This window comes from Musca domestica, unplaced genomic scaffold (genome assembly GCF_030504385.1).
Source record: "Musca domestica strain aabys unplaced genomic scaffold, Musca_domestica.polishedcontigs.V.1.1 177, whole genome shotgun sequence".
Taxonomy (NCBI): domain Eukaryota; kingdom Metazoa; phylum Arthropoda; class Insecta; order Diptera; family Muscidae; genus Musca; species Musca domestica.
Window position 1 is genome coordinate 1,017,981 of NW_026712235.1, and position 144,179 is coordinate 1,162,159.

Here is a 144,179-nt window from a genome sequence, read left to right on the forward strand (position 1 = left end):
ATAGGCCCCATATATCAGTACCTCCCTATATTCGGTATTTTGACGAGTTTATGTACAAAACCCACCGAAATTGTTTGAGATGTCGTATTTGAAGTTAGTTATGGATGCCACAGCCTGTAACAGAAAATTGTCTATGCTGGTCCCAGTGTTCGTACAGCTCCGATATAACGGGACCTTCCTGTGTACGATATTTTGATGATTTTAGCTACATTATTCACCGTTTATTTCAAGTTTCGAATTTGAATATGCTAATGGCTTATGACAAACAATGCCTATGTAGGTCTACGTCGTATAGACCCCAATATAACGGCTATATTCGATATTGAACAGAGTTTGGCTTGCTTGTTTGGGATACCATAGTATTTTGTTGTTGCAAAATCGTCAGGCGAAATCCCATTATTGTTGTTTTTATAAAAACAACGTTTGTTTATGAGTGGAGAACGATGGTAATGTTTACCAGGGGGTAAGGCAGGGAATACCTAGGTTTCGGAAAGAGCCACCAATCCTCATCAGTTCCCTTGTTTCTTGTCTGGGATATTCTCCCCAGAAGTTATTTAAAAAAATAACTTCTATGGCAAAAAACATTTTTTACCCAAGTGACGAGATCGTAAGCTCAATAGAAGAGGAACAAAAGAATTACATAAAACTAAAATTCTTTTGGAAAATCTTCTAAATCTTACAACCGCACTTATAAACATTTACATCTTTCTCCACTTTGTTATGCTTTCGTTCAACCTGAACGAAGTAACATAACCATGTAAGTTTGTTTTGTCTGTTACAACAAAAACCCCTTCGTCGACCGTGCCTGTGTCTATTAATAGAACAGAGTTTGGCTTGCTTGTTTGGGATACCATAGTATTTTGTTGTTGCAAAATCGTCAGGCGAAATCCCATTATTGTTGTTTTTATAAAAACAACGTTTGTTTATGAGTGGAGAACGATGGTAATGTTTACCAGGGGGTAAGGCAGGGAATACCTAGGTTTCGGAAAGAGCCACCAATCCTCATCAGTTCCCTTGTTTCTTGTCTGGGATATTCTCCCCAGAAGTTATTTAAAAAAAATAACTTCTATGGCAAAAAACATTTTTTACCCAAGTGACGAGATCGTAAGCTCAATAGAAGAGGAACAAAAGAATTACATAAAACTAAAATTCTTTTGGAAAATCTTCTAAATCTTACAACCGCACTTATAAACATTTACATCTTTCTCCACTTTGTTATGCTTTCGTTCAACCTGAACGAAGTAACATAACCATGTAAGTTTGTTTTGTCTGTTCGATATTTTTAAAATTTTAACAAAATTTTTTAAGGATTTTATTTTTTGAACATTTTCAAATTCATTCCAAGTGGTGGAGGGTATTCAAAGTTCGGTTCGGCCGAACTTACTGCTTTTTAACTTGTTTTTTTGGTCCCGATTATCAACAAATTCAACTGTAATTTGATGCTTGAGGTTTATAGTGGGCAGTTTAGTTCCTCGCAAAAAGTATTCAAACTAGGTCGAATTTTTGGTATAACACAATATAGCGGTACCTCCTGATATTTGGATTTTTTATACGATTCCGTAATGTCCTTACAAAAACTATTCAATGTTTGAAGTTTCATATTATATACCATTAAATTTTCCAATCGGAGGAATGATCAATTTGACGATCATTCGTTTTGCTCAAAACAAATATTACTTCACACCTTCAGGACTTTGAAAATTGCTAAAATTTTCTATTACTTGAAAAATTAAAACCCACATATCTTTCCTACACATAGGCACAAAATACCCCTATCAAAAAATCCAAAAATTTGTAATTCATAAACATTAACCGGTTTTGTGAGCTCTTTGAAAACCTACTTTGCCAAATAGATCAAGCCATGTAATTGGCGGCGAAAACACAATTACAAAGTAATTACAAAATATAAAAATAGGCCAATATCAGGCATCGAATCAAAACAAAATCGAAAAGAAAACAAAAAGAAAATGCAAAGCTAACCAATGGCCACTTGTTTCGCCAGTGGTCAGTCGGCAAAGAAATTGAAGGTCTAGTGTGGATAAAAAAAGCATTTTCTTGTTTTCTTCGTTTTTGGCCATTGTGGCTGTGAAAAGTGTTTGTGTTGGAGGTTTTCTCTATTTATTTACTTTTATTTTCTAATAAAAAACACAACAAAATATGCCGCACAATTTGAAAGCATAGACAATTTTTTAAGCTTCGCCAAAGACAAGCTTTAACAATGACGTCACAGAATGTAAGGCTTGAAGCTTCAACTAAGCCACATACACACAAGATCAGGTAGCAAAATCACTTTCAATATTAAGCGGCAGCAAACAAAAACAAAACAAAGTAGACACACACGCATACAGGTGCAAAGTCAATATTAAAGCCAGGTTTAGACCGCTTAGCCATTCAGGCAGTCGGATAGTCAGTCAGCCAGCCATCCAGCCAGTGTTTGGTTTTGGAGTTTGTTGTGATTTTTTTTGTGAGGCTGCTTTTTTGCGCTTGTCGTTTGTTTTTGCTTTTGCGTTTCATTTCATTTTTTTGCTTTTGCCTTCGGTTTTCTTAAAGTCGAGAAGGCTTTGCATTTCAACTTAACAATCACAAAAGTTTTCTGCGCTCAAGAGAGCGGACGTGTAAACGCGGCTAAAAGCAATCCAACAAAAATATATCCATCTCCCCTTTTGAAGAAAAAATAACATCGTTTTCCCAACGTCTAATTCGCATTTTCCGATTCTAATGCAACCAACAGAAACAACAACTTAACACAATTTTTTTTCGAAATTTCCAAAGAAGAAAAAAACAACGTGCTGTAATCTTATAAAAAAATAAATAAAAAAGAAACAAAACAAAAATAATAAAAGTGCAAAAAAAAATTGAAAAAAAAAATCCCAACAAAAATAATAAAACGTGCAAAATTTTTTTTTTAAATTAAAACAAAGTGTTTAAATATTGTTTAATTTTTTTTAACTAAATCACAAAAATTGCTCCCAAATCTCTCGTCATGGTTGAAGAAAATAACAACAATAGAGCCTCAGAAAATGGCCATTTGGCCCATGGCGCCCAATCAGCCAATGCCGGCAAGGCTACTCCTTTGACTTTCTATGAAAATTTGAAAAGTTGGGTGGAAGCCATTGCCGATGTAATGATGTTCATCCTATGCTCCATTGGCTTTATATTAAAGGTGAGTAATGTCGGATTTTGAAATTATTTTGTTGTTTATATGGAATATGATTTATGTTTAATTATGAAATTATATGAGCCATAAAAAAAAAATGCCAAAACAATAGTGTTGAGCCATTTTGATGTTTAATATCCACCAGACCGCTCTGAACCAATTATGCTTGCATAAATCGCTATCACACATGAATTGTAATGTTAAAATTGTAAAACAACTATAACAATTTTGACCTTGACTTCTAAAGCTTGCAATAAAGTCGGCTAAATTGTGAAAAATATGACCTGAAATCGGACAGGCTTATGGAAGTTTCTACAGATTGAGAGTCGATTGTAAGAAAACTCAAGTTTGGCGTTAATGTTGTTTAAACCTCTATTTAATTATGCTTCCATACTGAAAATATTGAAATGCAGACAGAATCGTTTTTTTTTTTATAAATTTTTTAACATTTTAGACCTTAGAAGTTGTAGAATTTAAGGGTTTTCAATTTAATTTGTGATAAATTGGCTTCTTGGATAGAAAGTTCTGCTAAGGAAAAATTTATATACATTTTTTTAAAAAGTTAAAAAATCCAGACTTAGGATACATATTGTTTTTTTTTTTTTTTTTTTTTTTTTTGGGAAATTGTCTTTTAATATCACGAATCCGAGAAGTGATCTACCCACTGAGATGTTGGGCTAGAATTTATAAAAAATACATAAAATCGGCCGGCTTTGCAATTTTGTTTATTTGTTGAGAGAGAGAGAGATTTTTAAAACATATTTGGCTGAAAAATGTGACAAGAAAAAATAAAAAAATACTCGTACTGTTTCATTGGGTCAGAGGTCTTTTTCTGGTACCGCAGGTGGTTGGAACTCACAGGGAATCTCAACTCACTGCGTCACCATCATAGATCCTTCAGATCTTGTCGGGGGTAACTTCTAATCAAATCGGTTGCCGTTCGCCAGTGTCAAAGCGGAAGAGGTGAATAGGCCTTGCTCCTCGCAGTGAGAAAGCTACGTCCATGTAAATGTGGTAATTAGACTGCTCCATCAGTGTAGCACTTGTGTTGCATCGTGCCTTAAATTTTTCTCTCATTTTGGGTGACCAGTCCCGTGTTGTATGGAGCAAAACCTGGTAATAGTTTCGACTACGAAGTCTGACCGGAGACAATTCTGATGCCGCGGGTGTCAGGAGCCCCTAGATCTGTTGATCTAGCCTGACTATGGAGAGGCCCCTGTTTTGGGTGCAACGCGGTGGTTGTGGTTTATACCCAAATCGCGGGTAGAGCTTCGGCTCGATGTGGTGTTGCATTCTCAACCGGGTGCTGCGACCCATAGAGCAGCAGAGGTGTAAGATAGTTCTCAACTCCTTAAGGGAAGTGAAGCCCATATAGATCTAGAACCCTGTGGAGGGCTACCACTCTCTAAGAGAACTCTGGGTAATTCCAAAGGGGCGCTGGCCGACGTATCGTATCGCGACCCTGTGCAATGGTGCATCATGATTGAAGCCGTCAAGGCGATAATCATGTAAAACCCCTCGACTTCATGTTTCATAGGGTCAATAACAAAATATGAATCGATTTGGCGGGCGTTAGCCACTCCAGAGCTCCGATTTGCTTATTTTCAATCGGGAGCGAAACTTGCTCGCAACCAGGATTGCTCGAAGAGTGGGAGTTTTTTTACTGAGTCTACTCTTCACTCTCTTGTTTTGCGTGGGAAAACTCCCGTGTCACTCCTATTTGAAAAATTAGAGTGGGAGCAGAATTGCTCAAAATAGAGAGTTCGTTCTAAGAGTGAAAATGTGTGAAAAAAAAAATATTTCAATGTTGCTCTGTACTGAAGAAGAACGGAGGAAGATGGGGATGTGATCTTGTTGAATAAAAAAAAATCCAGTAAGGAAAGGTCAAAATTCGGGCGGGGCCCACTATATTATACCCTACACCACTATGTGTATTTAGTAGAGCTCATGTAAAAAAATATATATGTTGGAAATTTATGTGAAGTAGATCACACCAACTATGAACCATGATATGACATCGATAAGAAGATTATATTAGAAAATATTTATTGGAGCAATAGATATACCGGACCTAGTTTTACCAAATGGTAAAATTCGGATCAATATAGAAAAAGCTATTTAATTTGGACAGATATTACATATCTGGTTGGTAATATCCGTAAAATCAGATGAAGATTTATATCAGAGCTCTATCCAAATCTAAGCCGATCACGATAAATTTTAACAGACATATTTTGGAGTAGTATCTGATGCCCGGCATCAAATATCATTGTTGTGGAGTGCATATTATGCATGTAAGGGACTCAGAAGCCCAAATTGCATGAAACGTATATATGGGAGTCATACATATATCTGAACCGATTTTCACCAAATTTGAGATACGTGTTTTTATTTTAGGATGAATTCAGTTTGAATTGCCAAAATCCAGTTCATTTGGCCTGATATTAGCCATTTGGTGCACAATAAACCTGATATCGGATAAAGATTTGTATGGGAGCTATATCCTAATCTGATACGATCTTGATAAAATTTGGTAGAGGTATTTTCGAGCTCCATAAGTTATCTGATACCAAATATAATTCTTGTGGGCTGCATTTTACTTAAAACCAAACATCGGATGAAACAAATGTATGGGAGCTATAGCAGCAGGATGAGATAAAAAAAACTGCAACAAAGTCAAACGCCATAACTTTTACATTTTTTTTTTTAAATTTTTTTGAATGAAAGCAAAATATGTCGGAAATAGCATCACATTTTAGAATAAGAGTAGATTTGTTCGAATTGGTCACCTTTGGCACGAATTATGGCCCTCAATCGGCCAATGAAACCGTTATACGCTGCGCCAGGTATTTTAGCTCTGAGGTATTTTAGCGCATTCCCGGCGAAGCGCTTCCTTGAGGAGATCGACATTTTGGTATTTTTTAGTGCAAACCTTGCTTTCCGAAATACTGCAGACACAATAGTCCAACGGATTTGTATCCGGAGATTTTGGTGACCATTGTGCGCTGGAAATGAAGCGAGGACCTCATTTTGTAACCATTCTTGGGTGGTACGTGCTGAGTGCGATGGTGCTGAGTCCTGTTGGAATGTCCAAAGTCAGCGGCCAAAATGTTTGCGTGCCCAAGGCTCTAATACACCCTCCAGAATATTTTCGCGATAATATTCGGCATTTATTCTAATGCCAGGGTCGATTAATACGATCGAAGAGCGACATTCGGCTGTTATGGCAGTTCACACCATCACTTTGGCCGGTGCTTGCTGACCTCTTGGCAAGTAAACACGATAATTTTGTTTCTTTGCAAACTGCTCTACAACGAATGTTTTCTCATCGGAGAAAACCATATTCGGCAGTTCACCACTTTCGGCAAAGCAACTCTTTAGCTCTTTTGATTCTATTTTCTTTCTGTTGAGGTGTAAGTTCTTGCACTTTTTTTGAAATTTCAATGGCTTTACCCCGAGCTCATTTTTCAATATTTGCCGAATAAAATATTGCGATATGTTCAGCTCATGAGCCATTTTTCGGCCACTGCGACCCTGGTTTCGATCAAGTCGCTTCTATACTTTTCGAACCATTTCTGCTGATGTTGCTGTTTTCCACTTCCTTGACGTCGGGCTACGCTACCAGTATCACGGTAACGAGCGATGGTACGAGACACAGAAGATTTATTCACATTTAAATGCTGGAGTGCTCTAACGATAGCCACTTGTGGTTTTCCAGCCAAATATAAAGAAATCACACTATCACGTTTGAATTCCATCACGAATAACTTTTTTCCTAGAAAATTCTCACCAAAATGCTTTCGTACGCTTGTAAACAATATAATGAGCTGTCACTGAAATAATTTTAACAGCTGTCGGACGAATGGCTTATAAATGACTGCAGTCTGAAGTTGGTGGCAGTATTTTCATCTCACCCTGTATTCATATGGCTACAGAGGCATTAAATGCGGCCAAAACATTCCTCATCGAAATAATGGTTTTAGACGGAATGGGAATGGTTTTGTCTGTCATCAGGTGCTAAAATGGACCACATTAGCAATATTTGATTAAATAACTTAATTTTTCTGGCCTTTGGGAAAATCAAATTAATCGTTCTAACTTGACCCATATTTTTGAGGCTCTACCTGACAATTTTTTTTTGGTCACATTTTGGGGAACTAAAGAAACAATACAAAATGTTGACATTTGTGGTCCGTGCTTCCTGGGGAGTTAGGATGATACGCACAGGGACGAAAAGTCATAAAATCTCAAGACCTTTGAATCATTTATTTCTAATATAAACACACTTCATAGTATTTTGCTGTTTAAAGGAGATTCGATTATGCCTAAAAATGTCCTTAGAAAAAATACCTTAGCCATATTATGGCTCTTCCATGGAAAAACTGAAAAAATATCCTTAGAGAGTCTTTTTGAAGTCATTTTTAAATATTTTTTACAAAATCAATGGCTATGGTTTATCCTTTAAAAATATATTTTTTTATATGCACGATTATAACAAGTTCTTTATTTTTTTTTTTCAAAAATCCACGGTTATGACAAATTGTTTGAAAAAAATATTTTTTAAAAAATCAAGGATTGTGGGTGATTCTTTTCATATTTTAAAAGCTCTACAATTTTGACTTATCCTTATATATCCTATTATTAGTTTAATAAAAAATAATTTCAAAAAATTTACCCTTATTATAAAACGTGGAGAAAAAACTGTTTTTTTTTAAACCACGGTTATGACTTATCGTTTAAAAATATTTTTTTAAAAAAAAATCCTTGCTTATAATTAATGTGAGAAAATATAATTTTAAAAAAATCTACGACTTTTGTGAGTCATGTAGAATTATTTTTTAAACACTTTTGTAAAATCCCCAAACTTTGGTCTATCTGTTAAAAAAAAACTTTTTTTGTAAATACCGTGAATAAAATATTAAAAAAACACAAATTTTGGATAAATCTTGGAAAATTATTTTTTAAGAATTAATGCACGATTATAACAAGTTCTTTAAATTTTTTTTCAAAAATCGACGGTTATGACTAATTGTTTAAAAAAAATATTTCTTAAAAAATCCACGATTGTTATTGAAATTATTAAAATGTTAACAAATATTTTTTTAAATCCACATTTTGTGGATGGTCTATCAGTTAAAAAAAAAAAAAAAAACTTTTTTTGTTCATACCATGATTAAATCTTGGAAAATATTTTTTTAAGACGTTCTATTCATATTCAATAGCTGTTTTGAAGTGTAATGCAATAGCATACGGTATTTCTGAACAGGAATTAAATAACTTGTTAATTTTTCCATTGTTTTTGAACAATACTGCTTTTTTTGGGAAGCCCCCAACAAATATCATCCCCTCTACATGGCGTACAAAAAAAGATCAAATACATTACAAAACAAATTAATTTTGTGAATTGGTGAAGCATAACATTCTAAGTACATGCAAACAACTCACATTTTAGAATTTATTTATTTTAACAACATTTATTTATTTATTTAACTTACGCGGAATAAAATTTCAATTAAGCATGAACAACAATTTTTTCAAAAATCAATTATAATTAATAATATTTAGAAGTAAAGGTGGCTAGATGGCTCAACGACCTTCGCAACGAAAGACTTAGAAAACAAACTTCTTGGGACCAAAAAAAGAAGAGATGTCCAAAGTTCTTAGTTCCGAGTAAAATTGATTGCCATTAATGACAACGTCGCTCTAAACGCTTAACTGACTTCCTTAAACCAAAAAAAAAAAAAAAACAACATATCAAGATTTAGAATCGCGAAATTAACAGGTTCTTGTGAAACACAAATATATATGTGTTAAAATACATGCATACGCATACATACATATATAAGTATGTGTATATCCAAAATTCTTCTGGTGTTTAAAGAATTTGTAGATGTTTATTTTTTTATGGACCGTTGGCTCTCATTCTAATACAAATTATTTTCATTTCGTTGTGTCTTCTTTTTCCGTTGGATTTAATTTGAATTTTTCTATGAATTATGGATTATGCCATAATTAAGCTGATCGGATCGAAGGTCAAGTTTGAGCATAAAATCGCGTTTAATAAAGGAATCTAAGGTGTTTAACTGGACATTAGAGAAAAATGTGTTTAATATGTTAAATTGGTGTTTAAATTGATATGGAGATATTGAAATTATAACATGTGTCTTGAAGCAGTAGACGAGTAAATAATGAAAGAGATTAATCATATATTGCACCAAAGCAGGTAGAATTCTATTATACTCTCTACCACAGTGTGGCGTAGGTTATAAAACTGGCGTCATTGAATCATTTCAAATAATCCTCATTGTCTCAAGCAAATATTTTCTAAAAGCCAGCGATTTATAAAAAACTTCAAACTTCGTAAAATACCGATGCTTTACTTTTGAATATTATTAGAGATCGCACTAATTTCTCGAAGAACAATCACAACCTATGCAAAGTTTCACAGCAATTGCCTTTCGTCGTCGTAAGGGGAATTCAAAATCACGTTTGGAAATTTAAATCCCAGTAGCCAAATTTTTGTTATTTTTACAGAAATGTTTTAGCCAATGACAATCTAAAATGATGCATTTCTGTCCTGTCCTAAACTTTAATCTCTAGAAAAATTCCGCTTCGATGTTTTTATAATTGTGACCTGTAGAGCTACTGCAAAATCAGTTTTTGGTCAATTTCAACCGCTTAATATTTTACGAACATTCTCCTGCGAAATATCCTGAGGATCGAGCCATAATTGTGACCTGCAGAGTGACAACAAATTAAATAGACATACGAACGGACACACATATACAGATCGACTCAGCTTGGAGCGATAGGAAGGTCGATATACTACTTGGAAGGAAGGTCGATATACTCTGAAATTTCGAAGTTGTGTAAACTTTTCGATCCAATCAAACTTATAATACCTCCAACACCTTGTGTTGAAGTCTATAAATATTCAATATTGATTCACACTGTATCGGCAGAGTTTAGATGCTTTAATGTTCTTGGCCATATTTTTCACACGATTTGACTTGAATTTAATGTTATGAAATCTGAAACTTCATATTAAGGGTATTTTAATATGACATACAATTTGCTATTTGGGGTTCGCAGTGGGCAATAGAATACTCCTGAAAAAAAAAGAGTAAGTAACTCCTAATCTGAGAGATTCTGAGTACAAGTGATATATGTTGTCATGGTGGAGGATACAAATCTGCCAAAATCTGATCTGCTTTCTGATAGATTTTGAGGAAGTTCTTTACAAGATAAAAAAAAATTTTACTTCCGATTTCAGTAAAACCTCTGTAAGCCTTTCAATGTGTTCAATATTACTACGCCCTCAGCCAAACGGCTTCGGAGGGTATATATCATTTAATAAGCCAAAATGTGCCTCATCGAAATAACGGTTTTAGACCCTAGGTTTCTTTTGGACCAAATCTGTTTCAGGACATTTGGAGTCGATCTAGCGATGTCCGTTCATCCGTCTGTCTGTCTGGCGGACTGGTGCTCACAATATCTTTCAAAGGGAGTATCCGATTTGGTCCAAACTTGGTATATCGTAATATTATCATCAAACTTAGATCGAGTTTGAAGATAGGAAATATCGGTGCTCTCCTTCAGACACATCCCCAACAAAAGTTCAAAATTTTTCACAGAAAATAATTTACTTTTCCAATCCAATATTTTTGCAAATCCTAATAGTTTTGTTAGAGTTAGATCAAGTGCTGAAATGGACAATATCGGTCCACTCCATTTTGTACCTCCTCCACAAAGTGTCAAAATTTTTATTAATTATAACTTTTTTAAAATTTTAAATAAGAATCCTCCACACATCCCATTTTTTTACCAACACAAGATCTTGTACCTCCCCCACATCAGCTCAAAATGTTGAATAATCATGACGCTTATGAAAAGCGAAATGAGCATCTGATTCATTTCAAACCTGGCACATCTTAATATTTTCACCAACACAAGATCTGGTGTGGAATCCATCCACTTATTCCTTCTGGTACCTCCCCCATACGGGTTCAAAATTTTGAATAATTAAAGCTCTCAGAAATGCGAAAAAAGCACCTGATTCTCTTAAAATTTTACACATCCCAATATTTTTATTACATCCCAAAATATATTATTTCGAAATTTTCACCCGATGTTTCTACCCCCACATCGGGTGAAAATTTCGAATAATTATATCACTGATAAAATGCGAAAAAAGCATCTGATTCCTTCTAAAATTAGCACATTCCGATTTTTCTACAAATACAATATCTGGGGTGAAGACGATAAATATCGGCCCACCCCTTGTTATACCTTCCACATAAAAGTTGAACATTTTGACTATTATTTATTCGCAAAGAACTGGAAATACATTTCGATTTCCAAAAATTATCTCATAAAATTGGAAGACAGTTATCGGTATAGCCCAAATCTGGTACGTTGCAACATTAAGATGAATTAGTCAGAATTAACCCGAATTTGCTTGTAAACTGGCACTTTATATTCCCAGTCTGTATTTTTGTGATTTGCGTCACAATTTTCAGCAGAATGTTTCTTAATTTGGTATCTGGAATAAGTAATAGGCACTACCTCCTACGACAGGGCAACGACTTTGTACTACTATCTAATATTTGTCCGATTTTAGATTACATTCATATATAGAGAAAGGATCATTCGATTGTGTAAAGGCTTCGCAAATCAGGTGTGATACTTTTTGGTACCTTCCCCATAAAGGGTCAAATTTTACGTTAAGTTATTTATAACCCTTACCAATCGAACACTCGTTAATGAACCTTACTATTAGGTATGAAATTATGTATCCCAATATCTTTAGGGCATCCGATAAGGTTTAAATTTTGCAGTATTTTCATTAATTAAGTTCAATTTGGAAGAGCTGCATATGTACGTTCCTTCTGTCCCCTTTAAAAGTTTACAAACAAATTATATAACCAAAATAGGGTCCATCCCTCAGAAAATTTCAGGATTGCAACCATCTGCTTGCCTGTGGCGTTGCTTCAGTATTTCCATCGAAGGAATTATGATGGAATTTTTAATACGGGTTCGAAAAAGGGATAATGGAAAGTAGTTCTGTTGCTTCGAGTTTCTTTAAAAAAAATAATAGGTTTTAGAACTTCTATCAGTAAATAAAAATACAATATAAATTGCCAGCTCCACCACATAGGAATATATAGAGACATTGCGATTTTGTCCTCCGGTATGCAAATAAACATAATGTAAATAAAATCCCCTGAATTTAATTCTAAGTCACTCAAAGAACCGAATCAACTGAGTCGACCTTCGACTTCTGACTACAATCTCCAATATATATTTACATATTTTTTAAATTACATTTAAATTGATTTTTAACATCTACTGCTTAAGGCTGACACTGTTCTCCCAATACAGAAAACCCCTCCAACAAAAGCGATCACAAGATACATCCATAAATTACCAAAAGAAAAAAGACCATCAACTAATAGATTTTATCTGATTTGATGCTTACATGTGATTAACTCAAGCTAAAGATGGTGCTTTAGTCCGCCTTCAACATAAATTTAAAAAAAAAAAAACATATTCGAAAAAAAATAAAACAAAAAAAAACAGACACCAAAACAATAACAACAATTAAACCTGTCGAAGCGAGCACCAAAAATAACCTACAGTAACCGGTAACTGGTTAGGGAAGGTCAGTGATGGTTAAAAAAATGCTACAATATCACAAAAAAGACAAAAACAACACCAACAAACAGTAACAAACTTCTCTTTTTTTTTTGTTTGGATACTTCAGAGGCTGCGTAGTATGCAGTTGTGGCTAGAGTCAATATCTCCATAAGCAAAAAATATTTATTCTTGCATTTTTTCCTCTCCGCTTCTCTGCAAGCCAAAAACGCGCGTGGTGCATATAATTAAATAATTTCAATATAATTAAATAAAAATTGAAACGTTTTTAATGACAATATCGCAAAAAAAAACAGTCGTCTCAGAAACAACTACAAAATTTTCCATATCAATTTATGCTTCACCACGGGCAAAAGGGCCATCAACGCTCACCATCAACTGCCAAATCATCTTGAAACCCATCATTTTCCCCAGATACCCAACCAAGCGGCTGACCATTTAAATTAACAACACTCTCAGTCAAATCAACACCCAAGAGGAGAATCCCCAACTTAAGCTATATTGCCGGCTACGTCGTCAAGCTAAAAGCAGAGAGGGAGTCAGCTCGGCGAGTGCATAAAAACTACAATAAAAAACAACAAAACTGCTAACAACAGTTTACTAAAGTACATAATGTTTCATTTATGAAAATATAATTTACGAACAGATGTTGTCGCTTCTTTATCAGCGTCTTTTTTTTCGATTTTTTTCTGTTTCTTTTTTTTTTTTGTTTGCGAATGATATGCGAGACCATAATTATGATTTTGAAAGACACAAGCTTACAGTTTACAGTTTTTTTTGGGAGACTGTTTTCGGTTTCCCATTCTGAGTTAAAATTTTCCTGTGGAAAATATTAAACTTTTCTTATCGGAAGTATCATTTAGCCCTTCGTATATTAAGTTAGTCGTTTGTGTCTACTCGAAATAGGCACTTTATTCCCTAAAAAATGTCGATTTAGCCATATCCGTACGTGGAAATTACTCAAACTTCCGAACGGAATGGATATACTAGGACCGTAGAATTTTCCGTATTTAAAAATTGGGTCATATAGGTCCACGTATATGGTATATCTGTACCTGTACCGGTAGATTTAAAAAGTTTTGGGTATTTTGGTCTCAGTTTTAAACCGAATTGAAAGAACCGAACCTTGAAAGAACAGCAACTACTAATCGATGTTTTTATATGACCCCTCCCTATATTCAATATTTTAATGATTTTTGCGACTATTTTTAAAGTTGATATTTAGTCTTGACAATAGGTAATATATTCTCTAATAGAACATTATCTACAAAGACCCACATTTTCGTATAGCCTCATATAATTGTACCACAAAAGATTTAAAATATCTATTCCGATTTTTTTCCCAAATTTAGCAGACTTACTTCTTGGTCAAATCTACAAAATGCATTTAAAAATTCATATGATTTGGGCAGATGTTGCATATTTGGATCTCAATATATCCAAGAGGTTTTTTCGTTGGACCAAACAAAAAGCACATGTTTTCGTATAGCCCCATTGCCCTATCAAGATGAATTTTTGCACAAATCATTTGTTTGGCCCAAGGACAAATCCTATTGAAATTGGAGATAATTGGTCAAAATTTAGATATAGCTACCACATATATCTTCGCCCGATTTGCCTTTTATTGTGCACCAAACGTGTAATATCAGCCAGAATAGTATCGAATTTTGCACATACAACCTAATTAATTAATTTAATTAATATCGGTTCAGTTATAGCTATAGCTCCCATATATATTGTTCATCCGATTTGTTATTTTTGTCTTCCGCAGCCGTACTATGCACTCTGTAACAACAATATTTGGGAAAATATATCAAATACGGCTCAGAAATACATTTGCTAAATTTCATCGAGATCGGTTCAGATTTCGATATATCTCCCATATATATATAACTTCGTCCGATTAATCTTTTATTGTGTACCAAACGTCTAATATTTGTCCAAATGGGATGGAATTTGGCACTTACAACCGAATTGAGTCTGGAAGGTAGTATGTCAAGTTTGGTGAAGATCGGTTCAGATGTAGCTATAGCTCCTATATATACTGTTCATCCGATTTGTCATATTTGTTACCCACAGCCGTAATATGCAGTCCGTAACAACGATATTCAGCGAAATATATCAAATACAGCTCAGAAATATCTTTGCCAAATTTTATCGAGATGGGTTCAGATTTGGATATAGCTCCCATATATATCTTTCTCCGATTTCAAATTAATTGTGCACCAAATGGGCATTACAAGTCTGAATTTACAAGATACGAATGCTTAAGCATATTTAGTCCTTTGATCTTTAAATTATAATTATAATCATAGCGTGTATGATTGAATTCTCACATAAAAACTTTTAATTGTTATGCGGAGCTCTATTAAATTAGCAAAGTGGTGTAGGGTATCATAATGTCGGCCCCACCCGACTTTAAGACTTTCTTTACTGGTTTCAAATTTGGTATTTGAAGTTCGTAATGGTTACCACTTCCTATGACAGAAAATACTTCTACAGAACCACATCTTCGTCAATTCCCCATATAATGGCACCTTCCGATATTCTATATATTGTCAGCTTTACCCATATATTTTAAGGGAATTATTTCAAAATCGATATTTGGAATTCTTAATAGGCACCGCTTTTTCTGGCAGATAATTGACTATACAGACGCACGCCAAATTTTTCAACGACAATGTTTCAAATTTGATATTTGAAGTTCGTAATGGATACCATTTTCTATGACAGAAAGTTACCTATACAGGACCAAAATTTCGTAAACTCCTCATATTTTGCCAGCTTTAACAATACCGCCTTATCTAACAGATAATTGGCTATACAGGACCCTGTTGTCGTATAGCCTCTATATAACTTATCAGCAAGTGCCTGCTAATTTTCCAGCGATAAGTCCTGGCCATATCCAATTTTTCCTATCCAAAACGATTTTAAAGTATATAACCCTAGAAACCAATAGGAAACTTAGTATTGAATTTCAGGATTTCAGCTCTATCCCTTCACTCAATACCAAATTTAGTAAGATTTAGTCGCGAATTAGTACCATTTAGTTCTTGTCCAACAATAAATATACACATTCTAAAAACTACTTTCATACATCAATTCCAGATACCAACAGATACCTAAATATCAAATTTCAGAACTTAATCTCTATTCCTACACCCAATACCAAATTAAGTCCTCTTTAGTACATTTCGTACAAATATAGTACACATTTCGATCGCTCAATTCCAACTACCAACAGAGGCCTCAATATCAATATCAAACCACCACCAGAGCTCTACCCCAGACACCAACAGTGACATCAATATCTAATTTCAGGATTCCAACCTTATCCTTTCACCCATTACCAAATTTAGTACCATTTCGTACTTTTCGTACAAATATATGACACATTTTCATAACCACCTCCATATCTCAATTTTAAGATACAATTAGTAATCTAATCTAATCTAAATATCAAATTTAAGAATTTTATCTCTATCCCTTAAACCAATACCCAATTTAGTACCACATCGTACTTTTGGAACAATTATGGTACACTTTTCAAAAACCAACTCCATATCTTAACCGTAGACATCAACAGTGACATATACATCAAATTTTTGGATTTCAGCTTTACCCAGTATCAAATTTAGTGTTCATTAGTGGTTTTCGTACAAATATAGGACGCACATCCAAAACCTCAAGGAGAAATTTTAGCTTTACAGCTCCTACACCCAGTACCAAATTTCAGATACCAACAGAGAACTCAATCAATATCAAATTTGGGGATCCCAATCCTATCCCTTCACCAAATACCAAATTTAATACCATTTTGTACTTTTCGTGGAAATAGAGGACGCATTTCCATAACCTCCTCCATATCTCAATTTTAGGTACCAACAGAGACCTCAATATCAAATTTCGGGATTTCAGCTCTATTCGTGGACCCAATACAAAATTTAGTAGCATTTAGTACTTTTCGTGCACTTGTAGTACACGTTTCCGGAACCAACTCCATATATCCAGGCTACACATGAAAAGCGACTCCAATACCAAATTTAAGATTTCAATACCAAATAAACTACCATTTAGTGCCATAAATAGTACTATTTAGTACTTGTAAAGCACTTGTAGTGTACATTCCTTAAAGCACCTCTTTATCACAAACCTTCAAAGAACAGGGTCCCCAAATACAAATTTTCAAAATTCCAGCTTCGTCAGTTCACCCTAAACCAAACTGTTCCAAATTCAGTACCATTTAGCGCAGTTCGCACACTTAGTAGACATTTCCAAAACCACTATCAAACGTACTTGCCAACCTTGATTCACATACCAATTTTCAAGTTTTTAGCTCTATTTGTTCCCATAATGCCAAATGGTACCATTTCAGAAGTGTAGTACCCTTTTAGAATTTTTCGTAATTTTAAAGTTAGAATTTCCAAAAACCCTTTAGTACATCTATTCTGCCCTCCATCAGTGACTTTTATTCCAAATTTCAAGAGTCTAGCTCATTCCGTTTGTCCAATACGAATGATTAAATTTTTAGTACTTTTCGTACCCTTGTAGTAGGAATTTCCAAAAATCCTACTCACCAAGACTGACCCTTGTGCAAAATTTCAAGATTTTATCTGCAGCCATTTCGCCTGGGTCTTGAATATACCTGCAAATTTTTCAAAGTTACCCTACCTTCTCTTCGTTGTACCATGTCTATCTTGTCTATCTTTTAACTCACTTTTTTTAGATAGATACAAATTTATCACAGGCTTTATACTTTTCCTACGATGTTTGGTATGGAAAATTTTTTTCGGTCCACGTTTGTTATAGTGGGGAGAAGGTTATTTCTTCCAAACAATATTCAATCCAAGTCCAACATTTTTGGTATAGCCACCATATGACAGTGCACCCTAATTTATTGTTTTTCAAAGACTCGGGTACCAATTTCCAAAAAAAAAAAAGCGACTGTTACTGGATATTTCCGTTCCTTTGTGAGTTTGCCCTGGAAAAAAAGTATATCATTTATAACTTATATAATATATAATGTATCTTTCAAATTTCACGAAAATTGAGGATAGTTGTGGACTTGGCCATAAGTCAAGTTTTCATATCGCCAAGGGTATAAAAGTTGGACCCAGCTAATCTTGACGTTTTCTACCATCTTTTTTTTTAAGAGGTGATATCGCTAATTTTTTGCATAATATTCTTTTAAACATCAAAGTAGCCAATTCGGGCTAAATTGAACATTTTCGAATTAATTTCCAGAAAATTCTTAATATATTTAAAAACTAAAATATTTGTATTCTAGTGTTAATTTTTGTTGTTGCTGGCACATTAACTTAATAATTTCAACGCAAAAGCTGTCAAACAGTCATGGGTTTCGATGGCTTTTTGCCGCCTTTTTTTCGGTTCAACCTGTTGAATTGGTAATGTAAAAATTATGCGCGAAGGTTTTTTTTTGCTCCGTCTGTATTATTATTAAAATTCGAATGGTTTTTTAATGCATGCAAAATTATCAGACAACGGAGAAGAAGAACGCGGCAAAGGAAATCGAAAATTTATGACAAAAAAAACCGAAAAAATGTATCTTATGTTGTTATTATTTATCTTGAGTGGGGATATCACGTTTCATTTTAAGGCTGCACTTGGAATTTGTATTTTGAGCTGTCTGAGGATCCAGCTTAGCCATATTAACAAAAACTATAAATATTTTTAAAAAAGGTTGCAAATTTAAAAAAACAAAGGGTTGGGGGAAAATTATCACAAAAATGAAAAAAAAAATAATAAAAATACTAATTTCGAATTTTGAAAAAAATTGATCCCTATTATTCTTAAGGAAATTTCATGTCCTTGACCCCAATTGCCACCTGATATTCCACAAAGCCAAAAAGTACATGTAAACCAAAATTGAATCGATAAAATTAAATTATCAATTCCCTCCATTTTTTTTTCAATATCCTCCCATTTTTATCGAATTAAAAATAAGCATGCAATTTTAGAAAAACCACAATGCAAAACATATAATTTTGGCATATTAAATATTATTAAAATAATCTCTTACAAAGCCATAAAAAACCTACAAAGAATTAACTGAAACTTGATTTTTTTCCATCAAAAAAAAAAAAAAATCCAAAATCAAAAAAGAAAACAACTCTGATTTATTGAAACCCCATGATCAACACGACAGCTAGCCATCGACAGTACCTTCAATCCATCTCTCGAATGCCGTTGTTAATAAATCAATTATTTTGTTATGATAAACCAGATATGTGCTGGGCATCGGCCATCGGTCAACGAAAATTATTCATGGCACATTAAAGCGTTATACAAAATTATGGACAATAAGGTGAACTGGTTTTGAAAAGAAAGAAGAAAAAAAAAACTCAAAACATAAACACCACAATTCAAAGGTGATTGAGAAGTATTTAAAATAGTTGGTTCAATAACTGATTTATTTCATGGGAGTTTTTTTTGTTTTTTTTTTCTCAATAGCTGAATATCTTGTTAACCTTAGGTCATGTTCTCGATGCGTGATAAAGCCTATGATATTAGCTGTTAAGCGATCAGATTCAAAAGCCGATTAGATAAACATTGTTTTCGAGTTGTTGAAGGTCTAGTCAAGTGCATTGAAAATTGTAATAATGATTTCCGTTACCTTAGGCTTCTTGTAAATGACCTTCTTTGGATGGCCTTTGGTGTTTAATTTTAACCAAAAAAATTAATAATTACGATTTTAAACAAAAATGTTCAAATGAATTGGTTGTAATATGCTCTCTGTTGAGGTTTGAAAAAAAAAACTCTGTTAATGTCTGAAGAAAATATTGTGCGAAGGTCCTGGATTACAGCACCTGAAAAAAATATTCTTAAAAAATAAAAATTCAAAATTATTTTTAAATGTTAAAAAACATATACTTTTGTCTATTGAAAAATATAAAAAACGGCGATTAAAAAAAAAAAAATAGAACAGTGTTGGCTTGTTTGTTCGGGATACCGTAGTATTTTGTTGTTGCAAAATGGTCATCCTTTATCCCTTTATTGTTGTTTTTATAAAAACAGCGTTTGTTTATTAGTGGAGAACGATGGTAATGTTTACCAGGGGGTAAGGCAGGGAATACCTAGGTTTTGGCTATTTCTGAAACCTAGGTATCCAAAAACTTGAATTATATTAGAATCTGTTATCCCCACCATCCCCGGCATTTGGGGAGAGCTTAACATGAGATATGCCAATAAATGTAAATACTGAAAAATTTGCTAAACGGGTTTCTGCCGGTTACAAATAGAGATGTTCATTTGAAAAGCACGATGATGACTTCAAAATATCAATAACTGGGGATACTGTAATATGGGGTTCATTTAAAAACCTAGATCTAAATTGGAAAGTTTTTTTCGAGGATCTGTTCCAGGTCAGGACCACTTTTCCAAACCTAAAGAGTGAACCTAAATTTAACTCTTAGTAATAGAACTCTCAATGTAAAACTGAAGAAAGTTAAAGGGTTATGACCAAATCCCTCAAAGCAAGCATACTACATTAAAACGATATTTTCGATATTTGTATATCCTCAGCCATATGGCTACAGAGGGTACATATCATACGGCCAAAACGTGCTTCATCAAAATAGCGGTCTTAGACGCTAGATCTCTTTGGGCCAAATACGTTTCAGGGATTTTGTAGTCGATCTAGCGATGTCCTTGCGCGCGATAAGTCTCGAAGGGAGTATCCGTAATATTTGTATCAAACTATATAGATCAATTTCGGAGCAATATTGGTTCACTACCTCACAAAAGGTCGGAATTTTAAAAAATATATATATTTTACTACAGAGAAAGAAAAAGGATAATCCAAATTTGCTCCAACTTTGCAAATCTTAGTGTTTGAATCGGTGCTAGGTGAAAATGAAAATAGACAATATCGGTCCACTCCATCAAGTACCTCCCCCACAAAGCGTGAAAAATTTGAATTGTTATAACTCTCATAAAATGTGATATAAGGGTCCGATTGTCTTCAAATTACACATCACAATATTTTTATTACCCACATCAATATTTCCATCAACACAAGATCTGTTATAAAGATGGTAAAGATCGGACCATACATCCCCCACATATTCTTCAAGATTTTAAAAAATAAAACTTTCAAAGAAAATGGAATAAGCATCCAACTCTTATCAAATTTCACATCTGGTACCTCACCCACAAAGGGTAAAAATTTTCAATACTCATATCTGTCTTAACTGGCGAAACAAGTTAGGGATTCTTTACAATTGAACACTTCGGAACGCTATATCTGTTACCTTACGTATATCTCCACATTTTCCAAAAATGTGCACATATCTCATATAAAGTATAGGAAGTACTTGATATCGTCGTAATATTTCGATATCGTCTCGATATCGTAGTTGTAATATCTTTATTAATCTTAGATCAGATATGAATTGGTCAATATTGGCCAACTGGTTCGGAACTTTCCCATAAACCTGTCGGCAAAACCGACTAAAATTCAAAATTGAAGCTTTTATAAAAAGTTCAGATAATCTCTCAAAACATAAGAAAGAGACCCATACTCAAACAAGTAAGCAAAGGCCATTGCGGGACCGACCATGTGATACCCTACAACACTACAATATGTTCGAAGTCTCCTTATGTCCAAATCTATTTTGGAAGATGTCGTTTTTTGAAATAATGTCAAAGAGGCCTGCCCCGATGTTACCCTTAGGTTTTGACCCGGAGAATTTGGCCAATAATTTTCACACGAAAGTTGTTGTTCATTTTACAGCTAAATATAATCCAAATGGTCATACAAAATGCCAGACTTCTTCCCTGTCCTTAGCTATATTTTGATACCAAATTCGATATCGATTGGTTTTAAATTGCTGCCTATAGACTGAATCTAAAATTAGAAAAATTTAAATTTCATTAGTCCATTTGAACCCCCAAAATGTACTCCTTAAAAACAATAGGCTTTTATTCTCACCCTAACCCTAACCCCATGCAAAATTTCATAAATGGTCGGACTATAATTTCGACATGTATATAATGCCCTCATAACGTAGTGTTGCGGGGGGTAAACATTTAGAAAATTTACATATCAAAATTGCAAGTCAAATTTAAAAAATCGCATGCGATAAAAAATATGATAAAAAGTGAAAATATGTGACAAAAAATTACTTTTTTATTGAATATTTTTACGCGATTTTCTTAGATAGAGACCATTTCGAATTAATGAGAATTGTGAAAATGTCCAGCGATTTCTGACTTAGCAGAATAACTAAGATATACTTCTTTTACATGTATATTGATTGTACCGATCTTGGTATGTATCCCACATGTTGGCTATCAGTAGCACTGTAATGGTCAGAAGTGACCTTTTTATGTATTTGTGATTTGGTCGGGATTAAAAATATTCGTCTTATGAATGAAATGAAATATTCGTCTTATAAAAATATTATTGTCTTATGACCGTCCAAGTTAGTAGGCTTCTGCCCAGCCCTAAACTCTAAGTTCATGCAAAATTCCTCGTCGATTCGTTTATAATTGTGGCCTGGGGAAAAAAATAGGATTGTTTTCTGTTTTTGGTTCGATCAACTTCAAAAGCAATAGGCTTCTATTCTGACTTTAACCCCACTTCCATTTTAAATTTCGTGAGGATAGGGCCATAATAACGACCTATAGCTTGATTACAAATTAACATGGACAGACAGACGGACATAGACAGCTAGATCGACACAACTCGGCGAGATAGGAGTTGAGTTCCCAATGTCGGGGACCAATATTCCGAGGTGTTACATAATTTTTGGTCCAATAAAATTTATAATAATAATAATGTCCTAGGGTATAAATATTTCATAAAATTTTTAGCTCGGAAAGTCCTTGAAATTTGTTATTTAAAAATTTCAAGATTTTGTTTTGGAGAATTTTCTTAAAACTCCGTGGAAGCTTAAGTTCTTCAATATATATTTTCGTGATATTCTGTACACTCAGAATTGTCGAGCTTAAAGGGGATATCACGAAAATATATGTTAAAGACTTTAAGCTCCCACAGAGTTTTAGGAAAATTTTCCAAAGGACTTTTAAAACAATGTCTTGAAATTTTTAAATAACAAAATTCAATTTAAAATTAATTTCGTGCACTCTCATAAGAGTCTTAAAATTTATACCTCACATATTGAAAATCCAAAACTGCTCACGTAATATTTGAAGCAACAATATTGTCATCAACCCAAAATAAATTAACCATGCGAAAATAAATTTCCCAAAGAAAATCATATGTCTTCTTTATTTACAAATACATAATAGAAAAATTGATGACTATTAAGAGATCCAAAAAAAAAAAAACAATTTCTTCAATACCATTGATTCCAAAACTACAATTAACCTCAACGAGAAAATTGCACTTACGGATAAAATAATACTTAACTAACCGTTCATTTGCATGCAAAAATTGTAATGTAATGTTGAGGTTTTTTTTTTTTTTTTTTTGTTGACTACTTGATGGTTCGTTATTGTCGATTGGATGTTTAAACAAATAAAGTGCAAACATGCATTATCATGACTTGGCTATTTTGAAAACCGTAGGAAAAAAATCTCAAAAAACGTGCATGCATTTCTGAAAAGGGTTTAGTAATCACTGAACCTATCAATGGATATTGTTAAAGCATTCATGGGCCTTTGTCGAAAATTGCCTTCATTGTTATATTTCAAAGTTGCAAGTTGGAAAAGCTCAAGTCATCGCCATCATCATCATACTTTGTTGGTGTCGGAACTTAAAAAAAAAAACACACAAAACAATGACATAGGTATATTTTTCATGTTGTATTGTGGCTGTGTGTCGGACACACGAAAAATCGAACAAAAAACTGCAACACTACTAATAACGCCGGCGGAATGTTGGATGACTGAACAACATTCCTTTTGTTGTTGATAATCGCTTTATTGGCATTGTTTGTTTGTCGGTTATGGCAAATTACACGGCCTGTGCGATTTCAATGGGACTTGCAACTCAAGTGCTGTTGGTGTTTTTGTAACTGGCATTCATATTTATTTGCTGGGTCGATTGATTACTTTTAATTGCAGTCATTGATATTTGAGTTATGGCTTTTATTTGCCACTACTGTTATTACTTAAGTTAATCTTTATTAACCATCTCGATCGCCTGCAATTGAAATGAAGGCAACTTTGTACTTCGCTATTGGGTTTTATGGTCAATACAAAGTGCTTTCAAATTAAAATGAGTTTTTTTTTATATTTAGTTCGAATTGCTATTGCATTGGTCTGATGATGAAAAGGTTGTGCTTGTTTCTTAAGTCTTTTGTTAAGTGGTGGGAAATAGTTGTGGATTTTTATACCCTCAGCCATATGGCTAGAAAGAGTATATATCTTTTGATGCGGCCAAAACGTGCCTCATCGAAAAAAAAAATATTTTAGACCCTAGGTCCATTTTGGCCAATTCTGTTTCAGGGCATTTGAAGTCGATCTAGAGATGTCCGTCCGTCCATCCATCCGTCTGACTGGCTGATGCGCAAAATAACTCTCAAAGGAAGGATTTGGTCCACACTTGGCTTTGTTTTTCAAAATTGTGAACCCTTTGTGGAGGAAGTACCAGAAGGTGTGCGCCGATATATCCCATATTCACAGCAAATCTTGTATTAGTAAAAATAATTGCATGTGTAAGATTTATAGAGAACCAGATGCTTATTTCAGATTATATGATCGTTTTGGTTATTCAAAATCTTGACTCTTAGTGGGGCAGGTAGCAGAAGAAATGGTCCGATATGTACCATCTTTATAACAGATCTTGTGTTGATGGAAATATTGAGATGTACCAAGTCTGAATGGAAACGGATGCTAATTTCGCGTCTTATGAGCTTAATGGGTATTCAACATATCGAAGTTTTTTGAGGGAGGTACCAGAAGAAGTGGACCGATATATTCCATCTTTACAGCAGATCTTGTGTTAGTGGAAATAATGGGACGTGTTTTCACATGTATTAAGAGAACCGAATTCCTACCTCGGACTTGATAATCGTTTTGGTTATTCAAAACTTTGACCCTTTGTGGGGGAAGTACCAGATCTTGTGTCGATGGAAATATTGATATGGGCCTAGTCTGAATGGAAATGGATGTTAATTTCGCGTTGAATGAACTTTATGAACATTGAAAATTTTGACCCTTTTGTGGGGAGTGGTACCAGAAGGAGTGGACCGATATATTCCATTTTCACACCAGACCTTGGGTTAATTAAAATTATTGGGATATGTGAAATTTGAAGACAATCGGACTCTTACATCAAATTTTATAAGAGTTGTAATTATTCAAAATTTTCACCCTTTGTGGGGAGGTACTTGATGGAGTAGACCGATATTGCCCATTTTCGCACCTGACGTAGAACTGATGCAAGTATAAAGATTTGCAAAGTTGGAGCAAAATCGGATTATCCTTTCTCTTTCTGTGCCAAAAATATTTTTGTGAGGAGTGGTACCAGAAGGAGTGGCCCGATATATTCCATCTTCACATCAGACCTTGGGCTAATAAAAATATTTTGATGTGAGTAATTGGAATACAATCTAATCTTTCATTAGATTTTATATTAGTTATAATTATTCCAATTTTTTAACGTTTGTGGGCAAGTACTTGATTGGGCACTGATGGAAATATGTCGATTTGCAAAGTTGGAGCAAAATCGGATCATCCTTTGTCTTTCTGTGCAGTAAAATATATTTTTCGACCTTTTGTGGGGGAAGTACCAGAAGGAGTGGACCGATATTACCCCTCTCCGATCTCGATCTAAGTTTGACAATGATGTTACGATGTGCCAAGATTGGATCAAATCGGTAACTCCCTTCGAGAATTATTGTACGCATCAGCCAGACAGACAGACAAACGAATGGACAAACTGACATCCCTATATCGACTCCAAATGTCCTGAAAAGAATTTTGTCCAATGAGAAACAGGGTCTAAAACCGTTATTTCGATTAGGTACGTTTTGGCCATATCTGAGGGTTTTTAATTTCTGAGGCTTAAAATTCTCCTACATGACATTGATACAAAAAAAATATTATCCGTTTTACTATAAGTCAGCAAAGAACAAAGATCTCTATTTCCATCTTGTATCTATCTCTCATCCTCTCGCAGCATGGTCAATTAAAGTCTAACCATTAATATACTCAAGAAACCTGCTTTTGCCACGTGTAGCTCTTCTAAAAATAGATGAATTAATTCATCTCTAATTAAATAAATCAAATAATTAAGAATGATCATAAAAACCCCGGTTTTTAAATCACATTCTTATATCACTCACATTAAAAGAAAAAACTATCATTTGGTTATTAAACAACAATAATTAAATACAATATAATACATATAATTATCTTCAGTCTAACAATATCTCTATAATATCCCGTCAATGTGATTATTCTAAATAACAAAAAACTTGACAACTATTAAAAAATATTAATGATGTACTCTTAGTGACATTCTCGACAAAAAGTTGTACTACAAAGTGACAAGACCAGTCCTTAACTACGTCAACCATGAGTCGTTGGAAAATTAATGCTGTGTCAGACGTAACAGTAGAAACAGAAAAAAAACTGGTTGTTAATGGTTACAAAAGGTACGGTGTCACTTTTGGAAATAACATTACCAATTTTTGTTAGTAAATCTAATACAGATAACAGCGTAAGAATAAATGAAATTTTAAACAATAATTAAATGAATTCTAATTTTGTTAAATGTTGCTATGCCAAAGAGGGTAATATTATTGCAATAATTTTATATAATGCTTTCATATATAGTAAGCCATTTCCCATAAAAGTTCTTCTAAAATCGAAAATTTTATTTTTTAAAATTTTTGAAAATGGATGCAATTTTCGGTACCATATGGTCTTCTAGGCTATATTTATATAGTTAAACATATAATTTTCAAAAATTGTTCAAAAAATATCTTCTAGGTGCCTTCCATTTAAGCAACTTCTAGAGGCTTTCCTATTTAAAAAATATATTTTAGAGGCCTTCCATTGATAGAAATACTTCTGCTTGTTATACCTTCAGCCATATAGCTAGAGAGGGTATATATCATTTGATACGGCCAAAATGTACATCATCGAAATAACGGTTGTAGACCCTAGGTCTCTTTGGACGAAATCTGTTTCAGGACATTTGGAGTCGATCTAGCGATGTCCGTCCTTCTGTCTGGCTGGTGCGCATGATAACTCTGGCTTTTTTCCAAACTCGGTGCATCGGAATATTATTGTCAAACTTTCAGCGACTTCAGAGATCGGGAATATCGGTTCACTCCTTCTGGTACCTCTACCACAAAAGGTGGAAATTTTCAAAGACATATTTTACTGCACAGAAAGAGAGAGGATAATCCAATTTTGCTCCAACTTTGCAAGTCTTAATATTCGCATTAGTGCTTTGTCAGGTGGGAAAATGGACAATATCGGTCCACTTCATCAAGTACCTACTCCCACAAAGGATCAACATTTTGAATAATTATAGCTCTTATAAAATGTGATGTAAGAGTCCGATTATCATCAAATTACACATATCCCAAAATTTTTATTAACCCAAGGTCTGGGGTGAAAATGGAATATATCGGTCTACTTCTTGTGGTATCTTCCCCCACAAAAGGGTCATCATTTACAATATCCTAAAATTAACATCCAACTCCCTTCGGACTTGTCACATCTCACTACTTCTACCAACACAAGATTTGTTATAATGATGGTGGAGATCGGACCATTCCTTTTGACATCTCCCCCAAAATAGGGTCAAAATTTTAAGTAACCGTGAAGCTAATAAAACGCGAAATCAACATCCGACGCCATTCAGACTTGACAAATATCAATATTTCTATCAATACAAGATATGTTAGAAAGATCGTAGGGATCGGACCATTTCTTCTGGTACCTCCCCCATAAAAGTTTTAAATAACCAAAAGGATTATAAAATCCGAAATAAGAATCAGTTTCTCTTCATATTCCAAACATCCCATTATTTCTATTGATACAAGATATAATGATGTATCGGCGCACTCTTTCTGATACCTCCCCCACCAAGGGTCAGAATTTTGAATATCCGCGAAGCTCATAAAACGCGAAGCTAACATCCGATTCTATTCAGACATGACACATCTCAAAATGTTTATCAACACTAGATCTGTTATAAAGATGGAAAAGATCGGCCTACTCCTTCTGGTACCTCCTTACAAAAGGATCAATATTTCGAATAGCCAAAACGATTATAAGATCCGAAATAAGCTTCCGGTTCTCTTCATATTTCATATATGCCATTATTTCTACTAACATAAGATCTGCTATGAAGATGGGATATATCTGTCCACTCCTTCTGGTATATCCCCGACAAGGGGTCAACATTTTGAATATTCATCAAGCTCAGAAAAAGCGAATATAAAATCCAGTTCCATTCAGACTTGGAACATCTCAATATTTCCATCAATAGAAGATCTGTTATAAAGATGGTAGAGATCGGAACATTCCTTCTGGTACCTCCCCCACAAAGGGTCAATTGCTTGAATAGCCAAAACGATTATAAAATCTGAAATAAGCATTCGGTTCTCTTCATAGTTTACACATCCCATTATTTCTACTAACACAAGATCTGCTGTGAAAAATATATATCGGTCCACTCCTTCTGGTATTTCCCCACAAAGGGGTCAAAATTTTTAATATTCATGAAGCTCATATAATGCGAAATTAACATCCGGTTCCCATCAGACCTCGGTCATCTCAATATTTCTATCAACACAAGATCTGTTATAAAGATGGAAGAGATCGACCTACTCCTTCTCGTACCTTTGGAAAGACAAAACGCTCAAAAAAGCGGAAAAAGCATCCAACTGTCTTCAAATTTTACACACACACACATTTGGCCTAACACAAGATCTGTCGTGTCTGCTACCCCATCCACAAAGGGTCGCAATTTTCAATACTTTTATCTGTCATAAATTGCGAAACTAGTCAGCGATTCTTGACAACTTACAATATCTAAATATTTCCAGAATTTGGAATATATGATTTGGCATAAAATTGGATATAAATGTTCGATTTTCTTGTAATTTTGTCCATACCAATATTTTGATCTGTATTAGATGAAGCATGAAAACGGAATACTTTGGGCGAAAATATATGGTACCTCACTCACTTTTTAACATTTTCCAAAATTATCATATATTTGACATAAAGTGAAGGAGTAGTCGATATAGTCCAAACCTGGTACATTGCAATATTTATATCATATTTATTTAGGTCCGATACGAGATGGACAATATTAGCCCATTCCTTCGGAACCTACTCCAGAGAGGGTCAACAATTTGAATAATCATTACAGAGATCAAATTATATTTAAATAATCGAACATTGGCTGAGGGTGTACATCAGACGGGAAAACCTGAGAATGAAACCTTTTAATTTTTTTAATACAAAAAGGGTTTATTTATTACAATTATTGTTTGTTGTATATTTAATAATAGATTTTCAAAAAACAATTTTTTTTCGAAAACGGATTAAATTTTCAAAGTAGGAACAATTTTTGATTCCAGTTTATATATGGATTTTTACTTTTCATACGTACCTCTCAAAAGTTGTTCAACATATACCTTCTAGGTGCCTTCCATAAAAAACATATCATCTAGAGGCTATCCTTTTTTACAAAATATCTTCCATTAGCAGAAACACTCCTTTTTTCAAAACAGAACATTTGATTTCTTCATGCCTACACAGCACCTATTACAAATTTTTTTATGTCTTGGGGTAACTCAGTGAGATCATCCAACTCCATCCACGCCACCTACATTCGTATCCAAACAATGCCACCAAAGTAAATTTTTACAACTAATTACCAACCTTTTTGTTTTTCAACAGCATAAATAAGACATCACTTAGCAGTTTATGTTGCTGGAAAAAAACACAACTCAAAACGAAGCTAATTGAATATTTCACTTCGAAAAGAAAAAACAAAATATGTTGGCAATCATGCAGGCAGTTATGACAAAATTGCACTCAACACCACCAGCAACAACAAAAACCATGTTTCCCTTAATTATGTCGCTTCTGCCACAAAAGAGAAACAACAAAAACAAAACAATTGCAATTTTTCCCGCACACTTTCAGCTGTAAATGCCGCTTTCATAACAATGGTGTTGGTAACGCCTCTACCTTGTAGTCGTTCGTCATTGCGCCGAAAAAAACAATTTAATTAAACACAAGACTTAAGAAACATACACGAAACATTAATGGGCAGCCGCAATTTTTCACCGGCATTCTTTATGGGTGGCAAGCACACGCCACCCATAAAGAATGCCGGTGAAAAATTGCGGCAGGAGGGAAATAGGGGGAAAATTGACATATGAGTTATTTTTACAGAAGGGAAAAATTAGTGTTTTTCTACAACATAAAACATAGATAAATGAATAAATAATTATAAATAATAATTAATAAATATATGAATAGTTAATATGATGAATAGAAAAAATATTTAATCGATCCATATTAATAAGAGTAAAGTAATTGACTGACTTAACGATTCATCAGTGCCTAAACGAAACGGCTGCAGCTAGAATCTTGAAAATTTGAAATTCAAAAAAAAAAAAAAAAAAAATTGGGTGAGGGTCACTCTTAGTCCGAAGGGGTCAGAAAATCCAGGATTTTTGAAATTTCGTACTAGAATGGTGCGAAAAATATTAAGAGGTACTAACTATGGTACCCTATGTATTTAAGGAAGCAGTAGAGCTAGAACTCTTAAATATACAGGGTGAGATGAAAAAACTGCAACCAACTTCAGACTGCTTCAGAATTTTCAAGGAAGCAACATTTTCATCAGAAGCAACATCAGCAGAATTGGTTCGAAAATAAAAGAAGCGACTTAATCGAAAACCACGTTGCAGTGGCCGAAAAATGGCTCGTGAGTTGAACATATCGCAATATTCCATTCGGCAAATATTGAAAAATTAACCTGGGTGTATAGCCATTAAAATTCCAAAAAGTGCTAGAGCTTACAGTGCAACAGAAAGAAAATAGACTCAAAAGAGCTAAAGAGTTGCTTCGCTTGATCGAAAGTGGTAAACTGCCGAATTTGCTGATCACGTTTACTAGCCAAAGAGGTCAGCTGAAAATGTCCACCTTCGGTTGGCCACCAGATCGCAGGAGCCGGCCATGATGATGGTGTAGACCGTCATAACAGCCGATGGTCGCTCTTCGCTCGTATTAATCGACCGTGGCATCAGAATAAATGCCGAATATTATCGCGAAAATATTCTGGAGGGTGTACTGAAGCCTTGGGCATTCAAACATTTTGTCCGCAGACCCGGGACATTCAAAAAGAACACAGCACCATCGTACTCAGAACGCGTCACTCAAGAATGGTTACAAAATGAGGTTCCTCGCTTCATTTCTAGCGCACAATGGCCACCAAATTCTACGTATATCAATCCGTTGGACTATTGTGTCTGGAGTAATTTTGGAAAGCAAGGTTGGCACAAAAAAATACCAAAGTGTCGATCACCTCAAGCAAGCTCTTCGTCGGGATTTGGCCAAAATACCGCAGAGCAACATTCGGCCAGTGTGTGACAGTTTTATTGGCTGTTTGAAGGCCATAATTCGTGCCGATGTTGACCAATTCGAACAAACCTAAACTTATTCTAAAATTTGATGCTATTTTCGACATTTTTGACTTTGTTGCAGTTTTTTATCTCACCCTGTATAGTACTATATTTGGCACAATTTGGAATTGGGTGAAGCGATCGTGCTTGATATCTGAAATCTGGTATAAAGGTCGCTGTTCATGTGTTACCTGAATACATATAAGGTGGTTTCAGAATTTCTACGAAAAGTACTGAATGGTACTATATTTGGTATTTGGAGCTAAAATTATGATATTTGAATAGATGTCACTGTTGGTATTTATGGTTAAGATATGGAGGTGGTTTTGGAAATGTGTACTATAATTCTTCGAAAAGTACTAAGTGGTACCAAATTGGGTGTTGGGTGAGAGAATAGAGCTGGAATCCTGAAATTTGATATTGAGGTCTCTGTTGGTATCTGGGATTGAAAAATGGAGATGGTTTTGGAAATGTGTACTATAATTGTAGGAAAATACTAAATAGTACTAAATTTGGTGTTGGGCGAAAAGGTAGAGCTGAAATTCTAGAATTTAAATAGATGTCACTGTTGGTGTCTGTGGTTAGGATATGGAGGTGGTTTTGGAAATGTGTAGTATAATTGTTCGAAAAGTACTAAGTGGTACAAATTTGGTTGTTGGGTGAAGGAATAGAGCTGGAATCCCGAAATTTGATATTGAGATCTCTGTTGTTATCCGTGTTTGAGATATGAAGTTTGTTATTGGTTATAAGGATTGAGCCGATATCCTGAAATTTTAATTAGATATCACTATTGGTGTCTAGGATGGAGTGATGCGAATTGTTTTGGATATGCGTACTAAATGGTACTTAATTTGGCATTGGGTGAAGAGATAGAGTTGAAATCCTGAAATTTGATATTGAGGTCACTGTTGGTTTCAAAGGCTTACATATGGAGACATTGAAATAGTTTTGGACAGAAAAATTGAATGTGGGTCCATTGTTCAATAGTTTTGTTAATATCCTCCTCAGGTAAATATTTTCCCATGAAGGAGGAGGAAAGTCTGAAAATTTAGAACGATGTATGAAGTTTCGATTAAGTCTGAAAATTTAAATCGATGCATGAAGTTTTTCAAACTGAACTAATTATGTATTTTCAGTAATAAAAAGACCTAATACGGCCTGTTGGAACGAATTTAAAATTTTAAGGTGTATTTTTCGCTGACGAAGCATGGGATATATTATACTATGTTATTATTTATTATATAATAAATTATATTTTATATACTATAAATTTAAAATTATACTCATGTTTATAATTTATTTCAATTTTATTAATATAAGTAATATTTATTAATTTTATAAATTAATAATTATGAGTTATAATTTTAAATTATAAAATATTGATAAACCGATCATGTACTTTGCCAATTTTTGTTTTAAAACTCCATCGTTTTCCCCATAACACAAATCCCATGTCATACTTATTTTTGGATTATCTCATACGAAAACCCCAACCTCTATTGGCGTTTTGACTCAAAAACCTTTTGCACCCATATGTTCTCTAATATCCATTTAATAATAATAACAACAATAACGGGCAAATCATTAATCAAGCACGAAGTGTTTAGAAAATATTGCATGAAAACCGTTTGGTTATTTTTTTCATTTGATTTATTTTGCACACTCCGAAGCCAATATCGTGACTATCATGAAAAGAACGAAAATCACATGTCTGGGCATGAGAGGAGGAGATTCATGACAATGATTTATCGATTTTTAATAGATATTCTCGTTTGGAAATTTAAATGGCTATTTTAGATGATTTGTTTTTTAGTTTTATTTTGGCAAATTAACGGAAATAATGGCTCGTGTTGCGCATTTCCGTTGTTGCGAAAAAGAAACGGTTTAAAGGCAGAACTGAAGCGATGAAGTAAAATGATGCCATTAATTTTATCAAAAATTATTTATTTTAAAGCACATAAAGAAATTATATACAGTTAAGAATATTAAAAAAAGAAACTAATATAATTTTTCTTTTATAATTTCAGGTAAATTTTTGAATATCTTTTCTAACTCACGTAAGTTATTTTTGTTTAAATATCAAAATTAACAGAATTGTCAAGAAAATAAAAAAAAATAAAATAATTATATTTGGATTTTATGGGACTCATTAATTTCGACTCTATGTTGTGGGATTTAACAGAAGGAATGGGTCGAAAAATGCCATAGTCTACAAAGAATCCGTGACATGTTTCGCTAGTTATAAGGTTTGTAATTTGAAGAAAAAATAATAACCTTTGTGTGGAAGCTCCTGAAGAAAAGTTCCACTATATTCGAATTTTCAACCAAATCTTGTGTTTTTTGATGTATTTGAATGTCAGAAGTTGGAAAAAATCATTATTTCACATTTTAGGAGAATCATGCCTCTTCAAAATGTTGACCCTTTGTGGGGGAGGTACTAGAAGGAGTGACAGAAATATTGAAATGTGTTGAGTCCGAAAGTGATGGTATATGCATTTCTCATTTTATATTGCCCCGTTATGGGGAACGTGCCATAAGGAGTAGTTCGATATATCTCATCATAATATCAGATCTTGTGTTAATGAACAGATATAATTATTCAAAAATTTGAACCTTTGTGGGGAAGATGCTTGATCGAATGTGTCGATATTGTCTATTTTCGCACCTGGCCTACAAATGTTACAATTATTGGGATTTACATAATTTGCACAAATTTGGATAAATCTTTCTTCTTCTTTGAAAGTTACACTTGGCAAAACAAAAATCCAACAAAATATCGTCGCCACCAAAATAAGTATCGGCGTTTTGAAAGTTTATACTGAAAAGTCATCAAAATAAGCGAAAAGTGCCAATAAAACTCCCTCCAAAATCTCTCTCGGTATTTTGGTGATTTAAGGGGCATTATTCACCGGAAACGTTTCAAATTTTGAATTTAAAGTTCGTAATGGATACTACAGCCTATGACAGAAAATTGTCTGTGCAGGTCTACTTTCAGTAGTTTGATGATTTTAGCGACATTATTCGCCTATGTTTTTTAAGTTTCGCATTTGAATATTGCAATGGCTTATGACAAAAGTTGCCTATGCCGTTCCGCGTCGTCATATAGACCCAAACAAATTTCAAGCCTCTATCCTAAATATTGCGAAATATATCTCAAACTATAGGATTCCTTTGAATATGGCCAAAAGTGTATAAGGGCCTCAACAACAGTTGGCCAATGAACCCAAAACTGCTTTGGCGTTATAATCTAAAAATCGACCTGTCATTTTCCACAATCTTGACTAGCCATTGTATAGCGAATAGGAGAAAACTGCCAAGTTTTTCGAAAATTCATATTTTGGCCTTAAAGCTGAAGGTAAAAAAAATCGTGAATTTTTAAAAATATTTTAAATATTTTATTAAAAACATATATTTTTAAAACTATATAAAAATCATAGAAATAAAAAAAAATATTTTTGAAGCCAACACAAAAAATTGGATATTTTTTTTTTAAATTAAAAAAATATAAATATATCGTTCATTTACTCAAAACATTTTGATTATTGAGCACTACGAAATATTTTTTATAAACAGAAGGTCCTTAAGAAGTACAGCGAATAGGAGAAAACTACCAAGTTTTTCGAAAATTCATATTTTGGCCTTAAAGCTGAAGGTATAAAAATCGTGAATTTTTAAAATATTTTATTGTAGATTTTTAAAACTTATATTTTTAAAACTATATAAAAATCATAGAAATTAAAAAAAATATTTTTGAAGCCGACACAAAAAATTGGATATTTTTATAAGAAAATAAATATATCTTTCATTTACTCAAAAGATTTTGTTTAATGAGCACTACGAAATATCTTTTATATACAGAAGGTCCTTAAGAAGTTCTTCTATATACGACAGAAGAGGTCTTCTTTTCTCGGAAGAAATTTAGATGGTCTTCGATCTCTAGAAAGATTTGGAATGTTTACTGCCCATATGAAACTTCCGTAAAGTCTTTTATATATATATATTTTTTAAAGGCCCCATATCTGCTTAATGCCAATCAAAAGTTCTCTAGTTCAAGAACCTTTTTTTAATTTTCATCTGCATTAATACTTCAATGGAATCGTTTTTCCTTAGAAGGTCTTCTGTATATTGAACCACCATTTAGTTGTTGTAATGGAACTCTTTTTCGATTTTAGCTTCAAAAATATCTCTCAATAATTTTTTTGAGCTTTTTTGTTCGTTGCAAATTTTTTGCTCTCAATTTCCAAATGCCAAAAGTCGATTTCAGATTGCGATCTCATCTGCATCTTACTTGTAAAATATCTAATATATTTTTTTTTTTGCATCTGTTCTCAATGTTGGCTAATCTTATGTTGATCATACAAATACAGAAAATGTCACAGTTCTATTCGACCAATATGTCATTGGATAATAATTCGAAGGCTATCAAGAAAATGCAGAGCTAGAAAATTGTCTTAGCTCTAAGCACAATATCCAAGTTATATTTTACATTACAAATGTGAACATAATCATAGTGATTTACTACTATGCTCGGCTTAGTTACTGGTTTACATTCTTGATCGCCAAGTTGTTGGCAATAGACCAGTTCCAAAGTAGCTAATGGCAGCAGCAGTTGGTGGAAAAACTGGTTTTCTTTAATGATTTTTTTTATAGAACAATTGTTGGTATGAATAATGAAATTGAAAATTAAAAAAACATTAAAAAGTTGTCTATTGACATCATTGGTGGCTGTTAAAGTAATGGATAAAAGAGAACCAATAATGAAACTGAAATTGCAAAGTAGATTTTTTATATATTTTCTTTTCTTCTTCTTGAGACCAGCCAGGGCCTCAATTATCGTTCTATGGGAAGAAATGTCAAACTGAAAAAATATAAATAAATATTTTTTATTTACTTATTTTTCGTAGAGCAGGAATCCATCCCAGAAATTTAAATAAAAAATATTTTTCAAACGAACTAATTTTCTGGGACATGGACCAAAGGACTAATTAAACAAAATATTTAGGAAAATTATATAAGTCTGGAGTATGGCCAATGGGGGGCTTAACCTCATATTGCTATTATTTGTAAAAATAATTTCCATTCAAATTCCGAATAAAGGAAAGGTACGATAAGCAAGGAAACTTCAAAAGTCGGACGGGGCCGACTATATGATACCATACACCACTATGCGTATTTAGTAGAACTCCCGTAACAATAAATTTTGTATTAGGAATTTATATGAAGTAGATCATACCACGTATGAACCTTATTCGAATGCCTACCATGGGTTTAGAGTAGTCACAATTTGGGAACTATATCGAACTCTGAATCGATTTTAAACACATTTGACAGAGGCAATTGTACTTCTAGTACCAAATAACTTTACTGTATGGTGCATCATATGACTTCGATAAGAATTATATTAAAACATATTCATTAGAGCAATAGATACCGGACCGAGTTTCAACAAATAGTAAAATCGGGTTGAATACGAAAAAATATATCCAATTTGGGCTGATAGTGAATATATGGGGGACAACAACAGCAAAATCAGGTGAATATACAGGGTGAGATGAAAAATTTGCAACCACCATCAGACTGCTGTAATTTCTAAGCCACTCGTCCGACAGCTGTTAAAATTATTCCTGTGGTAGCTCATTATATTGTTTACAAGAGTACAAAAGCATTTTGGTGAGAATTTTCCTGAAAAAAAGTTATTCGTGATGGAATTCAAGCGTGATAGTGTGATTTCTTTATATTTGGTTGGAAAGGCAAAAGTGGCTATCGTTAGAGGACACCAGCATTTAAATGAGAATAAATCTTTTGTATCTCATACCATCGCTCGTTACCGTGTTACTTGTAGCGTAGCCCGACGTCAAGGAAGTGGACGGAAGAAAACAGCAACATCAGCAGAAATGGTACAAAAAGTAAAGAAGCGACTTGATCGAAACCCGCGTCGCCATTCGGCAAATATTGAAAAATGAGCTCGGGGTAAAGCCATTGAAATTCCAAAAAGTGCAAGAACTTACACCGCAATAGAAAGGAAATATACTCAAAAGAGCTAAAGAGTAGCTTCGCTTGGCCGAAAGTGGTGAACTGCCGAATTTGGTTTTCTCCGATGAGAAAACATTTGTCGTCCAGCAGTTTGTAAACAAACAAAATAATTGTGTTTACTTGCCAAAGAGGTCAGTTATGCACCTTCGGGTGGCCACCAGAACTCAAGCGCCGGCCATGGTGATGGTGTTATGGCCCTCATAATAGCCGATGGTCGCTCTCCGTTCGTATTAATCGACCATGACAACAGAATAAATGCCGAATATTATCGCGAAAATATTCTGGAGGGTGTATTAAAGCCTTGGGCACGCAATGATTTTGGCCGCGGACCTTGGACATTCCAACAGGACTTATCACCATCGCACTTAGCACCCGCCACCCAAGAAGGTTTAAAAAATTAGGTTCCTCGCTTAATTTCCAGCTCACAATGGCCACCAAAATCTCAGGATACCAATCCGTTGGACTATTGTGTCTGGAGTATTTTGGAATGCAAGGTTGGCACTAGAAAATACCAAAGTGTCGATCACCTCAAGCAAGCGCTTCGCCGGTAGTGAGCCAAAATACTGCAGAGCAACATTCGGGCAGCATGTGACGGTTTCCTTTGCAGTTTGAAGGCCATAATTCGTGGCAAAGGTGACCAATTCGAACAAATCTAAACTTATTCTAAAATATGATGCTATTTCCGACATTTTTTGCTTCATTCAATAAAATTTAAAAAGAAATTAAAAAATATGACTTTTGACTGTTGCAGTTTTTTATCTCACCCTGTATATGAATTCGATAAGATATCTGAACCAATTTTCACCAAAATTTTAAATACTTACTTCTGGTCTAAATTTCGTCTGGTTTGCTATTAGCCATTTGGTACACAATAAACCTAAAATCGGATAAAGATATATATGGAAGCTACATCCATATATAAACCGATGTTGACAATAATTTAGGAACTTATTTCTGAGCTGTATCTGATATCTAGTACCAAAGACCATTGTTGTGGAGTGCATATTATGTGCACATGAGAGCTATAGCTATATCTGAACCGATTTTCTCCAAATTTGTAGTACTTGTTTCTAGGATGAATTCAGTTGAAATTGTCATAATTCAGTCTATTTGGGCTGATATTAGCCATTTTTCGCCCAATGAACCTGAAATCAGAAAAAAATATACATATGGAAGCTATATCCAAATCTGAACCAATCTTGACAAAATTTTAGGCATTTATTTCCGAGCTGTATCTGATAGGTACCATAGGTATCATTGTTATGGGGTATATTACGCATATGAGGGACTTAAACCGCAAATTGGATGAAACATTTTTATGGAAGCTATAGCTATATATGAATCGATTTTCGCCAAATTTAATGTAATTGCTTCTAGACTGAATTCGGTCGGATGTAGCAAAATTAAGGTCAATTGGTCTGATATTGGCCATTTGGTGCACAATTAACCCGAAATCGGCTGAGCTAAATCAACATTGCTTGGAAATTTTCATCTCAATCGGATAATGAATGCGACCTGCATTTTGTTCCCAGAAATACATGGACAAACGGTCGGATGGACGGACTGACTGTCATGCATAAATCAACTCAAAAAGTGATTCTACGAAGATCCTCAAAAGTAACTATGGGTTTATTTCGCTTCCTTCTCCATTACCACTGTGTGGTGTAGGGTTTAAAAAAATGGAAAATAAGCAACGCTGGTTTATTCGATTCAATTATTTTTTGAAAAATGCCGCTCATAATAAAAAATCTCTTTTCTTTCTTTTATAATTCATTCGCGTATACAAAACTGCTGAAACATTTTCGTTTATTTTCCTATTTTTGTTCCTCATTCCTCAAAATTGTATAATTGTTGCTATTAATGTCGTTATTAGTTACACATCGATGCATTTTGAAAAAAAAAACAAAAACCAAAAAACACGTCGTAAATTTCATTGAACCTTACGGTGACACCTACGCAGATAGCTTGTCAGGTACGAAATACAACAACAACCAAAGCGTAATGCTTGAGCCCAACACCAACAACAAATATGTCATGTGAACTTTATAACTTAGCATAAAATGTCAATACACTTTGAATTGTCAACAACGGCATGATGATGTTGATGATTGTTGCCTGTCTCTTGATAGATTGATAAAACAAATAACTCAAAACAAATGGAAATTAATGTGTTTGACCTGTAGTAACCCTGGCTTAGTTTGTTATTTTCAGAAATTGTTGGAGCTGTTTTTTTTGTATTTTAAGAATAGTTTCATTTTATTGACATTGGAAAAATTCCAGTCAAAGTTCACAGCAATAAAATATATTTTTGCTTAATATTTAAATTTTTGAAATATTTGTTTTGTAGTATTTATGCAGAACTTATAAAAATAAAAACAAGTTCCTTTTCATGTTGCAAAAAATTATTCTTGCATAGGTCACAAAACGTGTTAATATTTAGGATGACATATGTGGGTATAACATAGAGAACCACTTAACAATCTAGTTTTTTTTTAAAATTTTGAAAAAAAAATCGATTTAAAATTCCGAGCTCATGAAACTGATTCCAAGCTCTGTTGGAAAAAATAGAAAAAAAATATGAATTTAAAAATCCACACTTTATAGAAAAAATTATATATTTAAAAATCCACTTTTTTATAATAAATTATAAATTTAAAAATCCACGTTTTTTTTTTATAAAAAATTGCTTCATGCTTCATATTCAAAATGTTGACCCTTTGCGGGAAGGTACCAGAAGGAGTGGACCGATATACCCCATCATCACACCATGCCTTGATTTAGTAGAAATAATGGAACGTGTGTAATATGAAAAGAACCGGATGCTTATTTCGGATTTTATGATCGTTTTGTTTATTCAAAATGTTGACCCTTTATGGGGGAGATACCAGAAGGTTTAAAAATTATAAATTTAAAAATCCATGTCTTATAGGAAAAATTATAAATTTAAAAATCCACGTTTTTTTATAAAAAAATATTATAAATTTAGAAATCAACATTTTATAAAAAAAATTAAAAATTTAAAAAGCCACTATAACTTTCCAGTACCTCCCAAATATCACAATTCCGGATCACTCCTTACCAAATTTAGTACTATTTAGTACTTTTCAAACAACTATAGTACACATTTCCAAACCCAACTCCATATCATAACCACAGACCCTATGAGTGGCATATATCTTAAATTTGTAATTTACACGATTGTAGTTTGTATGGTATTTAAAAAAAATCAATTAAAAGTCCACGTTTGTAGCTCTGCAGGTCTTGGAAAAAATTAAATTTAAAAAATCCACGTTTGTAGCTCTGCAGGTCTTGGAAAAAATTCAATTTAAAAAATCCACGTTGTAGCTCTGCTGGTCCTGGAAAAAATTTAATTTAAAAATCCAGGTTTGTAGCTGGGATGGTCTTGGAAAAAATTCAATTTAAAAATCCACGTCTGTAGCTCTGCTGGTCTTGGAAAAAATTTAATTTAAAAATCAAGGTTTGTAGCTGGGATGGTCTTGGAAAAAATTCAATTTAAAAATCCACGTCTGCTGGTCTTGGAAACAAATTTAATACAAAAATCCACGTTTGTAGCTCTGCTGGTCTTGGAAAAATTCAATTTAAAAATCCACGTTGGGATGGCCTTGGAAACAATTAATTATAAAAATCCACGTTTGTAGCTCTGCTGGTCTGGGAAAAAAATTCAATTTATAAGTCCACGTCTGTAGCTCTATTGGTCTTGGAAAAAATTCAACTCAAAAATCCACGTTTGTAGCTCTGATGTTTAAGTTACAAAAATTCTTAAAAAAATATTCTCTTAGAAAACGTATAAAAAAACAGTGACCCTCTCTTATCAGGCCATTCAAAAATAAACAAAAGACTTAAGACACGAACTTGATAGCTCTGCCCAAACACAGCAACTAAGGCCTCCTACATGACAATTTTTCACAATTGCATTTGATCAAACCAAGATAAAAATACCATAATCTAGCTCTCCTCGATTACACATGTAAAATACAATAACAACAATTTTCCATCTCTTTATGTATGTAAATGCCAACAACAACCTACTAAATATGCCATCAACATGGCAACATTCATTACTGCACCACACAACCACCATTAAATGATGCAATGGATACCCTCTCCGTCCACTATAAATCCAAAGAAAAAATATACCCAAAATTTCAAATGCAACAACAAATCAAAGCCAAATAGACAACCAGCCTGTCAGACAACCAATGCTAGCACTTCCACAAGAAACAAGTTGAAAAAAGAATTTAGTGGTTAGGCTTTGTTGCAAGTGTTCCAAGTGGGGACAAGAAGACTTCAAAAAAGGAGGAGGGGTGTTTTTTTATCAATTACCAATCATTTTGTTAGCCGACAACTTTGCAGCAACAAACCATAATAACTCGTGATACACGATCCTCCAAAACGCCAAAAAAAACAGCAACAACAACAAAAATAAACATCTCTCATTGCCTAGGCAAGTCTAGTATAACCACTTTACTGACCTTCTTCAAGACGTCTTGAAAAAGTGAATATTGCAATTTGTTGTCTATTGTGTGAGGCAGGCTTGTTTTTGTATATATATGTGTATAATTTATACAATTTATCCACCTGTGTTGGTGTGTGTGTGTGTGTATGAATTTGTTATTAGCCACAACAATATCAACAATTACAAACCAGTCGTTATTCTTTGTGCAAAAAAGAAAAGAGCTTTTGTGTGTGTGTAAGTTTTGCAAACCTCTTGAGTGCCAACGAAAAATGCCGGTAGCTGGTGTATTGGGAATGAATATTTATCTAAGAGCACTTGTGAAAATCGAGGTTGAATTAGCTTTTTTATTTGGTTTTGTAAACTCAAAACAAAAACCATGGGTTTTAATCAATAATGGTACTTGTGGTTGGTTTTAAGTGGCCATTCTTAAAACAAAAAGAACACAACGGAAATAGAATTTCAAAATTATGGATATGGAGAGAAGGTAGCACAGATGTACGAATATATTTTGAAATATTACATTCAGTATTCGATACAGACAAAAAGTATTGTGGGATTATTTTTATACCCTACAACGCAATGTGTTGGGAGTATTATAAGTTTGGGAGTATTATAAGTAGTCTGGATGGTATTTAAAAAAAATTAAATTTAAAAATCGACGTTTGTATTTTGAATGGTATTTTAAAAAAATCAATTTTAGCTCTGCTGGTCTTGGAAAAAAAATCAATTTAAAAATCCACGTTTGTAGTTTGGATGGTATTTCAAAAAAATTCAATTTAAAAATCCACGTTTGTAGTTTGGATGGTATTTCAAAAAAAATCAATTTAAAAATCCACGTTTGTAGTTTGGATGGTATTTCAAAAAAAATCATTTTATAAATCCACGTTTGTAGTTTGGATGGTATTTCAAAAAAAAATCAATTTAAAAATCCACGTTTGTAGTTTGGATGGTATTTTAAAAAAAAAATCAATTTAAAAATCCACGTTTGTAGTTTGGATGGTATTTCAAAAAAATTCAATTTAAAAATCCACGTTTGTAGTTTGGATGGTATTTCAAAAAAAATTCAATTTAAAAATCCACGTTTGTAGTTTGGATGGTATTTCAAAAAAATTCAATTTAAAAATCCACGTTTGTAGTTTGGATGGTATTTCAAAAAAATTCAATTTAAAAATCCACGTTTGTAGTTTGGATGGTATTTCAAAAAAAAATCAATTTAAAAATCCACGTTTGTAGTTTGGATGGTATTTTAAAAAAAAAATCAATTTAAAAATCCACGTTTGTAGTTTGTATGGTATTTCAAAAAAATTCAATTTAAAAATCCACGTTTGTAGTTTGGATGGTATTTCAAAAAAATTCAATTTAAAAATCCACGTTTGTAGTTTGGATGGTATTTCAAAAAAATTCAATTTAAAAATCCACGTTTGTAGTTTGGATGGTATTTCAAAAAAATTCAATTTAAAAATCCACGTTTGTAGTTTGGATGGTATTTCAAAAAAAAATCAATTTAAAAATCCACGTTTGTAGTTTGAATGGTATTTCAAAAAAATTCAATTTAAAAATCCACGTTTGTAGTTTGGATGGTATTTTAAAAAAATTAAATTTAAAAATCCACTTTTGTAAGTGGGATGGTCTGGGAAAAAAAATTCGCTATAAAATCCACGTTTGTAGCTCCGCTGGTCTTGGAAAAAAATCAATTTGAAAATCCTCGTTTGTAGCTATTCTAGCTAGCTGTGTTTGTATGTCCGTCCGTCTTTTCGTCTGTCAATGTTTATTGGAAATAACAATACAATTCGTAATTTTGGCCCAATCCTCACGATCCACATATAGTTGGGGTTAAGATCAGAATAGAAGCATATTGGAGATGATTCTGAGGTATTTAGGGGTTGAAATGAACCAAAAACAGTTTATTTTTTCTGATTTTGCAATTTTTCATGCGGAAAAAGTTTAAGACAGGGCAGAAGCCAACCAATTTGGATGATCATTGGATAATATTTAGAGGGCGATAGGGTCAATAACTTTTGTGTAAAAAAAAAAACCTTTAAATTACCATGATACTGGCAGCGTAGCCCGGCGTCAAGGAAGTGGATGGAAGAAAACAGCAACATCAGCAGAAATGGAAACCCGCGTCGCAGTGGCCGAAAAATGGCTCGTGAGCTGAACATATCGCAATATTCCATTCGGCAAATATTGAAAAATGAGCTCGGGGTGAAGCCATTGAAATTCCAAAAAGTGCAAGAACTTACACCGCAACGGAAAGAAAAAAAGAGTTGCTTCGCTTAGCCAAAAGTGGTAAACTGCCGAAATTGGTTTTCTCCGATGAGAAAGCTTTCGTTGTCCAGCAGTTAGTAAACAAACAAAATGATCGTGTTTATTTGCCAAAGAGGTCAGTTGAAAATATGCACTTCGGTTGGCCACCGGAACTCAAGCGACGGCCATAGTGATGGTGTGCGCTGCCGTAACAGCCTATGATCGTTCTCCGCGGCATCAGAATAAATGCAGAATATTATGGCGAAAGTATTCTGGAGGGTGTATTTAAGCCTTGGGCTTGCAAACATTTCGGACGCATACCTTGGACATTCCAACAGGACTATGCACAATTGCACTCAGCACGCGCAACCCAAGAATGTTTACAAAATGAGGTCCCTCGCTTCATTTCCAGGGCACAACTGCCACCAAAATCTCTGGATACCAATCCGCTGGCCTATTGTGTCTGGAGTATTTTTGAAAGACAGGTTGGCATTAAGGAATGGGCCAAAATACCGCAGAGCAACATTCGGGCAGCGTGTGACGGTTTCATTGGCCGTTTGAATGCCATAATTCGAGCCAAAGAGGTTAGCTGAAAATGTGCACCTTCGGGAGGCCACCAGAACTCAAGCCGCGGCCATGGTGATGGTAAAGGGCCAAAATACCGTACAACTGAAAAAAGGTTGGACCGATTTGAACATTTTCACCAATTCAGAATGGCCTTTTAGCAGAAAAAATCTAACAAAATCACATAAAATATGCCAATAGAAACGAAGAAGACTCTCCCAGAGCTCTTATTGGCATAAAAACTTTAATAAAGGATTTTATTATTTTATAGACATACATCTTTTCATGAGATATTATAATGATAGAAGAATTCTGTCTATTCATAAAAGACACTTAAAAAGGCTGTTGTCCAAAACGGAAATTAGTTGCGCTTAGCTTAAATGATTAATAAATATAACAAAAAATGATTTAATTACCAATTTGCATTTTGAATTAAATTAAAGCATAACTGTCACGCACACAGCTGTCTAGACTTCCGAAAATTGGTGTGAATTGATCAAAAGCTTTCAGAGAGATAAATAACATTTTATTTTTCTCTCTCCCTCTCTCTCTCTCTCTCTCTGTTTTGTTTCATTTTCCGTTTGCAATCGAAAATTCACTTTTCAAATTGAAAATGAAATTGTTTTGGTTTTCTTGGGTTTTGTTGCCGGGCATGGATATTAGAGACCGTTTAGCGTGTATTATCTATGGCTATATTAGCTTTGGATCTTAGCCTTTAAACAGGCTCTGGCTATGAAAAAACATAAAAAAGCCGGTGAAATAAACAAAAAAGTAAAGAAATGAAAACCAAGCAACCACACTCACACATAAAGTTGAACTAGGTCAACAAGCAACTGGCCGAATGTGCGAATGTGTGTTTTTTGCAAATCTGGCCATAAGTGTTCATTGACTAGCCAGCCAGCTAGTCAGTCGGTCGGTCAGCCATGGTAACAGATAACATTACATGGATGTGAGTCAATATTATTTCAGTAGCGTTGGATTCTTTTAAAACATTACTGGCTGCCTGGCTGATGTCGGTTTGTTGTGGTATTTTGGTTGGTCGTTTTTTTGTGGTTATTTTTTAAAGCCACTGCCAAGACAGTGGCATAATCCGGTGGAAGTAACACTTGCCGAACGAAGCCAAACAAAAACCACAACAGTCACAATTTGGCTATGGATTTTCTTTGCTGGAATTTATTTTATTTATTTATTTATTTTTTTTGTAGATGACTTTTGTTATTGTTTTCTTGTCACGTTTAAAGTTCGCACATTTTGACAGTTTGACATGCATTCGCCGACAGTTTAAATGGCCCGAGAGAGTGTGTCTAAATGGAAGAGAGACACAAGAGTTTGAAATGACAGCCAGTTATGATGCATTGTTGAGGTTGTTAATCCATTTAGTTTGTTAAGTAATTACTGTCGGCATTTATTACAACTAAAAGCCGGGCTATAAATAATTGCTTAATTAGGTTGAGGTTTTGTGCATTTTTTTTTTTTTTTTTTTTGGAGGCTGAGACCTGTGCCAAATTAAGGGGAATTATAATGTGTAGGTGTGATACTCTGAAATTTAGGTAAATTATGTACATCAAACTTACATTGTTTATTGATTGACAGGAGATAATTTGAAAGTTGTGGTCCAAAAATGATAAAGCAACTCATAGGGACTTTTATCGTCCTCCAAAATTATAATTAAAAATCAACGATTGTAGTCCAAAAAAATTTATTTTAAATATAAGATGATAGTTTTGCTAAGTTTTTCAGAAATAAACAAGGGTTCTTTTATTGGCAAAAATTGATGATATTTTTTTTAAGGTAAATATTGATTTTACAAATTTCTTTTGTTTCAAGACTCACAATAAAATTTGATCTAGAATTATTCGTACTTTGACACTTTTCCCAAAAAATGAAGTCTAAGGCGAGATTTTGACTTGGATTGAATAAATGTTAAATTAATAGTGAAAAAGCAAACACATGATTTTCACTTGTGGTAAGTGTAAATTTCGAATATAACTTTAAAATATAACTATTGTACCTAGACATATAATTTATTCTGAATTTTATAGTGAAATTTGTGTAGAACATTTCTTTTTTCCTCGACCTTTTCTTTTTTTTTTTTTTTTTTTGATCAATAAAACAATAACATCAATGTTCCAAAAAAAAATCCGAAAATATTCCCTAATTTTGTTGATCAATTGGACTGTTTTCGACTTGACTCCTGAAAGTTATATAAAAAAAAAGGTCGAGGAAAAATTGATCAATAAAAATAGTAAAAATTTTAGTTTTTTTTTTTTTTTTGAAAATTGATATTTTTATATTTTTGATCGAAAATAAAGCTGATGAAAAATTGATAAAAAAATAAGAAAATATTTTCGGATTTTTTTGGTAACATTGATGTTAATATATTTTGGTTGTACAATGGAAAAAAAAGATGTATTTTCTTTGGTGACTTATAGTGAACTTCACTGAACAATATTTTTGTCTTTAACGTCATCCTTCTAAAATTATGCTTTGTAGGAGATTTTGGCATAAACTCACATAATGTACGAATTTATCATTAAAATGTATCTTTAATATATATGAATGTCAAGCATTTTGATAAGGTTGAGTTAATGTCTTCTAGGACCTATAGTAAAATTTTATGATAAATAATTTTGTAGAATATTTTGACTTGCTACGATACCATTTAAAGGGAGGTTTTACCCATATTTTCGAAAAAGAACCAAAAAGATCTCTTTGTTGAATCGCTTGATGGTTACCGTTTTAGATCGAAATAATCCTCGTGTTAATATCTGCAATATTGCCGAAGACAATACATACCACGGGTTCCAAGGAATCGTAGTCCGAAATATTGAAAAAATGTGGAAGAGGGGGGACCTTCCCTATCTATTTAGGTTACTTGTAATGTAATCTTTAAAAGAGCGGATATACGTGTCATCTGTTTTTGCTAGCCCTTGTAAACAATTATTAAAAAATCCACATATATAGATCTGCTAGTCCTTGAAAACCATTCTTTAAAAATCCACGAAATCCGCGAAAGGAAATATTTAAAAATCCACGAAATCCGTGAAAGGAAATATTTAAAAATCCAGTTTTTTAGATCTGACAGTTCTTTATAAAAATTATTTAAAAATCCACAAAATCCTAGAAAAAAAATTATTCAAAAATCCACAAAATCCTAGAAAAAAAAATTATTTAAAAATCCACGAAATCCTAAAAAAAATTCTTTAAAAATCCACGAAATCTTTGAAAAACCCCACGTTTATAGAACTGACTGATCCTTGAATAAAACTAATTTAAAATTCACATTTAAAATCCTTATAAAATTATTTCAAAATCATTGTTTATAAACCTGGCAGTACCAGAAAAAATTGTTTAAAAATCTACGTTCAAAGTCATTAAAAATTTGTTAAAAAATCTACGATTAAAGTCCTTGAAAAAATTATTTTAGGTCCACATTTAAAGTCCTGAACAAAATAATTTTTAAATCCACGTTTATATATCTAATAATCCTTAAAAAATATTTAAATATATTTTAAAATCCTTAAAAAAATATTCCAAAAAAATACATCCAATCCTTAAAAAAAATATTTGAAAATCATTGTTTATAAACCTGCAAGTCCTTGAAATTTTTTGTTTAAAATTCTACTTTTAAAGTCCTTGAAAAAAAAAATTAAAAATCCACCTTTAAAGTCCTTGGAAATATTCGAAGATCTTGAAAAAATAATTTTAAAATCCAAGTTTATATATCTAATAGTCCTTGAAAAAAGAACATTTAAAAATCCATGTTTATATATCTAATAGTCCTTGAAAAAAGAACATTTAAAAATCCACGTTTAAGAAATCCTTAAAAAAATTATTTTAAAATATTAGTTCTTAGATCTGACAGCCCTTGAAAAAACATATTTAAAAATGTACGTTTAAAGTATAAAAGTTTAAAATCCTTGAAAAAAATGTTTAAAAATCCACGTTTATATGTCTCATGGTCCTTGAATATTTCGAGGATATTCAAAATATTTATTTTTAAATCCTTCTTCCTCTACAAAGACATCCTTGTAAATTTTCTGTAGGTTGAAGTTCCTTTTTCCCTAAGAAATTCTACCAAAGGAACCTATTTCATTGACTCTGTCAGAACCGATATTTTCTTGTTACCATTCTCCAAACCCATAACTTCCTTACAATCAGCATACAACTTTGTTTAAAACCCCACATATCAAGGTAATTAACATTCACCTCTACGATAAATCAATGCGATCGAATGACATTTTTTGCACAATTAACCTTCAAGGCACTGGGGACAATGTCGCCCCAATACCAACCCTCACAACTGGTAACAAGATCACTTTAAATTGTATCTCCACGATTTACATAAGTGATAGGAGTGCAAATAAACCAAAGAGAAGTAATGCTCTGACATTACCATGACCTTGAAAAAATCAGCGACCAAAAGAGGTGACAGGTAGATACTTTGCAGTCTGATGACATTTAAGTGCAATGCATTAAATTTCAAGCTGCAATCTGGAAGCGATGGTTATCGTCCAACCAACGTCCATCGTTCACCAGATGGTTATTAAGCAATCTTTTGGCGATTGTGCAGAGGTCTTCTTCTTTTCGTTCCACAAAAAAGTGTCATCTGTATGAAATGTTGTTTGGTTTGTTTACTTCGTGTTCCCCTTGGAAGTTCTCCATTGTGGTAAACAACTTCAAGAAGACTCAACGGACGACAACAAAAAACAGTCATAAAATGCTGTCATAAAAAACGAGGTGTAATGTTGCCGTTGTAAATCATGTTAATGCTTAAATAATGGCATTTTGAATTTACTTTAATGACAGCTGGTTGGTCAATTCGGCAGAAGCCTGACAAATATGCCAACCGAAATGTTTTTAAACATAATAATAATTAAATAAAAATTGTCAACAACATACTTGGGCTGGCTAGTCATTTTGTGTAGTGGGAATCTCAGAAAAGATGCTGAAGGGGAGAAATTATTTTTTTAAGCAGCGGAAGGAAGTTGATGGTTGATTAACATGCAATACTTGAAGAAACGCTTTGGGTGTGAACTTAAGATAGAAAATAAAGGAAAATTTCTATTTGGAGAATTTAAAAAAAAATCACATTTTTTTAGGATTTCAAAGAATAATTCAAAATTGCAGAACTCTTCGGTAAGCAATGCCACTGTTTCACAAACTTCTTTTAAATTAAAAATGGAATGGATATTCAAAATTTTGACCCTTTGTGGGCGAGGTACCAGAAGAATCCCTATCATCTCTTTAACATATCATGTTTTAATGAAAATATTGAGATGTGTCAAGTCTGAATGGAATAGGGCGTTAATTTTACGTTTTATGAGCTACATAGATTTTAAAAATGTTGACTTTTATGTGTGAGAGGTACCAGAAGGGGTGGGCCGACCTCTACCATATTTATAAAATATGCTGTGTTGATGGAAATATTGAGATGTTCCAAGTCTGAATGGAATCGGATGTTAATTTCGCGTTTTTTGTGGGAGAGGTACCGGAAGGAGTGAACATATACAAACCATCTTCATCTCAGATCTAGTGTTAGTAGAAATAATGGGATTTGTAAAATATGAAGAGAATCGGATGCTAATTTCGGATTTTATAATTGTTTTGTTTATTCAAAACTTTGACCCTTTGTATCGGATGTCGATTTCGCGTTTTATGAAATTCATGGATATTCAAAATTTTGACCCTTTTTGGATGGATGGAGTTTTAGTAGAAATAATGGGATGTGCGAAATATGAAGAGAACCGGATGCCTATTTCGTATTTGGTTGTCGTTTTGATTATTCCTAGCTTTGGTCCGAAATGGCCCGATCCCTATCATCTTTATAATAGATCTTGTGTTGATGGAGATAATGAGATGTGCCAAGTCTGAATGGAATCGGATCTTAATTTGGTATTTTATGAGCTTCGTGGGTATTCCTAATTTTGACCCTTTGTAGGGGAGGTGCCAGAAGGAGTGGACCGATATATTCCATTTTCACACCAGATCTTGGGTTAATAAAAATATTTTTATATACGTAATTTGAAGACAATCAGACTCTTACATCACATTTTATAACAGTTATAAATATTCAAAATTTTGACCCTTTGTGGGAGGTACTTGATGGAGTGGACCGATATTATCCATTCTCTCACCTGACGTAGCACTGACGCAAATATTGGGATTTGCAAAGTGGGAGCAAAATTGGATTATTTTTTATCTTTCAGTTCAGTATTTTTTTTTTTTTTTTGTAAATTTCGACCTTTTGTGTGGGAAAGTACCGGAAGGAGTGGCCAGATATTGACCATCTCCGAACATGATCTAAGTTTGATAATAATATTACGATGTACCAAGTTTGGACCAAATCGGATACTCCTTTCGAGATTTATCATGCGTACCAGCCAGACAGACAGACAAAAGTCGCTAGATCGACTCCAAATTTTCTGAAACTGATTTGGTCGAAAGACAACCTTGATCTAAGATCGCTTTTTCGACGAGGCACGTTTTGGTCGTATCAAATGATGCATACCCTCCCTAGCCATATGGCTGAGGGTAAAAATTAGGAAATCAGGAAAAATTATTTAAAGATTCACTATTATTGATCTTCAACAATTTCTCAGCAAATCCCCAAATTTTGTCCTTAAAACAATATTCAAAAATCCATGTTTATGGTCCATAAATAAATAATTTAAAAATCCATGACTTTAGACCTTAAAAAAATATTTAGAAAACCACTATATAGATCTTATAATTTTTAAAAATAATTCAAAAATCTACGAAATTTAGTTCTTAAAATATTTAAAAATCAAGAGTTTTGGAAAAATCAATAGATGGACGAACTATTTAAAAATCCATGATGTAGTTTCAAAAATGAACCGAAAATCCAAGGATTTAACCTTTCAAAAAAAATCTTTAAAAAGACACGTTTATAGATCTAAAAGTCTTTCAAAAAAATATATATATTGAATATTCAACATTTATAAATCAACAAAATAAAAATTATAAAAAGATTGAAATTTATGTATTAAATAGTCCTTTAAAAAATTATTCTTAAATCCTCGTATATTGATCTGATATTCCTTCAAAAAATTTTTAAAAAATCATGATTTTTGTGTGTGTGTTGTTTGGTCCGAAAAAGCTACTTAGTCTTCGAAGAATAAATTTTCTCCACCATAGAAGATTGAGGAGTGAAGAACAATTTTGGAATTGATTTTTCTTCCAATTTCTTGATATTATAATGAATATTTTTCTTATAGAAAAAATCATTATACACAGTAAGGCAGCAATTGCTTCTTTAGAAAATCATATGACAATAACAATTCAAAATTATTATCTCATAAATTACATGGAAAACTTCATACTGTTTTGATCATTCACTGTAAAAAATTACAAAAATCCATTTAAGATTGTTATCTAACTGACTACTTAGTTCGGAATTTTCCTCGATAGTATCAGTCCACTTTAGTTTATCTTTTAAGTAATAGTGGTTAATAGTTAAAAGAAATTATAGATTATAATTAATGGCTATTAACCTTATAAATGGCCTATTGTAAACAACATTAAGTTAAGATATATGGCTTACATTGCCAATCATTTTGCCAAATGTAATTTTTTTCACTACTGCTCTCTAAATCAATTTTGTGATTTTAAGATACAATTTTTTAAAAATGATAAAAATACATTTTTAAGTAAACAAAAACCCTTTTCCTATTTGGACTTGTTATTTCACATTCCATCGCATTTTTAATTAAGATAATAAACACAAAACTATTCCAATTAAAAAAATTCTCCTTAATGACATATTTTTGTAATTTTTTGTTTTGCAGGATCTTTACTACATCGCCTTTGGCTACCCCGAAAAGGAATTAAATAATGACATCGCTTTGGTGACTGGTGGCGGCAGCGGTTTGGGCCGTTTGCTGTCGATGCGCTTGGGCAAAATGGGCACCAAAGTCATCGTATGGGATATCAATAAACAAGGTAAGGCTATTTCGGTCTCGTTATGCATGTTTAGGAAGAAGAACAAAATTATTCATGGTGATAATTGAGATGAAAACTCTAGAATAAGAATGATATTGAATGCAAGTAAATTTCATAATATACTGTTAAAATTTTTAGTTAAACTTTTCAATATTTATCTGGAAATAACAATGTGTATTAAAAATATCCATATAGAAAATATAGATGCTTCGGGATATTCGTATTAGATAACAGAAAATGTGGAGACTTGTAATATAAAGGGATCATGGCGTAAAACTAGAATATTTGATCCAAATCATAAGTGCGAGATTTTCAAAAGTTCTTGCCTTCAGAACCAAAAGTTAACTCTCTCTGCTAAATTTGGGATTTAGAATCATACTTTCATGGTATTAAAAGCGTACCAATAATACCAAATGGTTTACACTTTAATTGTGAAGGCAGTTAAGATGGGAGGCATCGAAAAAAAGGTCTATTCAAATATTTACGGACATTTAAGGAATTTAATAAGGATTTGGATTAGAATATCGATGAAAATGTCAGAAGTGCTAATTTGGCCGGGAAGTTACTGTCTGCCTTCAAAGTATTTCTCGTTGAACATACACTTTGGTATTATAAACCAGTAAAGAAAGTCTTAAAGTCGGGCGGGGCCGACTTTATGATATCATACACCACTTTGCTAATTTAGTTGAGCTCCGCATAAAAATTAAAAGATTTTATGGGAGAATTCAATCATACACGCTATGATTATAATTATAACTTTAAGTTCAAAGGACTAAATATGCCGAAGTATTTGTATCTTTAAATTCGTACTTGTATTGCCCATTTGGTGCAAAATTAATTTGAAATCAGATAAAGATATATATGGGAGCTATATCCAAATCTGAACCGATCTCGATAAAATTTGGCAAAGATATTTCTGAGCTGTATTTGATATATTTCCCTGAATATCGTTGTTACGGAGTGCATATTACGGTTGTGGGTAACAAATATAACAAATCGCATGAATAATATATATGGAAGCTATAGCTATATCTGAACCGATCTTCACCAAATTTGGCATGCTAGCTTCTAGACTCAATTCGGTCGCCAAATTCCATCCCATTTGGGCAAATATTAGACTTATTAGTTTTGTGTACAAGAAAAGGTAAATCGGACGAATTCATATATGGGATCTATATCTAAATCAAAACCGATCTCGATAAAATTTAGCAAATGTATTTCTGAGTTGTATTTCATATATTTCCCAAAATATTGTTGTTACAGAGTGCATATTACGGCTGCGGAGGATAAAAATAACAAATCGTATGAACAATATATATGGGAGCTATAGCTATATTTGAACCGATTTCGATAAAATTTGGCATACTTATTTTCAGGCCTAATTTGGTTGTATGTGCAAAATTCCATACCATTCGACCTGATATTACACGTTTGGTGCACAATAAAAAGCAAATCGGACGAAGATATATATGGGAGCTATATCTAAATTTTGTCTGATTATCTGCAATGCATAAATCGACTCAGAATGTGATTCTATGCATATCATCAAAAGGAACTATGGGTCTATCTCGTTTCCTTTCGCCTGTTACAAACAAATACACAAAGACATAATACCCTGACCACCTTGTGGTGTAGGGTATAAAAATGTTATAATAGCCGAGTTCCACAAAATGGAAACATACGTCCCGAAATGCACTCCCTTTGGGCTGATATTAACCAAATAATGGCACAATAAACCTAAAATCGGATTAAAGATATATATGGAAGCTATATCCAAATCTAAGCCGATCTCGAAAAAAATTCGACAAATGTATTTCCGAGCTATATAAAATATCTGGTACAAAATATCATTGTTGTCGAACACATATTACGAATGTGGGTGACTTAAACACCAAATCGGATGAAACACAAATATGGGAGCTAAAGCTATATCTGAACCAATTTTTACCGAATTTGATGTACTTTCTTCTAGACTGAATTTGGTCGGATGTGCACAAAATTCTGGTAATTTTTACCATTTGGTGCACAATTAACCCGAAATCGGTTGAATATATATTTAGGGGAGCTATATTCAAATCTGAACCTATCTTGATACAAATTGGCAGAGATATTCCTGGGCTCTATCTAATATCTGATTCCTAACATCATTCTTGTGGGATGCATATTACGAATGTGGGGGACTTAAACAACAAATCGGATTAAACATATAAATGTGAGCTATAGCAATTTTTGAACCGATTTTCTCCGAATTCGATTTACTTGCTTCTAGACTGAATTCGGTCGGATGTACTAAAATTCAGGACTTTTGGATTGATATTGGCCATTTGGTGTACAATTAACCCGAAATCGGTTGAAGATATATAGGGGGGCTATATCCAAATCTGATCCGACTATCGATTATATATTTATAATTTGGAATCAGGAGGAACTTATATATGGTTTCCATGATTTCAACAATATACGATGGAAGAACTTGTACCTCTTAGGTTTTAGAACGTTTAAAATATATATATTTTTAATACCCTCCGCAATATGGTGTGAGAGGGTATGTATCATTTGAAACGGCCAAAATGTGCCTCATCGAAATAACGGTATTTGACCCTAGGTCCATTTGGACCAAATCCGTTTCAACACAATTGGAATCGATCTAGCGATATCCGTCCGTCACAAAGGGTTAAAATTTTAATATCCATGAAGCTCCTAAAACGCGAAATAAACTTTCGATTCAATTCAGCCTTGGGACATCTCAATATTTCAATCAACACAAGATCTGTTATAAAGATGGTAGAAATCGAACCTTTCCTTCTGATACCTCCCCCACAAAGGGTCAACATTTTGAATAGACAAAACGATTATAAAACCAGAAACATGCATCCGGTTCTCTTAATATTTCACACATCCCATCGAAATAATGTTTTTTTATTTCTACTACCACAAGATTTCCTTTGAAGATGGTATATATCAATCCACTCCTTCTGGTACCTCCCTCACCAAGAGTCAACATATTGAATATCCATGAAGCTCATAAAATGCAAAATTAACATCCGATTCCATTCAGACTTGGCACATCTCAATATTTCCATCAAAACAAGGTCCTTTATAAACATGGTAAAGATCGGACCTTTTTTCTGGTTTCTCCCACACATAGGGTTTACGATTTTGAAAAACAAAACGCTCAAAGAAAGCGAAATAAACATCCAACTCTCTTCAAATTTCGGTCGACTACATCTGGTACCTCACGCACATCCCACTACATAGGGGGCCAACAATTTCAACAGAAGTCAAAATATATTTAAATAATCGAACATTGACTGAGGGTATACATCTTTCCGCAAAACTGACTAATACGTTTTAATGTTTTTATACCCTCCACCATACTATGGAGGGTATATTAATTTTGTCATTCCGTTTGTAACTCCTCGAAATACTCATGTCAGACCCAACAAAGTATATATATTCTTTATCAGCGTAAAATTCTAAGACGATTTAGCCATGTCCGTCTGTCTGTCTGTGTGTCTGTCTGTCTGTCTGTCTGTCTGTTGTAATCACGCTATCTTTCGAACAAATTGAGATAGAAGGCTAAAATTTTGCACACATGTATATTTGGCCAGTAGGGAGGTTAAGTTCGTAAATGGGCCATGTAGGTCCAAGTTATCATATAGCCCCCATATAACTGTACCTCCCGATATTCAGTATTTTTATGATTTTAGCGACATTATTCGCCGGAATTGTTTCAAATTTGGCATTTGAAGTTCGTAATGAATACTACAGCCTAAGACAGAAAATTATCTGTGCAGGTCCATGTCTTCGTGTAGCCCCCATATAACGGTACCCCCCGATATTCGGTATTTTTATGATTTTTGCGACATTGTTTACCGGAATCGTTTCAAATTTGGTATTTGAACTTCGTAATGGATACTACATCCTAAGTCAAAAAATGAGCCATGTAGGTCCACTTGTTCATATAGCCCCCATATAACGGTACCCCCCGATATTCGGTATTTTGATGATTTTAGCGAAATTATTCAGCGAAATCGTTCCAAATTTGGTGTTTGAAGTTCGTAATAGATACTGCAGCATAAAACAGAAAATTGGCCATACAGGTCCACGTCTTCATATAGCCCCCATATACCGTACCCCCCGATATTCGGTATTTTGATGATTTTAGCGACATTATTTACAGAGATTGTTTCAAATTTCGCATGTGAATTTCGGAATGGATACTTCAGCCCATGCCAGAAAATTGTCTGTGCAGGTCCATGTCTTCGTATAGACCCCATATAACGGTACCTGCCAATATTCGGTATTATCATTTTATCGACATTATAACCAATTTTTTTAAGTTTCGTATTTAAATATTGTAATGGCTTATAAAAAATATTACCTACGAAGGTTCATGTCGTCGTATAGATCCTAATATAATAGCAACATTCGGTATTTTTAAGATTTTAACAAAATTTTACACGGATTTGATTGTTTTTGAGACTTACCAAATTCGTTTCAAATGGTGGAGGGTATTCAAAGTTCGGCCCGGCCGAACTTACAGCTTTTTTACTTTTTTTTTTTTTTTTTGAAAAAAAAAACTTTCCTCTTTGTCATTGCCATATTTTAATCCTTTTGAATTATTGACATTTCTCACCTAATAGAGCTGTAAATAGGCAGGACATTTTTAAAATAATATTTTCATTGCCTTTTTTTAATTTCTTTCTAGGCATTGATGAGACCGTCAAAATGGTACAAGAAGCTGGCGGCTACTGTAAAGGTTATGTTGTCGACATTTCTCGCAAAGAAGAAGTCTACAAAGCAGCGGAAGTCTTGAGACATGAAGTTGGTGATGTAAGTACACTCATATGTAACAACAATAATAAGTAGTCTCATTTATATGTATGTTTGTATGTCAGCATATATACATAGCTCCAATGACGATGGCATTGTTAACCTTCTTAAGAAATAACATAAGTGCTCTTATTATTTTACAAAAATTAATAATAGTTTTTTTCTGTGGGGTCTTTCCTCATACTCCACAAAGGCAAACATCTATATAATAATAAATGTAATAAAAATGTATGAATAAGTGGTTCGTAACAACAACAACAATTCCATAATTTCATATCATGTTACACATGACTTGATTTATAATCACAGTTACTGCCAGTGGGTTATTACCGGGTAATAAGTTTCCCTTTCATTGAGATGTGATATGGACTGAGCAAAAACAACAAAAACTGAAATTATTTTAAGATTAATGTAAAGCCATTTGTAACAACAACAGCTGTTTGTGAGTGTGTGTGTGTGTGTGTATTTAGCATGAGTGGCATGACAGCATGAAAAATGTCAAAGTCAGCATGATATGTAGCAGACGATGGTAGACAAAAAAAAAAAAATGAGCAAAACAAAAACAAAATGTTGAGAGCAACAGGCAGTTAGGTCTTCACTTTGTGAATATTAATTTTCACCATAATAATAAAAAAATCTGAAATTAATTTATCCCAGCACGCAAGCTTTAAGACTTAGGATTAAATACTACCTAAAGTTCCAAATCATATGGAGTCTTCTCTTATAATACTTTCCTGCTTGTGGTCAGACCTTGACCTACTTTAGAACTTCTGATTGGTGCTCTATATTTCTTCTTCCTCTTCTCTACATGGGAAGAGGAAGCTGATCGTTTTTTAATTCAATTATTAAGCATATTTATACCCTACAACACTATGTGTTGGGGGTATTATAAGTTTGATTGGGCCAGAATTTATGTAACACCTCGAAATATTGGTTTCCCATATAGGAAAGTATATATGGATCATCCTAGCTCGCCGAGCTGAGTCGATCTAGCTATGTATGTCCGTCCGTCCGTCTGTCCGTCTGTCCGTCTGTCCATGTTAATTTGTAATCACTCTACAGGTCGCAATTATGGCCCGATCTTCACGAAATTTTGAATGGAGGTCGGGGTCGGGCCAGAATAGAACCCTATTTCTTTCTTTTGCGGAATTTCGCATGTAGCTAGAGTTTAGGACGGGGAAGCCTACCAATTTGGGTGGTCATCGGATAATATTTAGCGGGTAAAATAGACCATATATTTTGTGTTGAAAAAATTCAAAATTTTTCATTAAACCGCGAATATTTTAAATCCCTGCGAAATCACAAAGCCATGACAAGGTTACTTCTGACCTTTACATTGATGTTAACATCCAAGAAATCAGATATATAGCAAAATATGTGCGATATATATGTCTATCAAAGAAGATATGCTTGAAAGATCTCTTATATGTCGAGAACGGCTGAACTGATTTCGACAGTTCTCATTAATTCAGAATGGCCTCTTGGCAGAAAAGAAAAAATGCCTAAAAAATTGCATAAAAATATCTCTCTAAAGACGAAAATATTGATTTTGTAACATTTTCTCATATTTTTTCCATTTTGTCATATTTTTGGCATATTTTCATTTTGAATTAAACATTTGGTAATATTTCTACAGCTAACAAAACTAAGTAGTTAGGATATCAGGATATCATATACAGATCGTATTTATGGCCCGATCTTTACGAAATTTTGCATGGGGATAAGATGAGGGTCAGAATAGAAGCCTACTCTTTTTGGAGACGATCGCCATATATTTAGGGGTTGAAATGGACCAAAAAACTGAAAAATTGTCGACAGGTCGTAATTATCGCCCGATCCTCGCGCACATTTGAAAGGGGGTTACCGGACATTGCAAAAGCCAAGCAGTTTTAGATGGCCATCCAAAAATATTCAATGTGTGAAATAGTTTGGCAACTTTTGTAGACAAAATACGAAAATGTCCATTCCAGAGACTTTTTCGAGAATTCACAAATACAGGAAAGACGCACTTCTGACTATTTCGTTAACGAATATAGTCAAATGTCTGTATCTCATATAGATGCGTTTCAGTCAAAAACCAATAATAAATGTTAATCTTTTGCCATTTCTAAGAAATTATAGGTCTTTGGGAAATATTGGTTCCAGATCTAGGAAGACCATTTAAGTGCAAGATCTACCAATAAATTGGAAATGAGCAAATTAGTTTACTTGTTTCAATTCGACTTAATATTGAATTGTATATTTTGTTATATTTTTTCACCTTACAACACAGATTGGGGTATTATATACAGTCTGCAATTATCGTCCGATATTCATGAAAATTTTCACAAGGGTAGGTATGGGCTCAGAAGGACTTGGCCTATTGTTTTCAAAGATGTCCGCAATATATTTAGGCGTTGAAATGGACCAAAAACAGAAAAAAATTCCTGATCACACAATTGAAAGCAATCGACACGCCTGAGAAAAGAGTAAGGACAGGGGAGAATTCTAGTATTTTGGATGACCATTGGATTATATTTAGCTCTAAAATGGACCACAACATCTAACAGCACTACATGGTAGTGCTCCGTGACATAATTTCAAAATCGAAATCTTCCAAAATGGATTTGGACCTAAGGGGGCTTCCAACATATTGTAGTGTTGTAGGGTATCACATGGTCGGCCCCGCACGACTATAGCCTTTGCTTACTTGTTTTTAAATGTAATTATATTGATTGGTTTACTCACAAGACTCAAGTTGATATGATTTTGAACTAGTTTTTCTTGCTTGCTTTTTCGAATGTAACTCAATATTTAATTAGGGAATTGTATTTATTTTTTACCTCCTCTTGACCAGCCAAGGGAGTCTTATTAAATAAAACAGCTCATTAGCCAGAAAATATACTAATTTAACAAAAATCTTGATAAAGGCAAACCACAATGGAATGTTCATACATGTCGTGCAAGGCATGTTAACAAAGGAAACAAAAGACTTAAGACACAAACCCTGCTGAGGAAACAACACAACATTTTAAAGAGAGAACTGCAACAAAAGGCATCATAATGAACGGCAAGACACTGTGATACTAGATGTTACTATATCACAGGGGGTACATAATTTGCGGTTGAACACTCGATATTGTAGGCCCAATTTTTCCCACGCAGTACCCTAAATTGTGAATAATCATACATTTCTAAGGTGTAGATCGAGCATTTCCTTCGCTGGAATAAAATCATGATATCGATAGTGATCAACAAATATGGCAGGGCTGTTAGTTTCGTTTTGTAAAATATTGCTCTCTTAATTAGAAATTAATATGTAGTTTAGCCGTTGGGCGAACGCTCCAGACTTAAGTAATTATCTGATCTGAATCTTCAGCAATAACAAAATAAAAACATTTATATTCAATAATTTTGAAATGTAAAATTTTGAAATCTTAATTTCCTCAATCACATCCTGTTTTCAATCCTACATCCCAAAATAATTTTTTTGTACCCTGAAAATAGAATTTCCGAATTTTATTGCCGACTTTTCAAACGGCTCTACCCACAGTGAGCTTTCAGAGTTTCGCCTAGACTTTGATTAATCGGCAGTCCGTCGAAAAAATCAACTACACTTTTCCAATGAATTGCACTTACATTTCGTATTTTTACGTTATTTTTATACCCTCCGCCATATAGCTTGAGTATACCCTCTCATTTGATATGGCCAAAAAGTGTCTCATCGAAATAATGGTTTTAGACCCCAAGTCTCTTTAGACAAAATTCAGGACATTTGTAGTCGATCTATCCGTCCATCTGTCTATCTAGCTGGCTGGATGGTGCGCACGACAACTCTCGAAGGTAGTATGCTGTTTGGTCCAAACTTGGTACCTCGTAATATTGTTATCAAACTTAGATCGAGTTCGAAGATGGGCAATATCGGTCCACTCCTTCTCGCACCTACCCCACAAAATGTCACATTTTCGAAAAATGTTCTGCATATAAAGGGTAACGATACTCCCATTTTGCTCCAATTTTGCAAATCCTAGTATTTGCATCAGTGCTAGGTCAAGTGTGGTCAAAATGGACAATATCGGTCCACTCCATCAAGTACCTCCTTTATATAGGGTAAAAATTTTGAATAATTGTGACTCTTATAAAATGTAATGTAAGAATCCGATTCTCTTCCATTTTCGCACATCACAATATTTTTATTAAGCCAAGGTCTGCTGTAAAGATGGAATATATTGGTCCACTCCTCCTGGTACCTCTCCCACAAAAGGGTCAATATTATAAATATCCATGAAGTTCATAAAACGTGAAATTAACATCCAATTCCATTCAGACTTGGCACATCTCAAATATCCACCAGCACAAGTTATAAAGGTGGTAGAAAACGGACCATTCCTTCTGGTACCTCCCCCACAAAGGATCAAAGTTTTGAATAACAAAAACTATCACAAAATTCGAAATAAGCATCCGGTTCTCTTCATATTTCACACATACCATTATTTCTACCAACACAAGATTTGCTGTATATATCGGTTCATCGCTTCTGGTACCTCCCCTACACAGGCTCAAAATTTTGAATATCCATGAAGCTCATAAAACGCGAAATTAACATCCAATACCATTCAGACTTGGTACATCTCAATTTTTCCATCAACACTTGATCTCTTATAAATATGGTAGAGATCGGACCATTTCTTGTGGTACCTCCCCCACAAAGGATCAACGATTTAAATAACCATAACGATCATACATTTCGAATCAAGCATCCAGTTCTCTTCATATTTCACACATGTCATTATATCTACTAACACAAGATCAGCTGTGAAGATGGGGTATATCGGTCTATCCCTCCTCCCCCACAACGGGTCAAAATTTTGAATATCCATGAAGCTCATAAAATGCGAAATTAACATCCAATACCATTCAGACTTGGTACATCTCTATTTTCCATCAACACTTGATCTCTTATAAAGATGGTAGAGATCGGACCATTTCTTCTTAGAGATCGGACCAATTTCCAATACTTATATATGTTATAACTTGGGAAACAAGTCGACCATAGTTTACAACATGTTATATCTAAATATTTTTCGTTAGCAGAAACCTGTGATGAATATGGAATTTATTGGCATAAAATTGGTTATAAATGTTCGATTGTCTTGTAATTTTGCCCATACCAATATTTTTATCTGTATTAGATGAAGTATGAAAATGGAATACTTCGGTCGACTATATCTGGTAACTCACTCACATTTTCTAAGAATTATCACAATTATCACATGTCTCTTTTGTTTTATATGGGAGGGCTCTCGAGTCACTCCAAAATTAGAGTGGAAGTTGAAACGCTCGCAATAGAGAGCAAGAGTTCACTCTGAGAGGGATATGGAGTGAACAATTTTTTTTCTGTAAGCGAGTGTGAGGATGTGAGTAAAAGCAAAAAGGTTTCGATATTGCTGTAGAGCAGAGCTAGCTTAAATTGTGTCGCAGACACTAACATCGAGAGAGTAACTCTCCCTCTCTCGGTAAATATTGTGTGTGCTAATTCTTTGCGAAATTGAAAATTATTAAATCAAACGACCGAACTTCCTACTTCATTGAATGCTTAAAAGCTTCTGTCTGTCTCTCTAAGCAAACTTATTGTGTAAAAAAGCAACAAAAGCAACAATACTAGCATCCAATCCTTGTTTCGCTTTCAGCTGTGGACTGAGAAAATACAGTAATTGTATGACAATATCTAAAATAATACTCTGTAAGAGTGCTAGAGTGATATTTGCTCCTAATCTGAAATAAGCAAAGCATGTTCGATCTTAATCGTTCGACATCGCAAAATAGATTTTTTCTTCTACTCCCAGGAGTGCTCCCACTCGGGTGTGGTTCTCTCTCTTCTCGAATACGAGCAAGTATTTTGAAATTTCTACGAATATTACAACTAGTGTGAGCATAGAAAATATCGGTTCAATATCAGAATATCGAATTTCATAAAAGATGAAAAATGTATTATCTCGGTTCATTCCATTCGATACTAAGACCCTCAGACCAAAGAGTATATATGTGTTATACCATAACATAACTTTTAGTTTTTACATCTATCTGGACGAAATCCATTTCAATATGTTTTGTGTCTACCTATCTGCATATGATAATTTTGCCTTGGGGGCTAAAAGAAAAAACTCTTAGATTTCTTTAAGTGAAACATTATTAAAAGTTCTTGTCTTGCCTTTCTTGAAGTTAAGCCAATTGGGGAATATTCCGGACATAAACAACCAACGTTTTTTTTCTTTCGAATTTTTTCTTAAAAACAGAGGTTAATGCCCTCCTATAACATTTTTAGCAATATTTCCTGAAGCTTATCATAACAACAAAAATTATAAATGCAAATAAGGTAAATCGCTAATATTGAATACTTTGGGAACAGGGTACAGGTTTAACTGGCCAAGAAACCAATGAACAAGACAACGACCTACAAAGTTGTGTTTTTTTGTTTCATTTTCAAACTTTCAGTTGCAAAAAAGTTGAAATTGAAACAGAACCCGAATTTTCATTGAATACCTCATTAAAATTGTTAGCTACTTGGTAACAATGCTAAATGCAATTCCAGTTCAAACCGCAATTACGGCAAAGGTTTGCCATTCCGTTTGTCATTATGGCGACAGCAAATAAATTATTTTAAATTAAAATGAATTACAGTCATTTATTTTTATAGGTGGAGAACCTTTCAAAGGTTTTCCATACTCACAATTCTGAAGTCAGAAAATTATATACAGATCTGCTATACATAAAATATCATTCCCAGAAAACCTAATTGGCGCCCAACATATATTAACGCCTTTTGGGAGTTCTTCTAAATCTAAAAAAAAGAAAAACCCTTTGCAATTATTAAAAAATGAAAGAAATCTGAAGCGCACAAGATTCTTAAAGGTGCTCTGCATGTAGCCATTTAAAGACATACGTTTATTTATATTTTATCAGAACTGCAAAATCATGAGTAATTAATTAATTTAAAAGCAAGGCACAGAAATGGCAATAAATAAATGACTGAAAGCGAATTACGCAATTCTTCCAAATAACCCAAAATGCGAACTGCATTTGAAAGTCTAATTAAGGCTGTAATATATATAGAGACAATATAAATCACAATACAATCGTCAAGGTGCCGTTGACGTTGCTTTAAGATGAAATACTAACAAAAAATCATATCGAGAATGACGAAATTCGTCCATATGGATGTTGAACAGATGCGTATTTTAATGGCACTCTCTACCGTGATATCCTCTTAAAGACTTTCTAAAGAAGACTTGGTAAATATTTTTGATAAAGAAATCAGATTTTAAAAGTCTTCAATAAAAGAAGATATTGTAAAATCCATACCAAAAATGTCTTCCTTGAACTGAAAACGATTTTAAGGTCTTCTATAGACAGTAGTTCCTCTATAGACAGTCCTCTATAGACAGTAAGTTCCTCTTTAGTTGAAAAGCCTTTAAGCGAACTTTTCATATAAGGTTTCTGGACAGAAGACTTTTAAAATTAACTCTCTGAATAGAAATCTTGAAAGGTACTATCAGAAAGGAAGAATTTATAATGTCTCCTCTTCTGATAGGGCATTTAAAAGGTTTCCAATCAGAGAAGTCATTTTCCCTTAATTTCTCCTATATACAAAAGAGCACTTATGTACAAGGTGAGATAAAAAAACAGCACAAAATTCAAAAGCCATAATTTTCACATTTTTTTTAAATTTTATTGAATGAGAGCAAAGAACGTCGAAAATAGCAACAAATTTTAGAATAAGTTCAGATTTGTTCGAATTGGTCAACTTTGGCACGAATTATGGCCTTCAAACGGCCAATGAAACCGTCACACGTTGCCCGAATGTTGCTCTGCAGTATTTTGGTCCATTCCCGGTGAAGCGCTTGCTTGAGGTGATCGACACTTTTGTATTTTTAGTGCCAACCTTGCTTTTCAAAATCTGGAGATTTTGGAGCCTCATTTTGTAACCATTCTTGGGTGGCGCGTGCTTAGTGCGATGGTGCTGAGTCATGTTGGAATGTCCAAGGTCTGCTGCCAAAATGGTATGAATACACCCTCCAGAATATTTTCGCGATAATATTCGGTATTTATTCTGGTCGATTAAGACGAGCGGAGAACGATCATCGACTGTTATGGCGCCACACACCATCACAATTGCCGGCGCTTGAGTTCTGGTGGCCAACCGAAGGTGCACATTTTCGGCTGACGTCTTTGGCAAGTAAACACGATCATTTTGCTTTCTCATAGGAGAAAACCAAATTCGGTAGTTCACCACTTTCGGCCAAGCGAAGCAAACTCATTAGCTCTTTTGAGTCTATTTTCTTTTTGTTGCGGTGTAAATTCTTGATCTTTTTGGAATTTCAATGGCTTTATCCCGAGCACATTTTCAATATTTGCCGAATGGAATATTGCGACATGTTCAGCTCACAAGCCATTTTTCGGCCACTGCGACGGGGGTTTCGATCAAGTCGCTTCTTTACATTTCGATTTTACCCACTCTAGCCATATGACTGAGTGTAAATGAGTTCCGCCAAATGGAAACGTATGTCACGAAATTCACTCCAATTGGGCTGATATTAGCCATTATTTGCAGAAGAAACCTGAAATCGGATTAAGGATGTATATGGGAACTATATCCAAATCTGTACCAATTTCGATAAAATTTGGCAAAAGTATTTCCGACCTCAATAAGATATCTGGTACCAAATATAATTCTTGTGGAATGCATATGACTAATGTGAGGGACTTAAATTCCAAATCGGATAAAGCATATACAGGGTTGTCCATATTTGACGGACCTATCTGGCAACGCCATAACTTTTGACAGAGATGTCACATCGCTTAATGACATACCGCGTTTGAAGCGTCAGTCCAAGCTGATTTTTACCATGAACCAATACACGCCACGCGAAGAAGTCAATTCTGAAAACTCAACGTGCTTTTAAAACATTAAAAAATGTGAGAAGTGCTCCTTCTAAGAACACTATTAAGCGTTTATACGAAACATTTTCGACTGGTAAGGCTCTTTCTAATCCGAAGAGGCCATATAAAAGTCGACCAAGGCGATCGGTCGAGAATGTCGCTGCCGTACGAGCCAGTGTTGAGAGGTCCTCAAGAACATCCCAAAAACGCCGTTCTCAGCAGTTGGGTATGGCTCGGTCCACTTTACAACGGATTATTCGCATTGATTTGCATTTGTTCCCGTACAAAATTCAATTGACGCAAAGAATGTTGCCTGCGGACAAGCCTCGTCGATTGGAATGGACCCAAAGGTCCGTCGAATATGGGCAACCCTGTATATGGTAGCAAAAGCTATATCTAAATTGATTTTCACCAAATTTAATGTACTTGTTTAATTCTTGGCAAAATTCAGGTCATTTACAGGGATATTGGTAAGATATATATGGGACATATATCCAAATCTAAACCGATCTTGATACAATTTGGCAGAGGTATTTCTGGTATGTATCTGATATCTGGTACAAAATATCATTCTTGTGGAGTGCATATGACCAATGTGAGGGATTTAAACATCAAATCGGATGAAACATATATATGGGAGCTATAGCTATATCTTACCCGATTTTCACCAATTTCAGTCGGATGTGCCAAAATTCAGGTAATTTGGACTGATATTGGTGATTTAGTGCACAATTAAACCGAAGTCGGTTGAAGATATATATGATATATAATTCGACTGTATATGGGGTGCATATTACGAATGTAAGGGATTTAAACATCAAATCGGATGAAACATATATGTGGGAGCTATAGCTATGTCTGACCTAATTTTCTCCAAGTTTGATGTTTTTTTCTGCTGAATTCCGTCAGAAGTGCCAAATTTTAAGTCAATTGGACTTATATCGTCCATTTAGTGCACATTTGGCACCATGTTGCAGGCAAAGGCAAAAGTATAGGCTATAATATAGTATCTAAATCTTTATACCCCATAATGGGACCATTTTCGCGATTTTTCACAAAAATTGCAAAACACCATCATATGACCATTTGTTGGATTGGGATTTCCATAAGTGACACCCATAAATATCAGTTTTGTAAAACATATTGTCCATTTAGCCCACAAAATTGGTTGAAGATATATACGGGAGATATATCTAAATGAACCGATTCTCACCAATTTCATTGGGATTCGTACTTGGGTCAAACAAACATTTTTTGGAAAATTTCATCTAAATTGGATAATAACACGGACGGACAGACAGACGGGCTGAAATGCATAAATCGAGCCAGAAAGTGATTCTATGAAGATCCTCAAAGGAAAATGTGGTTCTATCTCGCTTCTAACTCCAAGTTACAAAAAAAACAAGTAAGCAAAGGCTACAGTCGAGCGGGGCCGACCGTTGAATACCCTACAACACTATAATAAACGAAACAGTTTATATAGGCGAGATAATCGAAAGAATTCCACAAGATATTGTGACAAATAATAAAAGAAAACCATCACGTTTCGTTCTCTAATTTTCGAATAATAGCAACTTAAACTAATTTGCTCATTTCCAATTTATTGGTAGATGTTGCACTTAAATGGTCTTCCTAGATCTGGAACCAATATTTCCCAAAGACCTATAATATCTCAGAAGTGGCAAAAGATTAACATTTATTATTGGTTTTTGACTGAAACGCATCTATATAAGATACAGACATTTGACTATATTCTTCCACGAAATCAGCGTTAAAAAAAATAGTCAGAAGTGCGTCTTTCCTGTATTTGTGAATTCTCCAAAAAGTCACTGGAATGGACATTTTCGTATTTTGTCTACAAAAGTTGGCAAACTATTTCACACATTGAATATTTTTGGATGGCCATCTAAAACTGCTTGGCTTTTGCAATGCCCGGTAACCCCCATTCAAATGTGCGTGAGGATCGGGCAATAATTACGACCTGCTGACAATTTTGCAGTTTTTTTGGTCCATTTCAACCCCTAAATATATGGCGATCATCTCCAAAAAGAGTAGGCTTCTATTCTGACCCTCATCTGACCCTCATTCAAAATTTCGTTAGGATCGGGCCATAAATGCGATCTGTATATGATATCCTGATATCCTAACTACTTAGTTTTGTTAGCTTTAGAAATATTACCAAATGTTCAATTCAAAATGAAAATATGCCAAAAATATTGCAAAATTGAAAAAATATGAGAAAATGTTACAAATCCAATATTTTCATCTTTAGAGAGATATTTTTATGCGATTTTTAGACGTTTTTTTTTTTCTTAACAAGAGGCCATTCTGAATTAATGAGAACTGTCGAAATCAGTTCAGCCGTTCTCGACATATAAGAGATCTTTCAAGCATATCTTCTTTGATAGACATATATATCGCACATATTTTGCTATATATTCGATTTGTTGGATCTTAACATCAATGTAAAGATCAGAAGTAACCTTGTCATGGCTTCGTGTTTTCGCCGGGATTTAAAATATTCGCGGTTTAATGAAAAATGTTGAATTTTTTCAACACAAAATATATGGTCTATTTTACCCGCTAAATATTATCCGATGACCACCCTAATTGGTAGGCTTCTTCCCCGCCCTAAACTCTAGCTATATACGAAATCTATAATTGCGACCTGTATAGCTACTACAAAATCCGATATTTTTTCAGTATTTGGTCCATTTCGACCCCTAAATATTATGCTATCATCTCCAGAAGGAATAGGGTTCTATTCTGACCCTAGCCCCACCTCCATTTTAAATTTCGTGAAGATCGGACCATAATTGCGACCTGTAGAGTGATTACAAATTAACATGGACAGACGGACAGACGGACAGACGGACGGACGGACATACACAGCTAGATCGACTCAGCTCGGCGAGCTAGGAAGATCCATATATACTTTCCTATATGGGAAACCAATATTTCGAGGTGTTACATAAATTCTGGCCCAATCAAACTTATAATACCCCCAACACATAGTGTTGTAGGGTATAAATACACAAAGACATAATACCCTTACCACTATGTGGTGTAGGGTATAAAAACTACTTGTGCCAGTTTGTCGATGTATAGTAGTTTTGAGAAAAATTTCCATAAATGAAAAACTTTTTTGTAAAAAAATATTATTTTACCTTAATTTTTTTTTTAATTAATAATATTTTCCATTTCCACGTAAAATATGAAAAAATCCAATTTATTACGTAAACTCATAACAGCTTTGTAAATGGTTCAAGACCTTTTTTTTTCATACTTTGTACAGAAAAAATAGACATTACTATCATTTCAAGAAGAAGAAAAAAACACAAGAACATTAAAAACTTGATTTTTTCTAGCCACTTAATTGCTTCTACGTTGGCTAACATTTTTACAACTTTTTTATGTTTTTCGCAGTTTTTCAACAAATTCATTGTTCTGTTCAGCTTCTTTATTTTTTGCTACCCTGTGGCCTTTTGTGATATTTGATCTTTATAGTCAATTATCCAGCCAAGCATTATGGCTTAATTGTAGGCAAAAAAGTGCGTGTGTGCGTTGCTGTATTTATTAGCGTCATTGTCTGGCCAAGTTGCTTTATAGCTGTCATATTTAATGATTTACTTGGCACATTCGTCATAATGCGATCGCTGGACGATAAGAAAATGAAACAGAAAATAATGAGAATGTGTAGCAAACCTTTGTTCCGTTTTTCGCTTGGTAATTTTCAGTTCGAAAACAAAGAAGAGGTATAAGCAATTATAGCCTCAGATACATGTCTCGATTTTATGTGGTGGATAAAGTCATTCTGACTTTTTTACGGAGAAGCGGAGTTTGTTCTGTTGCTAAAGCAAATTTTATGTATATTTATATCATGATTCATATATGGAGATTCGATCCTGATAAGGACGTGGCAACATGTAACAGTTATGTAATACCGGGAATACCCTCCATTTATTTGAATTTTAAAATGATTTTCTCCACGAGTATTTGAGCATAAAATTTAGGGAGTTATTGACCTGCCATTTTTATAGTTTTTCTATTTGGGGGGTCTTATAGGTAATTTTTATATGTGTTTACTCATAGCAACCCTTGCAATCTGGTTATGTATTTGAAGTACTTACAAGGTCTCACAATAATGCTTGATAATTTCCGGCCAGCAAATATGCCAAATCTTTTTTAAAAGCATGGTTTCCTCAGCAACACCTCAGCAAAAATGAGCCAACTCATTTTAGATTCAAATTATTTTTATTTTTTGCATGACAAAGAACACGTCAGCTTAGCTAACATATTTAAGATTTGCGTTGTTTATTCCATAGCATCTCAAAAAATTTAATTGGATTATAAAAAAAAACAAAGCGAAAAAACATAACTGTTAAGGAAATTAATTCATCGGAGAAGTGTAGCACGTTTGTGTCTTAAGTATTTTGTTTTTGTGCACAGAAGGGCACCGACACAGAGCTGCTGTCAACCAATTTTGTTAATATGTTGAGGAACTAATTTGTATTGAATATAGAGGAAATGTCATGCCTATGGTCTAGAAAATATATTCTAAAGATCTGAATTGCAAGAGTTAAAAATCAGTGGTCGGAAATATGTTGTTTGGGTAAAAACCGAATTGTCAAAATTGATTTTAAATATAGACTTTTTTGAGGGTATTTAATGGATTTGTATTTTTTTGACTAACATATTGACCTTGACCTTAATTGCGTGTTACAGTTTTTTTATGCAATAATGTATTGAAACCCATTAGACTAGGGCAGACTATGAATAAATGCATAACAAAAATGGTGTAAAATATCAAAACGGAAAGAGGTATCAACATACTCAGAAAAAGCTGAGTACTGGCTTTTGAACAATTCCATGAAGAAGCCCGAAAGGGTGTAAAATTTTTCTCATTTTCTTGAAAATAAAATGCTTAGTAAGAAAAGAACACATTTTGTAAAATGCCTTTGTCGCATAGAAGACTTACCCAAGATTTCATATCTATATAAAGGTATTTTTATCAATATATAATACATAAGTTCTTCAAAGAGATTTCCACCTATAGAAGTCCAGGAAAATATGTCGAATTTGGAGAAAAGTTTTCTATGAAGCCAGATCCTGTATATATCAATATTTATGTTTGTATATAAAAGAGTGGAGTTGTGCATGAGTGACTGAGTGGTTGACCAACGTCCAGACAAAATGGCTGAGGAATAAATTGACATTGAAATTTTGCATGTAGATCAATGTTAATGTGTAGGGTGAGATATGAGTAGATTTTTGGAAATTCGTACCATAAGTGTACAAATGGCACTAAATGGTGCTAAAAATGTAATCCATTGAATTGGGAAAAGGGATAGAACTAGAATTCCGGCGTTTTGAATGAAGATCGTTGAAGAGGAGTAAGATATATGTACCAAATATTTTTAGAACTATAAATAAAGAAAAAAAAAGTACTAACATGTACTAAATTTGGCCTATTTCTAGATTAGTAAAAACTTTTAATTTTTTTTTAAATTTTTTCTAGTGATATTATTTTTATCCTGACTCAGGGAAACCATTTGTTTCTTGGGGGACAGACCCGGTACCCCACATTTCAAGACCACTTGTTGGATAAGTATTTTCATGAGCTTTCAAACGATACTTGTCTTAATCGGGTATGTGGATCTGGGTTCAGTCCGGGTCGTGAATCCGGACTTGCGGGGTCAAAAATCTGGCTCCCGGGTCCGTCCCCCATGAAAAAACTAGTTTCCCAGAATCAAGGTTAAAATAACTACCTCTCTGAAAAATCGAAGAATTTTTACTAAATTAGAGTTGTTCTCTAAATTTGGTACCATTAGGTATCGTGTGAACGGGTAGAGCTAAAATCTTTTGCTACAGTAATTAAGTTTGGAAGTACGGTTAATATAAGGAAGTGGAATTGGAAATGTTTGCTAAATGTACTTGGTACAACTTTGGTGTTCTGGTGAATGGATGTAGCTGAAATTATGAAATTTTGGTATTAAGGTCAAAGCTGTTGTGTAAGTTTGGAGGTGGATATGGAAATTGTACCAAAAAAGTACAAAAACTACTAAATGGTAATAAATTTGGTATTTTGTGAAATATAGAGTTGGAAATCTTAAATTTCGTTTTAGGATTACTTTTTGTGCAATAGACATGATATATGGAAGTGGATGTGGAAATTCGCCCCAATAAAGTATGAAAAGAATAAAATGATATTAAATTTGATATTTCCGAAACGATTAGAGCTCTAAATCGGAAATTTGAAATGAAAGTTATTGATGTTGTGTAGAATAGACAAGCCAAAGTGTTTTTGGAAATTCGAACAATAAGAGTACCAAAAGTACTAAAATTTATTAGATGTGGTACCATCATCACATTATGTGAAAGGAAAGGGTCAAATTTTAAAATTTGGTATGTGAATCAAGTTTCGAAAGTAGAGTTCATATACGGAGTTGGTTTTAAAATTGTGTACTAATTGTAAGAGCTGTACTAAGTACCATTTATGTACAATATGAATAGATAAATAGATAAAAGTGAAATGATGAAATTTAGTAGAGAAAGAGTTCGTTCTAGAAATACGTAAAAAAGTTGCACGAAAAATTACTATTTGGTACTACCTTCCGTATAGAGTGTAGAAATGGAAATTGAATTGTAAAAATTTGAAATAATATTCGGTAGATGATATCATAAGCACCCCAGAAACACCCTTGCCAAATCCTTCCGAGATCGGTTCTTATTTGGATGTAACTCCCATGTATATCCTCGTCCGATTTCAAGTTCATTTTGCACCAAACGTGTTATATCAGGAAAAATAAGATGAATTATGGCACAAATGTAGTCAGAAAGCAATTTCATCAAATTTGGTAAAAATCGGTTCAAATATAGCTATAGCACCGATATATCAGTTTCTCAAAGTCATAACATGCACTCTATAAAACTGTTATTTGGTACGGGAGGTGAAATCGATGAAGGTGATGATATAGCTCCGATATGGTGGTTTGATTCTCATACCACATTTCAAGTTTTTAGCCCCATCCGTTCACATAATACCAATTGCTACCATTTTAGAAATTTAGTATGGTATTTAAATTTTTCGTAACCGTAAAGCCGAACTGCATTAGTGATTCTTATGTCAAATATCAGAACAACAACTTTCAGAGCAATAACCCGAAAAGTGATTCTCATGTCAAATATCAGAACAACAAGTTTCAGAGCAATAACCCGAATAGTTCAATATTTTTAGTACGAATTTCTAAAAAATCCACATATGGGATCTATAGCTATATCTGAACCGATCTTCACCAAATTTATAGTACTTGTTTCTACGATGATTTCAGTCCGAAGTGCCAAAATTCAGTCAATTTTGAGCTGATATTAGCCGTTTGGTGCATAATAAACCTGAAATCGGATAAAGAAAGCTATATTCAAATCTAAACCGATCTTGATAAAATAAAAATAATTGTTAAAATAAAAAAAAAAAACATATGTTTCCATTATGTAAAAAATATCCTTGTCAATGTAGGTCTAATTATTTTTGATATAGTTCTCATATAATTGCACCTCCAAATATTCGGAATTTTGATGATTTGTGTCACACTTTTCACCCGAAATGTTTCAAAATTGAAATTTGAAATTCCTAACGGGTACTACATTCTATGACAGAAAATTGTACACATAGGTCAATGTTTTTGTATGGCCCCTATGTAACTGTACCTCCCTATATTCGGTATTTTTATGATTTTAGCGACATTATCCATCGGAATTTTATTAATTTTCGTATTATATGTTCGTAATGGGTAATACAGCCTGTGACAAAAAGGTATCCCCTTTATTCGGTATTTTGATGACTTTAGCAACATTATCCATCGGAATCAAATTTCATATTTGAAGTTCCTAATGGGTACTAACGTCTGTGACAGACGATCTTCGGAGGGCCCAATATAACTCCCTATATTCAGTATTTTTATGATTTCAGTAGTACTCTTAGACATGAATCCACAAGTTTCATATATATATATGAGAGCTATAGTCCGTCACATTCGTAATATGCATTCGAAAAGAATGATATTTGCTTTACCAGATATCAGAAATACCTTTGCCAAGATCGGTTTAGATTCGGATATATATCTTCCTCCCATATATATCTTCAACTGATTTCGGGTTAATTGTGCACCAAATGGCTAAGATCAGTCCAATAGTCCTGAATTTTGGCATATCCGACCTAATTCAGTCTAGAAGCAATTACATCAAATTTGATAAAAATCGGTTCAGATATAGATATAGCTCCCATATATAGGTTTCATCCGATTTGGCATTTAAGTCCCCCACATGCGTAATGTGCACTCCATCGCAGTGTTTAAAATATTGTCAAGATCGGTTAAGATTTGGATAACAATGGCTTTCGATTCAAAATTTTCGATTTCAAAATTCTAGTATATCAGGCTTTATAGTACTTTTGGCTACATTAGGCGGAATAATTAAACAAATTTTAGAACTGTAACTCGACCGGCACTATATTTTGTACCATTTATTACGAATTTCTCAAAATTTCCACTTTATTTCATACCCTACGCTAACTGTAACCAACCTTAGAAATTTATTTTATTTTTAAGACGTCGTCTGGACGAAAGAGGCAATCACTCAGTAATATTTTACCATTTTATGTGCATAGACTAAAAACCGAATATAGCATTCCTACATACATAAACTCTTCCGATATTTTTTGGTCCATAAATCAAACATTCATTTCATTTCCTTGTCAGATACTAATTTATTTATTTATTTGGCAAATACTACCGAATTTCGAAACGAGAACAACTCCATTTTTTACTATTACGAAATCTATCACTAGAAGCTGAAAAATGTCCGCTTGTTCTGAATACCAAATTGCAGCGAAAACCCACAATTTATCTGTCAATATTTGCCGCACGCTTGTGTCTTAAGTCTTTCGTTTCATTTGGCATATATGCCAATTAAATTAAATCTATGCTCGCATATTTCGTAACTGTTCTTAACACATTAAGGCAATAGCAAATTATGCAATATATCATGCTTTAAGAAATTTTAAATAAATGGCTTGCCGAAAAATTCTAGTCTCACAAAAAATGTCGAATATTACAAAATTTTTGCAAATTTTATTTAATTTTTTTTTCTTCTTCCAAAATTTTTGCAGATTTCATTGCTGATCAACAACGCTGGCGTTGTGTCCGGTATGCATTTGCTTAATACACCCGATCATTTAATTGAACGTTCCTTCAATGTAAATGTTATGGCTCACTTTTGGGTAAGTGCGAGTGTGTGAGGTTAGAAAAGAGTGTGTGTGTATGAGTTTGTTTGCAACAAGTTTGGTGGCACCAATACGTTTGGCCTCACAAGAACGAGTTGTATGCATTGCAACGCACTCGAATTATTCTTGTGTTGTAATAATATTGACTCCAACCAAACTCTGAGGCATTTTGGATTCTTGTTAACCTTGTTGTGAGGTTTTGAATTGTTTGTCTACCTCGCCATGGTGTTGAACAAAGTAAATTTAATATTTGTTTTTGTTTTTTTTTTTGCTGTTGCGTTTCTTTACAGACCACCAAAGCTTTCCTACCCAAAATGATTGAGAATCAAAGTGGCCATATTGTAACCATAGCCTCATTGGCCGGCCATGTTGGCATAACCAAATTGGTCGACTACTGTGCCAGTAAATTTGCTGCGGTAAGTTGTGGCTGTTGTTATTTGAAATCTTGTTTTTCTTTTTGATTTTTTTTTTCAATGCTTGAGAATTCTTTAAAGAAAATTTTGCAACATTTTTGCTCATGCCTATGTGTGTGTGCGTGGCAAATGTGGTTTTGTGTTGGCCAACATTGATTTGTTGTTTTTGTTTTTTTCTTTCCAAATCCCCAGGTTGGTTTCGATGAAGCTTTACGCTTAGAACTTGAAGTCCTTGGTCACACCAATATCCAAACCACATGTGTCTGCCCGTTCTTTATTCAACAGACTGGCATGTTCGACGATGTTAATGCCCGGTAAGTTAATTAAAAAATCTGGTTTTGAAATTAAAAATTATTTATTTATAATATATTATTTCGAAAATACGTAATAATATGAAAAAAAAATTGTCTGATATCTCATAAGAGAATGCAATCAATTGTGGTTACTTCAAACAAAAAAAAGTGAAAGTGTTTGGAAATCAGAAAAAAATCATGTCGATGTGTGGGAACACGTGCCGACTATAAAATCTTTAAACTTTAGAAGATCCTATATCAATGGAATAACTTAAAAATCTCTTAAAGTATCTCATATCTGGAAACTGAGGGTAGGTCCAAATTTTTTAATGGATCAATAGCACTGAGAATCTGGTCGAGGAAATTTTAAAAAAAAGTTTAGGGTCATGGTCGTTCATTTAAAAAATATTAAAGGCCTAAATGAGTTATTGTCGTATATTATTATTATATATATGTGTCGATTTATCAAAGTCCGTCCGTCTGTCCGTCTGTGGAAATCACTCTAGCTTCCGAACGAAATGAAGTAGATTGATAAAATTTTACTCAAATGTGTATTATGTCTGCAGGACTTTTGGTATTGAAAATGGGCCATGTAGGTCCACGTTTTCGTATAGCCCCCATATAACGGTACCTCCCGATATTGGGTATTTTGATGATTTTAACGACATTATTTACCGGAATTATTTCAAATTTTGTATTTGGATTACGTAATAGATACTACATCCTAAGACAGAAAATGACCTAATGTCTTCGTATAGCCTCCATATAACGGAACCTTGCGATATTCGGTATTTTGATGATTTTAGCGAGATTATTTATCGGAATTATTTCAAATTTAATATTTAAAGTGCGTATGAATACTACAGCCTATGACAGAAAATTGTTTTTGCCGGTCCACGTTTTCGAATTGCCCCCATATAACGGTACTCCCGATATTCGGTATTTTAATGATTTTAGCGACATTATTTACCGGAATTGTTTCAAATGTTGTATTTGAAGTTCGTATTGGATACTACAGCCTATGACAGAAAATTGTCTGTATAGGTCCACGTTTTATAACCCCCATGGTACCTCCCTATATTCGGTATTTTAATGATTTTAGCTACATGATAAACAGATTTTTTTTCAAGTTTCGCATTTGATTATTGTAATGTCTTATGACAAAAGTTGCCTATGCAGGTCCACGTCGTCGTATAGACCCTTATATACGGCTACATTCGGTATTTTTTAGATTTTAAAAGAATTTTTTTTTGTTAAATTTGTACCAAATGGTGGAGGGTATTCAAAGTTCGGCAAAGTTGTTTTTCAAATATTTTTTATGAGGTACAAGAGGACAATAGTTAAGCATTTTTAAGGCAAAATATTTACGAGACCAGCAGAACAGATTTTATGAATATTTTCCAACAACCAATAGAGTTAAGATTTTGGATTTTGTGGAGAATGTTTTCCAAAGGATAAAGAGAACAACAATCGTAAATTTTTAAATAAATAGTTTTAAAGGATAAGAGGAACAGATTTTATGACCATTATTCAACGACCAACAGCTCTGAGATTTACGATTTTTTAGAGAATAATTTTCAAGGATCCACAGGACAATAATCGTGGATTTTTAAAGAAAAAGTTTTAAAGGATTAGAGTGACAGATTTTTTGACCATTATTCAACGACCAACAGCGCTGAGATTTTGGATTTTTTAGAGAATATTTTTCAAGGACCCTCAGGCAATAATCGTGGATTTAAAAAAAAATTAAAGGATTAGAGGAACAGATTTTATGACCATTATTCAACGACCAACAGCGCTGAGATTTTGGATTTTTTAGAGAATACTTTTCAAGGACCCACAGGACAATAATCGTGGATTTTTAAAGAAAAACTTTAAATATTAGAGGAACAGATTTTATGACCATTATTCAACGACCTACAGCGCTGAGATTTTGGATTTTTTAGAGGACACTAATCGTGGATTTTTAAAGAAAAAGTTTTGAAGGATCATAGGAACAAATTTTATGACCATTATTCAACGACCAAGAGCTCTAAGATTTTGGATTTTTTAGAGAATATTTTCCAATCGTGAATTTTTAAAGAAAAACTAATAAAGGATTTGAGGAACAGATTTTATGGCCATTATTCAACGACCCAGAGCGCTGAGATTTTGGATTTTTTAGAGAATATTTTTGAAGGACCCACAGAACAATAATCGTGGATTTTTAAAGAAACAGTTTTAAAGGATTTGAGGAACAGATTTTATGACCAGTATTCAACGAGCAACAGCGCTGAGATTTTGGAGTTTTTAGAGAATATTTTTCATGGACCCACAGGACAATAATATTGGATTTTTAAAGAAAAAAGTTTAAACGACCAATAGACAGTTTTTAAGAATAGTTTTCAAAAACCAATAGAGCAAAAATTTGGAAAAAAAATCATGGATTTTTAAAGAAAAAGTTTTAAAGGACCATTGGAGCAGTTTTTAAAAACAGTTTTCAAAAACCAACAGATCTCAATTTTGGTATTTTTTAAAGTAAATTTTAAGGGTCAACGAAGCCATACTCCTGGATTTGTTTTATACCTTCAGTAATATGGCTAGAGTCAAACGACATAATTTTTAAATTTTTTTTTAATTTTATTGAATGAAAGCAAAAAAGGTCGGACATAGCCTCACATTTTAGAATAAGTTTAGATTTGTTCGAATTGGTCAACTTTGGCACGAATTATGGCATTTAAACGGCCAATGAAACCGTCACACGCTGTCCGAATGTTGCTCTTCGGTATTTTGTATCATTCCCGGGGAAGCGCTTGCTTGAAATGATCGACACTTTGGTGTTATTTAGTTTTAGCTTTCCAAAATACTCCAGACACAATAGTACAACGGATTGGTATCCGGAGATTTCGGTGGCCATTGTGCGCTGGAAATGAAGCGAGGAACCTCATTTTGTAACCATTTTTGGGTGGCGCGTGTTGAGTTCGATTGCGCTGAGCTCGATGGTGCTGAGTCCTGTTGGGATGTCCAAGGTCTGCGGACAAAATTTTTGCGCCCCCAAGCCTTTAATACACCCTCCAGAATATTTTCGCAATAATATTCGGCATTTATTCTGATGTCACGGTCGATTAATACGAGCGGAGAGCAACCATCGGCTGTTATGGCGGCCCACACCATCGCCATGGCCGGCGCTTGAGTTCTGGTGGCCAACCCAAGGGTGGACATTTTCAGCTGACCTCTTTGGCAAGTAAACCCGATCATTTTGTTTGTTTACTAACTGCTGGACAACGAATATTTTCTCATCGGAGAAAAACAAATTCGGCAGTTCACCACTTTCGGCCAAGCGAAACAAATATTTAGATAGAGTCTACTTTCTTTCTGTGGGGAAGTAAGTTCTTGCACATTTTGGAATTTCAATGGCTGCACCTCCAGCTCATTTCAATATTTGCCGAATGGAATATTGCGATATTTTCAGCTCACAAGCCATTTTTCGGCCGCTGCGACGCGGGTTTCAATCAAGTCTTCTCTTTACTTTTCGAACAATTTCTGCTGATGTTGCTGCTTTCGTCCGTTTACTTCCTTGACGACGGGCTACGCTACCAGCATCACGGTAATGAGCGATGGTACGAGACACAAAAGATTTTTTTTCGCATTTTAATGCTGGAGTGCTCTAACGATAGCCACATGTGGTTTTCCAGCCAAATATAAAGAAATCTCACTCTCACGCTTGAATTCCATCACGAATTATTTTTTTTGGGGAAAATTCTCACCAAAATGCTTTTGTACACTTGTAAACAATATAATGAGCAGGCACTGGGATAATTTTAACAGCTGTCGGACGAGCGGCTTAGAAATGACAGCAGTCTGAAGTTGGTTGCAGTTTTTTCATCTCCCCCTGTATATCTTCAACCGATTTAAGGTTAATTGAGCACCAAATGACCAATATCTGCCCAAAAGTCCCGAATTTTGGTACATCCGACCGAATTCAGTCTTGAAGAAAATATATCAAATTTGAAGAAAATCGGGTCAGATATAGCTATAGCTCCCATAAATATGTCTCTTCCGATTTGTTGTTTAAGTCGCTCACATGTGATAATATGCACTGCACAAAAATGATATTTGTTACCAGATATCAGATACAGCCCAGAAATACCTCTTCCTCTTATTAAAATCGGTTCAGATTTGGATATAGTCCCCATATATATCTTCAACCGATTTCAGGTTAATTGTGCACCAAACGGCTAATGTCAGCCCAAATGGACTGAATTTCAGCACTTCGGCCTAAATTCATCCTAGAAATAAGTACTACAAATTTAGTGAATATCGGATCAGATATAGCTATAGCTCCCATGTATATGTTATATTTTTTATTATCTCAATAATTAATAAAATTTTGTTTTTTTTTTTTCATTGCAGCTGGGTGCCCACTTTAAATCCAAATGATGTTGCCGATCGTGTCATTACTGCCATAAAGAAAAATGAAAAGATTGCCATAATTCCAGGATATTGTAAATTCCTATTATCCCTCAAATGGTTAGTGAGAAGCCTAAAATTATAAAAAAAATTGAAAATTAAATTTATATTCCCCTTTCTAGGACCTTCCCATGGGGTTGTGTGGGTGGTTTGCTCAGACGTCTGGTGCCCGACGCCTCACCACATGGTATTGCCCAGAAATCATTGTTGAATGTATACAAAAAATTATCAGCAACAGCAAGTCCTGCAACAGCTGTCAGCAGTATAACAGATATCTCATCGACATTTAAGGAGCCTGCAGCTCTCACAAAAGCCGGAACATTGTTAATAAAACGTTCACCCTCACTGGGTGAAAGAGTGTTGTAAGGCGATAGTTTGGCCCTGCAGATATATAGATAGTTATAAGGGTGGCTGATTGTTTTCAACATGTGCACGCTTGCTTGCTAGCCCGCCGAAGACAGTCACAACAACAAAAAATTTAGTCTAGTAAAACCTAAGAGGTCTTAGCTTATTAAGTATTCCCATCTTTGTTTTTTCAATTTCCTGAATGCTTTTAATTTATTTAAAAAAAGAAATTTGGCATTTGTATTTCTGTACTTCTCTTAAAGGAATACAGTGGGGCAAGAAAAGTAATTTTTGAAAATATTGAATTGTAAATTATCTTAGATATATCCGCATCCCACAGAGGGATAGGTTACTGATATATCTCCCATTAAATAATGAAACAAAAATAATGTACTTATGTTACGTTTTGTCCCACTGTATTTTACTTTTGTACCTAGTTTAAAGAAGTGTTCTCGTATATTTTCTAGTATTAGTTGTAGTTAGGCAATATCAAAAGACAAAAAGTTTAAAACAAAATGTTTGATGAAAGAGATCAAAAATGTGCTCAAGACAAAGTCCTTGTAAGGCATAGAGAGAGAAAGAGAGAGATATTGAAATCGTTTTAGCCTTCCAGTGAATAAAAAAATGCTGGAAGACTAAAATTGTAATCCCCTCTCCCTAAAAGAAAGCTACAAGTATTTTATTCTCTAAGAATAGGCTTTCTTATTACCCTGGATGCCAAACATTTCATTTTTTGCTACAAAATTAAAGTAAATACTTTTAAGTGATATTAATTGTAGTTATAGTTCTTAGTTGTAATTGTTTTTATTTTTCTAATATTTTTTTGAACAATCAGCGAAACGAAAACAAACAAATCAGGGTTATATTTTCAAATTTTAGTTTTAAGCGTTTTTTTTCCTACAACAAACACATTTCATATTTTCACTTTGTTTTCTATATGTATTGTTTATAAGTCGGTTTAAGTTGCAATTGCATTAAGGCACTTCTTAATCCTCCCCTTCATTTCATCATTTCCCAATCCCAAACATTTCCATTTGGACCAGTATAAACAAATAACAGTCATTTATATTCCCAAATATCCTTTATATTCCCAAATATCAAACCCAACTTCTCAACCTATCCCATCCTTCGATTCCTTTCGTAATCTTACCAAAGATTCCTTAATAAAGATTGTTTTTTTATTGTTCCATATCAAGTTAATTTTAATATTAATAATTCAAATACAATACCTAGTTTTTGAAATCTGCAATATACACTCAAAAAGTATTAGCTGTATTCCCCAACTTTACTTAGGTTTACCATCACGGATGCAAAATCTCTGGTCAACACTTCATCAATTAATTAACTTTGGAAGGATAAAAACTTACCGTCTTTGCCTGTCACAGACTTCCTTCTCTGTTGTTAATAAGCTACTAAAACTTCTTACCCATAATGCGCCAATGAACACTGCATTTCTTTAATGTAGGAATAATTGATCGTTTCCCAATTGTTATTAATACTTGCTCCACAAACAATGTATTAGCTTTGTTGTTGACCACCAAGGATGCACAATACCTCATCAACCCTTCTGCCATCACTTAATTCCCTTTGAAAGAATTAAAATCTGCCATCTTTGGCTGTCGCAGACTTCTTTCTCTGTAGTTAATAAGCAACTAAAACCCGTGATGCGCCAACGAAAACTACATCTCTCTAATGTAGGGGTAATTGCTCGTTTCCCAATTGTTATTTATACTTGCTCCACAAACAATGTATTAGTTTGTTGGGACCATTCCCCAACTTACCTGGACCATCAATTAATTCCCTTTGGAAGAATTAAAATTTGGCTTTCGCAGATTTCTTTCTTTGTTGTAAATAAGCTACTAAAACTTCTTACCCGTGATGTGCCAACGAACACTGCATTTCTCTAATGTAAGGATAATTTCCCAATTGTTATTAATAATTGTTTCACAAACAATGTATAAGTTTTGTTGAAGTCATTTCCCAACTTTGCTAAGGCTTACCACCACGGATGCACAATCCCTGGTCAACCATTCTGCCACCAATTAATTCCCTTTGGTAGAATTAAAATTTGCCATTTTTGGCTGTCGCAGAATTCTTTCTCTGCTTTTAATAAGCAACTAAAACTTCTTACCCATGATACGCCAATGAACACTGCATTTCTCTAATGTAGGGAAAATTGATCACTTCCCAATTGTTATTAATACTTGATCCATAAACAATGTATTAGCTGTGTTGGACCCATTCCCCAACTTTACTAAGGCTAATCACCAAGGTTGCACAATCCCTAATCAACCCTTCTGCCATGAATTAATTCCCTTTTTAAGGATTAAATCCTGCCGTCTTTGGCTGTCGCAGACTTCTTTCTCTGTTGTTAATAAGCAACTAAAACTTCTTACCCATGATGGGCCAACGAACACTGCATTTCTCTAATGTAGGAGTAAGTGATCGTTTCCCAATTGTTATTAATACTTGCTCCACAAACAATGTATCAGCTATGTTGGAGCCATTCCCGAACTTCGCTAAGGCTGACCACTAAGGATGCACAATTCCTGGTCCACCAATTAATTCCCTTTGGAAGGATTAAAACTTGCCGTCTTTGGCTGTCGCAGACTTCTTTCTCTGTTGTTTATAAGCAACTAAAACTTCTTACCCCTGATGCGCCAACGAACACCGCATTTCTCTAATGTAGGGATAGAATATCGTTTTTCAAATGTTATTAATACTTGCTCCACAAAACAATGTATTAGCTTTGTTGGAGCAGTTCCCAAACTTTACTAAGGCTGACCACCACGGATGCACAATTCCAGGTCCATTCCCTTTGAAGAATTACAATCGGCCATCTTTGGCAGTCGCAGACTTCTTTCTCTGTTGTTAATAAGCAACCAAAATTTCTTACCCGTAATGCACCAACGAACACTGCATTTCTCTAATGTAAAGGTAATTGATCGTTCGCCAATTGTTATTAATACTTGCTCCAGAAACAATGTATTAGCTTTGTTGGAGCCATTTCTCAACTTTACGAAGGCTGACCATAAAGGATTATCAATCTTTGGTCAATCCTTCTGCCATAAATTAATTCCCTTTGGAAGAAATAAAATTTGCCATCTTTGGCTGTCGCAGACTTCTTTCTCTGTTGTTAATAAGCTACTAAAACTTCTTACTTGCTCCACAAACAATGTATTAGCTTTGTTGGAGCCATTCCGCAACTTTTCTAAGGCTAACCACGACGGATGCACAATCCCTGGTCCACCAATTAATTCCCTTTGGAACGATTAAAACTTGCCGTCTTTGGCTGTCGCAGACTTCTTTCTCTGTGGTTAATAAGCAACTAAAATTTCTTACCCTCGGTGCGCCAACGAACACTGCATCTCTCTAATGTAGGATCGTTTCCCAATTGTTATTAATACTTGTTCAACAAACAATGTTCCCCAAAGTATATAAATGACACTGCTTTCCATCGAATATTAATAGCCATGATCCACGGGCAGTATTTTACACCAAACACATATATTGGCCCCACCTATTAATTGAATATTCCCCACTAGTAATAATCCAACAATCAGCAATTTAATTCCTCGAGTAATATTAGTTTGTACTTATCCTCCTCTTCAAAATAAAATATCATTTTATATTTATTGATAAAATATCTTATTGATTGAAGTTCCAAAGAGCTTCTCCTTTTGACTGTAAAAATAGAATGACAAATTTGCAATCAAGTTGTTCTAAGCATACACTACCTTTTTTCTTGCATTGATGCTTCTTCTTATTACAATACTGGTTTTCACTCTCAATTTATTTTTCTTTTAAAGTTTCCATCTCTCTTTTTCTCTGTTGCTCTATTCATTTTTATGCTAGTGAAAAGGGTATTGCTTTATTTAATATTAACAAGAGAAAGAGAAGGCAACAAAGAGTGAAAAATAACAGAGAACAGTGTTTCTGTGGGGTGTGTTCAGTCAAAACTTCAGTGATGCTGCTGTAGTCAATATTTTGTTAGACATTTCTTTCATTATAAACACCTTGCTGGTCCAATATTCCCATCCTTATTTTCCTATCCAAAACCCAATTTCATTACCCATTACCACGTTCCAATCTGCACAGCTATATCATATTGTTCTTTTTTTTATATCTAATCTCTTAACTCCCATATCTTTGTTAATTTAGTTTCAACTTATTATATAAACTTAACAGAAAAAGTATTTAGACGAAGAACAACAAAACATGAAGAAAATAAATCAAAAATACATAAAATGTTACAAATTTGTGTTTTATTTTCTTATTTCGTGATTGAATAAAAAACAGTCGAAAGTCGGGCGGGGTCCACTATATTACACCCTACAACTATTATACCCGTATTATTCAATTTATTTGAAGTAGATCATGCCAACTAAGAACCCAATAACATTGATGTATAGTGCATGATATGACTTCGATAAGGATTATATTAAAAACTATTTATTGGAGTAATAGATATACCGGACCGAGTTCCACAAAAGGTAAAATTCGGTTGACTATGAAAAAATTAATTTGGGCAGTAGCCGTAAAATCGGATTAACGTGTATATCGAATAAAAATGTAAACAGATCTTTTAAAAAGGTATTTTCGAGCTGTATCTGATGTCCGGTATCAAATATCGTTGTTGTGGAGTACATATTATTTGATATCTGGTACCAAGGATAATTGTTGAAGAGTTCATATTACGCATATGAGGGACTTAAAACTCCAAATCGGATGAAACAAACAGGGAGAGATGAAAAAACTGCAACCAACTTCAGACAGTTGTTATTTCTAAGCCACTCGTCCGACAGCTGTTAAAATTATTCCAGTGACAGCTTATTATATTGTTTACAATCGTACAAAAGCATTTTGGTGAGAATTTTCCAGAAACAAGTTATTCGTGAGGGAATTCATTGGCTATCGTTACAGTGGCTATCGTTACAGCAGTCCAGCATTTAAATGTGAATAAATGTTTTGTGTCTCGTACCATCGCTCGCTACCGTGATACTGGTAGCGTAGCCCGACGTCAAGGAAATGGACAGAAGAAAACAGCAACATCAGCAGAAATGGTTTTAAAAATAAAGAAGCGACTTGATCAAACGCCGCGTCGCAGTGGCCGAAATATGGCTCGTGAGCTGAACATATCGCAATATTCCATTCGGAAAATATTGAAAAATGAGCTCGGGGTGAAGCCATTGAAATTCCAAAAAGTGTAAGAACTTACATCGCAAGAGAAAGAAAATAGACTCAAAAGAACTAAAGAGTTGCTTCGCTTGGCTGAAAGTGGTGAACTGCTGAATTTGGTTTTCTCCGATAAGACAACATTCGTTGTCCAGCAGTTTGTAAACAAACAAAATGATCGCGTTTACTTGCCAAAGAGGTCAGCTGAAAATGTGCACCTTCGCTGGCCACCAGAACTCAAGCGCCTGCCATGGTGATGGTGTGGGCCGCCGTAACAGCCGATGGTCGCTCTCCGCTCGTATTAATCGACCGTGGCATCAGAATAAATGCCGAATATTATCACGAAAATATTCTGGAGGGTGTATTAAAGCCTTGTGCACGCAAACATTTTGGCCGCAGACCTTGGACATTCCAACAGGACTCAGCACGCGCCACCCAAGAATGATTACAAAATGAGGTTCCTCTCTTCATTTCTAGCGCAAAATGGCCACCAAAATCTCCGGATACCAATCCGTTGGACCATTGTGTCTGGAGTATTTTGGAAGGCAAGGTTTGCACTACAAAATACCAATGTGTCGATCACTTCAAGCAAGCGCTTCGGCGGGAATGGGCCAAAATACCGCAGAGCAACATTCGGGCAGCATGTGATGGTTACATTGGCCGTCTGAAGGCCATAATTCGTGCCAAAGGTGACCAATTCGAACAAATCTAAACTTATTCTAAAATTTGATGATATTTCCGAATTTTTTTAATTAAAAAAAATGTAAAAATTATGGCGTTTGACTTTGTTGCAGTTTTTTATCTCACCCTGTATTTCGACACCGCCAAAACGTGCCTCATCGAAATAACGGTTTTAGACCATAGGTCTCTTTGGACCAAATCCGTTTCAGGACATTTGGAGTCGACCTAGCGATGTCCGACCATCCGTCTGGCTGGCTGGTGCGCACGATAACTTTCGAAGGGAGTAACCGATTTGGTCCAAACTCGGTACATCGTAATTATTGTCAAACTTATATAGAGTTCGGAGATGGACAATATCGCCCCACTTCTTCTGGTAGATATTAATTTAATATTTTTATATGAATGTATTTGGTAGATTCCCAAACCAAGAAGGGATTTCTGCTAAAATTAAAGTTCTCACATAGTGGAGGGCAAAAAGTTATTGCCTCAGAATAAAAGTTATTTGAAGTTGTGCTCTTTTACATATTTATTGTCATTTCATACTTATAAACTAAACATTTGTTCTCTCCCTCTCTCTTACTCCCTTAACTATAAAAATGGATTGCTCTGTTTGCGATTAATTTCCTTGGGAACGACATATTTTCGAATAGGATCATTGTATATTGGACTTTCCATGAAGTAGCCTCTTGCCTGATCGGCCTCAAAACGGGCATATTCACGGGCATCCTTGGCTCGGATGCAGCCCCATATAATGCAGATGATGATGAGTCCTAAAATAAATGTTGCCAACATTACGAAGCCAATTACGCTCGCATAATTAATCGGTTCGCATTTGTTGATTTGTATCAGTAGATAATTTTCCAGATGATTAATCATTTTGTACGTGAAATAATGGTCACACTCAATGCCAAATTCATTTTCCACTCGGGCCAGGCAACGATTCTCAATATCTACAAAAAAACAAAAACGGAGCAGATAAAAATGCCAGAAAATAGTTTTTCTCTTTTTCTCAAAACCTACCCAATTCCTCAGTGACATAGACCGCGGTAAAACGTTCATGTTTCTCCGCCTTGCCACATATATCCGTAACATTCGGACACTTGCCCGACGCCGTCTTCTCCTCGATCATACAACTGACACACGGTTCAAAAAAGGTGCAAAACTTATTGTCTGTCTCAGAGCCGATTTCACAATATCTCCCCACATACGGTTCGTCACAAACACATTCACCACACTCACAATAACCGCGATCGGAACACACCTCACCCATGGGACCAATACATCCATCGGTGCTCTCTTTACAATTACAACGATTGCCGGACCAGCCATATTTACAAACGCACTGGCCGCACACGCAGTTCGCACGCTCAGGATCACAGTCAGCATTACATTCCGGGCATTCACAGAATTTACCCTCATAACCGGGGAAGCAGAAACAGGTGCCGCAGTCACATTCGCCACGATTCGAACAAACGGGACCAAGATCATCGGGTTGTTTGATATCATAGGGTTTGCGACAAAGTCGCTCAATGGCTTCGAGGGTGGTGGCATTAGTAGCATCGGTAGGGCAGGTACAAAATGGGCCAGTCCTGAAAATAAAAAAATTACAGCAATAATTTAGTTTAGTCGACCGGCCGTAAAATGGCGAATATTTAGCACAATTTGAACACGTTTGAGAGACAGTCAGTAAGTCGAACCAACAATCGATCCTTAAAGTTATGTTTCTTCCCTCACATTTCTACATTTGGTCCTTCGAGCCGGATTTAGAATCGAACCGTAAGGCTGTGTTTTCTTTCTCGCCTTTTTTCATTTGGTGCTTCGAGCCGGATAAAGAATCGATCCACAGGTTACTGTTTCCTTTTTCGCCTTTCTATATTTGGTCCAATCGAGCCGGCTATAGAATCGAATCAACATCAACATAAGGTTGTCTTTCCTTTCTCGCTTTTGTACATTTGGTCCTTCAAGCCGGATATAGAATCGAATCAATAACCGAATCGTAAGGTTATCTTTTCTTTCTCGCTTTTGTACATTTGGTCCTTCAAGCCGGATAAAGAATCGAATCAATAACCGAATCGTAAGCTTATCTTTTCTTTCTCACTTTTGTACATTTGGTCCTTCGAGCCGAATAGAGAATTGAATCAACAATCGAAACGTTAGCCAATGTTTCCTTTCCTGTCTCTGTACATTTGGCCCTTCGAGCCGGATAGAGAATCGAATCAACAATCGAAACATAGTTATGTTCCTTTCTCGCCTTTGCACATTAGGTCCTTCGAGGCGGATAGAGAATTGAATCAACAACTGAACCGTAAGGTTGTCTTTCCTTTCTCGCTTTTGTACATTTGGTCCTTCGAGCCGGATAGAGAATTGAATCAACAATCGAAACGTTAGACAATGTTTCCTTTCCTATCTCTGTACATTTGGCCCTTCGAGCCGGATAGAGAATCGAATCAACAATCGAAACATAGTTATGTTCCTTTCTCGCCTTTGCACATTAGGTCCTTCGAGGCGGATAGAGAATTGAATCAACAACTGAACCGTAAGGTTGTCTTTCCTTTCTCGCTTTTGTACATTTGGTCCTTCGAGCCGGATAGAGAATTGAATCAACAATCGAAACGTTAGACAATGTTTCCTTTCCTATCTCTGTACATTTGGCCCTTCGAGCCGGATAGAGAATCGAACTGTAAGGTTATTTTTCCTTTCTCGCCTTTATACATTTGATCCTTCGAGCCGTATAGAGAATTAAATCAACAATCGAACCGAAAGTTTGTGTTTCCTCTCTCTCTAGCTTCCGGCAATTGATTACCGATCATAAACTGGTCTACTAGCTTCAGAAGACTTATAAAAGGTAATCTACCAGAACACACCCATGAAATACGTATAGAAGATCTTCTTTTTATGAAAAAAAACTGGAGACGATTTCTAACCATGTAAGACCTGTGGAGTGTCTTTTATTTTTAGAGGGCCAGCAGAAAGTCTTCTAGCGCTGAAAATTTTGTTGAAGGTTTGAAGTCCTGCAGTAGTTCTTCTAGCCAAAATAAGGCGTAGAAGTCATTTTAGCTGAAATAGAGATTTTTTGAGACCCTTTAAACCCTAGACGACCTGTAGAATCCTGCTGACGATCTGTTTATTCCAAAAAAAAAAAAAAACTACAGAAGACCTGAAGAGGGTTTTTTATCCATTGAAGATATTTATAAGGCCCATAGAAAGTCTTCTAACAAGGGACCTATGGAAGATCTTCCAGCCATTGAAAATCTTTAAAGGAACCTCATAGAAGGTCTTCGAAACATAAAAAATCGGAAACGACCTTCTTGCCATGAGAGGGCCCGTAAAGGACCTGGAGACGATTTCCAACCGTGTAAGGCTTGTGGAGTGTACCTAATTTTTAGAGGGCCTTCAGAAAGTTTTCATGCGCTGAAAATTTCTGCTGAAGGTTAGAAGTCCTGCAGAAGTTCTTCTAGCCAAAATAGGGCGTAGAAGTCATTTTAGCTGAAATAGGGATTTGCTGAAGACCTTTTAACTGACCTGTAGATAGTCGTTTGCCCATAGAAAGCCTGCTGAAGATCTTCTTATTCCAGAAAAACCTACAGAAGGCCTTCCCACAGAAGACCTGTCAAGGGTCTTTTATCCATTGAAGACATGTATAAGGTCTATAGAAAGTCTTCTAACCACAAGGGACCTATGGAAAATCTTCCAGCCATCGAAGATCTTTAAAAGAACCTCTAGACTTCTTGCCATGAGAAGACCCGTAGAAGGTCTTCTTCTATTCATAAAGGACCTGGAGATATTTTTTAACCATGTAAGACCTGTAAAGTGTATTTTAACTTTAGAAGGTCTATAGAAAGTCTTCTAGCGCTCAAAAGTTTGCAGAACGTTAGAAGTCCTGCAGAAGTTTTTCTAGCCAAAATAGGGCGTAAAAGACATTTTAGCAGAAATAGAGATTTGTTGAGGCCCTTTTAACCCTTAACGACCTGTAGAAAGTCGTTTGTTCATAGGAAACCTACTGAAGATCTTCTAATTCCAGAAAAACCTACAGAAGGCCTTCCCAAAGAAGATCTCAAAAGGACCTGGAGACGATTTCTATCCATGTAAGGCCTGTGAAGTGTACTTTATCTTTAGAAGGCCTGTAGAAAGTCTTCTAGCGCTCAAAAGTTTGCAGAACGTTAGCAGTCCTGCAGAGACCTACGGAAGATGTTCCGGCCATTGAAGATCTTTAAAAAAACCTCTAGTAACAGGTGACTTATAAGACTCACAGAAGATCTTTAAAACATAAAAGACTCGGAAACGGGCTTTTAGCCCCAGAAGCTCTACAGATGGTCTGTAGTTATAGAAGAACTCCAGTGGGTATTCTAACATTAGAAGACTTGTGGAAGTCCTTCTATCCATAGAAGTTCTTCTTTGAAATTTTTTTTGCTATGAAGAGCCGACCTCTGGAAGGTTCTCGACCCATAAAAACCAAAAGTTATCTCCATAATTTTTTAACCATAGACGGGCTGTATAATGTCGGGGTGCATTGGAAACCTGCTTAAGATCATATTCCAGAAAGACCTACAGAAGTCCCCCATCCCATAGAAGATCTGTCAAGGGTCGTTTATCTTTGAAGACGTCTATATGTTATTCTGTCTATAGAAGACCTATAGAAAGTCTTATACCCCATAGGAAACTATGGAAGGTGTTCCTTCCATTGAAAATCTTTAAAATAACCTTTAGCCACAGGTGACTTATAAAGACTCGCAGAGGGTCTTCAATACATAAATGATCCGGAAACGGCCTTCTAGCCCCGAGAAGACATGTAGAAGATCTACTGGTACTCTATAGCTACAGATGAACTCCAGAGGGTATTTTAACCTTAGAAGACTTGTTGTAGTCCTGGTATCCATAGAAGTGCTTCTTTGAAATGTTTTTTTTTTTTTTTGTTGCCACGGAGGATTCTTGGAAGGTCCCTAACTTATAAAAGACCACCTTATGGGCTTCTGTATTGAACATCTTGCATAGGTTATCTCTATATAATCAACCCTTGGTCGACCGGCCGTAAAATGGCGAATATTTAGCACAATTTGAACACGTTTGAGAGACAGTCAGTAAGTCGAACCAACAATCGATCCTTAAAGTTATGTTTCTTCCCTCACATTTCTACATTTGGTCCTTCGAGCCGGATTTAGAATCGAACCGTAAGGCTGTGTTTTCTTTCTCGCCTTTTTTCATTTGGTGCTTCGAGCCGGATAAAGAATCGATCCACAGGTTACTGTTTCCTTTTTCGCCTTTCTATATTTGGTCCAATCGAGCCGGCTATAGAATCGAATCAACATCAACATAAGGTTGTCTTTCCTTTCTCGCTTTTGTACATTTGGTCCTTCAAGCCGGATATAGAATCGAATCAATAACCGAATCGTAAGGTTATCTTTTCTTTCTCGCTTTTGTACATTTGGTCCTTCAAGCCGGATAAAGAATCGAATCAATAACCGAATCGTAAGCTTATCTTTTCTTTCTCACTTTTGTACATTTGGTCCTTCAAGCCGGATAGAGAATTGAATCAACAATCGAAACGTTAGCCAATGTTTCCTTTCCTGTCTCTGTACATTTGGCCCTTCGAGCCGGATAGAGAATCGAATCAACAATCGAAACATAGCTATGTTCCTTTCTCGCCTTTGCACATTTGGTCCTTCGAGGCGGATAGAGAATTGAATCAACAACTGAACCGTAAGGTTGTCTTTCATTTCTCGCTTTTGTACATTTGGTCCTTCGAGCCGGATAGAGAATTGAATCAACAATCGAAACGTTAGACAATGTTTCCTTTCCTGTCTCTGTACATTTGGCCCTTCGAGCCGGATAGAGAATCGAACTGTAAGGTTATTTTTCCTTTCTCGCCTTTATACATTTGATCCTTCGAGCCGTATAGAGAATTAAATCAACAATCGAACCGAAAGTTTGTGTTTCCTCTCTCTCTAGCTTCCGGCAATTGATTACCGATCATAAACTGGTCTACTAGCTTCAGAAGACTTATAAAAGGTAATCTACCAGAACACACCCATGAAATACGTATAGAAGATCTTCTTTTTATAAAGAAAAAAACTGGAGACGATTTCTAACCATGTAAGACCTGTGGAGTGTCTTTTATTTTTAGAGGGCCAGCAGAAAGTCTTCTAGCGCTGAAAATTTTGTTGAAGGTTTGAAGTCCTGCAGTAGTTCTTCTAGCCAAAATAAGGCGTAGAAGTCATTTTAGCTGAAATAGAGATTTTTTGAGACCCTTTAAACCCTAGACGACCTGTAGAATCCTGCTGACGATCTGTTTATTCCAAAAAAAAACTACAGAAGACCTGAAGAGGGTCTTTTATCCATTGAAGACATGTATAAGGCCCATAGAAAGTCTTCTAACAAGGGACCTATGGAAGATCTTCCAGCCATTGAAAATCTTTAAAGGAACCTCATAGAAGGTCTTCGAAACATAAAAAATCGGAAACGACCTTCTTGCCATGAGAGGGCCCGTAAAGGACCTGGAGACGATTTCCAACCGTGTAAGGCTTGTGGAGTGTACCTAATTTTTAGAGGGCCTTCAGAAAGTTTTCATGCGCTGAAAATTTCTGCTGAAGGTTAGAAGTCCTGCAGAAGTTCTTCTAGCCAAAATAGGGCGTAGAAGTCATTTTAGCTGAAATAGGGATTTGCTGAAGACCTTTTAACTGACCTGTAGAGAGTCGTTTGCCCATAGAAAGCCTGCTGAAGATCTTCTTATTCCAGAAAAACCTACAGAAGGCCTTCCCACAGAAGACCTGTCAAGGGTCTTTTATCCATTGAAGACATGTATAAGGTCTATAGAAAGTCTTCTAACCACAAGGGACCTATGGAAAATCTTCCAGCCATCGAAGATCTTTAAAAGAACCTCTAGACTTCTTGCCATGAGAAGACCCGTAGAAGGTCTTCTTCTATTCATAAAGGACCTGGAGATATTTTTTAACCATGTAAGACCTGTAAAGTGTATTTTAACTTTAGAAGGTCTATAGAAAGTCTTCTAGCGCTCAAAAGTTTGCAGAACGTTAGAAGTCCTGCAGAAGTTTTTCTAGCCAAAATAGGGCGTAAAAGACATTTTAGCAGAAATAGAGATTTGTTGAGGCCCTTTTAACCCTTAACGACCTGTAGAAAGTCGTTTGTTCATAGGAAACCTACTGAAGATCTTCTAATTCCAGAAAAACCTACAGAAGGCCTTCCCAAAGAAGATCTCAAAAGGACCTGGAGACGATTTCTATCCATGTAAGGCCTGTGAAGTGTACTTTATCTTTAGAAGGCCTGTAGAAAGTCTTCTAGCGCTCAAAAGTTTGCAGAACGTTAGCAGTCCTGCAGAGACCTACGGAAGATGTTCCGGCCATTGAAGATCTTTAAAAAAACCTCTAGTAACAGGTGACTTATAAGACTCACAGAAGATCTTTAAAACATAAAAGACTCGGAAACGGGCTTTTAGCCCCAGAAGCTCTACAGATGGTCTGTAGTTATAGAAGAACTCCAGTGGGTATTCTAACATTAGAAGACTTGTGGAAGTCCTTCTATCCATAGAAGTTCTTCTTTGAAATGTTTTTTGCTATGAAGAGCCGACCTCTGGAAGGTTCTCGACCCATAAAAACCAAAAGTTATCTCCATAATTTTTTAACCATAGACGGGCTGTATAATGTCGGGGTGCATTGGAAACCTGCTTAAGATCATATTCCAGAAAGACCTACAGAAGTCCCCCATCCCATAGAAGATCTGTCAAGGGTCGTTTATCTTTGAAGACGTCTATATGTTATTCTGTCTATAGAAGACCTATAGAAAGTCTTATACCCCATAGGAAACTATGGAAGGTGTTCCTTCCATTGAAAATCTTTAAAATAACCTTTAGCCACAGGTGACTTATAAAGACTCGCAGAGGGTCTTCAAAACATAAATGATCCGGAAACGGCCTTCTAGCCCCGAGAAGACATGTAGAAGATCTACTGGTACTCTATAGCTACAGATGAACTCCAGAGGGTATTTTAACCTTAGAAGACTTGTTGTAGTCCTGGTATCCATAGAAGTGCTTCTTTGAAATGTTTTTTTTTTTTTTTTTTTTGTTGCCACGGAGGATTCTTGGAAGGTCCCTAACTTATAAAAGACCACCTTATGGGCTTCTGTATTGAACATCTTGCATAGGTTATCTCTATATAATCAACCCTTGGTATGTCGTCTATGTATATCCACATCTTACCATGCCGGATCACACTGGCACATGCCACACTGCATATAGCCATTGTCATTGCACTGGAAACGTGAGTATTCATCAGTTGGATCAGACTCCTCGGCACAGGGACAGGGTTTTTGTATCTCCACCTCGATTTCCATGAACTCATTTAGGGCTGACTCTTCGATGCGAATTTTATGGGTCTGAAATTTTGCAAAATTCCAAAAAAAAAAAAAAAAAAAAAAAAAATACAGAACATAATGGGAAATTAAATTCGCCAAACTTACATAGACCCCAGTTGGTGGGAAATCGGTGAGGGTTAAATTTATGTAGAAGTCTACCGTTGTGCCCAGGGCCACATCATTGCAGTAGTTGCGTTTCAGTAACGTTGGAAATTGCCCGCCACAATCTGTTTCATATTCCACTCGGATGAAATCGGGACTGTTGTCCGAAAACTGGGTTCGCTTGATGAAATTTTCGTAGCTGTAAGGAAAAATGGAGATAAAGTGATTTTTTGTTTTGGCAAAGGATTCTAGCTGCAGTAGCCGCAATCGAGTTCAGATTGCCAGAATCGGAATTATGGATATTATATTAAATTAAGTTTTTCTGGAATTTTCCAAATTTTCAGTTTTAAATTCAGAATTTGTTTTTAAATTTCACTAAAATGAGAGAAGAAGTCGTTGGTCTACTCCGAAGCCCCCCCCCCTTTTTTTTTTGTTTTTGGCTTCCCCTTACCTCTTCTGGATCAACTCCAAAATATTTGACGAATCTGCACTCAATATCTCCACATTACTGATTTCCTTCATAAGACTACTGAATTCTCGATATGTGGGCACCACATCCTCCGTCACAGCGAATATCACACTAATCTTCCTTTCCAACAGCTCACGATAGATCTCCTCCAGCGACGGATAATCATAGACCAGAGAACCCAAATACTCACCCTCACCGCTCAAATGACATCGCTTGTCATTCTTTTTGGTGATGCCAGCCAAAAGGCCATCACCGGCAAAGTGCATAAAGCCATCGGTTACCAAAATGACCACCTTACGAGCTTCTTCTTTCCAGCCGATTTCCTTGGGACACACCAACACCTGCATTAGGGCATCTAGACCACCCTCAAGATTATCTAGATTTCCGGTGACCCTACTTGCATTTACCGACTGCACAAATTCCTTTGCATTCTCCGTCAAGGCCAAATGATGACGATACCCGTAGGTGGGTTCACACACCTGCCGCTCCTTGGCACAGGGATTCTCTCGGAGCTGTGGCATTATCATTGGCATTTCGGGTTTATCGGCAAAGCTACCGAAACCCAAACGATAATTTGTTGTAAGGTTTCGTAATGTTGTTGCCAACTCGAGGCCAAGTTTTATCAGTGTCTCACGATCATCACGCATCGTCCAGGTGAGATCCATAAGAATATACAGATCTAGCGGATTGTATCGTGCCGGCCGATATGAGAGCTTGATGCGTTCTGGATGGGCTGAAAAAAAAGAAAGAGAAATTTGATTTTGTTTAGCAATCCTCCTGCAAAGCATGGTTTTAGAAGAATGGCGTCGAAGGCAAAAATATTGTCTGACTGACTTAACGATTCATCAACGCCCAACGGCTGAAACTAGAATCTTTTGGGTAAGGGTCACTCTTGGTCCGAAGGGATCAGAAATTCGTACCAGAACGGTACGGAAAGTATCAAAAGGAACTAAATATGATACCCTTTCTGTTTGAGGAAGCAGTAGAGCTGGAACTCTTGTATTTAGAATAAGGGTCAATGATGGAGTGCATGAAATATGTACCAAAGGATTTTCGGAAATTCGCACCATAATTGTACGAAAAATTATAAAATGTTCTAAATTTGGTACCATTTCTTATCATGTAAACGGTTAGAGCTAAAAATTTGAAATGAGAAGGAAGGTTAAGGAGTGGGGTCGATTTAAGGAGGTACTTTTGGAGGTATGCATTCCTGTATATGAAAAGTACTAAACGGTACTAAATGTGGTACAATTCGAATTTGGAGGATCAGAGCTGGAATCCAAAAATTTGAAATTAACATTACTAGCGGCAAGTAGGAGTGGAATATGGAGGTAGTTTTCGAAAATTTTACTTATGTGCACGAAAAGTACTAAATAGTACTAAATTTGTACAATTTTGATTTAGGTGTACCGATAGAGCTGGAATTCTGAAATTTAAAAATAAGATAGTATTGTATTTTAGGACTGAGGAATGTAGGTAGTTTTGGAAATTCGTAGTAATGTGTACTAGAGAGTACTAAATTTGGTACAATTTGGATTTGGTTGAACCAATGGAGTTGGAATCCTGATTTTTGGAAATAAAACTAATATTGCATTGTTGGACTGAGGTATATAGATAGTTTTAGAAAGTCGTACTTATGTACTAAATGGTACTAAATTTTGTAAAATCAAAAATTTGGGTGAACCTGTAAAGTTAGGATCCTGAAATTTAGAAAAAAATGCTATTGCACTGTTTGATGTACTATATGGTACTAAATTTGTTACAATTTGGATTTGGCCAAACCAATAGAGCTGGTATCCTGAAAATTGGAAAGTGGATTACTGTGGGAGTGTAAGATTGGGGTATGTAGGTAGTTTTGGAAATTTGTACTTATGTGTAATAAACCGTACTAAATTTGGTACAATTTGGATTTCTGATGAACCGATGGAGTTGAATTTCTAAAATTTGAAAATGGGATTACTGTGGGAGTGTAGGATTGGGGTATATGGGAAGCTTTGGAATTTCGTACTTATGTGTACTAAATGATACTAAATTTGGTACAAATTGAAATTTTGATGAACCAATCGAGCTGGAATTCTGAAATTTGGAATGAGAGTTATTGATGGCCTATAAGATAGATGCACCAAAGGGTTATTGGAAATTCGAACTTTAAATTTAGGATATGTTCTGAAATGGACCTATATTTCTAAAATGGGTCCTTTTGATAATTTGTGAACGAAAAGAACTAAAAACTTGAAATTTGGTATAAGAATCAAGGTTGGGCTGCAAGTTTCATATATGAAGGTGGTTTCGGAAATCTATAATAAGTGTGAGAGCTATACTAAATGGTACTATGGCAGCAGTTCGGCTTAGGGTGAACTGATGAAGCTGGAATGTTGAATTTTTGTGTTGAAATCCCTGTTGGTGGTTGGTTTGTGATACAGAGGTGGTTTTGGATGTGTGTAGTACAAGTGTACGAAAAGTACTAAACAGTACTATGTTTGGTACAATTTGATATTGGGTAAACAGATAGTGCTTGAAATCGGAACATTGATATTAGGGTCATGTCTAGCCTGAACATATGAAGATAGTTTTGGAAATGTTTACTATAATTGTACGAAAAGTACTAAATGGTACTAAATTTGGTTTTCGGTGAAGCGATGTGGATAAAAATCTGAAATTTGATAATAAGATTACTGATGGTATCTGTGTTTGGAATTTGGCGGTGGTTTGGAAATGAGTCCTATATTTATACGAAAAGTACTGAATGGTACTGAATTTGGTACAATTGGATAAGGGTAGAAACGTGGACACATGATGTTGGTTTTGAAATGTGTACTACAGTTGTACAAAAAGTACTATGTGGTACTAAATTGGGTATTGGGTAAAGGACTGGAGAAATCTTGAATTTTGATATAGATACCACTGTTGGAGACTGTGGTTAAGATATGGAGGTGGCTCTGAAAATGTGTACTATAATTGTACGGAATGTACTAAATAGTACTAAATCTGGTATTGGGTGGAGGGAAATTTGGAATAAATTTCCCTTTTGGTGGAATTGATTTATGGAGGTGATTTTGGAAATGTGTAGTATGATTGAAGGGATAAATGTGGTATCCCGAAATTTAATACTAAGGTCTCCGTTTGAATCTGGAATTGAGACTTGATGGTGGTTTGGAAATATTTGTACGAAATAGCACTAAATTTGGTATAGAGTGGAGGAACAGAGCTGACATCTTGAAATTTGATATAAATTATACGGTGGTGTCGGTGGTTGGATATGGAGGTGGTTTTAGAAATGTGTCCAATATTTGTACGAAAAGTACTAAAGGGTGCTAAATTTGAAATTGGGTTAGGGGGTAGAGCTGAAATCTCGAAATTTAATATTGATGTCACTGTTGGTGCCTGGTAAAAAATGTGGGAATAAATTGAGTAAAAGGATACAGCCGGAATTCGAACATTTGATATTTAGGTCTCTGAAAATTTAGTACGATGTACGAATTTTTGATTTTGAGTATTATCAAGTTAAAAAGCAATAAGTTTGGCCGGGCCGAACTTTGAATACCTGTCCACCATTTGGAACGAATTTGGAAATTTTCAAAAAATAAAGTCCTTAAAAAATTCTGTTAAAATTTTAAAAATACCGAATATAGCCGTTATATTGGGGTCTATACGCCGTGGACCTACATAGGCATTGTTTGTCATAAGCCATTACCATATTCGAATTCGAAACAATTTTCTGTCACAGGCTATAGCATCCATTACGAACGTCCAATACGACATCTCTAAAAATTTCGGTTGGTATTATACCTACCGATTATAGGGAGGTACTTATATATGGGGCCTATACGAAGACCTGTAGCTGCATAGACAATTTTACGTCACAGACTGTAGTTCGAACAGTACGAACTCTAAATACGTAATTTGAAACAATTCCGTTAAATAATGACGGTAAAATAATCAAAATACCGAATTTTGGGAGATACAGTTATATGGGGGCTATACGAAGACGTGGACCTGCACAGACAATTTTTTGTCATAGGCTGTAGTATCCATTACGAATCTCAAATACCAAATTTGAAACAATTCCGGTGAATAATGTCGCTAAAATCATCAAAATACCGAATATCGGGAGGTACCGTTGTATGGGGCCTATACGAAGACGTGGACCTACATGGCCCATTTACGAACTTAACCTGCCTACTGCAAAAATAAACACGTGTACAAAATTTTAGCCTTCTATCTCAATTCGTTCGAAAGATAACGTGATTACAACAGACAGACGGACAGACAGACAGACGGACATGGTTAAATCGACTTAGAATTTTACACTGATCAAGAATATATATACTTTGTTGGGTATGACATGAGTATTTCTAGGAGTTACAAACGGAATGACAAAGTTAATATACTTTGTAAAATGTGGCCTTTTGTCTGTACCAGAATGTGTGAACCAATTCCCCCATCTCCGCATTGGATCCAATTTTGATAAAAATTATTACAACGAACCTTCGAGAGTTCTCGTGCGTACCAACCAGCCTGACAGGCAAACGGACGAACTGCAATAGATCGACCCCAAATTTCCTAAAACGGATTTTGCCCAAAGAGACCTAGGGGCTAAAGACGTTATTTCGATGAGGCACGTTTTGGCCGTATCAAATGATATATACCCTCTGAGGGGAAAATGATTCGTACTTTTAGGTATTTTTAGTACTTTTTATTTCGAAATTATAACAATCACGTTTTATTGAATCTTTTCGCACCAAAAGGGATCCTCATGCGAAATTTTACGATTCTAGCCTCATTGGTCCATCTGGACTTTGAAGAATATGATAATTAGACATAAGCACCACTTTACTTTATTGGGGGAAGGTCTGCAATATTTAGTGTCAATTCTACCTTTTGTTGTACAAAAACACTCTAATCCCAAAAAATATTAGTTTTTAGGCTGGTCCGAATACCCCTTAAATATTTTTTACTACATAAATGAAAAATCCAACTCTTCTCTCACTTTTCTGATAAGATTTCTAATCAGTTTAATAACTTACCAAAATTTCATTCAGCACCTCCTACCCCACCCCCACATGCACACACGCACTTTACACAAACATCAACTGTGTGACACAACAACTAAAATCATAATCAAAACAAAACGTGTCAAAACTCTATCCGACTTAATCACAAATGTCAACAAACAAATGTCAAATTAATAGGTGACATAAATACCGCACAATCTTGCTCTCATCACCTGAAAACAGAAACAACAACGCTGAGAATGACAACAAGAACAACATTGGCAACGGTAGGCATTGTCAACAGCAAAAAAAAAAAAAACAGAAAAACAAAGAAAAAAACTAGTAAAAATAATAACAATAACAAATAAACAAAGAAACTCGATCTAAAACAAACCGCGTAGCTAAACCCCGGAGAGCAAAAAAAGGAAAAGTGGGACATTAGTACCCCCGAAAAAAATCGAAAGAATTCTGATAACAACCTACCGTAAATAAAATCCAAAGTTCTACAAATACAACACAACAAGGTAGCTTCTCCAAAAATATGTGTGTCCGTACATACTCGTATTAGATAACATTCTAAGGTCTCATCTTATCTAGCCGCAGACTGGGTCGATAGAATGGGAGACCCAATTGTTTTGAGAATGAGAGACAGTGTCTCAGCATTTTGCAATTTCGAAATTCTCTTTCCTAACAGAGACACAAACAATGAAATGCATGATAAGAGACAAGCTAATATTTTTTATCAGTTCCACCGGTCTCCGCAATGAACAGTTAGTTATTCATTCATTCACTGAGTCACTTTTGTTGTGGACATTTGATTTTATTGATGACTTATAGCCACCAGGGAAGACAGAGTCGATAATTTTTTATTTTTGTTTTTTTTTTTTTTTTTTTTTTTTTTTTTTTTTAAATCAAAGCTCAAATGTCTTATAAATTCAAGAAGAACATTTCAAACCCTGTCGGTATGGATAATGCTGGAATCTAGAAAATCTGCAACAGGGCCGATGAAAAGAGGTAGTATATTGCTCTGTTCCCGAACAGCAAGAATGTAAAAAATTTTACTACGACGGCCAATTTTTCCATTATTATATCAAAAAAACAATTGCTAGTAGAATCTTGGAGGTTCTGGAACAGAGAGAGAAATGAGTCATTTCGGTCCACGTTTTCATATAGCCTCCATATAACGATACCTCTCAATAGTCGGTATTTTAGCGACATTATGCTCCGAAATTGTTTCAAATTTTGTATTGGTAAAAAATAACATATGCAGGCCCACGTCTTCGTATAGGCCCCTACATATCGGTACCTCCCATGATTCGGTATTTTTATGATTTTAGCGACATTATTCACAGGAATTGTTTGGAATTTCGTATTTGATGCTCGTAATACGTACTACAACCTACGACGCAAAATTACCTATGTAGGTCCACGCATAGTCCCAATATAAAGGTACCTTCCAATATTCTGTATTTTTATGATATTGGAGACATTATATACCGGAATTGTTTCAAATTTCGTATTTAATGTTCGTAATGGGTACTACAGCCTCTAACGAAAAATTTAGCATGCTGGTCTACGTGTTCGTATAGCCACCATTTGAAGATACCTCCCGATATTCGGTATTTTGAAGATTTCAGCCACGTTTTTCACCGGAATTGTTTCACATTTCGTATTTGAATTCCGTTATGGATATTTCAACCTATGCCAGAAAATTGTCTATGCAAGTCCACGTCTTCGTATACTACATGATGGTATTATCGACATCGTTAAATTATTTTTTTTATATTTCGTATTTTAAGATCCTAATGGGTACTACCGCCTATGGCAAAAAATCACTTATGCATCGTCTTTATTTAAACAGTATATTTCGACGAAATTTTGCTAAAGATTTTCCATTTCCTTCCATATGGTAGAGGGTATTGAATGTTCGGCCCGACCGAATTTAGGTGCTTTTTTACTTGCTAGTACTCAAAATGCATAATTAGATAAGTTTGTAATTTTTTTATAAAAATTTCAATTTTTGTATATTTTTCAAGTTTTTCTGTGTTCGGAATGAAAAAAGTAGGAAAATGTTTACCTTTTTACCCCAAAAAAAGTCTTCAAAATATTTAATTTTGAACAATGGACCCACATTTAATTTTCCTGTCCAAAATTATTTCAACGTCCCCCTAGAAACCAACAGTGACCTCCATATCAAATTTTCGAATTTCTGTTCTATACCTTCACCCAATACCAATTTTGAGTGACATTAGCACCCATATCGAAAACTATCTACATCTGATCATCCTAGAAACTCAGAGTATTATTTAGTTCTTTTCGAACAACTATAGTAGGCATTTGAAAAACCACCACTAGATCAACAACACCAGATACCAACAAAGACTTCAATATAAAATTTCGGGATTCCAGCTCTATGCCTTTACCCAGTTCCAAATTTAGTACTTTTCGTACAATTATCGTACACATCTCTTTAACCACCACTGCATCTCAACCTTAGAAACCGACAGTGGCATTTACATTAAATTTCAGGATTTCAGCTTTTACCAAACTTAGTACCATTTAGTACTTTTCGTTCAATTATAGTACACATTTCCAAAAAATACCCTCCATATACCAACAGAAACCTTAATATGAAATTTCAGTATTCCAGCTTTATACATTCACCCAATACCCAATTTAGTACCACTTAGTACTTTTCCAACAATTATAGTACGCATTTCCAAAATCACCTCCATATATCCATTCCAGATACCAACTGAGACTTCAATATCAAATGTTAGGATTCCGACCAAGTCCCCACACCCAATATCAAATTTAGTATTATTTAGTACTTTTGGGTACAATTATAGGATATATTACAAAAATCAACTCCATATCGCAATTCCAAATACCATGAGAGGCCTCAATATCAAATTTAAGGATTCCAGCTCCATCCCTTCCCCCAATGCCTTATTTCGTACAATTATAGTAAACATTTCCAAGATCAACTCCATAGGTTAACCCCAGACACCAAGAGTGTCATTAATAACAAATGTCAGGGTTTCATCTCCGTTCTTTCACTCAATACCATATTTAGTACTTTCCGTGCAATTATAGTATGCAGTTCCAAAACCACGTCCATATATCAATTCCGGATACCAACAGTGACATCCATATCAAATTTAACAATTTCAGAAGTATTCCTTTACTCTAATTCCTTTACTCTACTTTGTACTATTCGCACGAATATAGAACGCATTTCCAAATCTCCAACAAATCTCAAGCACAGATACCAACAGTAACATCCATATCGAATTTCCGAAATTTTAATCTATCCCTTAACCCAATACGAAGTATAGTACCATTCAGTACTTTTCGTACAATTATGGTATACATTTACGAAACAACCTACACATGAACAATGACCCTAGTACCAAATATAGTACTTTACAAAGTGCCAAGTGGTACCATTTTAGTATTTCTTTTCTTTCGTATCATTTTAGAGCTTTTCGTAACCTTAAAGTTCGAATTTCCAAAAAACCCTTTGGTACATCTATCCTGCACGACTTTCATTCTAAATTTTAGAATTGTAGCTCATAGCATTCGACAAACAATCATTCCATTTTTAGTACATTTAAGAACTTTTCGTACACTTTTAGTACGAATTTTTGTACATTTTAGTATTTTTTTCTTTTACGTACGTATTGCCAAAAAACACATACTTATCACACGCCTACGCACCAAGACTAACCCTTGTGCAAATTTTCAAGATTATAGCTTCAGGCGTTTCATCTGGCCGTTGATTCTCAAAAAGCCAGGCATTCAGTCAGTTCCTTCACTACTATTTTATACATGTATGAGCCTCTTAAAATTTATGAACTTTTTTTTTTAAAAAATGTTGGCCAAATGAAAATTTTGAAAATGTTGTGGATAAAAATACCCTAGAAAAAAATATATTTTTATTTACTTACATTTCACCAGCTTAACATAAACGCGCTGCGGCTGTACCTGTGTAGCACGACTACTACTCGCCTCATAATCCTTAAGGGGTGCATCGATGAGGGTATGCAATTCCGGTTCATTTTCGTAAATGTAATCAGGTCGGCAACCATTCTCCAATAGTTGGGTGCGATTAAGGCAGCGATAACGCAGTTCATAAAGCTTCGATTGTTGAAGAAATCATAATTTGGGTGTGTGTGAGATATCAATTGATTATGAAATAATATTAGTATTGTTGGAGATTGGTGGCATGATGAGTCGACGATAAAGAAAGTTCAATGGAAACTAAATTAATAAATTCAAAATGAAGCAACATTAGATACGTGAACTATTTTCCACTACAGATTTTTGTATAAAACGGTATGGTCCATCCATTCATTTTCCAAAAAAAAAAATATTTATGTAAAAATTAACACTCGAGTCTCACTAAGGTGGGAAACAGTCTTCTGGCACTGTTTTTGTTTATAACAATTTTTACTAAACCTACTTTGCCTAATTTTACTACTACCCTATTACAAAAATTAATCATCCTCCTAATATTCAACACTCTGACTAATATTTCTATTCAAAACACACATTGGACGCCTTTTACAATAATATGAAATTTAAAATTGTTGATATTTTATTAATATCCAGAAAAGGATATCCTTTCTCATTCAAGGGTTTAAAATCCTTCTCGAAATATTCAAAGTTCAGTCAATTATTTTTATATTCAATCCGCATGTTGGGCGCCATTTTCAAAAAAATGGAAATAAAAATTTTCGACATTTTTAAATTTCATTAACTTTAAAACAAGTTCACGCCTAATTCAAGGGTATTCAATATTTTGAAATTGGAATTCAACCCATTCTATATTTATATAAAACCCACACATTGGGCGCCATTTTTAAAAATATCAAACTAGCCAATTTTGATTTTTGTATTCTTTTTATATTCAGACAAATTTCTAGCATATGTATATTCAACGCCGTGTGACCAATTAATATTTATATTCAAATCACAGCTTGGGCGCCGTTTAAGAATATTATTTGAATTTTGAAATTTTATTATTTGTTAGGTAAACTCCTTGCTAATTCAATACAATCCTTTTCTGTATATTCAAAGCTCTGTCTATTACTTAATTTTTAATAAATCTTTTGTGCCTCGTACCATCGCTCGTTACCGTATACTGGTAGCGTAGCCCTGCATCAAGGAAATGGACGGAAGAAAACACCAACATCAGCAGAAATGGTTCGAAAAGTAAAGAAGCGACTTGATCGAAACTCGCGTCGCAGTGGCCGAAAAATGGCTCGTGACCTGAATATATCGCAATATTCCATTCAGCAAATATTGAAAAATTAGCTCGGGGTAAAGCCATTGAAATTCCGGGAATGGACCAAAATACCGCAGAGCAACATTCGGACAGCGTGTGTCGGTTTCATTGACCGTTCGAAGGCTATAATTCGTGCTAAAGGTGACCAATAAATATAAACTTATTCTAAAATTTTATGCTATTTCCGTCATTTTTTGCTTTCATTCAATAAAATTAAAAAAAAAAAAAAATTAAAAAGGATGGCGTTTGACTTTGTTGCAGTTTTTTTATCTCACCCTGTATATTCAAGCAAATGAATACTGAAACTTTAAATTCGGAATTTTTGAATTATTTTCAGACACACGCCTCGCTATTCAAGGGTGTTAAATCCTTGTCTCAATATTTTACACTCTGTTTAATTTTTATATTTAATCCACACGTTGGGCGCCATTTTCGAAAATCAAACTAAATTTCAAATTCGGATTATTTGGTTAATTTTCAGACAAACTCCTTGCTAATTCAAAGGCTTAAAAATTGTCTCTAAATATTTGACACTCTGAGTATTATTCATAATCAAGCCACACATTGGGCGCCAGTTTTGAAAAATTAAATGAAAGGAAACTCCTTCCTAATTCAAAAGTTTTATTTTTTCTCTGAATGCTTGAATAGTCAGCGTGACTATTATTCTTATTCAAGTCACACATTGGGCGCCAGTTCTCTGAATATTCAACACTTTGTCTAATGTTTATATTCATGTCATTTCTTGGGGCGCCAGTTTTGAGAGAAAAAAAAAACGAAATTTCAAATTGGCAATTTTTAATTAATTTTCAGACAAACTTCTGAAAGTTTAACACTGTCTAATATTTATATCCGATTCACACATTGGGCGCCATTTTCACAAAAAAGAAGACATTGTTTTTTTTTTTTATTTTTTTAAATTTATATTAATTTTTATATAACTTCATGCTTGTAAAAGAGTTTAGTTTTTTTCCCAGAACAATCGACATTCTGACCAATTAACATTTATATTCAACCTACGCGTTGGGCGCCATTTTTGAAAAAAAAAAAACAAAATCGGATTTTTTTACTAATTTTCCCATGAACTCCTTGCCGATTAATGGGTTTTAGGTTTCCTCTGAAAATTCAACACTGTCGAATATTTTGATTCACCTTATACATTGGGCGCCATTTTAAAAAAAGGAAAGAAATTACAAAATTTAAAATTTAAAATTTTTTTGTTCATTTTTAAACAAACTCAAATTTTTAAACAAACTGATTCAAAGGTTTTTATTTCCTCTCCCCAATATTTTACACTCTGACTATTATTCATATTCAGGCCACACATCGGGCGCCTTTGGGCTCATCCACATTTAGAGTTCTTGAAATTTTATTGCATTTTAGGTAAACTTCTTCCGTACCCAAGGATTGTGAATCCTTCTCTGATTATGCGATACTCTGACTTATTAATATTTATACTTGACATACACATTGGGCGCCATTTTTAAAACTATTAACGAAACTTTAATTTTGATTTTTTTTTTTTTTTGAAATGGTAATATGTTTTAAATTAACTCCTGCTTATTCAAAGCTTTTGAGCCATTCTCCGATTATTCGAAACTGTGACGTATTTAAATTTATATTCGACCCACACATTGGGCGCCATTTAAAAAAAAGAACGAAACTGTAATTTTGAATTTTTGAAATGGTAATAATTTTTAAATAAACTCCTTGCTTATTCAAAGTTTCTGAATAATTCTCTGATTATTTAAAACTCTGATTAATTAGTATTTATTTTCAACTCACACGTTGGGCGCCATTTTTGAAAAAACCTAAACACATGGCAAATTTTGAATTCTTGAAAATTTCATTAATTTTTAGGTTTTTAAACTTGTCTCTGAATACTCGAAATTCTGACTAATTAACATTTATATTCAGGCTACACGTTGGGCGCCATTTTTGGAAAAATAACGATAGTGCAAGTTATGAATTGTAAAAATTTTGTGAATTTTCCAGCCAACCCGTTGCTAATTCTAGGGTTTTTAATTTTGTACGCATTGCCTAAATGATCGATAATAAGAACGTCCATTTTGAGTCACTTATCATAAAATACGCATGTTTTTCCACACACGAAATCAATTGTTGATTAGATTTTCATGGATTGCACAGTGGAATGTTGATATTTAAATTGGATTTTCCATTTTTATTTTCCTTCGACTTATCACTCCAATTTTTTATTTTATTTATTTATTATTATTATTATTATTATTATTATTATTATTATTATTATTATTATTATTATTATTATTATTATTATTATTATTATTATTATTATTATTATTTTTGATTTTAGATTTTGATTGTATACCTTATCCGTACACCAGGCACACGACATATCCGCACTCAAACATCGTTCACATGTATCCTCGAAAATGCAGGGATTATCTGGGACATGAATAAGACAATAAGGAACAATTATTTAACACGATTTTTTCTATTAATCTTAAACAATTTATTTAATAAATTTTCCATTTAACACATTTTGCAGCACACACACATACACACACCTGCTTTTATGGCAATAAAATTTAAACAAATTATGGCAAGAATGAAAATTTTATATAATTCACACATTTTGCCAATATTCGATTCATAGATTGATATTCGTTACTATTATTGCTATTGTTGTTGTAATTCGTAGTATTATTTTATTGTTGTTGTCGTTGCTGTTATTATACTGAAGTGTCGCGGCACGTATTAGCGTCTACTAATTAACACGGCTTGGTGGCACAATAGCCATGCTTACGTTACCATTATTTTAACAATACTGAAAGTAAGAGAGAGAACCACCCAACCGAACCGAACACCGCCACCCATTGAAAATTGTTAATAATATTTTGTTCTTGAGTTTAGTTTTGGCATGAGTGGGTCGTTCTATCGCTAGACTTCGTATTTGTTATTGTTTTCTTGTTGTTGTTGTTGCAGTTGTTTTGCTTATCAAAAAAAAAAAAAAACTTTGATAAACAAACAGAGAAATTTTGTAGGAATTATGTTTTGTGGAGCAGGGTTAAACAAAAAATAATAGTGAAAGGAAAAAGTGGAAATGGGGTTGTAGCCGAGGGAAGGTGGGGATTAAAAAAGGTATTTGAATGCATTATGTTTTCAATCGATAAAATATTGAATGTAAATTTCTTTAATGGCAAAAATAATAATTTCCATAAAATTTTGAAAATTAAGTTGATAATAAAAAGAATGATATATTTCTGATTTAAGTCACCGGAGTTTAGATTGATTTCGGCTTAAAACTTTAACTAGGTCACCATGGATCCCTTTTTCTTGTACGAAGGAGACAGCTAGTGACTTAAGTCAGACAGAAGATTTTTGATAGTAAAATGTGATTGGTTAAAAGTTAAAGGAAAAATCCAGTAAGAAGAGGTCAAAAGTCGGGCCGACTGCATGATACTCTACACTACTATAAGTATTTAGTAGACCTCCCGTAACAAAAAGAGTTTATATTAGGAATTTATGTGAAGTAGATCATACCAACCATGACATGACTTCGATATAGGATATATTAGAAAATATTTATTGGAGGTATAGATATAACGAATCGAGTTTCGCCAAATGGGAAAAATTCGTTTGAATATGAAAAAAATCTATCCAATTTGACCTGATATTAAATATAGGTGAGCAATAACCGTAAAATCGGATGAAGATGTATATCGAAGCTATATAAAAATCTGAACCGATCTCGATAAAATTTGGCAAATGTATTTTCGAGCAGTATTTGATGCCCTGTACAAATATCATTATTGTGGAGTGCATATTACGAGTATGAGGTACTTTAAAACCCAAATTGGATGAAACATATATATGGGAGCTATAGCTATATGTGGACCGATTTTCTCCAAATTTGAAATACTTGCTTTTTTGGTTGGGTGTGAAAATTCAGGTCACTTGGACTGATATTGGACATTTAAAGCACAATTAAGCCGAAATCGGTTTAAGATATATATGGGAGCTATATCTAAATTTCAATATTGTTCGTCCTTGGGCAAAAACATATGGTTTGGAAAGTTTCTTCTCAATCGGATAATAACTGCGAGCATTTTGTTCACAAAAGTACATTACAGACGGACGGACTGGCAGTAATAAATCGACTCAAAATGTTATTCTATGAAGAGCCGCAAAAGTAAAAAGTAATTATCTCGCTTCCTTCTCCATATTACAAACAAATGAACAAAGACATAATGCGTTAAATTGCTTAATCTAGGCGGTTAAATGACCAATCCGGAAAACAAATTACCCTTTACCTTCATGGCCTCTATTCACTATTTTATAAAATTATACATATGTTCTATAAAAAGTCCTTCTCGGAATATTAAATACTCTGTCTAAAAAATCCAAGCCACACGTTGGGCGCCATTTTTATACCCCCAGCCATATGGCTACAGAAGGTATACAGGGTGAGATGAAAAATCTGCAACCAACTTCAACCGACAGCTGTTAAAATTATTTCAGGGACACTTCATTATATTGTTTACAAGCGTACAAAAGTATTTTGCTGAGAATTTTCCTGAAAAAATGTTATTCGTGATGTAATACAAGAGAGATAGTGTGATTTTTTATATTTGGCTGGAAAACCACAAGTGGCTATTGTTAGAGCACTCCAGCATTTAAATGTGAATAAATCTTTTGTGTCTCGTACCATCGCTCGTTACCGTGATACTGGTAGCGTAGCCCGACGTCAAAGAAGTGGACGGAAGAAAACAGCAACATCAGCGGAAATGGTTCGAAAAGTAAGGAAGCCACTTAATCGAAACCATCGTCGCAGTGGCCGAAAACTGGCTCGTGAGCAAATATTGAAAAATGAGGTAAAGCCATTGAAATTCCAAAAAGTACAAAAACTTACACCGCAACAGAAAGAAAATAGACTCAAAAGAGCTAAAGAGTTGCTTCGAAAGTGGTGAACCGCCAAATTTGGTTTTATCCGGTGAGAAAGCATTCTTTGTCCAGCAGTTTGTAAACAAACATAATGATCGTGTTTACTTCCCAAAGAGGTCAGCTGAAAATGTGCAACTTCGATTGGCCACCAGTACTCAAGCGCTGGCCATGGTGATGGTGTGGGCCGCCATAACAGCCGATGGTTGCTCTCCGCTCGTATTAATCGATCGTGCCATCAGAATAAATGTCGAATATTATCGCGAAAATATTCCGCAGACCTTGGACTTTCCAACTGGACTCAGTATGCGCCACCCAAGAATGGTTACAAAATGATGTTCCTCGCTTCATTTCCAGCGCACAATGGCCACCAAAATCTCCGGATACCAATCCGTTGGTCCGTCTAGCAAGGTTGTCACTAAAAAATACCAAAGTGTCGATTACTTCAAGTAAGCGCCTTGCCGGGTATGGGCCAAAATACCGTAGAGCAACATTCGGGCAGCGTGTGACAGTTTCATTGGCCGTTGAAGGCCATAATTCGTGCCAAAGGTGACCAATTCAAATCTAAACTTATTCAAAAATTTAATGCTATTTCCGATATTTTTTGCTTCCATTCAATAAAATTAAAAAAAAAAAAATGTAAAAACTATGGCCTGCTGTTTTTTATCTCATTACAAATAAAATTTAAGGAGCTTAAAAATTTTATAGAGATGTTTGGATCACTCTAAGACACCGTTGGTTCATTTCGAACATAGGACATGTTTCCTCGTTTTTACTAAGGCTTACCACCAAGGATGCACAATCCCAGGTCACCCCTTTAGCCATCAAATAATTCTCTTTGGACAACTAAAACTTCTTACCTCTGATTCACCAACAAACAGGCAATGATCTTTTCTTAATTGTTAGTTATACTTGCTCCACAAACAATGTGCTGCAAAATATAAATGACACTGCTTTCCATCAAATGTTAATAGCGATGATCCACGGGCAGTGTTTTACTGCAACTACATGGGTTTGCTCCACTTATAAATCGAATATTCTTCATGAGTAATAATCAAACAATCAGCTGCATGATTTTACGAGTAATATTAGTTTTGTACTCTTCCTCCACTTGTTCATAATATTCTTCCAAAAAAAAAAAGATCAATTTATATTTATTGATAAAAAAATAACTAATTTATTGAATTTCTAATGAACTTCTCATCTTTTTTGCAAAAAAAGAATAACAAATTTACATTTAAGTTCTTCTATGCGAACAGTATCTTTTTTCTTGCACTGATGCATATTTTAATTACAATACTGGTTTGCACTCTCAAATTCTATGTCTTTTAAAATTCACAACTCTCTCTCTCTCTCTCTCTCTGCTCTGCGCTTTGTTGTGTAATTGTTGATATTCTTGCTTTCATCATATTTATGCTAATGACAGCGGTATTTCTAACCAATATCCTATTATATACAATATGCATAACAAGAGAAAGAGAGAGAAAGATAGGGGAAGAATAACAAGGAACAGTCTTTATGTGAGGTATGTTCAGTAAAAGCTGCTGTAGTGTTTCTCACATAAACAGTAGGTTTAGGTAAGATTTAAAGTAGTCGAATGTCATGACATATAACTTTGTGTTTAAAAGGGAGTTTTAACAAAGGTCTTTAAAGTGTGAATTTTTTAAAATCATTTCTTTAAATAACTAGAAGGAATGATTTTTTCAAAGATGATTTTTCCGAAAAAAAGGTGTGAATTGTTTAAAAACTATTTCTTTCTTGGTGGTTTAAATGTTGCTTTAACATTTTTTTTTGGAAAAGAAAAAATGTTGTCAAGGACACCATGTTACTAAAATTCAAGGATTCGAGCAATATTAGTGCGAAAAATTTAAGACATGTGGAAAAGGAAACTTACCACCTCTATTTAGTTTACTTTGCGATATAAAACTTTTAAGACAATTTTTTAACTTTTTCGCTCCAGTTTCACAATCGAATGACTTTTAAGTATAATTTTGGACAAAAAGGCTATAAATATTCTTTAAAAAAAACTAATTTCATGCCAGGATTTCCTTAAAAATTTTCTTAATAAATCATTAAATATTTCTTGCTAGGAATTTCTTGAAAGTTACACAATTTTTTGCCAGAAAAATCTTAGAAAATTATTCAAACAAATCAAGGATTTTTGAGCAGGAGGTTTCGAAAAATGCTGACATTTATGGTAATTTTGCAGTGAAATTGCTGGCAATTCGTCGCAGCCTTCGTCACAATTGTACTATGCTGTAGATAAAAAAACATCACAGCACACTTGAAAGTCGCATTCGACAAAAAAGAATGAAAACGTTTGCTCTGACGTATTGCGATAAATTTATCTTCACATATGCTCTGTTCCAGAACCTGCAATTTATTTTCGATATCATAAAGGGAAAATCGGTTATCGTTGTGAACATTTTTATATTCCTGCAGATCTAGAACAGACCAATAACTACGGTTGTGTCGTCACGAAAACCACAAAACAATTGCTGCGCTATGCTGAGAATTTTTGTTACTACGTGTGCAATAACAAAAAAAAACTACACCTAACGTAAACCAAGTGAACTAATCTAATAAACAATGCTGCTGGTTGCTGTCTATGGTGCCAAATAAATTTATTATTTACTCCATACGCCTTAGAGTATACTTCAATTTTTGATTAAAATATATTGGTGAGCGACTAGTATCGATAACAAAAAACTTTATCGGAAGAACACAATTTCAATGTCCAGCTAATACAACATATGGCACACCATATTGGTTATTGTGGCTGATACAGATTTTTATATTAGGAGCCTTCGGTTCAAATAAATTAAAAATAAAACAAGTGAAAAAGCAGCGAAGTTCGGCCCGGCCGAACTTTTTATTCCTCTCACCATTTGAAAGAAACTTGAAAATGTTCAAAAAAATCCGTCGAAAACTACCACTCAAATAAAAACCGTTATATAAGAGCTATATGAAGACGTGGTCCTGCATAAGTAATGCTAGGAACACAATTGGAGCGAACGACGAATTTTTTCGCGGCGTATGTTCGTCGTCAAAAATAAAACACATATGTGTATATGGAAGTGCACACAATCACGGCACCGGCGAAAATTTCGTCGGTCGCCGCGAACTCAATTAGCTTTATTTCTATTTCATACGCCGGCGACCGGCGAACAAAACTGTACAAGGTGGCCATACTTGAACGAATTTTATGTGTTTTAGTAAATAAAGTTACTTTTTACTTTAAAATTTGTTATGGTCACTCTACTATCTGTTACTCGTATAAAAAAAACATAATTAATTTGTTTATTTATTTGTGTACTTGCGCCTGAGTGAAGATGGATATCAGTGAATTTATAATAGAGAAGATGGACATAAGTGAAATTATAATAGAGAACGTAAAGAATTATGTGTTCTTGTATAATTCATTGTAGTCAACAAATGAGCAAAAAGTAAACAACTTCATCAGCTGTTTTATAATTTCGTCGGTATTGTGTTCCATACGACGAATTTACGCGGCTCATTTTGTCGCCGCGTAGGGCGAAATTCGTCGTTCGCTCCAATTGTGTTCCTAGCATAATTTGTGTTATAGACTTATTAACGGTTCCGCACGTGAAATACGATATTTTAAACAATACCGGTGAGTAATGTCGCAAAAATCAAGAAAATACCGAATATCTGAGGGTACTGTTATATGGGCGCTTTACTAAAACGTGGACTTATTTAGACAATTCCATTGCAAAATGTGGGTAAAATAATCAAGATACCGGGAGGTGCCGCTATATGGGGGATATACGATATCATGGACCTATATAGTATATAATTCTCTTCCAGGGGATAAAGTACTCACAAGGGACTCCTTGTGTGGATTTTCAGACAATTCCATTGAAAAAGGTAGCTAAATTCATCAAAATACCGACTATCGGTGGGGTACCGTTATATGGGGGCTATATGATATCGTGGAACTATATTAATAACTCTCTTCCAGAGGAAGGAACTCCTTTTGTGGATTTTACGGCAATTTCCATTAAAAAATGTGATTAAAATAATCAAAATACCGAATATTGGGAGGTACCGTTATATGAGGGCTATACGATATCGTGGACATTCAAGGACAATTTTCTTCCAAGGGGTAAAGTTCTCAGAAGAAACTCCTTGTGCGGATTTCAGACAATTGCATTGAAAAAATTGGCTACTGTCATCAAAATACAGAATTTTGGAGGGTTCCGTTATATAGGGGCTACACCATATCGTGGATCTATATAGCCCGAATTCTATCTTGACCTGTCTGTTTTTTCTCTAGCGTAATTAAAACAGACGGAACTGCGGGCGGACGAACACGCTGAAGAATATATATACTTTGTCATGTCTAAAATTATTATTTCGATGAGTTGCAAACGGAATGACGATTATGTTCGTCCCTCCATAATATGTATATAAGGTGGAGGTTATAAAAATAAAATTGATTAACTGAATTTGTTTGCATTATAGCATGTTTCCATTGGAAACCGAACAACGTTGTTCGCTCTCAGAATTATGTACACGAATTAACCCGTTCATACGGCACGATTCGTAATTCATAGTAAAATTATTCCTTTTTTCAAAAATTTTGTTTGTTGATTTTAATGGGAATTTATACGAAAATACATGAAATTCTTACTAATATGAATAGAAGAAATGATTGTTTTTCTCCCAAATATTTATTATATCATTAATTTTATAATTTTCATTCACGTTTTCAACTTTTTGTGTAAATGTTGACATTTTGATCATATTTTTGTATTTTTCTATTTTTCAATTTTGCTGGAGAGACACTTGTCAAACATTTTTTCTGCCGATACAAAGTTTTTGAAAATATTGCCTCTTTTGTTTGCAGTTTTCTGTGGAAATTTCAACTTGTGGATAAAATGCGTACCTCGAATGAGAGAGAAAACAAAATGTACTTTCGTTTGAATGTACATACGCCATTCAACATTGTAGTTTTCATTCATAATTTTAAGTCTTCCCAAAAATTTTTAAAATTTCATTAAATTTTTCTATATTTAATTTTTAAATGTCATAATTTATTTTTTCGATAAATGCTCTCATTTGTTAGGGATGGGACATATTTTTTCATTGTTCTGAGAGTGATTTGATTTGAACAACGTACAAATATGAGTGTTCGCTCAGGAAATTTTGTGTGAAGAATAATGTAGTTTTTTCATAGTTAAGGGTCAAACAACGAATAGAGAGCGAATCAAGTGCAGTGGAAACGCCATATTACTATACCGGCTCTTTAACCAACCAACTACAATCGATAACAAACACTGACTTCCAACTGGAGTTTGTTATCGTTGCCCTTTTGAGCGAAAAAGAAGTTTACCAACACTGAACTGTGACACAGGACGAATAAACAAAACAAAGCAAAATAAAGGAATTTGTCGGCATTTAGTTGAACAAAAATTGTGCGGTGGTGGTAGCGCGTAAAAATCTCGTTGCAGTTGTCTATGGAAATCTTCGGTAATTATCTTTAACTTTTATGCAATAAATAATTGCTAAAGACTACAGTGTTATAAAATATTAAAAGATATCAATGAATATATTAAGAAAATCTCGAAAAACAAATCAAATTATGAAAAGTCTGCCGAACAAGTGAAACTTCCAATCAGACAAAAGAAGTGGGAGAAAAAAAATGCGGTAGTCAGTCAGAAAAGTTGTGGTAGTCTCAGTAGATTTGCTGGGAAAAAAACTACTTGTGAACTATGAAAAATGTGTCATATTTTTGAGAAAACCTCAGCAGTATGTTGAAAAAATAATTTCCAATAATTAAAACACTATTTGCCAAAACCATTTCATTTGTTCGTGCCATAATAGAAAAGTCAAAAGGAGTCGAATTTTCTTGCATTTAACTTGTGCGTGTTCGTTCGTGTGTGCGTTTTTGTGTTTATCGGTGTTTGTTTTTTCCCATTCGGTTGTCGCATGAACTCTTCGTTGTTGACAGAGACGCCAAATTCCCTCTGTTGTGGCATTGATTTTGTGCAAAAAATAACAACACAAAACAGAGAGCAACTTTACTGCTCCCAAAAACTCTCGGTCGCTCTCCCGGCAAAACAAAACGGAATTTTCTCCAGCCCTTTTGTAAGGGGCCATTGAAAATAACGTGTCTCTTCTTAACATGTGCATTTTTGCCTAGCTCTCAGAGAGCTGAGTATTGAAAACAACCTCTCTGCTCTGACTCTGCTGCAGAGGTTTTGTGAAATAACAACAAACAAAGTGGATATTATTGTGCGCGTAAATCAAAAAATGAAATAAACGAAATAATAAACAGATTTATGCATGGATTTTAAACATTTTATACAAATTAATAGATTTATTAAATATTTTATTATGGATTAAACATATTTGCATGGATATTTAGTGAAAAATTCAAGAGCGGCGCCTAATTCAGTTACAGTTACCGGCATTATCAAGGTGAGTAAAACAAGCTACTTAAAGAAATATAAACCCAATAGAAACCAATTGGAATTCTCGGCAATTTTGCTACTTGCATTGCTCTCAGATAATGCCGCAACTACTTAAATTAAAGCAGGTCTACAAATTTCTGCTCCTACAATGATATTATTGTTATTATTTCCATACCTAATTGATACTTTCCACAAAAAAATTATGGCATTTAATGCCAAACCCCATCTACCCCACACAGAAGGAAAAATGAATGCAGCGCCAGACTTTTTATACGAATCGGTTATCCTCAAAATATCTTAAATTCCATTACATGTAGGCTATAAATGAAACGTATATTTTTGAGAGGAGTAGTTCTACCCACATAGAACCCCAAATTATCCAATTACAGCTGAAGTGGTTGGAAATTGGCACCGAATTGATCGCTGATATTCAGAAATGTCGGCAGATATTGACATCTTCGAGTTATGACTTCAAAGTTGTATTCTTACGTGGGGGAGAAAGAGTGGACTGGCCTTTTTCAAGTTCACATCTTTCCCTAAGTTGATACAAACAAGTAAAATATTATCGGTCGGTTTTGCCGACAGATTTATACCTCCAGCCTCGAGTTATGATTATTCAAACTGTTGACCCTTTATGGGAGAAGCTTCAAAAAAAAAAAAAAAAATTGGCCAATATTGACCATTTTGATATAAATATTACAACGTGCCAGATTTGGACTATATCGACTACTTCCTATACTTTATATGAGATATGTGCAATGGAAAGTGTGGGCATATGCGTGAGGTGCCAGATATAGCTGACCGAAATATTTCATTTTCTTACTTCATACAGAACAAGTAAGCAAATGCTATAGTCGTGCGGGGCCGACCATGTGGTAATCTACACCCCACTACAATATGTTAGAGCCCCCTTATGTTCAAATCCATTTTGGAAGATTTCGCTTTTTAAATGATGTCATAGAGCACAGTCCAGATATTAACCTTAGCTTTTTGACCAGGGACATTTGTCCAATATTTACGCACTCCGTCGTGTTGTTAGTTGTTGTGGACCATTTTACGGCTAAATATACTCCAATTGACATCCAAAAAATTAGACTTCTTCCCTGTCCTTAACTCCCCTCTCATGACAAATTCCGTGTAGATTTGTTTCAATAATGTGATCAGGAAAAATTTTCTGTTTATGGTTCGCGAACCCCTATTATATTGCGATCATCTCAAATTATATGAAAATCGGCTCAGATGTAGCTATAGCTCCTATATGTACAGGGTGAGATAAAAAACTTGAACAAATTCGAAAAAGTTTAGATTTTTTTGAATTGGTCACCTTAGGCACGAATTATGGCCTTCAAACGGCCAATGAAACCGTCACACGCTGCCCGAATGTTGCTCTGCAGTATTTTGACCCATTCCCGGCGAAGCGCTTGCTTGAGGTGATCGACACTTTGGTATTTTTTAGTACCAACCTTGCTTTCTAAAATACTCCAGACACAATAGTCCAACGGATTTGTATCCGAAGATTTTAGTGGACATTGTGCGCTGGAAATGAAGCGAGGAACCTCATTTTGTAACCATTCTTGGGTGACGCGTGCTGAGTCCTTTTGGAATGTCCAAGGTCTGCAGCCAAAATGTTTGCGTGCCCAAGGCTTTAATACAAACTCCAGAATATTTTCCAAGCCAAGCGAAGCAACTCTTTAGCTCGGTTGAGTCTATTTTCTTTCTGTTTCGGTGTAATTTCTTGCACTTGTTTGGAATTTCAATGCCTTTACGCCGAGTTCATTTTTCAATATTTGCCGAATGGAATATTGCGATATGTTCAGCTCAGCCATTTTTCGGCCACAGCGACACGGGTATTGATCAAGTCGCTTCTTTACTTTTCGAAACATTTCTGCTGATGTTGCTGTTTTCTTCCGTCCACTTCCTTGACGTCGGGCTACGCTACCAGTATCACGGTAACGAGCGATGGTACGAGACCCAAAAAGATTTATTCACATTTAAATACTGGAGTGCTCTATCACACTATCACGCTTGAATTCCATCTCGAATAACTTTCTTTCGAGAAAATTCTCACCAAAATGTTTTTGGACGCTTGTAAACAATATATTAAGCTGTTACTGGAATAATTTAAACAGCTATCGGTGGCTTTGAAATGGCAGCAGTCTGAAGTTGGTTGCAGTTTTTTCGTCTCACCCTGTATATCTTCATTTGAGGGTTATTGTGCACCAAATGGTCAACATCAGCCCAACTGGACTGGAATTTTGCGCATGCGACCGAATTTAGCCCAGAGGCAACTACTTCAAAGTTGGTGAAAATCGCCTCGGATATAGCTATACCTCCCATATATATGTTTCATTCGATTTGGTGTTTGGTGGGAATCGATTCAGAGTTGGATATACCTCCCGAATATTAGTTTCTCTCTGATTCCATATTAAAAAAAAGTAAAAAAACAGTAAGTTCTGCCGGGATGAACTTTAAATACCCTCCACCATTTGAAAATTTTCGAAAAAGATAACATTCGCCAAAAATTCTGTTAACATTTTAAAAATACCGAATATTTGGGCCTGTACGCCAGCCATTACCATATTCAAATTCGCAACTTGAAATAAACGGTAAATAATGTATCCAAAAATCATAAAAATAACGTATATAGGGAGGTGCCGTTATATAGGAGCTATACGAAGACCTGGACCTGCATAGACAATTTTCTGTCACAGGCTGTAGCTTCCATTACGAACTTCAAGTATGACATCTCAAATAATTTCGTTGAGTATTGTAACTAAAATCGTTAAAATACCGAATATAAGGAGGTACTGATATATGTGGCCTATACGAAGACATGGACCTGCATAGGCAATTTTCTGTCACAGACTGTAGTTCCCATTACGAACTCTAAGTACGTAATTTGAAACTTCTACGGTGAATAATGACGCTAAAATCATCAAAATGCCGAATATTGGTAGTCACCGTTATATGGGGGCTATACGAAGTATCTATTCGAACTTCAAACACCAAATTTGAAACAATTCCGGTGAATAATGTCGCTAAAATCATCAAAATACCGAATATAGGGAGGTACCGTTATAGGGGGGCTATACGAAGACGTGGACTTGCACAGACAATTTTCTGTCTCAGGCTGTAGTATCCATTTCGAACTTCAAATGCCAAATTTGAAACAATTGCGGTAAATAATGTCGCTAAAATCATCAAAATACCGAATAAGGGGGCTATACCGTTATATGGGACGAAGACGAGGACCTACATGGCCCATTTTCAGTACCAAGAGTCCTGCAGACTAATACACATTTGAGTAAATTTTTATCAACCTACTTCGTTTCGTTCGGAAGCTAGAGTGATTTCCACAGATGGACCGACGGATATACGGACGGACATTGATAAATCGACATAGAATTTTAAGCTGATCAAGAATATATATACTTTGTGGGGTCTAAAATGTATATTCCGAGGTGTTACAACCGGAATGACAAACTTAATATACCCTCCATATTATGGTGAAGGGTATAAAAATGGTTCATAATTGGTACGGGCCACATTAATTTCCAATATAATCGTTTATTTGAAGGGAGTAGATCTACTAAATATGCGTAGTGGTGTAGTCGTGCCGACCGACTTTTGACTTTTCCTTATTAGTTACAATTCAATAAACTTCACATAAGCATCGTTGGCAAGAACAATAATCAGTTACTTATTTTCCTTCATCGGAAAAATATAAAATAAAATCATAATAAAAGATAATCGTATTATAATCTATTGCAGAATATTATAAAACTACGATAAAAGTTTTCATAGAATTCACAAAACTAAATTTTCTTCACACCACTGTTTTTTCTTTTCTTTCTGCATTGCCTTAAGTTTTTGTCCCAGTTTTTGGATTTTATTTGGCTCTAAGTGTTGGGCATTTAAGATAAAGATGGCCATCGGTGCAAGAAACAAACAAACAAACAAATATGCTTTGCTGTGGTGTTGCTTTGAATGGCCCACACAAATACAGACACACTCACACAGCGACAGAAATAATTTTATATTTGCTGAAAATTTATATTTTGTTGAGACGATTATTCATAGTTTTTTCCCCCATTCACCCTCCCAAACAACTGCTTATTTTCTAAAATAATTCGCTCATAAAATTTGTTTACTCATTTTGTCCTTATTGCAGCAGCAGCAGCAGCTACTGCTTGCTTCCTAGCCTCAATCTACGTCTGTTGCTAGAGGGGGGGAGGCTGCTCTGTCAGTGCAGTCTGTTTGGCTGTTTTTTTTTTCTCTAGCTTTTTTGCTATCCAGAAGTTATTACAGCTCGTTTTGCTTTTCACTTTTTCTTTTGCCACCATCATCGCCAAACACCAGAAGGACGACGGCAATGGCGACCACCAGCTTTTGTTGTTCTGATAATGATGAACATTTTGTGGTGCTGATGGCATTTTTCGTTCGTTTTCACTCCAAGTTTTGTTCCAAATTTCCTTAATAGTTGTGTTTTTCGTTTTCTTGTTGTTGTTGCTGTTGCTGTTGCTGCGTTACAAATATTTCATTCGTTGTTCTTTTGTGTCACAAACATTCACTACAAGCGAACAAACAAAGAAAGATGAATCGTTTAAATTTTGAATTATTATTGCAAAATGTCCGGCAATGGAGGGAAAATAACATGGATATGGCGAGGAGATCATTGGACCCTTCATCTTTGGAAGATTTTCATCTGCCTTCTATAAAGAAAAGTCCTTTGAGGTCTTCTTAGACGCCTACTATGGTCTTTTATCCATGGATGTCTTCAGTGGTCCTCTATCCCTAAAAGACCGCATTGGCCTTCTAGCCATAAAAGACCTCAAAGGTTTTCTAGCCATAGAAGACCTTATTGGTCTTCTAGCCATAGAAGACCTCATTGGTCTTCTAGCCATAGAAGACCTTAGTGGTCTTCTAGCCATAGGAGACCTTAAAGGTTTGCTATCTTTAGAAGACCACATCGCTCTTCTAGCCATAGAAGACCTCAAAGGTGTTCTATCTTTAGAAGACCTCATTGGTCTTCTAGCCATAGAAGGCCTCATCGGTCTTCCAGCCATAGAAGACCTCATTGGCCTTCTAGCCATAGAAGACCTCATTGGCCTTCTAGCCATAGGAGACCGCATTGGTCTTCTAGCTATAGAAGGCCTCATTGGTCTTTTAGCCATAGAAGACCTTATTGGTCTTCTAGCCATAGAAGACCATATTGGTCTTCTCTCCATAGAAGACCTTAAAGTTTTCTATCTTTAGACGACCTCATTGGCCTTCTAGCCATAGAAGACCTCATTGATCTTCTAACCATAGTAGACCTCATTGGCCTTCTAGTAATAGAAGTCCTCATTGGTCTTCTATCCCTAGAAGACCTAATTTATTTTCTAGCCATAGAAGACCGCATTGGTCTTCTATCCCTAGAAGACCTCATTTGTCTTCTGTTCCAAGAATACCACATTGGTTTCCCAGCCATATAAGACCTCACTGATCTTCTAGCCATAGAAGACCTCGTTGGTCTTTTAGTCATAGAAGACCTCAAAAGTTTTCTATCCATAGAAGACCTTACAGGTCTTCTATCCATAGGAGACCTTACAGGTCTTCTATCCATAGGAGACCTTACTGGTCTTCTATACTTAGAAGCCCTCATTGCTCTTGGGATCATAAATAGTCCCATAGGCCTTTTTGCCATAGAAGACCTCATTGGTCTTCTAGCCGTAAAAGATCTCATTGGTTTTCTAACCATAGAAGACCTCAAAGGTTTTCTATCTTTAGAAGACCTCATTGGTCCTTAGTAGTCTTCTGTTCCGAGAACACCATATTGGTCTTCCAGCCATAGAATACCTTATTTGTCTTCAGCCATAAAAGACCTCATTGGCCTTCTAGCCATAAAAGACCGCATTGGTCTTCTAGCCATAGAAGTCCGCATTGGTCTTCTAGCCATAGAAGACCTCATTGGTCTTCTAGCTATAGAAGACCTCATTGGACTTCCAGCCATAGAAGATCTCATTGATCTTCCAGCCATAGGCGACCACATTGGTCTTGTAGCCATAGAAGACCTCATTGGTGTTACAGCCATAGAAGACCTTATTGGTCTTCCAGTCATAGAAGACCACATTGGTCTTCTAGCGATAGAAGATCTCATTGGTCTTCTATCCTAAGAAGACCATATTCGTCTTCTAGCCATAGAAGGTCTCAACGGTCTTCTATCCCAAGAAGGCCCCATTGGTTTTCTATCATAAGAAGACCCCATTGGTCTTCTAGCTATAGAAGACTTTATAGGACTTCTATACCAAGAAGACCTCATTGGTTTTCTAGCCATAGAAAACCTCTTTGGTCTTCTAGCCATAGAAGGCCTCATTGGTCTTTTAGCCATAGAAGACTTCATTGGACTTCTAGCCATAGAAGACCTCATTGGTCTTCTAACCATAGAAGTCCTTAGTGGTCTTCTAGCCATAGAAGACCAAATTCGTCATCTAGCCATAAGAGGTCTCAATGGTCTGCTATCCCACACATTGGTCTTCTAGGCATAGAAGACCTAATTGGTCTTCTAACCATAGAAGACCTCATTAGCCTTCCAGCCATGGAATCTATCATTGTTCTCCAGCCGCAGAAGACCTTATTTGTCTTCTAGCCATAAAAAACCTCAAAGGTTTCAGCGTTACTAGACCAAATCCATAGAAGGCTTCTAGACCTCATTGGTCTTCTATCCCTTAAATACATTATTGGTTTTCTTGCCATAGCAGACCTCATTCGTCTTCTAGCCATAAAATACCTCATTGGTCTTCTAGCCCTTCTTCTGTCCCTAGAATACCTCAAAGTTTAGGTGTTGTTGAAAACTTACCTTCAGAGTTATGTGCAGCAGTATTTCAGTGTTTTTTCGTTTCCATTTTGGCAGGAATTTATTTTTTTTTTTCCATATTTACTACTGCCACATTCACGAGCGACGACGACGTTCGGCATTGGCATGAAATGGAAAAATGGTTTTGATTAATTGCTTAAATAAAAAGTTTATTGTAAATTTTTCAACATCGCTGCCAGAATTTTTCGCGTTTGTTTTACATTTTATTTTAGTTAGTGGCACATAACTTTAACTACAACGAAAGTTAGGAAAAAGTAAAGAAACAAAAAAACCAAAAAAAAAAAAAAAAACAGACAACAACTGAGGTCTCATTCATGGCGCTGTGGTGGAAAACAACAAACCATTGAGAAGGGAAATTATTAAATGAACCATTAATTACCCCATAATATATATACTCAAAACGATGTTTTTTTCCTGTGAATAAGGGCCATGGTGCGAGACAACCACAAAAAGCACAAATGAAATGGTGAAACGCCTTTTTAACGAAAAAAAACTTTGTTTAAAAACAGCAACGGAAAAATGCTTAGAAAAACTTTTAAAGTTAAAGCTGTTAAAATAAATGACATTGTAATGTTAGATCTTTAAGTTTTTTTATTTCAAGAGGCAATGGAAAATGAAGGAAAACCAAGACAAACTTTAAGGGAGAAAAGAGAGGAAGGAAGAAAAGGAAACCAAAGCGGCATGATAAAGGAAGTGTAGCCTAAAACAATATTTGGAAGAAAAGTGGGATGATAATAAAATATGCGTTAAATATGTATGCTTATAGCTCTAAATAACCTTGAGCACTAAAAACCAACAGTGACCTCAATATAACATTTCAGAATTCCCATCTCCATTCCTTCACACAATACCAAATTTAGTAACATTTAGTATGTACATATATTCTGAAAAATCTACATCGCTCCATCCTAGACACCAACAGTGATCCGAAATACCTCCATACCTCAATTCCAGATAATAATTTGAGGATTCCAGCACTATTCCTTTAACTAATTTGTATCATTTAGTACTTTTCGAACAATTTTAGTAGGCATTTTAAACACCACTTCCATATCTCAGTTCCATATACCAATACTGTCCTCAAAATCACGTTTGAGGATTCTAGACCTATTCCTTCACCCGGTACCAAATGAGTACCATTTAGTACTTTACGTACGATTACTGTACGAATTTGCAAAAGCATCACCAGATATCAACAGCGACCTCAATATCAAAATTTCAGGATTCCCGTTCTCCCCTTTCAACCAGTACCAAATTTAGTAACATTTAGTACTTTTCGTAATAATTTTCTGAAATACCTTCAGAAAATATTCTTTTAAAAATCCACGTCTATAGCTCTAAAATACCTTCAGAAAATATTCTTTTAAAAATCAACGGCTATAGCTCTGAAGGACTTGTAAATATATTCTTTAAAAATTCACGATTATAGCTCTGAAAGACCTTCAGAAAATATTCTTTTAAAAATCCACGATTATAGCTCTGAAAGACCTGTGAAACTATTCTTTAAAGATCCACGATTATATCTTTGAAAGGCCCGTAAAAATATTCTTTAAAATCCGCGATTATAGCTCTGAAGGACCTGCAAAAAGATTCTTTAAAAATCCATGATTATAGTTCTGAAAGACCTTCAAAAAATATTCTTTAAAATCCACGATTATAGTTCTGAAAGGTCTTCAACAAATGTTCTTTTAAAAATCCACGATTATAGCTCTGAAAGGTCTTCAACAAATATTATTTTAAAGTGCACGATTATAGCCCTGAAAGACCTGTAAAAATGTTCTTCAAAAATCCACGATTATAGCTCCGAATGGTCTTCAGCAAATATTCTTTTAAAAATCCACGATTATAGCTATGAAAGGTCTTCAACAAATATTCTTTTAAAATCCACGATTATAGACTTGAAAGACCTGTAAAAATATTCTCCAAAAATCCACGATTATATCTCTGAAGACCTATAAAAAATATTTTATATAAAAATCCAGGATTATAGCTCTGTAAGACCTTCATAAAATATTCTTTAAAGATCCAAAATTATTGTTCTGAAAGACCTTCAAAAAATATTCTCTAAAAATTCACGATTATAGCTCTGAAGGGTCTTCATCAAACATTCTTTTAAAAATCCATGATTATAGCTATAAAAGACCTTCCAGACCTTCAGAAAATGTTCTTTAAAAATCCAAGATTATAGCTCCGAAAGCCTTTCAAAAAATGTTCTCTAAAAATCCACGATTATATCTCTGAAGACCTTCAAGAAATATTTTATATAAAAATCCAGGATTATAGCTCTGTAAGACCTTCATAAAATATTCTTTAAAGATCCAAAATTATTGTTCTGAAAGACCTTCAAAAAATATTCTCTAAAAATCCACGATTATAGCTCTGAAGGACTTCAAAAATATTTTTTAAAATTCCACGATTATAGCCCTGAAAGACCTGTAAAAACATTCTCCAAATATCCACTATTATAGCTCTGAAGGGTCTTCATCAAACATTCTTTTAAAAATCCATGACTATAGCTCTAAAAGACCTTACAGAAATATTCTCTAAAAAATCACGATTATAGCTCTGAAAGACCTTCAGAAAATGTTCTTTAAAAATCCAAGATTATAGCTCCGAAAGACCTTCAAAAAGTATTCCACGATTATAGCTCTGAAAGCCTTTCAAAAAATGATCTCTAAAAATCCACGATTATAGCTCTGGCAACCTTCAAAACATATTCTTTAAAAATCCACGGTTGTAGCTCTCAAAGATTATAGCTCTGAAGGACTTCAACATGTATTCTTTAAAAATCCACGATTTTAGCTCTGAAGGACTTCAACACATATTCTTGAAAAATCCATGATTATAGCTCTGAAAGACCTTCAAAAATTAATTCTTGAAAAATCCACGATTATAGGTCTGAAATACCTTAAAAAAACAATAAAAAAATCAAATAAATATTCTTTAAAAATTCACGATAATAGCTCTAAAAGATCTTCAAAAATATTCTTTAAATATCCACCATTGTTGCTCTGACAAACCTTCAAAAAATGAAAATTCTTTATAATTCCATAATTATAGATCTAAAAGACCTTAAAATAAATCTTGAAAAATCCACGATTATGGCTCTGAAAGATCTTCAAAAATATTATTTAACAATCCACGATTATAGCTCTGGACGACCTTTAAAAATTGTTATTTAAAAATTCACGATCATAGATCTGAAAGTTCGCTTTTCAAAAATGCGATTCAGAGCTTCTATGGCTACTCAAAAAATATTTCTCTAAAATCAACGAGTATGCCTTTGTAAGACCTTCAAATATATTCGTTGTTCTACAATTAGACTGCCAGTCAGAATTTTCACTACCTCCCCCTCCTCTGCCTCTCCCTCCTCCATCTATTTTAATTTAAACTTATTTATTTAGCACTTTCTAAAAAAAACTCTATCTACTAATTGCAAGTCATTTCACTCATTCAATCCGCTTAATGTGAATTAAGTCCAACAGAAATAAAAAACCCACTCCTACGCCGGCAGACCAAACTTCCACCCCCTCCTCCTCATCCAAAGAATTAAAAAATTAAAAGAATTTGGTTATTTCTTTTTGGGGTTTTCTAATTCTCCTTCCATTCTTCTTCGTGCATTCGTTCATTTATTCATTCATTAACATTTTTAAATGTTGACGTTGGCGCTGCAGCTCCAGCTGCTGTTGCTGCTGCTACTACTTTTTGTGTTTAATTTATGAATTTAGTTGGAATCTTTTTCGGTAGAGCGAGGGTGGGGGACATGGTGGTAGGGGTGTGAAAACACTAAATTATGTACATACAATGTTTTTTTTGTATTTCGTTCATCGTTTAACTTTTTTCGAAATCATAAATTATAGAGCTACCCAGTCAGCCATCCAGCCAAGTAGCAACGAAGAAAAGTAAAAGTTTTGACTTGTGCTGCAACCGCCCCATTTATTGTTCCACTTTGTGACAGTAGTAGTAGTTGTTGTTATAATTCATTTCTTTATAGTTTTCTTAAAATAATATTTTATTTTAAATTGCTATTTAAGGACAAGAATTTTGTTGTTAAACAAGGAGAAAATATATATCTACACACACATATATATACGTTTAATGGATTTTGTTTTTTGAGTAGGGGTGGTGCAATTAAAAATATAAAAATTTGGGTGAGAAATATGTATTTAGGTCAATATTAAATTATTATTAATTGCTGAAATTATTAATGGAAATTTTAATTTGTTTTTTCAAGAACTATCAGAGCCATAAACGTGGATTTTTAAAGAATAATTTTTCAAGGACTATCAGAGCCATAAACGCGGATTTTTAAAGAATATTTTTTCAAGGACTATCAGAGCTTCAAATGTGTATTTAAATAATATTTTTTCAAGGACTATCAGATCCATAAACGTGGATTTTTTAAAGAATATTTTTTCAAGGACTATCAGAGCCATTAACGCGGATTTTTAAAGAATATTTTTTCCAAGACATATCAGAGCTTCAAATGTGGATTTAAATAATATTTTTTCAAGGACTATCAGAGCCATAAACGTGGATGTTTTAAATATATATTATATTTTTTCAAGGACTATCAGAGCCATAAACGTGGATGTTTTAAATATATATTATATTTTTTCAAGGACTATCAGAGCCATAAACGTGGATTTTTAAAGAATATTTTTTCAGGGACTATCAGAGCCATAAACGTGGATTTTTAAAAAAAAAATTGTTCAAGGACTGTCAGAGCCATAGACGTGGATTTTTTAAAGAATATTTTTTCAAGGACTGTCAGAACCATAAACGTGGATTTTTTTAAAGAATATTTTTTCAAGGACTATTAGAGTCATAAACGTGGATTTTTTAAAGAACATTTTTTCAAGGACTATCAGAGCCATTAACGTGCATTTTTTAAAGAATATTTTTTTCCAGGATTATCGGAGCCATAAACGTGGATTTTTAAAGAATATTTTTTCAAGGACTATCAGAGCCATTAACGTGGATTTTTTAAAGAATATTTTTTCAAGGACTATCAGAGCCATAAACGTGGATTTTTTAAAGAATATTTTTTCAAGGACTATCAGAGCCATGAACGTGGATTTTTTAAAGAATATTTTTTCAAGGACTATCAGAGCCATAAACGTGGATTTTTTAAAGAATATTTTTTCAAGGACTATCAGAGCCATAAACGTCGATTTTTAAAGAATATTTTTTCAAGGACTATCAGAGCCATTAACATGGATTTTTTAAAGAATATTTTTTCAAGGACTATCAGAACCATAAAAGTGAATTTTTCAAGAATATTTTTTCAAGGACTATTAGAGCCATAAACGTGGATTTTTAAAGAATATTTTTTCAAGGAGCCATAAACGTGGATTTTTAAAGAATATTTTTTCAAAGCATATCAGAGCCATAAACGTGGATTTTTAAATAATATTTTTTAAAAGACTATTAGAGCCATAAACGTGGATTTTTAAATAATAATTTTTAAAGGACTATTAGAGCCATAAACGTGGATTGTTTAAAGAGTTTTTTTTCAAGGACTATTAGAGCTATAAACGTGGATTTTTTAAAGAATATTTTTTCAACGACTATCAGAGCCATAAACGTGGATTTTTTAAAGAATATTTTTTCAACGACTATCAGAGCCATAAACGTGGATTGTTTAAAGAGTTTTTTTTCAAGGACTATCAGAGCCATAAACGTGGATTTTTTAAAGAATATTTTTTCAACGACTATCAGAGCCATAAACGTGGATTTTTTAAAGAATATTTTTTCAAAGACTATCAGAGCCATAAACGTGGATTTTTTAAAGAATATTTTTTCAAGGACTATCAGAGCCATAAACGTGGATTTTTAAAGAATATTTTTTTAAGGACTATCAGAGCCATAAACGTGGATTTTTTAAAGAATATTTTTTCAAGGACTATCAGAGCCATAAACGTGGATTTTTTAAAGAATATTTTTTCAAGGACTATCAGAGCCATAAACGTGGATTTTTTAAAGAATATTTTTTCAAGGACTATCAGAGCCATATACGTGGATTTTTTAAAGAATATTTTTTCAAGGACTATCAGAGCCATAAACGTGGATTTTTTAAAGAATATTTTTTCAACGACTGTCAGAGCCATAAACGTGGATTTTTTAAAGAATATTTTTTCAACGACTATCAGAGACATAAACGTGGATTTTTTAAAGAATATTTTTTCAAGGGCTATTAGAGCCATAAACGTGGATTTTTAAAGAATATTTTTTCAAGGACTATCAGAGCCATAAACGTGGATTTTTTAAAGAATATTTTTTCAAGGACTATCAGAGCCATAAACGTGGATTTTTTAAAGAATATTTTTTCAAGGACTATCAGAGCCATAAACGTGGCTTTTAAAGAATATTTTTTCAAGGACTATCAGAGCCATAAACGTGGCTTTTAAAGAATATTTTTTCAAGGACTATTAGAGCCATAAACGTGGCTTTTAAAGAATATTTTTTCAAGGACTATCAGAGCCATAAACGTGGACTTTATAAGATTATTTTTCCAGGGATTATCAGAGCTAAAAATCAAAGCACCAAATGGCAATTAAACTTCGATTTTTTAAAAAAAAATCTTCATTGACGAAAACACCAATAAACGTCGATGTTTTAAAGATTTGTTTTCTAGGACCAAATGACCAGTAAACGTGGATTTTCTGGGCCATATTTGTAAACTATTGGCAATAGGTTTAAAGGCCTTTAATATTATTTTTAGGCACGAGATTTTTAAATCCTTTTACAGAACCTCTTAGAAAATGTATACCAAATCTCTAAGGCTATCCCCAATCATTCAATTTCGTATTTTCCAAAATTTCCCCTCTCAGCTATCCATTCCGGTAACGCAATAAAAATAAAATTGATTGCCTTGCTCTGAGTATCACCACTTCACCAAATAATTACCATTAAAATACAATCCTTTAATGGCCACATTGGCGAAATGTTAATAAAATTAATTGTATTTTTCACTTTGAAATAGGCCCATAAACATATTTTAGTTGTTTTCTATTTTCGTCCCCCACTCCCCACTTTCAGCTGCCGTAAAATAAACATTTATTTATACCCTTTAATGTTTTAGTTTTTTTTAAATAAACAAACATTAAAATTTCCATAAAAATGCTTTGAATGCTTTGTAGCTGTGGCTATGTGAGTATCTGTGTGTGCTTTGGCGATGAAAAGAACAGTCCGCAAAACGACTTGCAACAAAAATTTGCTGTCATCAACATCGCCATCAGTAGCAACAATTAAAATTATTTAACTGATTTCATTGATTTACTTTAATGTTTAAATAATTTTAAGGACTTAAATTTAAATGACAATTGTCGTGGATATTTTAAAGATTATGTTTTCATGGACTAAAAATCGTGGATTCGTAAATAATATTTTTTCAAGGACCAATAGACGTGGATTTTTTAAAGAATATTTTTTCAAGGACCTATAGACGTGGATTTTTTAAAGAATATTTTTTCAAGGACCTATAGACGTGGATTTTTTAAAAGAATATTTTTTCAAGGACCAATAAACGTGGATTTTTTAAAAGAATATTTTTTCAAGGACCAATAAACGTGGATTTTTTAAAAGAATATTTTTTCAAGGACCAATAAACGTGGATTTTTTAAAAGAATATTTTTTCAAGGACCAATAAACGTGGATTTTTTAAAAGAATATTTTTTCAAGGACCTATAGACGTGGTTTTTTTAAAAGAATATTTTTTCAAGGACCAATAAACTTGGATTTTTTTAAGAGAATATTTTTTCAAGGCCCAATAAACGTGGATTTTTTAAAAGAATATTTTTTCAAGGACCATCACAAGGAAAAAAGTTAATTTTTTCAAAGAATATTTTTTCAAGGACCAATGAACGTGGATTTTTAAAAGAATATTTTTTCAAGGACCAATAAACGTGGATTTTTTAAAAGAATATTTTTTCAAGGACCAATAAACGTGGATTTTTTAAAAGAATATTTTTTCAAGGACCAATAAACGTGGATTTTTTAAAAGAATATTTTTTCAAGGACCAATAAACGTGGATTTTTTAAAAGAATATTTTTTCAAGGACCAATAAACGTGGATTTTTTAAAAGAATATTTTTTCAAGGACCAATAAACGTGGATTTTTTAAAAGAATATTTTTTCAAAGACCAATAAACGTGGATTTTTTAAAGAATATTTTTTTAAGGACCAACTGAAACGTGGATTTTTAAAGAATATTTTTTCAAGGACCAACTGATACGTGGATTTTTAAAGAATATTTTTTCAAGGACCAACTGAAACGTGGATTTTTAAAGAATATTTTTTCAAGGCCCAACTGAAACGTGAATTTTTAAAGAATATTTTTTCAAGGACCAACTGATACGTGGATTTTTAAAGAATATTTTTTCAAGGACCAACTGAAACGTGGATTTTTAAAGAATATTTTTTCAAGGACCATCCCAACGATAAACGTGGATTTTTTAAAGAATATTTTTTCAAGGACCATCCCAACGATAAACGTGGATTTTTTAAAGAATATTTTTTCAAGGACCAATAAGCGTGGATTTTTTAAAGAATATTCTTTCAAGGACCATCCCAATGATAAACGTGGATTTTTAGAAATATTTTTTCAAGGACCATCCCAGCGAAAAACGCGCATTTTTAAAGAATATTCTTTCAAGGACCATCCCAATGATAAACGTGGATTTTTAGAAATATTTTTTCAAGGACCATCCCAACGAAAAACGCGCATTTTTAAAGAATATTTTTTCAAGGACCATCTCAACGATACACGATTCATTCTCCCATCTTTTGTTAAACATATTAATTTAATTGCTGTCTAAACAAGTCTTTTTTCGAATCCCATAAATTCTCACTTTCCATGTCTACAAGCCTTACATTTCTTTTTCGATCGAAAACAACAGGTCTAATATTAAGTTTCGTTGGCTCATTAGGAGTTCACTCTGACTAATGAAGTGTTCTCCCACTTAATTTTAAAGAAGGAAAGCAGGAAAAACACCTCAAGAACTATAGATTTTCCACTTGCTTGCACACACACCGAACTACATTAGGCATTTAAGAACAGGTCGGTGTTTGGGGAAGTGAACACCGACCACTCCTCCAACTAAGCCATCGACACAAACATCCATCCAACCAACCAACCAAACCCAGCAATTGAGAAGCCGCAGCAGTCATTTAATTAAACACAAAACTGAATATATATGACGGATTGAATTTCATGTTTGTTTCCGTGTCGAATTGCAATGCAATTAGCTTCATTTCGCAAATTAATGTTTTGTATAATTTTGTCGTTAAAATGGAATACGAAATGATGATGATGATGAGGACGACGATGGTCGGACGATTTGTTGGCGGGAATATAAAACCGCAAAAAGGCAAAATACAGGCTGAAAGCCACCACGAATCGGAGAGGGGGAGGCGCAAAACGCATAAATATATGTGGAGGATGTACGAATTGCAGAATGCTGGTAGCTAGCTGATGAATGCGACTGCCTAAGTTATGGCTTGTACAAATGCAAAAGCCTTACGCCTCTCAGGCCACAATCAACAGAAAAAAAGAACAGCAAAAATAAAGTAATAAACTCAACAATGTATAACAAATTGTTTCTGGAATATTATTTAAATAATATTATAAACAAAAAAGCAGAAATTTATGATTCTTTAGATAAATCAAATTATGTTCTTTTTTCCTACGTTTTGTTTTCTATGGTGGCATAATTCTTGCGTTTTTTATACATAAGGATGTTGATTTCTTGAGTTGCTAGATTTATAGGGGAAAAGATGGTACAGTGATGTATAGAAAAATATTCTCAAAAAATTCAAATTGTTTGGTCATTTGGTCGTTGAAAAAATATTCTTAAAAAAACCCAGGTCTATTGGTCCTTGAAAAAATATTCTTAAAAAAACCCAGGTCTATTAGTCCTTGAAAAAAATATTCTAAAAAAAACCAGGTCTATTGGTCCTTGAAAAAATATTCTTAAAAAAATCCACGTCTATTGATCCTTGAAAAATATTTATTAAAAAATCCACGTCTATTGGTCCTTGAAAAATATTTATTAAAAAATCCACGTCTATTGGTCCTTGAAAAATATTCTTTAAAAAAATCCACGTCTATTGGTCGTTGGAAAAATATTCTTTAAAAAATCCACGTTTCAGTTGGTCCTTGAAAAAATATTCTTTAAAAAATCCACGTTTCAGTTCGTCCTTGAAAAAATATTCTTTAAAAAATCCACGTTTCAGTTGGTCCTTGAAAAAATATTCTTTAAAAAATCCACGTTTCAGTTGGTCCTTGAAAAAATATTCTTTAAAAAATCCACGTTTCAGTTGGTCCTTGAAAAAATATTCTTTAAAAAATCCACGTTTCAGTTGGTCCTTGAAAAAATATTCTTTAAAAAATCCACGTTTCAGTTCGTCCTTGAAAAAATATTCTTTAAAAAATCCACGTTTCAGTTGGTCCTTGAAAAAATATTCTTTAAAAAATCCACGTTTCAGTTGGTCCTTGAAAAAATATTCTTTAAAAAATCCACGTTTCAGTTGGTCCTTGAAAAAATATTCTTTAAAAAATCCACGTTTCAGTTGGTCCTTGAAAAAATATTCTTTAAAAAATCCACGTTTCAGTTGGTCCTTGAAAAAATATTCTTTAAAAAATCCACGTTTCAGTTGGTCCTTGAAAAAATATTCTTTAAAAAATCCACGTCTATTGGTCGTTGAAAAAATATTCTTTAAAAAATCCACGTCTATGGGTTCTTGAAAAAATATTTTTAAAAAATTCCACGCCAGTGTTTCTTGAAAAAATATTCTTTAAAAAATCCACGTCTATGGATCCTTGAAAAAATATTCTTTAAAAAATCCACGTCTATGGGTTCTTGAAAAAATATTTTTAAAAAATTCCACGCAAGTGTTTCTTGAAAAAATATTCTTTAAAAAATCCACGTCTATGGATCCTTGAAAAAATATTTTTAAAAAATTCCACGCCTGTTGGTCCTTGAAAAAATATTCTTTAAAAAATCAACGTCTATTGGTCCTTGAAAAATATTCTTTAAAAAATCCACGTCTATTGGTCCTTGAAAAATATTCTTTAAAAAATCCACGTCTACTGGTCCTTGAACAAAAGAAAATATTCTTTAAAAAATCCACGTATACTGGTCGTTGATGAAATATTCTTTAAAATCCACGTCTATTGGTCCTTGAACAATATTCTTTAAAAAATCCACGTCTATTGGTCCTTGAACAATATTCTTTAAAAAATCCACGTCTATTGGTCCTTGAAAAATATTCTTTAAAAAATCCACGTCTACTGGTCGTTGAGAAAATATTCTTTAAAATCCACGTCTATTGGTCCTTGAGAAAATATTCTTTAAAATCCACGTCTATTGGTCCTTGAAAAATATTCTTTAAAAAATCCACGTCTACTGGTCGTTGAGAAAATATTCTTTAAAATCCACGTCTACTGGTCCTTGAAAAATATTCTTTAAAAAATCCACGTCTATTGGTCCTTGAAAAATATTCTTTAAAAAATCCACGTCTATTGGTCCTTAAAAAAATATTCTTAGAAAATCCACGTCTATTGGTCCTTGAAAAAATATTCTTTAAAAAATCCACGTCTATTGGTCCTTGAAAAAATATTCGTTGAAAAATCCACGTCTATTGGTCCTTGAAAAAATATTCGTTGAAAAATCCACGTCTTTTGGTCCTTGAAAAAATATTTTTTAAAAACTCCACGTCTATTGGTCCTTAAAAAAGTATTCTTTAAAAAATCCACGTCTACTGGTCCTTGAAAAATATTCTGTAAAAAATCCACGTCTATTGGTCCTTGAAAAATATTCTTTAAAAAATCCACGTCTATTGGTCCTTGAAAAATATTCTTTAAAAAATCCACGTCTATTGGTCGTTAACAAAATATTCTTTAAAAAATCCACGTCTATTGGTCGTTGAAAAAATATTTTTTAAAAAATCCACGCCTATTGGTCCTTGAATAAATATTCTTTAAAAAATCCACTCCTATTGGTCCTTAAAAAAATATTCTTTAGAAAATCCACGTTTATTGGACCTTGAAAAAATATTCTTTAAAAAATCCACGTCTATTGGTCCTTGAAAAAATATTCTTTAAAAAATCCACGTCTATTGGTCGTTGAAAAAATATTCTTTAAAAAATCCACGTCTATTGGTCCTTGAAAAAATATTCTTTAAAAAATCCACGTCTATTGGTCGTTGAAAAAATATTCTTTAAAAAATCCACGTCTATTGGTCCTTGAAAAAATATTCCTGAAAAAAATCCACGTCTACTGGTCGTTGAAAAATATTCTTTAAAATATCCAATTAAGAAATATTCTTTAAAAAAATCAAGTTTTTGGTCCGTTGGTCCACTGTGCCGAACCAAAGCTTTTGTCAAATAATTTATAATTCAATATCAATAGCAAATTGAACTGATTTCATTATTTTTTCAAATATCTAGCACACATATCCTATGTGATGTGCCACCACAACAAGTCTACAGAGGAAACTCTCAGACCCCCAGATTCAAATGAAAATTCAAAAGCAATAGATAAATGAAAATAAAAAACCAAATACGCATAATTTAAAATATTTGATTCAGTGAAATGCTCATGGCATTGCTCATTGGCTGCTGCTTGCTTGCCAGCCCGCCCGTCAGCCTGCCAGTTAGTCGAAATGCGTGTGGATGCCACAATTTTTTCGTTCCATGGAATAAAATCTTCTCTCTTGTAATTCAATGTTGGGATAATATTATCTTGAGTTGCTTGGGAGGGAAGAAGGAGTTGTATGCTATTCGTTTGGAGGAGTGCTGGCTGATATGGTGTTAGCTATGTCGATGGTGGCTCTATGGTGGCGGCACAATTCTTATCAATTTGCCACGATCGGCAACCAGTACCAAAGAACATTTACAATTTTATTCCAATTTCGAATGCCACAGCTCCTCTCCCAAACCAAACCACCCTAATGTCAATGGCATGAATAATTTGTTTGTGTTGCGACATTGATGCTACAGTTGGGTCCGTGTAATTGAATTCGGGTTTGGTCGAAAAAATTCTTATAATTCCATTTTTTTGTAAAGTCCTATAGCGGTTGTATAACCTGCCATCTTTGAGTGAGGAATCTAGACATTTATTTCATATAAAAGTTGGCCAGAATCTGCGATATTTCTTGGTTGTCGAATAGATTTTGAAAAGAAGAAAACTTTATTTCCAGAATGTTTGCAGTTTACAATTAAAAGCTTACAAAGTGCATAAGGATTAGAAACTCGAGCAGATTCCGAGGTTATTTACCATTTCCTTAAATAGATCCTGAGAAGGGTTTCCCTTCTTGTTAGGCAATTCGACAAAAAATGAATATGAATGAAAAGCTCATAAAAGGTAGCATCTCCCAGACAGGATATGACAATCGACCAAATTCTGAAATATTGATAATTTTAGAAAGTCTCCTAGGCCAAACATCCCGCTTTAATTATAAGATAGAGAATATCTTAATTCTTTTATACCGGTAGTAATATTTTGATATATTAGCCGGAGATCTTATTATTTAGCATAGAATAAGTCTCATATAGTTGTACCAACCGATTTTATTTTTTTTTTCAAGATCCTCGCCATTATTTTGCCAGGTGGATAACTGAAAGGGACTTCTTTCGGGTCGTATATATTTTTGTGTATGTTTCAACCGTTGGTTCGTTCTCTATGATGGAAGGAAGATATTTCGATTATTTTCTCTCGGCTTAAAGTTGATCTGCTTGAAGCCGTCGGTTAGCTGTTGATGTAGAGGTAGGTCAGTAAGAGCATACCAGCATGATATTAACATTTTTGTGAAGTTTGTCCTTTAATTTGTTATACCCTCAGCCATATGGATACCCTCATTTAACACGGCCAAAACGTGGCTCATCGACATAACGGTCTCTTCCACATCCGTTTCAGAACATTTGGAGTCGATCTAGTGATGTCCGTTCGTCTGTCTGTTAGCTGGTGTGCACCATAATTCTCGAAGGAAGTATCCGTTCACTCCTTCTGTACTGGTTCTGGTCAGATACGAATTGGTCAAAATTGGCCAACCGCTTCGGAACCTCCCCCATGAAGAGACAACAGTTTGAATAATCATAAGTCTAGGCAGGGTGCAATCAACTTCAGACTGCAATCAACTTCAGACTGCAATCAACTTCAGACTGCTGTCATTTCTAAGCCACTCGTCCGACAGCTGTTAAAATTATTCCAGTGACAGCTCATTATATTGTTTACAAGAGTACAATAGAATTTTGGTGAGAATTTTCCAGGGAAAAAGTTATTCGTGATGGAATTCATGGGTGATAGTGTGATTTATTTATATTTGACTGGAGAACCACAAGTGGCTATCGCTGGAGCACTCCAGCATTTAAATGTGAATAAATCTTTCGGGTCTCGTACCATCGCTCGTTACTGTGATATTGGTAGCGTATCGCCGACGTCAAGGAAGTGGACGGAAGAAAACAGCAACATCAGCAGAAATGGTTCGAAAGGTAAAGAATCGCTTCTTGATCAAAACCCGCGTCGCAGTCGCCGAAAAATGGCTCGTGAGCTGAACATATCGCAATATCCATTCGCCAAATATTAAAAAATGAGCTCGGGGTAAAGCCATTGAAATTTCAAAAAGCGCAAGAACTTACACCGCAGCAGCCGTCCGTCCGTCTGTCCGTCTGTCCATGTATTTTTGTAAACAAAGTACAGGTCGCATTTATTGCCCGATCCAGATGAAATTTTGCACAGATCATTTGTTTGGACCAAGGACGAACCCTATTGAAATTGGAAATAATCGGTCAAAATTTAGATATAGCTCCCATATATATCTTCGTCCGATTTGCCTTTTATTGTGCACCAAACGTGTAATATCAGCCTGAATTGTATGGAATTTTGCACATACACCCAAATTAGGTCTGAAAATATGTATGCCAAATTTGATCGAAATCGGTTCAGATGTAGCTATAGCTCCCATATATATTGTTCATCCGATTTGTTATTTTTGTCCACCGCCGCCGTAATATGCACTCTGTAACAACAATATTTGGGGAAATATATCAAATACAGCTCAGAAATACATTTGCTAAATTTTATCGAGATCGGTTCAGATTTGGATATAGCTCCCATATATAACTTCGTCCGATTTACCTTTTATTGTGCACCAAACGTCTAATGTTTGTCCAAATGGGATGGAATTTGGCACTTACGACCGAATTGAGTCTAGAAGCTAGTATGTCAAATTTGGTGAAGATCGGTTCAGATATAGCTATAGCTCCCATATATATTATTCATCCGATTTGTTATATTTGTTACCCACAACCGTAATATGCACTCCGTAACAACGATATTCAGGGAAATATATCAAATACAGCTCAGAAATATCTTTGCCAAATTTTATCGAGATCGGTTCAGATTTTGATATAGCTCCCATATATATCTTTATCCGATTTCCAATTAATTGTGCACCAAATGGGCAATACAAGTCCGAATTTAAGAGATACAAATGCTTCGGCATATTTAGTCCTTTGAACTTTAAGTTATAATTATAATCATAGGGTGTATGATTGAATTCTCCCATAAAAACTTTTATTGTTGTGTGAAGCTCTATTAAATTAGCAAAGTGGTGTAGGGTATCATAAAGTCGGCCCGCCCGACTTTAGGACTTTCTTTACTGGTTTTATACGAAAACTACTTAATGGTACTAAGTTTTGTATTGGTTGAAAAATTAAGGATGAAATCCTGAAATTTGATAATTATGTCACTCTTGCTGTCGGTGATGAAGATATGGAGGTTGTGTCGGAACTGTGTACTATGATTTTTTCTAAAAGTACTAAGTGGTACTTAATTGGATAGTGGGTGAAGGCATAGAGCTGGAATCTCGAAGTATAATGTTGAGGTCTGTTGGTACATGGGAGACTATTGCAGTACTATAGTTGTTGGTACAATTTGATTTTGAGTGAAGAGCTTGTGCTTAAAATCTGAAATTTGTTATAACGGTCGCTATTTATGTGAAGCCTGGACAAATGAGGGTTTCGAAAAATTATACGTATATACTATACACCTACGAAAATTACTGAAGGGTACTATATTTTGAGTGAAGGATAGAGATAAAATTCTGAAATTTTATATTTAGACTACTGATGGTTGTTCATATTATCTGTGTTTGAGATTTGGCGCTGATGCGTCCTATTTCTATACGAAAAGAGCTGGAGCTGGAATCCCGAAATTTGATATTTACATATTTAGACGTTGAAAAATTTATGGTGGACTTTTTGCTTACAAAATGGCGGACACTTTTTAGTGTTAAAAAAGATTTGTGCATTGTGATCAGAGATGGGCATAATGCACTGTATTTTTAGTGCACTAATAATTTCACTATCATTGTTCATTTAGTGGTAGTGCAATTTTTAACTCCACTACCACTAAAGGGTTAGTGGTAGTGAAAAATAAATTGCACTACCACTAACCCTTTAGTGATATTTAAAAAAAAATTGCACTACCACTAAATTTTAGTGGTAGTGAAATTTCAATAGCACTACAACTAAATTTAGTGGTATTTGAAAAAACTTGCACTAAATTAGTGGTATTTCATAAAAAATAGCACTAAATTAGTGCTACTTAGAAAAGTAATCAAATTTTATGAATATGTACTATATATTCTGGATTGTTGTTCCCTACTCACTTCAATAAACTTCATTATAGCTGGTATAATATTTATATACATAGTGCTTTTTTTGGCTTCGCCAAATTTTAGTGGTAGGGCAAATTTTTTTTGAAAAATCACTAAATTTAGTGGTAGTGCTATTAAAATTTCACTACCACTAAAATTTAGTGGTAGTGCAATTTTTTTTTAACTATCACTAAAGGGTTAGTGGTAGTGCAATTTATTTTTCACTACCACTAACCCTTTAGTGGTAGTGGAGTTAAAAATTGCACTACCACTAATTATTTGATTCTTAGTGCACTAAAAATTTAGTGCAATATGCCCAACCCTGATTGTGATAAAATGGAATGTAAATTAATCAGAAAGTCCTAAAAATGAAATTTTTTTCTATTCAGCCAAATTTGGTTTAGGTTTAGGTTGGTGGCGGTATTTTTTGTTTTGCCCCATCAAAAGTACTCCTTACCTCAGGCTATTTACATATTACTTTACCAAATGCATGTCCCTCAAAGTAAGTTTAACATTTTGCATTTATACGCCTCCAACTGTAGATCGTATCGTATGCATGCTAGCGTAAAGTCCTCTCCATATTTTATTGGCAGGCGGATATGAATCAATAATGTTTGGCATATCAAAAGCTGAGTGTGATTGCCTTTAATGTTTTCTTATTTGAGGTTTTTTTGGGGGAGGGATGGGGGAGAGAATGATATCGAAACGCAAAAAAACACACAAGCATTGCAAGTCAAAAAAAAAAAAAAAAAAAAAAAAAAAGGCGCTTAAGTTATTCAGAAGGAGTTTACGAAAAGTAGAAGTAGAGCTGCTGCTGTCTGATGGTGATGTGAGCTCCGATGATGATGATTGCTTGCGGTATTATTGGTGGCGGTGGTGCTGCTGATGCCTACGGGGTTTTCGAGCAAAAGATATGCAATTTTATGCGATGCTTAAATAATGGCGACAATTGAAAAACGATAAATCGTTTTAATATTAAACAAAACTCACTTGGATTTAAATTTCTTGCTGCTTCGTGGTGGTGGTGGTGGTTTGATGGTGTTATTTCTCACTCCATTATAAAGCCAGCAAGCATCCATCGGAACAATCCCAGAAACCACAGCAAATCGCATAAGTGTCGTATCAAATCCAATCCGAAAAAAAAACAAACCGAAACCAAGAAAATTTATTAGTCTATGGAGGAGCGACGACGACTTTGGCTGGCATTATGTCTGGAGGCTAATCATATTTGATTGAGATTAATTTTCCTTCTTCATCTAATTGATTTCAAATTCAAACCCACACACACACACACAGAAGAAACGAGCACACACTCGCACGCTTACATTAGCCACCACATGTCAGTCAATCTTTATAATGTCACTCTAATTCTGGCCGTGGTTTTCGTTTTGATTTCTTTCGAATTTTGCAATTGAAATGAGGACTAGGACAAATTGCAGATGAAGTAGGCGAATTCATGGCGTACATGTTTCGATGGAATGGATGATTGTTGTCGTGATTTCCAAAAACAAATATTTTTTTATTTCAAAAAAGTGAAAGGCCTATTGACGAAAAGAGAATGTACCCATTGAAGGCAATCATAATTTAAATGAATCAATGGGAAATAAAATGCAATGTCTTGGAGCCATAAAAGAAGATTTTTAATAATTGGTAATTAGAGGTTTGTTTGCGGAATTCGGAAATTGGAAAATTATCTATTGCAGCTTTAAAAGGAATTTAAAATCTTTATTATAGCCATATAAGAGCTATCAGACGTCTTCCATTCATAAAATAGCTCTCAGAGGCAATAGAAGAGCTTTCTCGAAGGTCTTCTATTCATAGAAGAGCTCTCAGAGGTCTTCTATCCATAGAAGAGCTCTCAGAGGTCTTCTATTCATAGGTGAGCTCTCGGAGGTCTTCTACGCATAGAAGAGCTCTCAGAGGTCTTCTATCCATAGAAGAACTCTCAGAGGTCTTCTATCCATAGAAGAGCTCTCAATGGTTTTCTATTCATGGAAGAGCTGCCGGAGGTCTTCTATCCATAGAAGAGCTGCCGGAGGTCTTCTATCCATAGAAGAGCTCTCGGAGGTGTTCCACTATCCATAGAAGAGCTACGACGGTCTTCTATCCATAGAAGAACTCCCAGAGGTCTTCTATACATAGAAGAGCTCTCGGAGGTCTTCTACTCATAGAAGAGCTCTCGGAGGTGTTCCACTATCCATAGAAGAGCTCTGGGCGGTCTTCTATCCATAGAAGAACTCTCGGCGGTCTTCTTTCCATAGAAGAGCTCTCGGAGGTCTTCTATATATAGAATAGCTCTCAGAGGTATTCTATACATAGAAGAGCTTTCAGAGGTCTTCTATACATATAAGTGATCACAGAGGTCTTCTATCCATAGAAGAGCTGTCGGAAGGTTTTTTGGCTTTAGGAGAGCTACAGCAGTTATTTTGGCAAAAGATGAGCTGCAGCAGTTCTGCTGGCAAAAGAAGAGCTAGACTATAGAACAGCTGTAGAAGTTTTTCTGGCTATAGAACAGCTGCAGAAGTTCTTCTGGCTATAGAACAGCTGCAGAAGTTCTTCTGGCGGCTATAGAACAGCTGCAGAAGTTCTTCTGGCGGCTATAGAACAGCTGCAGAAGTTCTTCTGGCGGCTATAGAACAGGTGCAGCAGGTCGACGACTTTCCCGTTGGCTATAAAGACGATTTTTCTGTCGTTTATAGAGACAACCTTCCTGTCATCTATAGAGACGACTTTTCTGTCATCTATAGAGACGACTTTTCTGTCGTCTACAGAGACGACTTTGCTGTCGTCTCTAGAAACGACTTTCCCTGTCGTCTCTAGAAACTACTTTCCCTGTCGTCTCTAGAAACGACTTTCCCTGTCATCTATAGAGACGACTTTCCTGTCATCTATAAAGACGACCTTCCTGTCATCTATAGAGACGACCTTCCTGTCATCTATAGAGACTACTTTTCTGTCGTCTATAGAGACGACTATTTTCCTGCCGTCTATAGAGACGACTACTTTTCTG

General features: G+C 34.5%; 2 protein-coding genes across 3 annotated transcripts; one reads left to right on the plus strand and one right to left on the minus strand.

Moving 5' to 3' along the window:
- Positions 1 to 2,564: 2,564 nt before the first annotated feature.
- On the plus strand, positions 2,565 to 85,479 carry LOC101891702 (estradiol 17-beta-dehydrogenase 11). Its single transcript, XM_059120782.1, has 8 exons — positions 2,565 to 3,163; positions 52,534 to 52,687; positions 57,399 to 57,523; positions 75,609 to 75,719; positions 76,013 to 76,138; positions 76,328 to 76,449; positions 80,821 to 80,937; positions 81,000 to 85,479. The coding sequence occupies exons 1-8, from the start codon at positions 2,984 to 2,986 to the stop codon at positions 81,241 to 81,243; spliced, it is 1,179 nt and encodes a 392-aa protein (XP_058976765.1). The 5' UTR covers positions 2,565 to 2,983; the 3' UTR covers positions 81,244 to 85,479.
- A 2,121-nt stretch (positions 85,480 to 87,600) lies between these two features.
- Positions 87,601 to 109,149, minus strand: LOC101892047 (integrin beta-nu). Of its 2 annotated transcripts, XM_005183322.4 has the most exons (8): positions 108,841 to 109,149; positions 108,642 to 108,718; positions 104,958 to 105,147; positions 95,996 to 96,746; positions 95,548 to 95,743; positions 95,288 to 95,463; positions 88,099 to 88,667; positions 87,601 to 88,028 (listed from the first exon to the last, which is right to left on the minus strand). In XM_005183322.4, the coding sequence occupies exons 1-8, from the start codon at positions 108,905 to 108,907 to the stop codon at positions 87,667 to 87,669; spliced, it is 2,388 nt and encodes a 795-aa protein (XP_005183379.2). In that variant the 5' UTR covers positions 108,908 to 109,149; the 3' UTR covers positions 87,601 to 87,666. The 2 variants fall into 2 exon arrangements, with proteins under 2 accessions (XP_005183379.2, XP_058976766.1); XM_059120783.1 differs by lacking the exons at positions 104,958 to 105,147; positions 108,642 to 108,718; positions 108,841 to 109,149 and adding an exon at positions 101,041 to 101,138.
- Between the last annotated feature and the right edge of the window lie 35,030 nt (positions 109,150 to 144,179).

Excerpts from the sequence above, each read along its gene's own strand:
- LOC101891702 (XM_059120782.1), top strand. The coding sequence starts at position 2,984 with ATGGTTGAAGAAAATAACAACAATAGAGCCTCAGAAAATGGCCATTTG. Across the intron at positions 57,524-75,608 it reads TGAGACATGAAGTTGGTGAT|ATTTCATTGCTGATCAACAA; the intron begins GTAAGTACACTC and ends AAATTTTTGCAG. Across the intron at positions 76,139-76,327 it reads GTGCCAGTAAATTTGCTGCG|GTTGGTTTCGATGAAGCTTT; the intron begins GTAAGTTGTGGC and ends CCAAATCCCCAG.
- LOC101892047 (XM_005183322.4), bottom strand. The coding sequence starts at position 108,907 with ATGTGTGAATTATATAAAATTTTCATTCTTGCCATAATTTGTTTAAAT. Across the intron at positions 95,744-95,995 it reads TTGGAGTTGATCCAGAAGAG|CTACGAAAATTTCATCAAGC; the intron begins GTAAGGGGAAGC and ends TTTTCCTTACAG. Across the intron at positions 88,668-95,287 it reads TGCCAGTGTGATCCGGCATG|GACTGGCCCATTTTGTACCT; the intron begins GTAAGATGTGGA and ends TTTTATTTTCAG.